Genomic DNA, 139,782 nt, shown 5'->3' with positions numbered 1-139,782 from the left:
GAGCCATCAGCCCAGAGCCTGACGCGGGGCTCGAACTCGCAGACCGCAAGATCGTGACCTGGCTGAAGTCGGACGCTTAACCGACTGCGCCACCCAGGCGCCCCAAGAAATATTTAAAGATCAAATGCATGATGCTTGAAAGTAGCTTAAAATACTTCAGAAAAAAAAAGGATGATAAAATAAGAATGGTGTATGTTAATCATTGTTGAACCAGGTTGAGATGCATATGGACATTCATTATATCGTTCTCTCTAACTTCACGTAAGTTCCGATGTTTTGATAACATGTCTCTGTGAGAGAAAATTTCCCCAAGTTAGGCCTGCAGGACTCATTCATAGTAAGATCACACAACCCTCCCAACCGTAAGGATGACCACAGACGCAAGAAGATAAACCACTATGCTTATGGATCCGCAGATACAAAACATGACATATTTAGGCCTAAACGGCAGCAGATGTTGAAATTTTAAGATACAAGATAAAGAACAGCGATGTGGGATATACATCAACAAATTAAGGAGACAGTACACCAGAAGAATGAGTAGAATGATATAAAAATTTAGAACTCAAGAAATAAGATACAATAGTTGAAGCTAAAAATTCCTGATAGGTCAGGCTAAACAGCATGTTAGCTACAGCCTAAGAAAGAATTACTACATTGAGAGATGACTCCAAAATGTTGGTCCAGAATACAGCAAAAATAGTTAAGGACACGGAACAAAGTCAGCTGTGACAGTCTGGTTTTAAACTCCCTGTTTTTATTTGTAAATGGTGTTAAAAAGCTTCCATTCGGGGCGCCTGGGTGGCGCAGTCGGTTAAGCGTCCGACTTCAGCCACGTCACGATCTCGCGGTCCGTGAGTTCGAGCCCCGCGTCAGGCTCTGGGCTGATGGCTCAGAGACTGGAGCCTGTTTCGGATTCTGTGTCTCCCTCTCTCTCTGCCCCTCCCCCGTTCATGCTCTGTCTCTCTCTGTCCCAAAAATAAATAAACGTTGAAAAAAAAAAAAAGCTTCCATTCTTGGGGCGTCTGGGTGGCAGTTAAGCATCCAACTCGGTTTCGGGGTGTCAGCTCGTGTCATGATCTCATGGTTTGGTGAGTTCAAGCCCCATGTCAGGTTCTATGCTGGTAGCACAGAGCCTGCTTGGGATTCTCTCTCCCCCCCTCTCTCTGCCCCTTCCACACTCATGCTGTCTCTGTCTCTCTCCAAATAAATAAATAAACTTTAAAAACTTTTTTTAAAAAAGCTCCCATTCTTGAAGGTTAGTTTGATGAGCACACAAGTCTAGATTGACAATTATTTTATTTCAATCCTTCTAAAATAGATTTCCTTTTTCCCTGGTTTGTTATGGAAATTAACATTGTAACATTAATGTTAACATTGTTAACATTGTAACTGTTCCTCCTTTGCAGTAGATCCGTCCATTTTCTCTGGCTGATTTCAGACCTTCTCTTTGGTAACACACTTTCAGTGTGAGGTGTGAAGTTATGGTTATTTGCTTTTCCTTGCTTGTGATACACTGAGCTTTCTGAATCTACGTATAAAAAGTTTCTCTCGGGGCGCCTGGGTGGCGAAGTCGGTTGAGCGTCCGACTTCGGCCAGGTCGCGATCTCGCGGTCCGTGAGTTCGAGCCCCGCGTCAGGCTCTGGGCCGATGGCTCGGAGCCTGGAGCCTGTTTCCGACTCTGTGTCTCCCTCTCTCTCTGCCCCTCCCCCGTTCATGCTCTGTCTCTCTCTGTCCCAAAAATAAATAAACGTTGAAAAAAAAATAAAAATAAAAAGTTTCTCTCCAGTTCTGGGCAATTCTAATCTCTTATGTCTTCGAATATGACCTCACCTACGTTTTTCTCTTCTTCTATTCCTGGGCTATAATTATATATACTCAGAATTTCTTATTTGTTCCTACATCTCTACTATGTTCTTTTATCCATTTTCTGTGGCCGTGCAATAAACTACCCCAAAACTCAGAGGCTTAAAGCAACACCCACTCATTTTCTCAGAATTCTAGGGGTTGGTAATATGGGCAGAGCTCACATGGGCTGTATCATCTCTTCTGTTTGTGGGGTCAGCTGGACTAGTCTCTCCGCAGCCAATTCGCAGGTCAGCTGGAGACTGACGGCTCCAGGACAGCCCCAACCATATCTGACAGTAGGCAGGGACTGTTTCTGGTTTCTCAGGTTTCCTTACTGTGCTCTTTCTAGATGGTGGCCCAGCTTTCTTACACAATGATAGCAGTGTTCCAGGAAAATGAAGGCTGACGCTACAAGGTTTCTTGAGACCAGGCTTGAGAGTGGCACATTACCTCATTGTACTCCACTGGTCAGAGCAGCTCAGATTCAAGGTTCAGAGGAATAAATTAGACTCCACCCCCTGACGGGAGGAGGTGCAAATGACCTGTGGTGAGGTTCGTCTGTCACGGCTGACTTTGTTCCATTTCTTAACTACTTTTGCTGTATTCTGGACCGACACTTTGGCATCATCTCTCAACATTTTGATGAAGAGCGGGATGTTTGGGGTCTTAGGTTGCTGCCCCACAAACCAGGTGATCCATGGAAGGCACAGTCTCCAGGTAATTACCCCCACATTATCCATGATAAGTATCCCCACATCAGCTATGTAGTACTCTGGTGGGAAATGCATGCCTTGAATGTGATCGTAAGAAAACAGACCCAAAGCGAAAGACATTCTATTAAAAAAAAAGAAACAAACAATAAAAAAAGGACACGCTTCAAATGGCATGTTAATGTCATAAAAGCCCCCCCCCCCCAATCTGTGAAAATGTTCCAGATTAAAGAAAACTAAAAAGGCCAACTAAATGCAATACCATCCCCAGACTAGATGCTGTAGGAGGGGCGATTGGGTCAGTTGGGTCAAATACAAACCGTAGATTAAATAACAGCTGTCTCTTAGGGTTAAATTCTCCCGTTCACCACAGTCCTGAGGTCATGAGGTCAAGGGTTTAAGGGTAACTGAACATGAGATACTCCCTAATGAGAGAAAGAGCGGTCAAACCACAAAGCAAATGGAGTAAAATATTAGCAATAGCCAAATCCGGGTCAAGGGAATAGGGGCAATTTTGTACTATTTTTATTTTTTTCAACTTTTCAGTAAGTTTGAAATTGTTTCAGAGGCAGAGAAAGACTCCAGGGAAATCGGCGACTGGGGGTGGGGCCGGACCCGGCCAACTCTACAGCGTGAGGAGCGGTCCCCCAAACCATCCGAGGAACCCCGAATTCCTCACAGCTGGGGGGGCTGCTCGTGGAGGGGGGGTAGTGGGGAGGAGGAAGTCAGGGCTGCTGGGCCAGCTCAACCCCCCCCCCCCCAGCAGCACCCCTGCCGCCCTCCGCTGGCCCCAGGGCAGGGGTACCTGCCACCCAGGTTCCCAGCTTGTCCTCGGGGTCCATCCAGGACAGGGTGACCCCGCGGGGACGGTCCCTGCCACAACCGCCCAGCCTTCAGCGGAGGCTTCTGGCTCCCGGAAATGGGGAGGATTTGAGGGCCTCGGACCCCCGGAGGCGGGAGGCGCTACGCGCCCCCTGGGCTCCCTCGCCACACGCCCCCGCTGCGCGCGCGCCTCCCTCCCCTCCCCGGGCTGTCCCCCACCCCGCGCCCCCGCCCCCCGCTGCGCCGCACCTGCTGCGGCCTCTGGGGGCGGGGTTGGGGGAAGGAGCGCAGAGCACTGGAAATGAAGCTGGGAAGAGCGAGAGAAGACTGACCGTGTCTTTTCAGCTTCCTTCTTCGTTTGGAATCTCATTTTGTGCTTTTGAGGTTTTTTTGGTTTGTTTTGTGTTTTGAAACCGCTTCTCAGCCTGTTTCGCAGACGAGGCAGCTCGCACCGCGCGCTCCCTGCAGGTTACCAAATCTTTAGGAGACCAGGAAGTAATGATTATAAATCACGACAGGAATCCAAAGTGGCGCGCTCACAGTCGGGGGTGTAGCTCAGTGGTAGAGCGCGTGCTTAGCATGTACGAGGTCCCGGGTTCAATCCCCGGCACCTCCAGCAGTTTTGAGGGGTCGTGCTCGTGGTCAGAACACCTGCCTGGCGTTTCCCCCGCTAGACCCGGTACCCTCTTCCGTTTTCCACCCGGGCGCCCTGGGGTCAGGACCCCCGACTCTTGCCCCACACGTGCCCTGGACCCCTGATTTCTGTCCCACACGCGCTCTGGACCCCCACTTTCTGTCCCACACGCGCCCTGGACCCCCGATTCCTGTCCCACTTTCTGTCCCACACGCGTCCTGGACTCCCGATTCCTGCCCCACACGTGCCCTGGACCCCTGATTTCTGTCCCACACGCGCTCTGAACCCCCACTTTCTGTCCCACACGCGCCCTGGACCCCGGATTCCTGTCCCACTTTCTGTCCCACACGCGTCCTGGACTCCCGATTCCTGCCCCACACGTGCCCTGGACCCCTGATTTCTGTCCCACACGCGCTCTGAACCCCCACTTTCTGTCCCACACGCGCCCTGGACCCCCGATTCCTGTCCCACTTTCTGTCCCACACGCGCCTTGGACCCCCGATTCCTGTCCCACACGGGCCCTGGACCCCCGATTTCTCTTCCACCCGCGCCCTGGACCCCCGATTCCTGTCCTACTTTCTGTGCCACACGCACCCTGGAACCCCGATTCCTGTCCCACTTTCTGTCCCACACGCACCCTGGACTCCCGATTCCTGTCCCACACGCGCCCTGGACCCTGTGCAGCAGAGGTAAACAGCTCTTGTTCCAGAAAACTTCAATCAAAGTAAATGACCTGTCAGGCTCATTGTAGACATAAATTTGACTAAAGGACCACTTCCACTGCCCCCAGACAAGCATCCCACAAGTAAATCTGCATCGCTTAACCAATTCCAAAATGACAACTGATTTGCCCAGGCCACAGCTAGTGTGAAATAATAGTTGAATACATAGTATAAGACGGGGGGGTGGGGGGACTGCCATCACTGTTAAACTGATTCATTTCTAGGGATTATTTTTCATCCTGGAAAATAATTCTGGGTAATATGTGTTGTTCAGAGATTTTTACGATCTGTATCACTATTTTAGTCTCTTTAAGGTATTTTGTGGTCAAACAGATTTAAAGTTGTTTATGATTAGGCACGGATGTCCATTAACTTCACTACTATTTAGCGCTGTGATGAAGGTATAAATCAAGGCCTTCAGATACGGGAAGAATAGAGGATTCGGCATTGAATAGAGACAAAGTTATCTTTCTAGGTCTTGGTAGTATTATACATCTGGAAATCAGCTTTCTCTACAAATAGAGAATTTAGAGAAACTGGTTGTAAAATCAACACACACACACACACACACACACACACACACACACACACTAGTTCTTTGGAGGTTTTTGGATAACAGCTCATTCTCTTGAACGCTGACAAATGAAGGGAGAGAATCAAGCATTTATGGATAATATGGAATGTTTTTAGGAGATACATATAGTTGGTAAGGGAAAGATTTTCTCCATCGAAGAATCACAGCTAATAAATGCAGGAGGAAGAATTAAAACCACAGTCAACATTTTACTACTGATATTGCTGTAATGCATCCAGGTTGCGATCATCGATGGTGGCTACAACCATGGGGAGAAATTGGACGGGGAAACCTAGAATGGATGGAGCAGGTGGACATCACCTGAAACCAACGATTAATTCCATGAGGCTAGAAGCGAGACGGTTACACATCACGTGCCTCCTAATGCTGTAAAACAGAACACGCCCAACCCCACCAATGAAATACTGGCGTTAAAAGATGACTGCTTTCTCCAAGCAGATGGAGCCAGTAACACATTACAGTAAGTATTGGGAACGCCAGAAGATGGGTTTTTTAAGTTTTATGTATTTATTTTGAGGGAGACAGAGACAGCACAAGTGGGGAAAGGGCAGAGAGAGAGAGAGGGAGGGAGAGAATCCCAAGCAGGCTCTGCGATGCCTGCGCAGAGCCCGATATGGGGCTTTATCCCCAAAATGGATGTCCCCAAATGGACCTCAGTGGCATAGCAATTATTTTTTAAACGTTTTATTTATTTATTTTGAGAGAGAGAACGCACGCACATGCATGTGGGGGAGGGGCATAGAGAGCGGGAGAAAGAGAATCCCAAGCAGGCTCCACCCCATCAGCGCAGAGCCCCAGGGGAGGCTCCACTAACTCAGAGATCATGACCTGCGCTGAAATCCAGAGTCCCCAACGGACACCTAGGCGCCCCAACGGCATATTAATTACTTTTAATTGCAGCTACTTGGGAAACAGCAGGTTCAAGGACATCACACCCTCCTCTGTGCCCTGGAAGCAGGAAATAAACTTTCCATACGAAAGGGAGTTTCCTGTACTAAAGTAAAAGACATCCTTATCACCAGAGACGCGGGTTGTAAAATTGAGACAGCTGTATAAGCTCGTTACTTTTTCAGTAAATCTACCTCAGCCCCAATTCCGCTTAAAATCCCTTACTAATCAAAGTCCCCAAAACGTCTGTTTGCTCCGTCCTGTCATTTCCTCACGAATTCATCTTCTCTCTGTCTAAGTGCTTCTCAGTCTCACTATTAAGCCTCTTTTCACCCTGGTAACCTGTGTCAAGCCAATTTAATTCTTAGTCCAGTAAGAATTCCGGATGGAAGAAAACTCCTTTCTCTCAGTCACTTCAGTATTTGAAGAGGGGCCTGCCAAGGGCTAAATAAGAAGCGAATTGGAGCGTCTATAAAGTGGAGATGCCGGGGATCGAACCCGGGGCCTCATACATGCAAAGCATGCGCTCTACCACTGAGCTACATCCCCACCACGAGAACCGCTCCCTTCTCCTTAGTTGCTGACCCAGGTCCTCCCTCATTCACAGAAACGCCATCAGGTGGATCTAACAAGCGCTTATTACCTAACACATCAGAGTGCCCGGCGCTCCCCTTTAATGCGCGTTTTATATTTGCAGATCTGTGTTATTTGGTTACGTTTGCCTGCTTCCCCCTAGGGTGATGTCAGAAGGGCAGAGCCCTGAGTGTCCTTCCCCATCACCCTACCTCCAGCCGACGGCACCGAGCCTGGCACGCAGCAGCCCCTCAGTAAAGGGTGGCGAGGGATGCCGGAGAGGTGACCTCTGTCCAGGGTTCGTGTCGCAGCGCAGAGAACCGTGCGGTGAAGTGCGCGGGTGAGAGGCGGATTGTATCTCGTTCAGGGCAGCGGGGCGGGCGCTCCGGCCCACACCGGACGGGCAAGCGTACCGCGCACTCTTGAGGAGACACCGGACCCCTGAACAAAGGCCCGTTTGCGCTCGCAGCGGTGGGCGGCGACGCTTCTCGATTTCGGCCGAAGTTCTGCGCGCAGGTGGCGCGTGGACGCCCCAGGTGAGCCCCCGCAGCGGTCCGCCCAGGGTCTGGGCAGGTGCGGCTCTGAAACGCACTCGTGGGTTTCACCTAGCGCATCCTCTGCAAAGATGCGCGGGAGAAATGAGACCCGGGCGGCCGCTGGGTGGGGGTGCTCTGGGCTCACGGGGGCCGACCCCCGGGGGGTTCCCCGCCCAGACACCTGCATGCGTCCTGCTCGTCAGCCAGCGCAGCACGGCCCTTGCCGCCCGCTCCCAGGGCTGCGATTTCGGCCTTCAGGTTCACGCCGCGCGGCCCACCACCCGGCCTCTGCCTTACGCGGGGCTCGGCGGGGACTCCCCGGGGTCGCTCCCAGCGTTCGTAGCCAGGTCACATTTTCAGCCCGTGCCCCGGTCTGCCTCACACTTCCTCGTCTTCCCTCAGGCCTTTCCTTCTGGCAGATTCCTTGGCCTTTACCGGCTTTACTGCCGCGGGCGGGCGGCTCCTCGGTGTTTGGAGCGAGCCGGGCTCTGTGACCAGTCCGGCTGCTCCCGGTGACCCCGAAGCCCTGGAACTCTCCCAGAAAATGCCCACAGCGGCGATGGTGCCCTGCGCGTCCCGAAAACGCACCCGGGCACGGCCGAGTTGGGGAGGGAAGGACAGTGGACGTACAGCCAGAGAAGGAAAGGTAAATTGGAACCGGGAAGGGAGACACAAACATAAACAGAAGTGTCTAAAAACAAGCAATGAAGCCAACGGTTCTACCCCCGCAGGACGCGAGGCCCTCGGCGAGCCTCCACGTCTCACCGCAAGCCTCCAGGAGAGCCGTGCCAACCACTTCCCGACCGACGTGCGCAAAGAACCCGACCTCCCTGCGGGAGCGTGGTGTCCCTTCGCTCTGCCGACTGCAGTTCGCGCCAGCCCCCAGTTGTCCCCAAGCTTCTCTTGGTCCCGGACCTCACCTGCCCGCCACCCACCTGCAGACCCCGCCGGGGGAGTGGTTCCTGTGCAGACCAACCTGTGCACAGCACCACCGTCGCGTGCACACCACCGTCGCGTGGACACCACCACCCCATGCACACTCCGTGCACACCACCGTCGCGTGCACACCACCGTCGCGTGCACACCACCACCCCATGCACACCACCACGGCGTTCACACCACCACCCCGTGCACACCACCACCCCGTGCACACCACCACTCCGTGCACACCACCACCCCGTTCACACCACCACCCCGTGCACACCACCACCCCGTGCACACCACCACCCCGTGCACATCACTACCTCGTGCACACTACCACCGTCGCGTGCACACCACCACCCCATGCACACTCCGTGCACACCACCACCCTGTGCACACTACCACCGTCGCGTGCACACCACCACCCCGTGCACACCACCACCTCGTGCACACCACCACCCCATGCACACTCCGTGCACACCACCACCACCAGCCCCCTCCTCCGGGACCCCGGGAAAGCCCCCGCCCCGCCCCGCCCCCTGACTCATTTGCAGGTTTGCGCCGGTGGGATTTTAGCCAGAATGAAGGTTCGGTGCGGGAGAAGGAGCCTGAGACACCTGCTGCCGGGTACAGGAGGGCGGCGCGCGCGAGCGGCCGGGCGCAGGTGCGCAGGTGGCGGGCGGAGCCGCGGGCCCCTCTCCCCCAGCCTGGGGCAGGGCCAGGGGCCGTAGCGAGGGGGCCGGCGGCCGGTCTAGTGAGGAGGGAACGAGACTCGTGTGCCACGACTCCTGCGTGGTCCCCGGACGGTCAACGTGGCCAGATTCTTAGCGATTCGGCCTCGGGGGTTTTGGAGGCTCAGCCCGCGGACTGCGCTGACCGGCGGGGGAGGTGCTAACCTCTACGCCCCTGAATCCCGTCCGTGGTGGGATCATGGGGTGCAACTGTTGCCCCGGAACAGGAGTTTTTATCATTTTGGTCATAACTGCCCTGGGTGCCGGTCGGCACCGCGATTCGATGCTTGAGTCCAGTCCTGGACAGGGCGGTCTGCCCTCCTGCCCTCGCTCCCTCCCACGTGACGTTCGATGCAGGCTTGAGGTCCTCGGTTCATCCCTGGTCTGTCCACGCACGGGACCTCTACACCTGTAGACGCGCTTTCTTTCGGCCTTTTGCCGTTCTTAATCTGCCTTCGCTCGTCTTTATCTTCCTCTTTTCGAATGGCCAGTGGACAGATGATCTGATGCTCAAGGGCTTTCCAACATCGAGAGAAAGGTCTGATATGGTTTGTACGTCAGTGCACAATTCATTAAGCTTTAAAAATTAACATTTGTAAATATTCACACTGTTTTCACAGTGTATTAAAAACATAAATTCAAAACTTAGATTTCCCTTTCACACAAATATTTATAAAAACTCAGGCCTTATGTTAAATTGTTTAATCTGTAAATGTTGGACGCACCTTAGTCCTGCAGTGTTGTTGGAAAATGATGTAGTGAGGTAGCATTCTGCACAGCAGACTGTTCAAAAACTCTGTTCCTGAGTTTTTGCGTGTATCAGCGTCACCTCCGGGTCTTGTCAGGACAAGGGTTGCTGGGCCCCCATGCCTCAAGTTCTGGACTCACCGAGATGGGGCCTGAGAATTTGCACTTTTAGCAAGATCTCAGGTGATGATGATGCTGCGGATACAAAGACCATGCTTTGAGAGCCGTTGCCTCACCCTAAACCCCTTTCTACAGTATGAAAACCTGGATTTATGTTTGAATCTTCAGCGTCTTTCTTATACTTTTTATTTTTTTTTTAAATTTTATTTTCAACGTTTATTTATTTTTGGGACAGAGAGAGACAGAGCATGAACGGGGGAGGGGCAGAGAGAGAGGGAGACACAGAATCGGAAACAGGCTCCAGGCTCTGAGCCATCAGCCCAGAGCCCGACGCGGGGCTCGAACTGACGGACCGCGAGATCGTGACCTGGCTGAAGTCGGACGCTCAACCGACTGCGCCACCCAGGCGCCCCTCTTACACTTTTTATTCCACAGGATACAGGTTTACTCACCCGGTCTACGGAGTGGGCTCTTCCTTCTTGGGCCGAGATTTACACACACTGTGGACAATTCCAAGCCTAGAACCTGAGACTGAGTGGACCCTGCAAGATGACTCTGTCTCCGTCCTGTACCTAGGACTTTGTCCGTCCATCACGACATTCCCCAGGGGGTTGCTGTAGCCGTCTGTGGGTCTAGTTTTTCTCATGCCAGCCTTTCCAAAAGCCTCATGATCTGAATGACATATTCTTGGTCATTGTTAGGATAAAACCCGAATTTCCACGTGCTTGTTTTGAGCTGGGCCTGGGCAGATTACGGTGAATCTAAAGCCTTTAGTGATATTGACTTACAAACATTTTCTTTCTGACATTCAAGACCTGTAAAATTCATATAATTCTTGCACAACAAAGTATAGCGAAATACATTTTACAGAAAACTTGATGTATATTCATAAAGAAAGGTATTTTTGTGCCCCATAAACTCCACAGTTCTGGGGATGTAGCTCAGCGGTAGAGCGCATGCTTTGCATGTATGAGGTCCTGGGTTCGATCCCCAGCATCTCCAGTCTCTTGCCGCTTGTGGCACGCCTTTTTAAAATGCTACATCTTGAACCAGACGTCTGTGGCTTTTAGCCCTTTTGACACTTTTGAGCAATTTAAACTGGAGGCAACTAAGTCAGGTTTCACTCTGGCTGGAAAGCCAAATATGCCGCTGAAGAAAATACTCGACTTGCTCTGCCAAGGGCACAGACTGATGTTCTGTTCCCCTTGAACAAGGAGCAGAGGCGAGGGTAAGGAGAGATTAAGCTAAGATGATGGACTGGTTATTTCCACTTCTGCAACTTTGCTTTGTCAGCAACTTTTTGAACTTTGTCATAAGTGCCTCTACCGTTCATAACCAAAGAAATCCTTTACGTCTCATTCTTTCTGTTTTAGAGGAGATCACATCTAAAGCCAGCCACTGACTAGGAAGTCCACCACTGGTATAAATGGGGTAAACACATGACTAATTTCTAATGAGTTGGTTGCTGGAAGCTGAGAATGTAACAAGGAGAAATTGTAGGCCAAGAACAGTCTTCAGGTACAAGAGGAAAGAGAGACTTGGTTAGAAATCCATGCAGAGAGCAAAGGGTTTTATTAGCTTCTCCTTGGTTCTTTTTGTAAACCAGAAAAAAAAAAACTGCTATTACCAATTATCATCAGGGACATAGGCCAACAGTGTCCTCTAAAAACATAGGCTAAGAAAATTTGTTCTTGGAAATCATGTTAGTAACAATAGAGTATCCTTATTATCTAACTGATGTGGCTTAAATGACTTTGGCTTTGACAAAAATTTTGCTATGACTTTGACATAGAAACTTAGACTCTATTTCCAACCGCTTTCCAGAGTTTCAGTAAGCATTTTCAGGAACATCTTCTAAAATTTATGATAACTGTATAGTTCTCTTTATTACTTTTTTAGAGAGAAAGCAAGCACATGCCAGTGGGGGCAGAGAAGCAGAAGGAGAGAGAGAGTCCTAAGCAGGCTCCGCACTCAGCATGGGGCCTCATCCCGCAACCCTGGGATCGTGGCCTGAGCTGAACTCAAGAGGCGGTCGCTCGGCAGACTGAGCCACCCAGATGCCCGTCTAGCTCTGCAGTTTTAAGGAAACAGGATGTGAGTCCTATTCCCAGGCCTGCCTGATGCTGCCCCTTTATAGACAGTCCTGCTTTGCTTTGATTCTACAAAACACTGTTTCGATTATATTATACTATATTATATTATTATATTTAAAACTTAAACTCGCCCCCCCCCCCAAATCCTACAATGACGATGCCTCTTGCTTCATCTGGCCAAAGTCTGTACTTCTGTTTACATTTCCCCCATTGCCTGAGCAAGGATTAAGTTCATCTTTTACGTGTGAAGATTCAGCAATTGTAATTTATTTAACATTTTCTAATACAGAAGCGAAAAAATTGATATGGCGAGGCTAAGAAACAGAGACTGGTCTTTAAATAAAGTAAAAATTTGGGGCGCCTGGGTGGCGCAGTCGGTTAAGCGTCCGACTTCAGCCAGGTCACGATCTCGCGGTCCGTGAGTTCGAGCCCCGCGTCAGGCTCTGGGCTGATGGCTCAGAGCCTGGAGCCTGTTTCCGATTCTGTGTCTCCCTCTCTCTCTCTGCCCCTCCCCTGTTCATGCTCTGTCTCTCTCTGTCGCAAAAATAAATAAACGTTGAAAAAAAAAAAATTTTTTTTTAAAAAAAATAAATAAATAAATAAAGTAAAAATTAATGTTCTTGAACTTTCTATAGGGAAAGCCTATTTAAGACACCAAAAAAAAAACCCTACATAAATAAAAATATTGATTCACTTGCCTGGTCATATTTAATATAAAGACACTTGTGGTTGCCATCCACAAGCCAAGGGGAAAGGCTTTGGAGAACGACCCAACAAACACCCGATTGCAGACTACTTTCCTCAAGAACTGTGAGAAAAAAAATTCCCGTTATTTAAGCCATCGTGTCTGTGGGGCTTTGTGATGGCAGCCCTAGAAAGCTGACACGATTCTAAATGCGCCCAGGAGGCAGTGCTATTGTTACTGTCTTCACACCCCAGGGATAAAAGGAGAGTGTACATTTGTTGGATACGTATTGGCATTCAGCATGCATTCCTACTTTCTTCTGGTTGACAGTCTTTACTGGAGGGCTTGGAAAGCTACAAAGGATATGTCCCATACCCCCTTGCACCTAGGGATCTTGATACAAATGATATTAAAACAACTATTAGGCACACTTCTCTGAGGTTTACAAAACAGGATATTATCCTGCTCATTTTGGCCATTTTCTGCTGGCAAGCCAGACTGTGGACACATGTTTTCTCTGTAGCAATGTTACAAGCCCAGCCTCTGTAGAACAGGAGAGAGAGCGGTGACAGAGCCAATGCCATCGTCCACGTTCCAAGGTGCAGTCACAGCTCCTGAGTTTGGGAAGGGTTCTAGACAAGGCGGTCTCCTAAGCTTAACCCCATGGTTCGCAGACATGGTGGCATGTCCACGAGCTCAGCAATGTTATCACTAGCTTCCCTTGTAAAGCAGTTCTATAGATATGTGTATCCTTGTAATCAGGGGAAAGCACAAACACAGTCTTGTGGATATTTCTTGGACTCTTACTTGAAGGTCCAGTCTGAAGTCTGTCTCTCAATCACTTCTGCTGACTTTATACTAATCCAGTTTCCTGTTTTTAAATCCTTCCTGCATAAGACATTTAGAGTGCTTCCTGTTTACTACACTCAACTCTGAATTGTGCTTCAGGTTAAGAAATATCAAAATAAATACTGATAGTAATGGGCTATAACCTATTGGATACAATAACAACCTGTGAATCCGTACAAATAAATAAGTCAATGAAGAAGAAAGAAATCGTCTTCTTCTTATACTAAGAAGTCAAATTATAAATATAGAAAGAATGACGGGTTTAGAAAATCACCATTTGGAAATCATTACATTAATAATTGATTTAGGCAAGAATCATCGAGTGATAAATTAAATAGGTAAAAGTTGAATGAGAACAGTACCTTTACATAGTCTCAAAGCATGTCCTCAAAAGATACTTATTAATTGCAAAAAAAAAAAAAAAGGTAGTTACGGAGAAATCTGGAAGACATCATCATAAGCAAGTGACCAACATTAACATCAGCAAGAACGGGACAATATGGGACAGTTGACATTCTATGTCCATTGATGTGATGCACTGAAAAAGATACATCAGTTGTATTCCTGCCCAAAATACAGAGCCTAAATTAATTGTGAAGAGGCCGCAGACTAACCCAAATTATGCAGTATGTTACAACATAATTGCTCTGTACTCTTCGAAAATGGCCATGTCAGAAAAAGAAAGCCCACAGGTTAAAGATGAAAGAGAACGACAAACGAGTTCAGTACATAATCAAAGATTTTTGCTAAAAAGGGCATCATGGGGGGAGGAGGACTGACATCCGCAACATGTCAGAGTTGGACCCTCCTTCCCCCAACAAGCGCACTATTCAGCAACAAGTCATTAATCCCTTCCTGAGAAATCAGGAACTATTGGAAAGGCTCCCGCACGCAGGACTGTAAACCAGATTAGAGCTCCAAACAGTAGATTTGAGATTGAGATTAGAGATGATTTCAGACTAAAAAATTGGAGTGAATGGCCAAGACAAAAAAGCTTTGCAGGCCCCGCTGGGAGTCGAACCCAGGATCTCCTGTTTACGAGACAGGCGCTTTAGCCAACTAAGCCACAGAGCCAGCTGCGCGGCGGGCGGAGGGACTTTGGTGATCAAATCGCGGTGCATTAGGGAGAAAGCCACTTCCGCCAGGTTCCCGCGCTCGCCCTAGCGGAGGAGGTCGCGCTCGCATGGGCGGGGGCTCGCGGGGGACACCCGGGAGCTCGGACTGGAACCGGCACGACAGCACGCATGCGCGCACCCTCCCCGTGCCGGGGAAAAAGCCTGGACCAGCCTCGCGGCGGGAAAGGCGGGAGCCGAGCTGAGTGTTGTGCGCGGGAAGGGGCTCGTCCGCGTGACGTCACACCGATCGCGGTCTTCGGGAACCTTCCGGTGAGAGGCCGGGTGAGGGGCCGGCTCCTCCCTCGAAGCAGGTGGGTGCGGCTTCCATCCCGGCGCGCAGAGGACCGCGCGCTGCGCTCGGACAACCGAGCCGAACCGAAACCAGCCGGGCGCCTAAAGGTTCCGGGCGGCTCTGCCCGAGCAAGTAGCAGAGGGAGCAAGGCGGCTGCTCCGGGGTCGCCGCCCCGTCCCGCGCCGCCCGGTGCCGCAGCCCCGCAGCCCCGCCCTCGCGGGCTCGAGCCCACCAGCGCCCCGCCGGCCGCGGCAGGTGCACAGGGGGAAGCGAAGTTTGCGGCGGCGGCGGAGGAAATTCCTCTTCGCTTTGGTGTTTCCAGAGGCTGCACTTCTGTACTTTCCTCGTGGACTCTCAGCTTGTGGCGGCTAAACAAGCATCAGCTGACTGTGTAAATAAACATCACACAACCAAGCATTCGTCCTTAAACCGTCAAGGACTGCACCCAGGTTTTCTGCCTTTAATGAGAAGAAAGTGCTACCAGGGAGGGGATGAAGTCGCCGGTTTAGAAGGCGACGCTGCACGTCCGCCCAGCTCCCGCTGCCCGGTTAAAATGCAAGACCGAGGACTCCTGAATTCTGTATCCATCCAAGCAAGGCTAGAAGGAATTCTGCATGAGGAGGCCCTCGAATCGCAAAGTCGTTTTAAATTCCTTTCTTGAATCAAATGTGCTGGCCTTGCCATTTTCTATTCCACTCACAGTGTTTTGGTAGAGAGTGTAAACACATGTCTGCGAACCAGATGATCACTTTTCAACTTAGTCTGTTCGCAAACTTCTGTGGCTAGGACGGTGTTTACTGTGTACTCCAGATACTGTGGGTTTACTGAGTGTGGAAACCAGCACCCCAAGTCATAATTGGGCCAGGGACCCCGGCATTTCTGAATTCTAATTAGCTGCATTGTTTATGATAAGGACTGAATAAATTTCAGTCACAAAAGTGCAATTGGGGGGCAGCTGGGTGGCTCAGCCGTTGAGCATCAGAGTCTTGATTTAGGCTCAGGTCATGATCCAGGGTCGTGGGTTTGAGCCCCCTCCGCCCCCGCCCCCCCCCCCCCATGAGCTCTGTGCTGAGCGTGGAACCTGCTTAGGATCCTCTCTCTTTCTCTCTCTCCCTCTGCCCCTTCCCTGTTTGTGCCCCCCTTTCTAAAATAAAAAAATAAAAAAATAATTTTAAAAAAGTTCAATTGGAATGTCAACATTTTCAGTGAAGTATGGCCAATAAGAGTTGTACTACTGAGAACCTAGCATGTGTCCGGTGCTGAAATGACTTCTGTGGTTACAACTAGGTACAAGATGGCCACAGATGGGAGGAAACGAAAGGAGAAATGTTACTGAACATTGTAAGTGTTACAATAAAAGAAATACAAGATAACAGATGAACGCCTAACAGGGCCGGCAACATAGTTAAGTACATAGTACTCCCTATGTACATGGCTCAGTACATTTTCTTGGTCATTGCTCTTTAATTTATTAGATTTTTCTTCTAGAAAAAAAATTATGTGTGTGTATAAATGATACAGGTAGCACTTGAAAACATCTGTAATACTTTCAAGTTAATCCCAGGCATTTAACCAAAATAGGAATCTGTGCTGAGGTGCAATGAAATAAACCTGACCAAGGTCCAGTGGTGGGAAGGTCTGGAAGGCACTTTAAATAAAATTATCATGAAAGCAAAAAGAGGCAGAAGCTGGGGAACCTATTCCAGCGAGGGTCTCCCAGAAGTAGACTTGCACAGGGAAAGGACTGTGAGTGAACTGAAAGAGCAAACACCATGAGACTATGGGCCAATTTGATGTAAAATTGCTTGACTAACATTAGACGCAAAATAGCTACATAAGGGAGCACGGATACTGGAGCCTGGAGATTTTTCGTGATTGCACTGATTTCTCATGACCCTCTGAGTGCTTTCTCTCTTGAGAATAGGGTGAGTTGATGTACCACTAGCTAATGGGTGTTATCAGTGGAACTACGTCCCCCTAAACATCCATATGTTGACATTCTAACCCCCAGGCCTGCAGAATGGGATAGAATTAGTGAAGATAAAGTCACCGTGGAGTAGGGTGGGGCTCTCTGATATATTATATATGTACTATGGATCCATATATACCCCTGTCCTTGTACAAGGGGAGATTTGGAGGCAGACATGCCCACATGTGAACATGAACACCAGCATCTGGGTGATGCATCCACAAGACAAAGAAGATTCCAGCAAACCACTAAAAGCTGGGGGTGGGGGGAGCATAGAGCAGGAGAAACGACCCCGCCTGCACCTTGATCTTGGATGTGTAGCCTCTAGAACTGCCAGGTAATAGACTTCTATTGTTTCGGCCACATAGTTTGTGTTATTTGGTTATGGCTGTCCTAGGCATCCTCCTCTGAGGAAGAACTAAGTTTTTTCCTGTGTTTTGCCCCAACCTTAACTGAAATAAATTTATTTTAAAAGGGAACTACTGAATAAGGGGGAATGGGAGGAAAGTGCAAGAGGTTCCTATGTCCTAACTAAAAAGCTGGACAAAAATTCAAGTTCAAAAGCAAAAAGAAAAGGAAAGTAAAAAAGGAAGGAGAAAGGAAGGAAAGAAGCAAGGAAGAGGAAGGGAGGGAAGGAATAAAGGAAGGAAGGGAAGGAGGGAAGTAGGCGGGGAAGGAAGGAAGGAAGGAAGGAAGGAAGGAAGGGAAGAGGGAGGGAAGAGGAGGGAGGAATGAGAGAGGGAATGAAGGGAGGGAGGGAGGAAGGGAAAGGAGGGAGGAGGGAGGGATAGAGGAAAGGAGAAAGGAAGGAAAATGAAAGGAAAGAAGGAAGGAAGGAGGAGGAAGGAGGGAAAGGGTGGGAGGAAGGGAGGGGAGGAAAGAAGGAGGGAGGGAGGGAGGGAGGGAGAGACAAAGAAAGGAAGGCAGTCAGGCAAGCACAAACAGAAATATGTGTCTGATCAGTGATCAGGTCCAAAGTTCCAGAAAACAACCAGAGGTGGGGAGACATGGAAAGAAATATGGGGCACTCAGAACTGGAACCCCTGATGTGTTGGGAAGGGGACAGCTTCAGCCTGGGAAGGAAAAGTTAAGAACAGGGATACCATGGAGGCTTGGGGGAGAAGGATCAAATGGGGGTAACCAGGTAAGGGGCCATTACAAGGGGAGCAAAAGCAAAGACTGAGTGAGGAGCACACAGGGGCCAGAGCCTCCAAGGGGGGTTGAGGGGGGAGGCGAAAGAGCAGGGAATGTGGGGAGCATGGGTGAGTGAGATCTGGGACGGAGGTGGCGGGCAATCCGCACCAGGATACGTGGGGGTGCAGGAAAAGGCACTTTGAGGAAGACTGGAGAGGTGCAGGCAGTGCAGAGGGCAGAGTGGGCTGTTAGGGGGTCAGAACAACAGGCTTCTAGTGTAAGGTGTAGACTGCAAGGGTCCACGTGGAGAGAGGAAGGGAAACGAAAAGGCAGGGGTCCATCATTTTCCTAGAAAAAGAAAGATTTGGATAATGAGTTTATGAGGTCTATTGTAACATTCTCTGTATTAATATCTTAAATATCTCATAGTTAATTCTAATAACAGAATGTTTTGCATAAACTTTCACATGATCACGTTAGAAGAAGAATATGGAAGTAGAGCTGGAGGCCAGCGCACCTGCAAACTCCGAGCATGAGCCTGGTTGCTTTACACGTAGTAGAGCCTCTTCCATAATCAAGTGTTGCTACCATTTCTAGACTTCCAAGTCTATGAATTCAATGCCGGAGGAAAGTAGCGAAGGGTAGAGAAATGGTCTTTGTCCCTAAGTGGCTATATTTAGATACAAAACAATGTATCCGTGGGCCACCATACTGTGGCTTTCCTAGAACACACGCCATTCTTCCTCAAAGTGATTCCTATTTCTTCACAAAGGTAGGGATCGTTGCTTCCCTGGAGAATTGGCAGACTTTTGTTAGATAAAATTTTACACAAGAGAATGCCAGGACCTAAGAACAAAGTGTGACAGTTTAATTTTATGTGTCAACTCGGCTAGGCTGTGGTGCCCGGCTGTCCGGTCAGAACCCAGTCTCGTTGTGGCTGTGAACATGTTTTTTTTAGACGCGATTAACATTTATATTGGTAGACCTTGAGTGAAGCAGATTACCCTCCCTAAGGTGGGTAGGCTTCATCCAAACACCTGAAGGCCTTAAGAGTAGTTCCCCCAAGGAGGACACATTCGGCTTCTGGACTGCCTCTGCACTCAAGACTGCCCCGTCAACGCTTGCCAGACTTTTCAGCCTGCCCTGCAGATTTCAGACTTGCCGGCTCCCACAGCTGAGTGAGCCAGTTCCTTAAAATAAGTCTCTCCCTCTCTCTGTCTCTGTCTCTCTGTCTCTACACACACACACACACACACACACACACACACACACACACACAGCACCGGCATATTTCTCTGGAGAACACGGACTAGCTCACCAAGTAAGAAGATGTTCAATTGCTAAGAGAAAACACCTGTACAGCTCCCAGGAGACCAGCAAGACCTTCGGGCTCAAGGAACTCCTAGCTTCTAAACCTGACCCCAGGCTGAGTGTTTAAGCTCTCCCAGATTTGCTGCATTCTGCTGACATCCCGGTGCCCGGAATGCAGTCTGGTTCTATGTAAATGTCTGCATGAGAAGTGCAGTTGGCTTGTCTCCTCATCTGGTTTGTCCTCTCTTCGTACCTGAAGACCCAATACAGGCAGGAAAGAAAAGAGATTAGCCTTCTGTGCTATCTACATACCTGGACATATCTTACTTTCAATTACCAAGAGGCCCATGGTCACAATTTAAGATTAAACTGTGCGAGGATCGCCCAGTACTCCCATGCAGGTCGGCTATGTCTCATTCTCCTTGAAATGAAAAGAATAAGGTGTATTTCTTTTTCATGAAACGACCTAGGTTCACCTCTAATTTTCTCTGGCCACAAGACTGTAGAAACTGCTAAATGGAGTCAAACTCAGTGTGGGCTCAGAGAAATTTCATTGTTCCTAAATAAAAGGAGTCCTTAGCCTTTTCAATGCTAAGGAATAAAGATCAGCAAATCGCATTTTCCCCAGATGTCAGCTCTGCTCCTTTCTGTGTTCTTAGAAAATAGCTGCATTGCTTTCTATCTTTGCTCCTCTTAATATTCCTTGGGCCAAAAGAAAAAAAAAACTACAAAAAAAGTGAGATCTGGCTTTATGTGATTAAAACAGTCATCTCTTGAAATATTGTTAAAGACATTATTATCTTCCTATCAGGGAGCCGGAATCACATGACACATTAAAACAAGCCCTCCTTTATGAAGACATAGCCCCAAGTTACCAATATCAACCCCCGCATTCCAGGAGTAATTTTATTTCAGGAAACTTGTAAGTCTATATCAGAGTCTCTTAGATCACTGAGAGATACCTCCAAATTTAAATCTGGGGGAGGAGAGTTTAGGGTATATGCCTTCTGTTCCAGATGGCCCTCAATTATTAGATGATCTCCTTTCTTCCCAGTGACCAGCTTTGCAAGCTAGGGACCTCAGGGGGAGAGAGGGGGAGAGGGGAGAGACAGAGAGAGAGGTGGAGGGGGGAAGAGGGAAGGAAGGAGAAAAAAAGAGAAGAGAGAGAGGGAGAGAGGAGAGAGAGAGGAGGGGAGAGGGAGAGAGTGACAGAGATGTGTGGAAGAGGGAGACAAAGGGAGGGGGAGAGAGAGGGAAGGAGGGTGGGGGAGAGGGAGAGAGAGCCCTCTTCTCTCTACTTAATGGAACTGAACGTGAAGAATTTAAGTTCCATCCGATTGGTGGCCTCCAGCTGCCCCTGATGTGGCCAGCCTGGGGACTGCTCAGATATCTGCGACCATCTGAGTGGCCAGTGGCGTCTCTAGATTAGTTTAGCCTAACTGAGAAAGGAAAAAACCTGCAGACGACCTGCCTTATCCCTCATCCCACCTTTGAGGGCATTTGGAGAGAATTTCAGTAGACACCATTGGGGTCAGGGGGCCAGCTGTGGTGACAGACGGGGATATTAAGGTCTGACATAAAGGATGCTGGCCACGGTCACAGTTTAGGCCGGGCTCCTGCACCTGCTAGGAATCTGGGACGTTCAGGGTCGTGTCTGCGGTCCCTGGGACTCTAGGGAGGCCTGCCTGGGGGTGGGGGGGAGCGAAGCCACAGAAAACCGTTCCCTAAACCCCCTGCTGGCAGAGGTGACAGAGGGTCCCAGGTGGAGAGGTGGAGGCTGAGGCACGAGGGATAGGACGCCGCGTTCGGAGACCCGGCAGACCCGGCGGTGGACGGTCCTCACCCGCAGGCGCCGCGTCTACGGGCATAGATTCTCCGGGTTGAGTCTGCAACCTGCACACCCGGTCCGCGCAGAGCACACCCGGACCCAGCCCTCCCGGGGTCGCACCCGGGGGAGAGAGGTGGGGCTGGGGAGGAGGGGGGAGGGCCTCCCACGCGCGTCCGCACCCCCACCCCGGGGAGGAAACCCCTCTCCCTGTCGCGCGTCCACAAACCCCCACCCCGGGGAGGGACACCCCTCCCTGTCGCGCGTCCGCACCGCCCCACCTGGGGGAGGGACCCTCCTCCCTGTCGCGCGTCCGCACCCCACCCCCACCCCGGGGAGCCTCTGGCGGCCACGGCCTGGAAACTCAGCGAAGATAACGGATTCATCCGCAACCTTCTGGTGCAGACTTTTCGCGGACAAACGTCACCAAGTCACCAAGGCTTTCTTCCTGCATGGGCGGGGGAGGGAGGGGGGAGCCGCTCCTGATTCGCTTCGTGGGCAAGCGCGGCCAGGCACGCAGTGGAGACGGTGGAGGGGTTCCGTGGACAGCCCCGCACACCGCTGCCGCGGGGGATGGGAGGGGGCTAAGATTAATCGGCTTCTGCGGGGATGGACCCGGGCCGGAAGCAAGAAGGAAGCCGCGTCCCCTGCGAGGGGACAAAAGGCTGGAGATGCTGGGGATCGAACCCGGGACCTCATGCATGCTAAGCATGCGCTCTACCACTGAGCTACATCCCCACCGCGAAAGAGCCAGCTTTTCCAAACTGTCTTCACAGAACGATACAAATTTACCCCCTTCACACTCTACATGCGTGTGCGGTTCGGGGAACTCGGGTTTCCATCTCTGTCTACGGAAACCCACTGCCCAGGAACCCTGACCTGCAAGCCGTCCCCGCAGTAACCGCGGGGACACGCGTATGGGGAACCTGTAAGAAACACGCTCCCACAGCTTCCCCCCGTCAGTGCCTCGCTCTTCCCTCTGGAGGCACGTGGGCCAAAGGACAGGTGCTTCAGGGAAGGAAAAACCGCTTTGCCAACGGGACCCTCCAAACTGTCCCCAATTCTCCCCCCACTTCTGCACCCCGCCCCCGGGCTCCAGAAACAGCCCTGCACCTCATTCCCGGGCTTCAGAAACTGCTCTGCGCCCCGTCCCGGGCTTCAGAAACCTCACTGCATCCCATCCCCGGGCTCCAGAAACCGCCCTGCACCGCGTCCGGGGATCCAGAAACCGCCCTGCACCCCATCCCATGATCCAAAACAGCCCTGCACCCCATCCCCAGGCTCCAGGACCGCCCTGCACCTCGTCCCCGGGCCTGCACCCCATTCCGGGGCTCCAGAAACCTCCTCGCACCCCGTCCCCGGGCTCCAGGAACTTCCCCGCACCCCATTCCCGGGATGCAGAAACAGCCCTGCACCCCTTTCTCAGGCTTCAGAAACCTCCCTGCACCCCGTCCCCAGGGTCCAGGAACCGCCCTGCACCCCATTCCTGGGCTTCAGAAAGCGCTCTGTATCCTGTCCCAGGCTTCAGAAACCTCCCTGCACCCCATCCCCGGGCTCCAAAAACACCCTGCACCGCATCCCGGGATCCAGAAATTGCTCTGCACCCCGTTCCGGGCTCCAGAAACCGTCCTGCACCTCGTCCCCGGGCTCCAGAAACCTCCCTGCACCCCGTCCTGGGCTCCAGATCGCCCTGCACCCCATCCCGGGATCTAGAAATCGCCCTGCTCCCCATTCCCGGGATCCAGAAATCGCTCTGCACCCTGTCTCGGGCTCCAGAAACCGCCCTGCATCCGGTCCCCGGGCTCCAGGAACTTCCCTGCACCCCGTTCTCGGGATCCAGACACAGCCTTGCACCCCATTCCCGGGCTTCAGAAACCTCCCTGCACCCCGTCCCCGGGCTCCAGGAACCTCCCTGCACCCCATTCCCCGGATCCAGAAACAGCCTTGCACCCCATCCCAGGATCCAGAAATCGCCCCGCACCCCGTTCCCGGGATCCAGAAATAGCCCTTCACCCCGTCCCCGGGCTCCAGCAATCGCCCTGTACCCTGTTCCCGGGATCCAGAAACAGCCCCCCACCTTTCCTTGGAAAACTGGGGCCGGTGGAGGGAACTCTGTCACAAGAACGATCTGCTTCCTCTCCCCTCGACTTGGGGAGCCAAAGGGCGGAGATGTAGAGTGCTGCCCACGGCTCGTGGCCCCCATTTATCCAAAGAATGCAACCCAAATTCGGAGACTGGGAGTTCTGCGTCTTTGAAACAAAGGGCCTGGAAGGAGGTGAGAGAGGCGATACCGTGGAGGGCTTCCGTGGGGCTTTATTTGCTACACAGACGTGGTTCTCGGCCATCGGGGCCCCTTTCTCCCCAAGGGTTGCGAGCCGAGGCTTGGCGCCCGAGTGCGCGCACCCGGTGACCCAAGAGCAAATCTGGAAGGACGGAGGGGATGCGGGGAGAAAGGAGCGCAGAGCTGAGGCTGCCGCGCGCAGAGGCGCGGGCGTGTGAGCGGCTCGGAGGGGCCGGCTGCGCGCAGCTAGACCCCTGGCCCGCGCCCCGCGCCCTTCCTCCCGGCTGGGGGAGCCCCCGGCCCGCGCCCCACACTCCACACCCTTCCTCCCCGCTGAGGGGGAGCCTAGCGTGTGTTCCCGCACTGGGGGTGGTGGGCCCACACAGTCTGCGCAAAACTGAGTCGTCTCGAGTTCAATGGCCCTTCCCTTCCCCAGGGCCAGTGATGGTTTTCAAGGAAGGTACCGGACCCTCTGGTGGACACACACACTAGCCAGTCCGCAAAAAGACCAATTTTCTCAGGATAAAAAGAGAAACACGAGAGGGCAATCACGGGTCTTCGTTTAACCTTGCAACTCGATTTTCCGGGAGTGTGGTTCCTGATAATAGTCTGTTATCTTAAAGGAAAGGATAAAAATTATTTTTTTGTGAGCAATTATTATTTACTAAAGAGAAAATGTGTTTAAGGCCTGCGGTGACTATTAGTTATCTACTGTGTAACCTGGAGGTAGGCATCATTGTGTGCCTTCCTGAAGGTTGGCCAAGACACTGCTATCCCTAATCCTACAGTACCTGGCCCAAGTAATATCTGAGTCATTTTTTTTTTAAAGAGTGAATGAGTGAGTGGATAGACAGATGGATGCTTGCATAAATAAACCAATAGAATATTTCAGTGGCCACTTAGGAGATTTCAAATGGGAGAAATCATGAAATTCGCTTTCATTCCCCTCAATTCCAACAGAGAAATGGAAAATGTATAAAAATGTACCAGTTATCAAAACGAACCCAAGAAGTTACAGAAAATCTGATTCAACATACAGCCATTTAAAAAGCTGAATCGAGAGTTTGAGCAACATTTCCATAAAATATATTTTCTAGTCTGATATTATTTTATTGGCACGGGATATGAAATCTGAAAGGAAATGATAACTCTGTTATACAAAATATTCCAGCAAACAGAAAAGCTTTATAAGTTATTCTAGGAGAGAAGCATAATATTGCCACCGAAACTCAATGGAGAAAACTTAAGAAAGAAAAATTACAGGACAATTTCACTAACAAACACAGAGGCAAGAACATAAATAAAAACCCCAGCCAACAGACTTCCAGTTTCTGATTCCATAGGTAAGGACTTTGGAAGTTACCACTCCATCCTACTAACCAGGAAAAAGCAAAACAGGCTGAAAAATCAGCAACTACTGCCCCCGAGTTTGGAAAGACAGATGGTGAGTACAGGGAGTAAACACACTCTGGACTTTTATCCAACATGGCACCGGAAGTCCTATCTCCTGCAGTCAGGCAAGAAGGAGAAATAAAAGGCATCAGGGGCCCTGGGTGAGTCAGTCGGCTGAACGTCTGACTGTTGATTTCTGCCGGGGTCATGATCTCACAGTTGTGAGACTTAGCCCCACGCCAGGCTCGGGCTGACAGCGCAGAGCCTGCTGGGATTTTCTCTGCCCCCTCCCCCAACTGTGCTCGCTCATGCTCTCTCTCTAAATAAATAAATAAACATAAAAAATAAAAGAGAAATAAAAGGCATACAAATTGGAAAAGAAGAAGTAAAACACTCACTATTTGCAGGTGACATGACACTATGTATAGAAAACCCTAAGGACGCCACCAAAATCTAGGAAAACTAATAAACAAGTCAGTAAACTTGCAGCATATAAAATCAATGTACAAGAATCAGTCGTGTTTCTAATAATGATCTGAGAGAAATTAACAATCCCATTAAAATTTTTTTTTACATTTATTTATTTTTGAGAGACAGAGCACAAGTGGGGAGGGGCAGAGAGAGGAGACAGAATCCGAAGCAGGCTCCGGGCTCTGAGCTGTCAGCACAGAGCCCCACCCCACGTGGGCTCGAGAGAGCCCCACGGGGCTCGAACTCACAAACCATGAGATCATGACCTGAGCTGAAGTTGGACGCTCAACCAACTGAGCCACCCGGGCGCCCCAACAATCCCATTTTAAAGAAGATGTGGTATATATAAACAATAGAATATTACTCAGCCATAAAAAAGGATGAAATCTTGTCATTTACAACAACATAGATGGAGCTAGAGAGTATTATGCTAAGTGAAATAAGTCAAAGAAAGACAAATGCCATATGATTTCACTCATATATGGAATGTAAGAAACAAATGAGCAAAGGGAAAAAACAGAGAGAGGCAAACCAAGAAACAGACTCTTAACTACAGAGAACACACTGGTGGTCAGCAGAGGGAAGGTGGGGGGAAGGGTGAACTAGGTGATGGGGATTAAGGAGGGCACTTGTGATGAGCACTGGGTGATGTGTGGAAGTGTTGAATCACTAAATTGTACTCCTGAAACTAATATTACACTGTATATTAACTAACTGGAATTTAAATAAAAACTTTAAAAAATGTTTACATGAAAAAAAGAAAGAAAACAATCCTATTTATAGCTGTATTGAAAAGAATAAAATACCTAGGAATAAACATAACCAAGGAAGAAAAGATCTATATACTAAAAACTATAAGACATTGATGAAAGCAATTGAAGAAGACATTAAGAAAATGGAGAGATATATATCCATGTACATGGATTAGAAGAATTAATGTTGTTAAAAGGTACCCATACTACCCAAAGCAATGTACAGGTTCAATGTAATCCCTATCAAAATCCCAATGACATTTTTTATAGTAAAAGAAAAAAAAATCCTGAAATCTGTATGGAATCACAAAAGAAATGGAAGAGCCAAACAATCCCAGATAGAACAGAGCTGGAAGTTTCACACTTCCTGGCTTTAAACCGTACCACAAGGCTGTAGGAACCAACAGTATGATACTGTCGTGAAGACAGACACATAGATCAATGGAACAAAATAGCTCAGAAATAAGCCCTTGTGTATATGGCCAATGAATTATGACAAAGGACCCAAGAATATACAATAGGGAAAGGATAGTCTCTTCAATCAACGGTGCTGGGAAAACTGGACAGACACATGCAAAATGAACCTGGACCCCCATCGTACTCTATACACAAAAATTAACTCAAAGTGGGTTACACACTTAAGTATAAGACCTAAACCATTAAAACTCCTAGAAGAAAACACACAGGGTAAGCTCCTGGACACTGGTCTCAACAATGATTTTTTGGATTTGACAGCAAAAGCAGAGACATAAAAACAAAAATACAGAAGCAGGACGACATCAAACTAAAAAGCTTCTGCACAACAGAGAGAATCGTTAACAAATGAAAAGATAACCTATAAAATAAGCAAAAATATTTGCAAATCATATATCTGGTTAGTTATCCGATAAGGGTTTACTATCCAAAATATATAAAGAACTCATACAACTCAATAGCAAAATCGAACAATCCAATTTAAAAATGAGCAGAGGAACTGAATAGACACTTTTCCAAAGAAGACCTACAAATGGCCAACAGGTACATGAAAAAGTGTTCAAGGCACTCATCATCAGAGAAATGCAAATAAATACCACAATGAGATCTCACCTCACACCTGTTCCAATGGCTATTGGCAAAAAGTCAGGGCTGTAGGCAAGGATGTGGAGAAAAGTGGACCCGTCTACACTGCTGGTGGGAATTTGAGCAGCCACCACTAAAAATACAGAGCTCCTCAAAAATTAGAAACAGAGCTACTATATGATCCAGCAACTCTACTTCCGCGTGTGTATGTCTGTGATATTGTGCTTTATAATAAGAGAAAATTTGTATTTGGTTTTCATACTGTTGCTGGCACACAGCTCCTAAAACCCACAGAATTTCCTAGGTCATTAGAGCGGCAAAGATGTGTTTTGTTATGTTAAGAGTGACGGCTTCTGCCTTTGGGGGCTGGGTGCCAGGAGAACCAGCCCGGCGGCAACAAAGGTTGGAACTTCTAGCCCCACCTCTCTAACTTTCAGGAAGGGGAGATGGGCTGAAGCTCAAATCAACTACCAATGGGCAACGATTTTATCCATCATGCCTGCGTAGTCGCGCCTAAGCACGGAGATTTCTCTGCACCGAAACCCTAAAGAACAGGATTTGGAACAAAGCTTCTGGGTTGGTGATCACGTAGAGACTGGGGGTGAGTGGCACACTTGGAGGGCAGAGAAACTCCATGCCCTTCCCCTAAGCAGTTCTTCCATCTGGCTGTTCTGAGTTATACCCTTTTAATCCAGTAAGTAAACTGTTTCTCTGAGCAGTGTGATCTGTTCTGGGAAGTTAATCAAACCCAAGGAGGGAGGGTCATGGAAACCTCTGGTTTATAGTCAGTCAGTGAGAAGTACAGGTGGTGTCCTGGACTTGTGACTGGTGTCTGAAGCAGAGGAGGGGAGAGGAGAGGCAGTTCTGTCGGACGGAGCCCTTAACCTATGGGATCCAATTCTATCTCCAGGTAGATAGCGTCAGAATACAGCGGAACGCTAGGACACTCAGCTGACACACAGAGCATTGCTTATTGGTGTGGGGAAATTCCCTGCACACACACACTGGAATTTGGTTATTAGAATCACCTTTGAATATTCAAAAGAAATTAAGATAGATATCGAAGAGATATCTATTCACCCATGTTCACTGCATCATTAATTGCAATAGTAATATATGGAAACAACCTAAGTGTCCACCAACAAATGAATGGGTAAAGAAGATGTGGCATATATATTCAGTACAGTATTATCCAGCCACGAGAAAGAAAATTCTACCATTTGTGACAACATTGGTGGACCTTCAGGGCATTATGTTACATGAAATAAGCCAGACAGAGAAGATAAATATGGCAAGGTGTCACTTCTATGTGGAATCAGGGTGGGCGAAAGTCAAACTCATAAAAAACAGGGCAGAAAAGTGGTTGTCAGGGGCTGGAAAATGGGGTAAATAAAGAAGTTGGTCTGTCACCTTAACATGACTTCTGCCCCAGTTCCATGCGGAAGTCCCCATTGTGAAAGCCCCTTCATGAATATGGATGCACTCTTAGGCTAAAACTTCCCAGTTTTATTTTTGAGGAGACACTGCTTTGAGAAATATCCCTGGTGTTCTCCTTTATTTCTTGCAAATAAAACCCTTCCTTTTCCTACTCTTTGGGTTGGTTGTGTCTTTTGGCTGATGCCCCCCTCCCCCCTAGATAAACCCAGTGTCAGGTAACAGTGAGTCTGATGTGTTCCCCTCCCCACCCCCAACAGCACCAAGCGATTCTCCAATTATCAGCGGACACTGACTGGGTGTCCTACAAATTTAATTCAGATCTGACCCTATGTACCTGGAGACACTATCAGATTCCATAGGTTAAGGGCTCAGTCCCACCACACCAGACAGCCCCTGGGTGGCTCAGTTGGTTGAGCGTCCGACTCTTGGTTTCGGCTCAGGTCATGATCTCACAGGTTTGTGGGATTGAGCCCCTCATCAGGCTCTGTGCTGACAGTTTGGGATTCTCCCTGTCTCTCTTCCCACCCCTCCCCCACTTGCACACACACACTCTCCCTCTCAAAATAAATAAATAAACATTAAAAAAAAAAAAGATGGCCCCAATTCAGATGCCAATCACAAGTCCAGGGTGTTACCTGCGTTTCTGACTGACTGGATATAAACTGGAGGTTCACACAATTGCCTCCTCAGATTCAATTAACTTGCTGAAGTAGCTCACAGAACTCTACTTACCAGGTTAGTACTTGATGTCAGGTTATCTACTTGACCAAGTCCTTATAAAAGATATAATAAAAGATGCAGGTGAACAGCCAGATGAAAAGACAAATAGGGCAAGGTCTGGAAGGGCCCTGAGCATGGGAGCATCTGTCCCCATGGAAGTGGGTGCACCCTCCCCCCCCAGCATGTGGATGCTTCACCAAGACAGACAGTCATCAAATCTTGTTCAATAGTTTTTATAGTGGTTAGTCTTCAGACCTTGTCTTCCCAGAGGCCAGTGGTTGAGGCTGAACATTGCAACACTGTAACCACTCAGTTGCTCTGGGACCAGCGAATCCAAGGCCATGGAGGGGTGCCTTTCTAACCTACCACATTAGCATAAATTCATGTGTGCTTAAAAGGGGCTCCTTATGGGTAACAAAAGACATTCCTATCATTTGGGAGAGCACAAGGGTTTTAGAAGCTCTATGCCAGGAACCTGGGACAAAAACGGAAGATATTTCTTGTTGTGCCACAACGAAAAATAGCAATTATTAAGACAGGGAAAGCAAATGACTAGGGGACAATATTGGGATCACCAGGCAGCAGTGTCTACCCATTTAATATTGGTTTCTGTGAACTTAAAATGACTCCCATGAGCATGGTTAGGTGTTTTCCTTTGGAAAATTTTGGCTTCCCAGGCATTGGCATGGTTAGTTTTAACCTCAGTTAAGGACCTTGCTAACAAAGCCCAGTGCAAGGAGGGAAGGGAAGTTGGTCTGTGGGTGTTTAGGAGTTTGAAGAATGGCTGGAGATGCATGCTGGAGTGAATGAGCAGGGAGGCAGCATATGGTTTTGAGAGGTAATGGAGAGTAGCACTGGGAGTCCGGGGTGATTGACGAGATGCGTGTGGGCAAAACAGGGCACGGCACCCATGGGGCAGCTAAGTGGCGATGTGCTAGACTAAAGATATATTTTGAGAAGTGTCAGCTTATTGAGGGCGTTAGAGCCATCTAGTACACAAGAATGCTTAGGAAGGATGTGTAGTGTAGGAAGAAAGATCATCTAGGTCCAACCTTCGCCAAAATATGTCCATTAGATTTAGAGACAAAGGCCTCATTGGTGACTCTGGTAACCGATTCACTGGAGTTCTAGGGGTCAAGGCCATATTTGAGGGCTGAGAAGGGGGAGTGAGATGAGGGCTAGAGACAGGGTGCAAAGACTGGCAATTCAAGAAATAGAGCTGGCGTCCAGAGAAGAGGAAGAGTGGGGACCATAAGAGAACATGCAGCTAGGGGAGAAACTTGAGCCATTTTAGATAATAATAAGAAGACGCCAGTGGAGAGGAAGAGATGTAAGAAAAAAGAAAGAGCAATTGACAGAACAGGGTCCCTGCAAACACAGGACACGATGGCTTGAACAGTTGGAGGACTAGACCTGGGGGGGTTCAGTTCTTGCCACTAAAAGTGTAGTATGGAGACCAGTGACATTTGATAGGGTTTGGGGGTAATGGTGGGGTCTGCAGCCGACAGCCAAGAAAGAATTCTTGAAGATATCTTTGGTGCAAAGAGGTGATTTTATTAAAACACGGGGACAGGACCCATGGGCAGAAAGAGCTGAGGGGTGACTCTTTATATGCTGTGGAGTTGGGGGAGAAAAAGTCAAGAGGAGGTTTCTTAAAGGGATTTCCATATGCTAATAGAAGACTCACAGATTACCGGAGGCCGAGCTGTTGTCAAGCAAAGGTTGTTTTTCCCTCTAGCAAAGCATCAACGTTAGGACAGTAGGAAGTTCCTGGAGATGAAGCTACCAAGAGATCACCCTTTTCTTGTAATTTACAAAGATATTTGTGAACTGATGGAGACTCAGGTCCTGTTGTCTCTGTCAGTTCAACCATAGTGTTCTGTCCTTTCCTTTGTCCTAGGGCAACCAGGAGACCCTGAAGAATATCACACATTATCCCACCTGGGGTAGGGGGGAGGGCATTCTTAGCTTTTGCTTGGTCCTCAGGTTGCCTCATGCTTCCTCATCAGCATTGACATCACTGGGAGCTGGTTATAAATGTAGAATCTCAGATCTCGCCCCAGACCCATGGAATTTTCTTTCTTTTTTTTTATCTTTATTTATTTTAGAGAGAGAGAGCCGGAGTGGGGGGAAGAATAGAGACAGAGGGAGACACAGAATCTGAAGCAGGCTCCAGGCTCTGAGCCATCAGTACAGAACCCAACACAGGGCTCAAACTCACGAACCATGAACCACGAGATCATGACCTGCGCTGAAGTCGGACACTTAACCAACAGCTGCCCAGGTGCCCCTGGAATTTTCATTTTAACAAAATTCACAGGTGATTTTGTGTGGATAGTCAGGCTTGAGTAGCACTGAGACAAGGGATATTTCTTTCATTTTAGCAGACAGCAATTTAAAAAGGATGGATACGCACGTTTTTTAAGGTAGTGAAGGAAGTTATGTGAACCTTCAGTTGACTGAATTTTTATGTTTAAAGTAGGAGGCAAAATTAGCAGAAGGGACAGAAAGTAGGGTTAGATGTTTCAAGGAACTGAAGCAACTACTGTAAATCTTACTAGGGAACTACAGAGGAAGAGTGGCATTGGCAAAGGTAACAGAAGTCACCTCTCTCTTTGCCTCAAAGATAGAAATTTGGACTGAAGTCCCCAACGTCCTATTTGGACCCAAAGGGACAAAATTCATAATGATGCCATTGATCTTTGCTCCTTCTCTCCTCTCTGAAGATGACGCCAGCTTGAATCCTTACACAGGAGGGGACGGAGGTATGGACTGCCTCTCGGACCCCTGCAGAAGAGGGTCTGGCTTCTTTGTTTTTGTTCTGAGTGGGGGAGGGGGTGGGGGGACGCAACAGCAGCCGAGCTCCCCAGGCCTCATGCTGGGTGGGGACACAGGGGAGACTCTGGGTCCGGCCTTGGGGACCATGCACTGACGACCCACTCAATTCTCAGAGCGGCACTAACTTTCCTGATGGCATGTTCTCCAGCTGTACGTAGCCATCTTTGTGCAAACAATAAGAAGGTGTGTTTGGAGTCATCTACGGTTAGACTTCTGAGGGAGGGTGCTCATAGGAAACCAAGGAGTCTGCGGTCATTGTCAAAATGTGCTTGAAGGGGAGGGTCAAAGACTCTAGGCTGGGAGTGTGGCTTAGAGTGTGCAGGCTGCTGTCACAGAATACTGCAGATTGGCTGGTGTATGAGCAACAGAAATGCATTTCTCACAGTCCTAGAGGCTGGGAAGCCCAAGATCAAGGTGCAGGCAGATTCGGGATCTGCTGTGCCCTCACAGGGTGAAAGGGACGGGACAGCTCTGAGGCCTCCTCTACAAGGTCACTAATCCTGTCATGAAGACTCCACCCTCAAGACCTAAGTACCTCTCAAGGGCTCCACCACCAAACACCATCACACAGAGGACCAGGTTTCAATCTGTGAATCCTGGGCAGTCACAAACATTCCTTCTATAACCATAGGGAAAGAAGAAATTGTAGGAAGTGAAGATTCACAGGGAGAAAGAAAAGCTAGGGAACTGGGAGCTTCAATTCAGTAGAAAAACAGAAGTTGTGGAAGTAATGGGATGAAATTGCCAGGAAGTGGATTAGAACTGGGTTGTAAGCTAGTGCAGTGCCTGGCGTAATGGTCCCATACGACATCCATGTCCTACTTCCCAAACCTGTGAATACTACTTGACACAGTAAATGGGACTTTGAAGATGGACTGATTTGAGCATCTTGAAATGGAGAGATTATTCTGGATGACCCATGTGTACCCAGTGTAACCAGAAGGGTCCTTGTAAGGGAAAGAGGGAGTCAGGAGGATCAGACTCAGAGACCGATTGGAAGATTCTTTGAAGAGCGACGGAGAAGCCACAAGCCAAGGAACACCGGCACCTCTAAGAGGTGGAAAAGCCCGGAGAACTGACCCTTCCTTGAAGCCTCCAGAAGGAACACAGCCCTGATGACAGCCTGGTATTAGCCCCATGGGACCCACTTCAGACTTCTGATCCTTAGAAATATGAAATAGTAAACGTGTGTTATTTGAAGACACTACTCTCACGGCAGCTCTCAGGGACTAACGCAGATCTCAGTACTGTTAATAATAGCAGTTAACACTCTTGAGCACACACATTACTCCAGGGCACCATCACAAGGACTTTTACAAGATTTAACTCACTTAATCCTCATACTAGAGATTTAATATTCACTGAGTTTTTTTCCCATGAGTCAGTTATCATGCTAAGTACATTAAATATATTATCTTATTTAATATTTACTCAGCCCTGTGAGTTGGCATCATTATTCACCCCATTTTACAGATGATGGAACTGAGGCTTAAATAAGTTAAATGGTCTGCCTCAGATCCCACAGTAGCAGGGCAGCTGGGATCTAAACCTTAGCATTATGTTTCCAGAGGTCATGTTCTTAAAAAATCACTATATTCCACATGGACTTAGTATATATTTTTTACACTGGCTGGGACAGTCCTATTGGTCTTTTTTTAAATGTTTATTTACTTATTTTGAGACAGAGAGGGAGAGAGAGAGAGAGAGAGAGAGAGAGAGAGAGAGAGAGAGAGAATCCCAAGTGGGTTCCATGCTCAATGCAGAGCCCGACATAAGACTCGATCTCAGGACCCTGAGATCATGACCTGACCCCAAATCAAGAGTCAGGTGCTTAGCTGACTGCACCACCCAGGTGTGCCCCTGGACTTAATATTTTAGCATAATCTTGATTCCTGCTCAGGTGCAGAGGATGGCCACAGAAGTGAGCTGCTAAAGACAGTAGAAGCAAAGGTGATTGGGAAAACAGAGATGGAAAGAGCCAGAAGCTGTTGATCTGGTGACCTGTCTACCTGGGTGCTGATATCACCAAGACCCAGTGGAAGAAGTGAGGCTCCAGTCTCAGTATCCATTCAACTAGGAAGAATCTTCTTGATGAGAAAAGTGAGATAATGGATAGACCATAGCTCCCAAGGGCCAGAGTGTTGTTGTTTTAACGCAGATAGAAATGTAATGGTTCGGAAATTGGAAATGTGGCCTCAGGAAGGTCCCAACCCCTCCTGATTCTGAAGTTGAAGGATGTGCTGGATCTGCTTGAAGCAGCAATGTCATTAGGGTGAGCCAGTTTAAGTTAAAGCAAGAAGGTTTGGCTAGATGGGTTGTTAAACATGGAAACTTGATTCATAAAGAGTGGAGTCGAAGGATTCAGGGGAGACAGACTGCATGTTTAAGTCATTAAACTGGAAGGACGGAGGGTATGTCTATCCTGGAAGGTACCAGATGGGGTAGAGAATTGGGGGGTTCTTGAGTGGTGAACTGGGATAGCAAGAATGAGAGACAGTGGGTTAAGCGGTCAAATGGTTTCTAAGTCAATTAACTGTTCCCCACAGTCGAAAAGATTCCATTGGAAGTGACAACAATGGGTAAGAAAGCATGATTAATTAAGATATTAAAAGATTCAAACAGACAAGGCTCTTAGAATTTAGCTCCGTCCCAGAGACGGATTCCCTGCTGGACCTCAATCTTTGAGACAGTCAGCTGTGCCCACTGTCCAGGTCATTAGGAGCACACCAGCCTCTGGCTTTCTCACTCCTGGGTTCCTAAGGAATGGTCTCAGCACAGGTTTTGATGTCCTGAAGCTCACTCCTCAGTGCAGGTCCCCAGGCTCTCAGGACTTTTGCAATAATGACTGAATTGTTTTCATCTTCTCTCACCTCCATTCCCAATCCATTTTCACATTACAGAATTAACTTTGTAAAATTAAAATCCGATTGTGGCCATGTCTTGTTTATAAGGCTTCATTGTCTCTGCATTGCCTACTGGATCCTTTGGGAAGGCATCCATACATGGGGACATGGTCATTGGAAATGTGGGGTGTGTGTGTGTGTGTGTGTGTGTGTGTGTGTGTGTGTGTGTGTGTCTGCGCTTCTTTATTATGTTCAGGGAATCTGACAGTTTTAGAGTCAGATGCTTGCTTTCAAGGCTGCTGGCATGGATCCAAACCTGGCCAAGCAGATATTCTTCTCCACTTAAGTGAACCATATGCAGTCTTTGCTTTTTGCAACCAAGAACACTGACTGATAGAGTCCAAAATCTCGCTGAACCACACAGTCCTACATCTCCCACATTTCCCTACTGAATCCTGTGATCCAGTCTCACATAACGACCCAAGTCTTCCAACGTTTTCTGCCACGGCTTCATGCTGTGCACACGATGTTTGTCACGACTACAGTTAACTCTATGATCCTCATTTCCCGCTGTGAACCTCGCACTTGTTCTCTAATACCCATCACCAGTCTCTGCTTTTGTGAAGCTTTGCCTGACCCACCTCCTCAAGAAGAATCGATCCGGCCCTCTGCTGTGTCCCAGTGTGTCTCCTACAAACCTCCAGTATGGTGCTTATGAGAGAGCTGCATATCCGGCTTATAAATCGTCTCTTCCTCTCCTTTCGGCTCCATCCACTGATTCATAGTGCGGTTACACGGTAACAAACAAAAGCCACCTGACAAAGCCTCAATAAGGAAACTATTGGATTTCCTTATAAGGGCAGGCGATTACATGGTATCAGTTCACCGTATTTTTAAATGTGAACAGAAACGGTAGATTGTTGCTATTTATTATCAATAGTTCAAAGCACTGAGTTGAATCAAGGAATGAATGTAAGTGCCATCGGAAATCACATAAGCCTAAAAATCCATTTGATGAGAGATGCCAGATGGCAGCGCCACCCGGGCCTCCAGGGCCGTCAGGCAATCTTTTATGGGTTTCTTCCCACCCGTGGGCTGTTTCTAACCTTACTGCCTTCCCGAACCTCCTGCACTGACCAGACCTCCCCTGCCCAGAATCCTTAAGTAAAGCCAAAGAACCAGACAGAAATGAAATGGTAGCGACAGCATATGAAGAAATTATTCTAATGGTCCTCGGGTGGACCCTTGAATACTGACACCCAATTCCCACCTCAACACCAGGAACCCTCCCCCCTCCCTCCCCTAAAATAAATACTAAAAGCTATTTTGCGTTTACTGATTATTTTCCGGGGGTAAGTGGAATGGATGGGACCTCATTGAATGGAGCTAAATCATTCTGTCATACGCACCTGTATTCCCTCCTCCTGGACGCTTTCATAGGATGAACTTACTTTTAAGATGGCCCCTCTGGCTTTGCACCCCAGGGGAGCTTTCAGAAAGCAGGGAATGTTAGTTACTGTGGGTAGTTAATGAAATGGCAGTAAAATAAATAGGCAGACGGGAAATAGCTCGACCTAAAGAGAATGGTAACAGCAAAAATGAGAACGGGCTAAAAAAACCTGTTTTCTCTGGCGATTCCAGAGCAGAGGCTGAACTGGGGAAGGATGGGGATAAAATGCTACCGTGGAGATGCCGGGGATCGAACCCGGGGCCTCATACATGCGAAGCATGCGCTCTACCACTGAGCTACATCCCCTGGCGCAGGGCACCGGCTGGGCAGCCTCCCTGTCCTGTTAAAAGCGCGGGTTATTCGGCGTTGGGCCTGCGCGCGGCGGTCGGCGAGGAAGAATCCCATCTGCAGCCTCCTTGGGTGTCACCAAGGGCCTGCATCCCGCACGCGGCGCCAGCTTCCAGCTCTAGGCTGCAGCGAGCAGAGCTGCGGACGCCTGCTTCCCATCCCGCCGGCCTCACCGAGCACCGGGCAGGGCGCACGCGGGAGTCCTCTGGGACCCTGGCGAGAACGCTCCCCGTCCCGGCGGCCTCACGGAGCACCGAGCAGGGCGCACGCGGGGGTCCTCGGGGACCCTGGCGAGAACCCTCCACCAGCCAAGGACTTATGGAAAATGCGACCCACATGTTGGAAAGGTGAATGAATCTGGGGAGGTGCCGCCCCCGACCTGATCCCGCTCAGAGAAACACCTGTCCAGGTAGATGAAAACGTGGAAATCCTGTCACATCTTCGTCCCCGGAGGCCACGGCTCGGCTCCGGCTGTCACCGCGGCGGACACCGCGAACCTGGACTTCGTGAAGAGTCTTCCACTTGAGAAGCCGGCGATTCCTTGTTTCCCTCTTTTCTTGACCACGTGCCAGCTTCTGTTTGATCGCGTCCAGCTGAGACCCCGCAGGGCTGCGCGGAAGAGGGGGACCCACACCGTCTCACCTGAGCCCCCCCCCCCCCCACCGCAAGGCTGAGCGGAGGGAGCCCGCACCAGACCCCCTGAACTACCGCAGACCCCGCGGCAGCCACCCTCCAGGGTCTCCTCTCACCTCGGAAGTTAGACAGGAGAGAACGGCGACTGTTCAGAAGAAACTGACAGCAGCGAAGGCGCAGGATCCATAAAAAGAGTAACTGACGAGTGGGACTTCACCAGACAAGCCGTAGACTGGGAGAAATACTTTCAAGGCACGGATTTGATAGCGGACCGGTATCCCAAGTGTACAAAAACTCTTAAAACTCAACAGTGAGAAAACAAACCTCTGATCAAAACCAAAGCAAACCAAACAGGCCCAATACATTAACACTCACCAAAGGAGACATGCGGAGTCCAGACAAGCACCGGGAAGGATGTCCCACATGTGTCCTCAGGGAGGTGCAAGTGACAGCAGTAATGAGACGCCAGGACACGCCTACTGGGTGGAATGGCCCAAACCCAGAACACCAGCACCACCTAGTGCTGGGGGCGTGTGGGATGAGGAAACTCGTTTCTTGGAGCCAGAAACCACTCCGAGTGATGCTGTGATGGTGCCATTATCCATTTGTCAAAAATCCTACCAGGCGCAACGCTGAAAGGGAGCCCTAACACGCTTGGGGGGTAATGATGGACCAATGCAGGCCTTCCTTCCCTATACCCTTGATTTCTCTTTTTTGTCTCACTCTGTGGTACTTCACGGATATTGGGGAGTGCTGAGGGGGACCTCCTTGCCTTACTCTTGACTTTAGCCAGAAGTTTCGAGTTTCTCATGGTTAAGAATAACGTTAGCTACAGGATTTTTGTAGATACCTACTCTTTATCAAGCTGAAGATTTCCCCTTCTGTGCTGAGTTTGCTGAGAATTTTTATCATAAACGAAAATTGGATTTTTATCAAATGCTTTTCTGCATCTATTGATATGGTCATGTGATTTATCTTTAGCCTGTTGATGTGTGGATTAGGTCAACTGATTTTCAAACGTCCAACTAGCTTTGCATACCTGCAGTAAACCCCACGTGGGCATCATGTTTAATTCTTTTTTGCACATTGTTGGACTTGATTTGCTATTATTTATTTATTTATTTATTTATTTATTTATTTTTGACACAGAGAGACAGAGCACGAGTGGGGGAGGGGCAGAGAGAGGGAGACACAGAATCTGAAGCAGGCTCCAGACTCTGAACTGTCAGCACATAGCCGGATGCGGGGCTCGAACATACGGATCCGCGAGATCAGGACCCAAGCCAAAGTCGCATGCTCAACCGACTGGTCACCCAGGCGCCCCTGATTTGCTGTTTTTTAAAGGATTTTTGCATTTATGTTCATGAAAGATATTGATCTTAACTTTCCTTTATAGGAATGCCTTTGTCTGGTTTTTCTGTTAGGGTGATGCTGGCCTCATAAAATGAATTAGTAAGTATTCCTGATGCTTCTATCTATTGGAAGAAATTGTTGAGAACTGGCATAACTTCTTCCTTAAATGTTTGGTATGATTCCCCAACGAACCCATCTGGCTCTGGTACTTTCTGTTTTGGAAGGTCATTGTTTATTGATTTAATTTCTGTAATATATATGCATATATTTAGACTTTCTATTTCTTTTTGTGTGAATTAATTAGTGTAATTTTCCTTTCCTTTTTACTGAAGAACATTTTGACATAGATAGGAACAAAGAGGATGTTATAATGAATTTCCGCATATCCACTACTCAGTTTTATTAAATGCCAACTCATAACCAACCCATTTGGTGCATAATCGGATTAGCTCTGGTGTCCAATTCTGTTCCGATGAGTTTGGGCATCTTTTCATACATTCATATATTTAAGACCCATTTCTATCTCCCTTCTGTGAACCATCTTTTTATATTCTTCACCAAATTTTCTGCTAAATCTTGGATATCTTTCTAATTGATACATAGGCTCCTTCTATATGTATGGGGGCGTAGTAATTGGTATTTTCCCAAATACGTCTCTTCCCCTTTTCTGGGTGTACGTTCGGAACATGTTTCTCGGCTCCCTTGAAGTTAGGTGTGACCATTTTTTTCCCACCCAAATGAGTAAATGGATGCATGTGGCTTCTCTCTTGAACTTTAAAAGCAGGTGCCTAATTTTTCATAGCTCACGTTGCCTCTGAAATAGCAACGGACACTATTCTAGATAGAAGCTGAAGTCTGCCACCCCAGAATATGCCATTTTGGCAAAACGATTATTTTTAGTTGGAGGTAAATGAGAATCAGCAGATTTGAAAAGACGTTCCCACAACTTCCTTTATCTGAGTAAAAGCAGACACTTCTGAGAAATGAGGGCTGTCACAAATTCCCCCTCCCGGGGAAGTTTTCTGGCCGTGGAGAAGTACAAGGTTGGTGCTGCAATGCATGTGCCCCAACAGACCTTCCCGCAGTTTGCTGCAGGAAAGTCCCAAACCCTTTTCCTCTATTTTGTCACTTCTCTACAGATGTGTTCTTCTCTGCTAAGATGCTGGGTCAGCCCACGTTTTAGCTCCATCATGAAATAGTGCCACATAACACAGGCTGCGTGCCTTAGCCCACGTCTGCTCACGTTCCCCTTGTTCGTGTTTTAGGTCAGTTTAATTTGCAGGGCCCCAGGTGGTGAATTTAAACTGGCTAGGAGAAAAAGATGTTTTTCCTCCTCTACACTGCTTTATCATCCTAATTCTCAATCCCAGACTGAGAATGCTGGCGAGGAGAGCCATCAGCCACCCACGGATGGGGGGGGGGGGGATGTAATGTGCCAGAAATAAGCTTTTATTGTGAAGTCACTGAGATTTTGTGCATGTTTTCCTTACACCCTAATCAAGCCTACACTTAGTGATGTGTGGAAACTATCCTTTTTGTGATATGAAGGGCAATTCTATTTTCCCAGTCTGAGATTTCTCTTTGACTTTGCTTGTGGGTTTTCACTCTGTCCTACAGCAGGTTTTGTTTTGTTTGACTCCATGATTATTCTAATAGTACATATTTATTGTATAAAATTTGGAAAGTAGGAAAAGAGTAAATATACTGAAGAAAAACTACTATACTCTGACCAGTCTTTCAGATGCTCTCTTGAAATAAAATTTGTCAATATTTTTCTTTTTTTTTTTTTAATTTTTTCAACGTTTTTTTATTTATTTTTGGGACAGAGAGAGACAGAGCATGAACAGGGGAGGGGCAGAGAGAGAGGGAGACACAGAATCGGAAACAGGCTCCAGGCTCTGAGCCATCAGCCCAGAGCCCGACGCGGGGCTCGAACTCACGGACCGCGAGATCGTGACCTGGCTGAAGTCGGACGCTTAACCGACTGCGCCACCCAGGCGCCCCTAACCTATAAAAATTCCTTTGGAAACTTCCTTTATTTCAACTGCCCCAAAATATATACTGTGAGCTGCTATCTTTTCAAATGTATGTCTAAGTGCCCTTTCAGATGTGAATTTCACCTTGTTTATGATAACTTCCCTTGTTGAAAGTACATATATCTGAATCTCTTTTCAAATATATATCTTATCTTTTTACCGTTACACAGTTTGTTTTTAAAGCAAATACATACTCGAATAGTTTTAAAAAGTATATTATCAACCTTCTGAATGTGTGTGTGTGTGTGTGTGTGTGTGTGTGAACCCAAGAATTTCTCTCCCCAGTGGATTGCAAAGTAATTTCTGGAATATTAAGGGATTCCGAGGGTTGTGGAAAATTTAAATACGGGTTTCTGCCTGCAGGAAGTTATGGAGGGAATATGTACTGGCAGAAAGTCAGAAACCTCTTTCCAATCTTAACACACCCATTTTATGAGTGAATGATTTGGTTAGAAGACAATCTTAGATCATTCACAGAAAAAAATGTATCAGCCTTTAGATATCAGAAAGAAAAAAGATTGTAGAAGAGTATGAAATATGAAGCATCTTGTCAGAAGGAATTCAGGAGTTCCTCTTCACTTCTGGAGGAAATACCACAACGTACCAACCAGCGGGAGAGGTGCTTTTCCTACAGCTTCGTAAAGGGGACCCCATCCGCCCCAGACGGGGCGCCACCCCTCGCCTTAATAAAGGGGACCCCATCCGCCCCAGACGGGGCGCCACCCCTCGCCTTAATAAAGGGGACCCCATTTATCCCACACGGGCACCTGAGTTCCGCGTGCAAGCGGCTGCTTTCGACACGTTGTCAACAACAACAACAACAAAAAAAACGGCCAACATCAGGCAACTGCCCTGACCTTTCCTAGGCGGTCAGAGGAGGCCCGGTACGGGAGCCCGAGTAGCTCAGCTGGTAGAGCATCAGACTTTTAATCTGAGGGTCCAGGGTTCAAGTCCCTGTTCGGGCGGAGAGGTTGACCTTTTTCCCCTGAATTCTCACGTCCAAAAAGTGTTTGAGCAGTTCTCCCCTCCCGTGTCAAGCAGATTGGATCCAGGCGGGGGAGTGGTGCTCCGACTGGGGCGGATGAGGGCCCCTGCACCAACGCGGAGAGTGGTGCCTCCTCTGAGGAGGATGGGGTCCCCTTTACCAAGGCGGGAGTGGGTTTGGAAAGGATCTCCCCGCCCCCGACGACCTCAAATCCCACAGTTTGGGTAGAAACGGGTGGATTTTCTCTTGCGACAGAAGTGTCCGCCCCACCGGTCCTTTGTCGTACCTGGAGGGCAGAGAAAGGATGCGGAGCCGGCCGGGCCCCCCACCCGCCTACCCACATCCTCCTCCCGTGTACACATCCGCACGCAAACCCTCCGCGCCTTGTCGGGTGGCGGTTCCTTAGGCTCGAAGAGGAAGCCTGGAGGCCGGCGCGGAGGAGGCCGTGCCCAGCCGCTCGGGGGTGGGGTGGGGTGGGGTGGGGTGGGGTGGGGTGGGGCGGGGCAGGAGCGGGGGTCAGAGGCGCGTCCGGGCCGCGCTCCCCGAGAAGCCCCGTCTCACGGACGGGCCCCGGGTGGCGGCGCCAGCACGGGAGGCTCTGAGCAAGAGAGGAGGAAACGTGGGAGACCAGCCCCGAGTCCTGAACATTCTGTCCCCCGGTTCCCAACCGGCGGTGAAACATGGGGGAGGGGAACCCAACCCCTCGGGGATGGCGGCTCGTCCTCGCGCGCTCTGTCTCTCTCTCTCTCTCACACACACACACACACACACACACACACACACACACACCTGCTCTCACATCTGCAGACTGTACTATCCGCTTCAGTAAACGTTCCTGCTTGTGTCGCGTCTGTGCTGGATTCCTTCTGCTGAGACCCAGAACCTTCCCGGGCATCTTCGGGTCCGGCTGGGTCGAGGCCCCCGGACCCGGTGTCCCCAGGTCACCGGCTGGCAGCCTCACCTCGCCTCCGCCCTCGTTCGCATCACCCACGCCTCACTCCTCTCTCCTTCCGCCTCCTCCCCCAGGAAGCCTTCCTAATTTCGAGGTCCACGGCTACCGGGTTCCCAAGGTCTCGGAGTCGGGGCTTCCCGGATCTCTGCTACATTTTCAGTCCGGGGAGCTTCTCAGTAGTGAATCTTTCTGTGCGGCCCCGCGGGGCTACTACGACACTCGGTGGCCTAAGGCGGAGAGCGTCCCCCGGGCGCCCGCGGGTCCGGCTGTGGCCGCGCCGCCCGCACGGGCTCTCACGTCAACCCCGCGCCCTGGACCCCGCTCCCCGATCCCCGAGCCCCGCGCCGTGCTCCCGGTTCCCCGCGCCCCGGCCCCACGCCCCGCTCCCCCGCGCCCTCTCCCTGCGCCCCGCGCCCGGCTCCCCGATGGAACGGAAACGCTTTCTCGACGGATCAGTGGGACCCGGCGCCAGCCGACCGCCGCAGAAAGACCCTTGAAGCAGGAACCCCAGGCTCCAAAACCAGCTTCAAGCAGCCGTTCTTCTGTTTTCCAGAAATTCCTAACCCCCCCGGTCCAGCGCTCAGGGCTCCGTCACTTCAGCGTCACCATTCTGCCTTCCCCTTACAGGTGGAAACCCGGTTCGGTACGCCAGCTCTCCGCGGACGCGGCCATCGCCCGCAGGTGGTGTTTCTTACCCGGTTCAAGTCCATCGCGTTCCAGGACTGCCAGATACGTGGTCGTCGTCCCCCCCCCCCCCCCGCCCCGTTTCCGTTAGTGGATGAAGATTTTCGGTCTTCTCTTCCCATCTGGACCCAGACTTCCAGAGACAACTGAGTTTTTCCCTTTGTACCCTTTCTTGCGCATTTTCTAGCAGGCCTGTGGGAGCCGGGAGCAGTGGGGCGTCAGGGACCCCGCTATGACGGCGTGGAAACCCGCGGAACCACGGAGGTTGAGCCCGCAGGGACTGACAGACCTGGAGGGCCATCTGCGTCACGTGGCCTGGCCGTGTGGGGGGCCCCAGCTGTCAGCCATTTCCCCAAAAGCGCGCCCAGCACGTGGATTCCCTCGGAGACGACACTGGCGGGGTCCCAGCGCTGCAGGCGCTCTCGCAGCTCTGCCCCGGTGCCGAGCCTGAGGCCCTATAGAGCCTTCCTGCTTAACCCCGGGAGGTTACGAAGAGTCACGGGAAGCACATAGGTGCTCCTGGAAGGGAAAACACGGAGTGCCAGCTCTTGTCTCTGCCAAGAATCACCAGAAGGAAAATTGAAGACAACAGCCAGGTCACTTGAAAAGGAATCTGAGAGCAGCCCTCGCGCCCTGACACAGACACGGCGTCCGAAGAGTGTTTCTGAGCTGGGAGGGTCTGGGCGCCTGGGACGCCTGTGCTCTAGGCGGTGACAGTGACGGACACATAGGTGACAGCTGCTGTAACAACAGGGCCCCCTGAGCCCGTGTCTGTTCCATTTGCCTGTGAGCGGCCCAGCCTCACCCCTCCTGGCCCCGTAGCCTGGGAGAGGGGAGATTTTGTTTGTACTCAGGGGACAGCAAAGCTTGTTTTGAGACTCAGGTTTTGCAGAATTTCTACCCTGTGATACACTGACTAGTACCCGAAAGAAAATGAAAATGTAACGCATTGTGATACATCCACCCAACGTAGAATCATGTTTAGAAATGAAGGAATTCTGTAATTGTTACCCACACCTTGTTTGTTTCAGGAAACACGGGGAACTTACACATCTATCTATTCCCACCCTTCCCTCCGTGTGCCCACAGCCACTCTTACACACACACACACACACACACACACACACACACACAGACAAACCACACACACAGACACAACACACACACACACACACACACACACACACACACACACTGCCCCTCTGGGCTTCATCTCTCTCTCCGATCCTTGCTGGGACCTTAACACGTGTGTTCCCTTTTATGACTTTCCTTAGCGTTCTAGAAACAAGTGCTAGAAACGGTTGAAGAAGCCGGTTGAGGTGATGCAAACTTACTGAATCCGGCACGAGTGCGCGGTGACCTTCCAGAAGACCGCCAAGTGGGGCAGAAGGCAAGAGACTTCCAGGACAGCGACAGGTGGAAACTCGGATGGGCCGGGGCCGCGGGGACTTGGTCTGGGGCGGGAGGGCAGGGACTGCGGTTCGGGTCAAGCAGGTCACCCCGACAGGGACTCGCACATGAGGAGCGAGAACCCCGTGCGCGGGTGGAAGCGGCGTGGAAGGGTTGCTCGCGGACACGCGAGGATTTTATGCCAGCTGCGCTCGTGCGCAGTTCGGGGGTTTCCGGCGCGAGGCCCAAGGAACCCCCCGCCCGGGGCCGAGACCCGAGGGAACCCCACCCCCCCGACGAGGCCTGAGGAAATCCGCCCCCCATTTCTAAGTGGGGCTTCTCCCGAGTCCGCGGCCCCCAGCGCAGCGGTTGGGTCGCGGGGTGTTTTCCGGGTCGCCCCCCAGCAGATTTGGGCTCCGGCCCCCGCACCCCAGCCACGCGGTGACGGGCGGTGGTCGCGCAGGGGTGCGCGCGCGGGGCACGCAGAGGCCTGGGGTCGCGGTGTGGGGTCAGACCCCCTGCTGTCACAGAACAGGACCTGAACGCGGGTTCAGGTTTCATCTTCCCTGTCCTGTGTGCGTCCTGCCCTTTCCGGACGCCGTCCGTAATTAGACCGTGGAGGAGGTCGGGTGGTGGGCGGGGTTCCTTTTTTCACCTGCTGCGGGCGCGGGGCGGGGGTGGTGCGTGACAAGAAAAACAAGCCTGCAGATTCCCTGATCCCGGAGAAAACTCGGGCTGGAGGTGCCGGGGATTGAACCCGGGGCCTCGTACATGCGAAGCACGCGCTCTACCGCTGAGCTACACCCCCCGGCCTGCGTCCCTGTCTCCTGCTTCATAAAATAGCACTTTTATTTTTCCTTTTTTTACCATCTAAGAACCGGCCTGCAGAGTCTACTGGGCTAAACTTCGCTGCTTCCAAACTCGCCAAACTGGAGAGCATTTAGCGGCTTGGTCGGAATAGCGCCCCTGCCGACCCGAGAGCCGCCCACCCCCACCCGGGTACCTGCTCCGGGCCAGCTCCTCAGGGCAGGGTCTGCGTGGCCTCCGCCGGAAAGCTCGCGTCTCCCACCCGGACCGCAGCGCCGACGTTCAGACGGACGCGCCCCGCGCCCCGCGCCGCGGCGGCCGCAGGTGCACCTGCGTGTTCTGGCGCCGCGCGCTGGGAGACGTCCGCGTCCGCCCCGCTGTCCCTGTGGGTCCCCCTCCCGAGGTTCAGGTCCACAAAGGGTTGTACGAACAACAGCCTCAGAACTGCCTCCACTTTAACTGAAGCGACTTCGTCCCGCACTGGAGGGAAGAACCGGGGCGCAGGGCAGGCAGGGGGCAGCCGAGCAAAGTTGGGGCACCGAGCGAAGCCGGCAAAGTCCTTCCCTGGGACACCCGCTGACCCAGCGGAAAGCCTGCTGTGGGTGCAGATATTCGAAAGAACAAAATCAGGGAACGCGGGGAGACCTCTAAGTGGTGCCCTGGGTGCTTGGGGGTGGGGGTGGGGGGGCTCCTGGACCCCGAAGAGCAAGCGGGAGTGGTCTGTCCGGGAAAGACCGAGGAAGAGGCCGTTCGCTCGGTGGCCTGCTTACCGACTTGAGCCCCGTGGAGTGCTGACGGATGTCCTTCGGGTGGATCTGCGTTTAAAGACCCGAGGACGTTAAGTGTAATTGAAGCGCCCCCGCCCCCTTGATTCTCTGCAAGATTTACCGGAGACACGAGCGCGTCTGGATGTTTGCAATCAGGTGACACGTAAGGAGACACCTGACCTTCCAAATGGGAGATCTGGGACTTTTAGACCTTCATTCCCGGGCTCTCCCCGGGTATTTCGGCCACACCTCCACCTTCATGGACACTGATAGTTTCCGTGTTCGGAACAGTTCAGCGAGCACTGCGTTCCTTGAGGAATCCTTCCCTTGCTCCCTCTCTCAGAAGTTGGGGTCCATACCCTGTCACGTTTGGTGATTGACCTGGACTAAGGAAAAGGAGGGGACAATCAGTGAGCACGTCTTCTGCGCCTCAAGCTTCACACAAGTGCAACTGAGAACCCAGAAGGAAATTTAACAAACATTGTGCGAGGGCCGTCCTCTTCCTTGGTCTTTGTTTTTCTCTCCGGTTCATTGGTGAGCTGCGCCATGGGCAGGGGCATGAGCCTCTTCGTGGGGGCGATGGCACCCTTATTCCTCTCCTTTCCAGAGACCCCCGAGTGAGCGTGGTCTTTCTTCCTGCTCACTCCTTCTGGTCTTCCTTGTGCTGATGCTGCTTGGACGTGCACAACCTTGAAGGGGAAAGAGGGAAGCTGTGTTGAAGGAATCCAGGAACACACCCAGCCTCTCCTGCAGGTGAGCCCGAGCTGGGCACCTGGGTACACCCCACACTCCAGCAAACCCTCTACAATGGATGGTTTCCCTGCCTACCAGGTTATCCTAGGATCTCACAGTTGGTAGAACAAGGTTTGCTGTATTTAGCTTCACTAGTTCACAAAATCTTAGCCCGAATCTTTTTTGCCCCTCTGCAGTGAGAAGGGTATCTGAATTCTAGGCCAAAGATCCCGCCACTAAGATCCCCTGAGTGCAGCCGACTCCAAGGTCAGCTCAAGTACCAGGGGGAGTCCCAGGTGGAATATTCACCTCTGTCTCCAGTTCCCTTTTCTTTCAACTTCTGTTGTGACTTCTAAGCAAGGAAGACCCTGCTAAAATTAAATACAAAATAGAGACCAGACTTGAAAATTGCCTGAGCAGACAGGACCACATAAGCCACATAAGCCACAGTGAATGCAGCTATCTTGTGAACACAAGTGTAATGTGGGTTGTCCCTTGTAAATGCCTGAAAAGAACCAAGTCACCTGCTTAAAAATGGTGTAAGATAATCACTTCTAACCAATCCCTGCCATCTGGAAATCAATGCAATACCCAATCCCTATAAAAATTAAACAGCTTCATCGGGGCGCCTGGGCGGCTCAGTCGGTTAAGCGTCAGACTTCGGCTCAGGCCATGATCTCACCGTTAGTGAGTTCGAGCCCTGCTCAGGCTCTGTGCTGACAGCTTGGAGCCTGGAGCCTGTTTCGGATTCTGTGTCTGCCCCTCCCTCTGTCTCTCTTTCTCAAGAATAAATAAGCATTTTAAAAAATTAAAGAGCTTCCCCACTTTCACGTTATAAGCCATCCTGTGATGTCATGCCTTGAGCTTTGTATCAGCTTTACATCTGAAAGCTCCCAGTTCATGAACTATTATGTATGCACGATAAACTCATACTAAATGTGATTTTATCGATTTGGTGGTTTTTAATTTAATTTTAATTTTCTGGTCTTTGATAACCGGTAAGATAGTGCAGAGGGGCAGATAGAAGATTAGCAGCATGTCACCTCAGGGAAATTACATCCAGGTTGGAGAAAAGATACAAGTGGAATAAAGTAAGAACCTTGGAGAGAGACAAAGCATGGCGAGATGAGTGATGTAAACACAGATCTCAAAATCTAGGCTACTGTGGGGGAGATGAGACAGAAGAGGACTGAATTGGTCACAAAACTTGGTCATAGGTGGAGAATAGTGTGTTTCACAGTCACTGCTCTAGTAATCCCTGGTGTAGACCCAGTTAGTGGATGCTTCAGCTCTAGTTCAGGAGACCCCCATACAAAGACGAAGGAAGAGGAAAGTAAAAAAAGGCTACAATTTATCACAGAGCCTTGTTTGGACAGATTCTCACCTAAATAAAGAAAGCACAGAGAGGCAAATATGTGAGCTGGGACACTAGGTTTTACAAAACCTTTGCAAAATCTAAGACCTTGGAAAACCTCCAGAGGCCTAGAGAAGTCTTCAGCTTCATCACATAGAACGCAGAGCCCTGGGTTGTGGAAGAAGCACTGGACACCGTTGAGGAAAACCATCAGTAGTTTCCGTGACTTTGAAGTCTCCCCAGTGATTCTAGTAATCGGCCAGTTCGGGAACCATTAGACTGGAAGGTCAAGCACCCAGAAATTGCATTCAGTTAACTTACTGGAAAAGTGCCATCATCCAAAAGGAGATGTATCTACAGGTGGCCCACCGCATCCTTCTCCCCATCTTCTGAATACAAAACAATGGGCAATGTCCCCTTTCTCCGGGAAAGAGAAGGTGATGACGACATTTGTCCCACAGGAAGACCTGATTTGTAGAGTCCAGAGCTGTCGTGGCTTGGGCAGTGCCAGGCTGCTCGTGCTGCTGCTGGAGAACACTGTGAGCATGTGCGGGCTGGTGGGGGGGACCTCCTTGCAGGAGCCTCTGCTACAGGTAGCTCCTGCAAGAACCACAGGAAGCCAGCTTTCCTGAAACCCCATGTGTCCCTGTGTGGGGAGCGTGTTGACTGCGGCATTCAGGCTTGAACGTCTCTGGTATAAGTGGGGGCAAAATCCACATGAAAACCTGGAATAAAGAAAAAGTACAAGGCAAAAATCCACTTGACTAGACATCAATGATCTCTTTGCCTAGGGAGTGGTATGGCTCTGTTGGTGAAGGTTTAGTCTTTGGTGCGAGACTTCAGGATTTCAGGCCCTGTTCAAGCTACTCTTTCCTTTCCCCTACACATTTCTAAGTCTTAGAAGAAGCTAATTGAAACCTGGCTTTCTCTTAGGAAACTCACTATGGTGTTTATAGTGTGGGCATCTCTGTGCATACAGCCTCATCTCTTCTCAACTGGTTTCTGAAGTCAAGACTTTGAGGGGGCAAAGCCAGAGTTGCAATAGAATGAGAACACCATTGTTCCAATGTAGGCAACCCACTAATCCTCTTTAGAGACTTACAAGATTTAGATGGGTGAACAAAAGAGTGGATGTAGGCATGAAAATGGAAAGACAGATTTGAGAACAAGGAAGAGTGTAGACTGACACAGGATTTGCAGCCATGTTGGATTTGGGGAGTGAGGGATTCACTTAAAAGACCTCTAGGTGGCTTGACCAGACTTACAGTAAAACCTGGGTTTCTGAGCATAGGTTGTCCTGGAAACATGCTTGTAATCCAAAGCACTTGTATATCAAAGCGAATTTCCCCATAAGAAATAATGGAAACTCAGATGATTCGTTCCACAACCCAAAAATATTCATATAAAAATGATTACGGTGTTTAATTACAATACTGTAATATAATACAAAATAATAAAGAAAATACAAAATATAAAGAAAAACAAATTGACCTGCACTTACCTTTGAAAACCTTGGTGGCTGGTGTGAGGGAGACAAGAGAGGAGGATTATTGCATAGGACAACTTTCACTATCAGTAACGGAATCACTGCTATCTCTTGGTTCAATGGAACCTTTTCCTGCACGGGGGCCATTGTATATGCTTGCACAGATGTTGACTATAGCACAGTATTAATAATATAATACTTAAATTTAAATAATTAAAATACTCGTCACAGACTGTATTTAATGTAACTGGCAATAAGGCAGCAGAGGAAAGGGTCTACATCTGCAGGCAGCCTGACCTAAAATGAAGCAAAGGATTCCTAAGCTCACTCTTGGATGGAAAAGCAAAGGACCGTCCATAGGTGTTTGGAAACAAAAAATACACTAGTGCCAGTTACGGGCACCTTCCAACGTGCTGAAAAATCACTGATTTCTGCCAAACACAGCAGCCTGAGACCCAGCATCTGAGCATGGGAGATGATCACCCACAATCCCAGAGAGAGAGAGAGAGCATGCCATTGGCTCAGTTGGGATCACGTGACATTTGGTGTCACAGACGACTCATACTCCAGGACATCGCTTGTTTATCAAGTTAAAACATATTAGAAATGTTTGCTTACCTTGCAGAACATTCACAGAACAAGTTACTCGCAATCCAAGGTTTTACTGTGTATTATGCTAGTAAGTACAGAAGCATGAACAGGATTTCTTCTAGGTTTTTGTTGTTTTTAGGTTAATTTGTTTCTGCATTAGAAGCAAGAAACAGAAAATTCTTGACACCGTTATGTGGCTTTAGGCTTTGTGTTAGCATCGAGAAACTTGGGCATGAATTAACAATGTAGCTTAATGGATAAAATGTTTAATTCCAACTAGAAAATTAAGAGCTCACAATTGAAATTGGATCAATACCTTTATCTTCTGATACCAATGGATAATTTTGAGCCCATCTTACCACCTAGTCTCCAAGGGCCCTCCTTTTCATGGAGGGCCTTAGGATCCTTAGGATCCTCATCTTTAGGATAAGAGATATCTACAGAGTTCCCGACTCAGAGATTAGAGCCTTCTGAAACCTCTATAAATTGTTACTTAGATGTAGTAGGCTCTACAGTGAAAAGAAGTGTCATGCTTCCTGCCAGTAATGCCCACCTAAGTCACTAATATGGATGACCAACTCAGGGTCGAGATGTCTGACCCCAGCGATCAAGTCTGCAATGAAGTTTGCATAGATTAAAATAGTAACAGCGAGGGGGCACCTGGGTGGCTCAGTCAGTTCCAGCCCCACGTCAGGCTCCTTGCTGACAGCTTGGAACCTGGAGCCTGCTTCAGATTCTGTGTCTCCCTCTCTCTTTCCCCCGCCCCTCACTCGTGCCCTGTCTCTCTCTCAAAAATAAATAAAAATGTAAAAAAAAAAAATTAAAATAGTAACAGCAAGGACCCGCAGCGAGTTCAGAAGTTCTTTTTCCTCTCTCATTTCTACGTTCCTTTCTCTTCAGCAATATTGCAAAATGGTAGCTCTGGTTGGAAAAGCTGATTAATCTGGTGGCTACTTGTGGCTTTACACTCATTTCTTTATGTTGTGCCTATCACCCTGTGTAGGAACAACCCACTGGATCTTGTGACAAGACAGGGGGAGAAAGGAGACAATTCCCTATTTCCAGAGTCAGGGGAAGACAGAGCCGGCCTAGATCCATCAGGAACCGAAGCCAGAACTTTCACATATGCCAGAAACACAGCCTCCCATTGAACCATCTTTGACAGTGACAGGTTTTTTGTAGCATCCTGCAAAATATATGTATATTTCACTTATTTTCTGTGGTTCTTTGAAACCCTCACTTTTGAAACCAAAAGCCCATTCCGTTGGGGCATCTGGCTGGCTCAGCTGGTAGAGCATGTGACTCTTGATCTTGGGGTCATGAGTTCAGGCCCCGTGTTTGGGTATAGAGCTTACTTTAAAAAAAATAAAAAATCAACTGGATTTAATAAGACTTTAACAAAACGATGTTATTTTTTTAAGTCCGTTGTGTTAAACCCACTATATCTATAACCTCAACCTAGATCCATAAAGAAAGGATAATAAATTCTAGACTGTATGATACCATTCTGCTCTTACAACTTTACCTGCCTCAGTCTCTCCCAGACACCCGTTCACTGGCCTAAAACCTCTTTTTATATTATTTTCAAGCCACACCCACGAAATTCCCAAGATGGAACTTTCTCTTCCTCTCTGAAGTTTCTTTCTCTCGTGCTACAAACCAGTTCCAATCCAGTCTCTCTTGACCATCTTGTCCACACCCACGTTCAAGTGTCATCTGTCTACAGTTGACTTGTGGCTTTATTTTCTATACCATGCCTGCCTTCTCCACCTGCAATCAATAAAGCCCAGGAAATACCTCCTGGGAAAGAAGAACTTCAGCACCACCATATACAAAACAAAAATGTCTCCTATTTCCAGTGGTCTCTTTTCTCTCAACTTTGTAGTTATGAAATGGCTTCACACTACAGCTGGTAAGACCCGAGAGTAGGTTACCAAGAATTCTTGTGGGTTTTGATGTAATTGCCTTCTAATCTTTTGTACTCCCAACCCCTTGAGGTCAGAGACTACTTCATTCACACTTTAAGTCAAGTGATTAACCCAATAATTGTTTCAATATAAGTAGCAGATACAAGACTTTGATTGAATTGTTGCGGCGTGAACTGGGGAGCCCCCTGGTCCTGGGGCCTCCACCCAGCCCAACCCGAACGAGTCCTCAAAGGTTCTGAGCCTTGTCAGGGGAATGAATTCAAGGACAGACACGCATCATGGTCAACAAGCCACACAGATGGGAAAGTTTATTAAAGCAAAAGGTACACTCTGGAGATAGGTGAGCTAGTGAGAGCCCAAGCACCCCGGGGATGGAGTTTCTATCTGTTATTGACAGTTGTTAACAAGCAGGAGGAATATTCATTACCTGGGGGTGGGGATTTCTTGGAAGCAGGATCGTGTGCCTTCTCCTCCATACTTGCTCAGGGGCTTCCTGTCCTGGCTCCGCCATCTGGGGCCCGTCTGGTGTGCTGGGGCTTCTGGGGAGTGCGGCAGGACAGGCCTCTGACCCTCCCCACGACTGGGCACAGCCTCCTCCGTGCTGGTCTCCAGGCTTCCTCTTAGAGCCTAATTAACTGCCCACTCTAACACAATGAGTGGAAGGTAATGGGTGCACAGCTGCTGTTTTTTGTTCTTCTTGGAGGGACACAATGAGTGCATAATATATTTCTTTCAAAATTTCACTAATCACCAATTTCTCTGGTCTGGGTTTATAATTCTCCTTTAGAGGCTGAGAAATGATGGCTTCAGACCTCAAACGTGCTGCGATAATTTAAGTACTGTCGAAGCCTCCACCACTAGAGCTTAAGCAGAACAATGCGGCTTCTTCTAAATCTAGTGTTGCCATTCCTTCTCTCGGTGCTAAAGAATCACCATTTGGATTGGAAGTTCTCCCTTTTCTTCCTCTTCCATTTGCTTCTCCTTTCCCTCTTTCTTCTCTCTTTTTTAACTCCTGCTCCTCGTGAAGCCGCCTCAGCTCCTCCAACCAACCAAATCGTCTTTAACTTTGAGCAAGTAGCCTTAGCCCATGTCATTGATGAACTTAAACCTTTCCTTGTATCTTGATACAAGATCATGAATTCTTTCCTAAAAAGAATGGAGCCTCCTACCCATCACCAGGCTCTCCTGCACCACCCTGGGCACCAAGGAAGCAAACCCTCTTGCACAACCTTGAGCCCTGAGATAATGTCTGTAGCTGTCGCCATCAAAACTGTGCATGATTAAGAATTGCCACAGATCACTGCATCCCTTAACTGATTAACTAAGTCCCCTTAAAAACCCCATCCCTGGGCCAGGCAGAAACCTTGGAGGTGGCTTTTGGACAAGAGTCCGCCTTCTCCCCAGGTTGCTGGGCTCCTGAATAAAGGTCATATTCCTTTCCAGTCAAATCTTGTCTCTTAAGTATTAGCTTTTCAAACCAGGGGCAGATGAACTTGGGGTTCAGTGACACATTCTCTCTAAACTAAAAAAGGTTTCTTTGTTTGGGTTTTGTTTTGTTTTGTTTTGTTTTGTTTTAATATTGGGTGAGTTTTGATGAAGGGAAGCCCTGTTTCTTAAACAATGTCGCAGCTTACCTGGCACCCTCACACACCTCTTTAAACCATATTTAACTTCCACATGAAGAAAACACAAAATCCCAGTCAGCCATCTTTTGGTGATGTTTCTATGTGTCCTAACAAATACTTCCTGGTATCCTGTTACTCAAATTCTGGGTCATAAAGATAACTACAGTGACTAGTCTTATGTTATGGGGTAGTTGTACTCACTTGAAAGTTCCTCTTCCTCCAAATTCATGGGCGTCCTGGGACCTCAGAATGTCACTTCATTTGGAAATAGGGTCTTTGCAGATGTAATCAGGTGCAGATGAGGCCATTAGGTGGGTGCTAACCCAATAGGACTGGTGTCCTCATAGGAAGAGGGAAATTTGAACACGGAACTCCAGAGACAGAGACTTGGACTGATAAGGCTGCAAATCCAGGAAGGCCAGGAGAGAGGGGGTGCTTCTGGCCCTTCTAGTCCTTGTGTCTGCCGAGTATTGGTCATCATAGCCGTCCGCTCCACCTCTATTCCATATTTCCTTCTCATCAACAAGCACTCCAGCTGGCCGAGTGAGGCTCATCCACACTGCCAAAAGTTTGGTCACATTAGCAGTGCTCCCTATATCAGGTTATTACAGTTTTCATTGACTTTTTAATCACAGTGCATGAGGTCATTGACAGGTACCCCTGGGAAATCTCCTTGAGCTCTACACATATTCCCTATGTAACCCCATTGTATAGTAGTGCAACCTCTCCTCTCTAGTGCGTCTGAAACAGCAGGGTTGTATGTAGTAGGTCCTGAGTTGTCAGCTTAAATCTTGGCGCAACTGCAGATAATAGGCGCCACCAGTATGGTGGACACCATGGCACTCCACCAGGAGGGGGTGTAGCTCAGTGGTAGAGCGCGCGCTTAGCATGCGCGAGGCCCTGGGTTCAATCCCCAGCACCTCCACATGGCCATCCGGGAGGGTAAGCTTTTGAACGAACTCCATGGGTTTGACTCTGGAAGGAGTTCCAACCTGACATCTCACTCTTTCTTTCCCTGGTGGCATTTTCATGCCGGGCACAGTGTGGAAGGATAGGGAAGAGCAGGGAATAGGAAAAAAGGGAAAGTTTCTTCTCTGTGTATTCACTTGAGGATAGTGAGAAAAAGAGAAGAAATTTGGTGCAATTTGTCCCAGGATTCTTACTCTTTTCTATCTTTCCTTTTCATGGTTGATAATTTAATACTTAGTCATTTCAATTCCTAAGGGCTTGGTTCCTCCAAACTGACTGCTTCAACACTGCGGTAATTATACCTGCACTAGGTAAAGACAACACGGCTATTCTTATGTCAGTGGTATGCCTGTCCTGGCATTCAGATCAGTGTGGAGTTCGGTCAAAAGTGAACCTGCAGGAAGGAAGCATGGAGGTGCTGGGGATTGAACCCAGGGCCTCGTGCATGCTAAGCACGCGCTCTACCACTGAGCTACACCCCCTTCTGGCGGAATCCTGTGGTGTCCACCATACTGGTGGCCCCTATTATCTGCAGGTGCACCAAGATTTAAGCTGACAACTCAGGACCCACTGCATACAACCCTGCTGTTTCAGACGCACTCGAGAGAGGACACATTGCATTCCAACCTGCAAAGCCCTTAACACAATTAGCCTCATAACTGTCCGACCCTCAGAGGACTGCGGGCAGCCGACTTCCTGAGTAAAAGTTCCTGTCCACCACCAAGGAGAGTTTCAGGATGGAACATTCTCTTGGTTCTTCAGTTTCCTTCCCTCCTATCTGCAGAGCTCTCAGAAGAAAAGTGGTGCGGGGGATATACAAAAACAGTACCTGTATAGGATCAAGCGCTAAAAACAAACAAAACAAAACAGAACAGAACAAAAGAAAAGAAAAAAAGGACAAACCAGTAAGGTGAGGCCACTCAGGAAAGTGAGGTCCAGGTTGGGAGACAATGTGGAGTAAGTACTTCACAATATTGGTGTGAAATGAGGAGCAGAGTGTGTCTGTCACTTCTTCCCTAAATTGCTGTGCCAAACATCTGTGTCTAGGGAGGTGGGGTCCTCACTCTGTCTAGACGCTGCATCTCGTTCTGAGAGCCGGAAGGACAGAAGACAGGAAAGTAGACTAGAAAACACACTCCTGTGTACATAGAGCCTCTTTCAGAAGAAAATGCTCTCCAGGGGAACTGGAAGGAAGGAAAGAAATGAATTTGCTCTTTATAAGCCCCTTCTTACAGAACACACCAAAACTCATAGTGAAGTTGTTCAAGCCCAGAGTGTAGGTGGGTTGTCACTTGAACTCAGGGCCACTTCCACTGAAGACACATGAGGATCCGTGGTTCCACACGTAGTAACGCACAAACCATTATAAAGAAAGCTTTCTCTTCTCTCTCTTTCTTACCAGTATAGACTCAGGTTTTCTTATTGTATCCATTAGATTACATTCCTTCATTGTTCATTTTCCATTTTAATACTCAGGGCTTCCAACATTTCTCTAGAGGCCCCGTGTCCTTTTGAGCCTACCGTCATCTTTTGAGCACTTTCTTACATTCTGGCACAGAGACATGGTCTAGGGTCCTTTTGTGATTCCCCTGCCCCAGCCCTGGGGTGACAGCAACTTCCTCCAGCAGCCTTGGCTCCTGCTAGTGGGGATCTGTATTAAGAAATTAAGATAGAGCCAAATTATGGAAAGAGCCCAAATGTCCATGGACTGATGAATGAATAAAGACACGCATAAAGATGATATGTATACATATAAATAAGTCAGAGAAAGACAAATATCATATGATTTCACCCGTGGAATTGAAGAAATTCAACAGACGAACATAGGGAAAGGGAAGGAAAAATAAGATAAAAACAGAGAAGGAGACAAACTATAAGACTTTTAAAGATAGAGAACAAACTGAGGGATGAGGGAGGGAGGTGGGTGGGGGATGGGCCAGATGGAGATGGGCATTGAGGAGGGCGCTTGTTGGGAACAGCACTGGGTGTTGTTTGTGAGTGATGAATTCTTGGGTTCTATTCCTGAAGCCAAGACTACACCATATGTTAACTTACTTGAATTCAAATAACTAAATCTTCAAAAAAGAGAAATTAAGAGAGGAGACTAGCCCTCCTCGTTGTCACTAGGGCAGCACTGTTTCTGTGCTTCTGGGCTGGCAGACCTATGACCCGGCTCCTCATTGCCGTCTTCTCATGAAGCTTTGAGGGGCCCCAAGGTCAGGGCGGGCTGAGGAGCATGAGCGGGTCTCGGGAAGCACCATCACCTTCATCCTCACGCGGCTGCACAAGAGACACCGTCTAGGCGGTTCTGAAATAAGGAGTCGTGTGTAAGGATGTTGGCGCTCAAAGCTTCGTGTCCTCAGGACGCCCAGCGGGTAGATGGCTGCGACGAAAATGCTTCTGAAAAAAGTGTGCCCACACCGGGGGTGTAGCTCAGTGGTAGAGCGCGTGCTTAGCATGCACGAGGCCCCGGGTTCAATCCCCGGCACCTCCATTCCCCAGGCTGCTACATCTCCTCGAGGAGGGATCTTTTGATCCTGGAGTGAAAAAAATCCAGGTTTCTGTCTGCAAGTCTCCATCCTCCTAGGAGGAGGATGCTATCTTGGCGACCTTCTAGCCACTTTGGAACACAAGGTAGAAATTCGTGCTCATTCACTCAAAGTCAGCCTTTTCATCCTCCACCCACCCTCGGCAACCAGCGCTGCATTCTCCAAGGGTTCACTCCGCCATCACAAAGTTGGGAAAGTCAGAGTTCCAAAAGCAGGAAACCCTCTGACCGGAAAGGGCATCTGCTAAGACAGTGAAACCATACCCACCTAGTCTTTCCTGCACCTCGAACATCAGGAGCCAAGTCAACAGGGTTTTCCCGGATTTGAGGGAAAGTTTAAAATTAAAGGCCTAGAAAATCTGAAAAAGTCAACCTGCTTCGGTACCTTCAGAGGAAGGTTTCTGCTCTGCAACAAAGAACACAGGATTGCGGGATTGCCCAGTGATGAAAGGTGGCCCGGCTGGCTGCATAATCTGCTGGGCCCTGGTCAGGGACTGCGGCTGGCCCTGATGACATGTCGGGTGACAGACCGGGGGGAGGCCAGCCTAGTCCGCTCCTTCCCTGAAAGACCGAGAGAGAGATGTTCAAGGACACCGAAGGTAGCCACTCATGGCAAGCACTTGCTCCTCTCCCTGCCCTGTTTGGATTCCAAAATAAGAGAAGGGGGCAGAGTGGGGGAAACATCCCCCTCGCACTGGTCCTGAGCTCAGACTCCGTGTAGCTGGCAGAGCACGGCCTCCTGGAAAGGCTGTAAGAGAAGACGGATGGCAGGTGCCATGAGCACTTACAGGAGAATCAGAGAAGCCACTCACCTTCTCCCCTGATTTAGGGCAATTGCTTTTGCTTGTGGGGCCACTGGACCTTTCTCCACAATTTTTCAATCCACGGTCCTGATAACATAGTAACTTTGGTGAATCCATATGAATTCAATCATACAACCCAGTTTATAAAGTAAAATAGTCTTTATGCCTGACCTAAACCAGGAGAAAATATTGCACGGAGAGACTTGAATGCGAAGCAAGAGATTTGAGGGAAAGGGCAGCTAACTTAGTTTTGAAGTTATTTCTACACCCAAGGTGGGGATTGAACTTACGACCTGGGGATCAAGCAGCCCAGGCTGTACCGACTGAGCCAGGCAGGTGGCCCAAGAGCTTCTATCGTTGATCACGAAAGAGGTGATTGGTTTGCTGTGCGCCAATTCAGTGTTTGTCACAGATAATGAGCCACTCTCAGGAAACCAAACCACGGTATGAATCGAGAGGTGCTATGAAGGCTCTTCTTCAAGACTGTGGGAACCTTGTATCTCTTGCCCCGCCCCCCGGGGCCCCGTAAGTTCGGGCGACATTGGAGAGTCACGCAAAATCACCAGTTTTCTGTGTACTAACTCACATCGGCTCTAGCGGACATGTTCCACCCAAAGTAAACGCTCCTTTCCTGCAAGAAGGGCCCCCAAGCAATCCCATGCCTCCGGGTTGCACACAACATCCTCAACATCCAAGCCGCAGAAGACGTGCTGTCCACTCTTCCCGACCTGAGGCCCGCTGAGTCCACCCATCCCGCACACCCGGTGATTCAGCCAAACATAGGTCCTAAGATCACGTGCATTTATTGTTTCCTCCAAATGTCTTCATTAATTTTAATTCTGTACATATTATAAATGTGTAGTTATTCATAAGACAGAAATGTTTTTATGCCACGCTACAGTCTGTAAATGCTGTGGGTTTCTCAAATTGTTATAAATAATCGAAGGAATACTAAAGAAAATTCTAAATGACTTATATGTTTGTATCTATTGCGGAGTTCTGAGAAGATAATTTCCTTACGACAATGATTCTTAAACTTTAGCAAGACCATGTTCTTGAAATCTACAGTATAAATGAATTGTATGAAAGACTTTGTTTTCTTCTGATGGAGACGTCAGTTGCTGCTTACACATTCTTCCCGGAACATTCTTCCTGTGATCCTCACGTCTTCCTAATATCCTATCCCTGTCTCTCTCCCCTGTTCCTCTCATCCCTCAGGTCATTGTCTCCACCTTCATGGCAGAAGTTGGTCTCTGGCTCAGGTTCCTCCACTCCAGATGCTTGAATACACACACACACACAATCATGAGAGTGCCATCAAAATTGGCTTGTCTCCCAGACTTTGTGATACGTCCCCCTTTCTAATAAAGAGCTTGTTACCAAAACTTGGTGATCCAAATGGGACCATCATACATCCTTGCACTGTGCCATGTTGCCTGATCTATTCTGATTGTGATTTCATTTAGAAATTAAAAAATAAAAATCTAAAGTGTAATTGGAAAAATCTCAAGAAGTGTGTGTGTGGGGATTCCAGTATGCTACTCAGCAACACCCTTTTTCATTCATTCCTACCTTGAATGTTATATGCGTGTGCATGTGGGGTGATGGCCAATCATAGGCACAGTGAAAAGACCCAGAAGAATCTCTATAGTGTGTGTGTGTGTGCATGTGTGTGTGTGTGTGTCACTGTGGTGTGCATGTTGTTATGAGAAACTACTTGGCATTAGGCCATCTTGGTTTCACTGGTGACATGGGGAAAATTGTTGAACATCGCTGGCCATTTGCACAATGAACTGAGCCTTTTAATTCTCCCTCCTGCCAAACAGTCTTGCAGCGAACCTACCATTACTGGTAGAGTTTTGTCCCTGTCTGGAATGTCTAACTTTTCAGGGCTCCAGGAAAAGAACAGTATGAAGCATTCTTAAATGAAGGATACGTTCACTACTGAGATTAGAATACTAAAAACGTTGACTAGAATTTAAATAAAAATTTGAGAAAATAATCAATAACTTAAAAATAAAAATGGAAAGCAGATGACAACCAAGGTCATAAAGATTCAGATCTGAAAACCAATTTCATTCACTGACATCAATAACTTCCTTCTTGGTATTCCTTATTATGGATACTAAATCAGTTTATTTTATTTTGCCATTATTCATTCGACATTTCTAGGTCAATATCTTTGATGCAACATTTCGCTAATGTCTTGGCAATTATAGTTTTTAATAAAGTAGCATTTTATAAAAGTAGCCTGGATCACTAACGTTCTTATGTAAAATATTGAACATCTGCTCCCTTAGCTTTTTAATTCAGTCTTCTTTTCAAAGAGCTCTTTTTATTTTGAATTTATTTTATGTTTTGGTGTTAACATAACTTAAGTTCTAATGGCTTTGTTCCTTGATTAGCCAACACGTTTCTGCAAATAACCCCATTAGCACCTCACCATCAATGAAAACTACAAAGCCAAACTTAACCTATGAAAGATCACATGTCCACCTAAAGCCAGAAGGACCAATTTTGGTCTGCATTTTTTGCAATCATTTCTATCCTCATCATATTGAGATACTACCACTTTTTTGACAAAAAAAGAAAAAGAAAAAGAAAAAGAAAACCATTAAATGAACCTAATTTAGTCTTCAATAAATTAAATTTTAAAAAATATATAGTTTGGAGCCTGCTTCGAATTCTGTGTCTCCCTCTCTCTGTGCCCCTCCCCCCATTCACACACTGTCTCTCTCTCTCTCAAAAATAAATAAACATTAAAAAATTTTAAACATATGTATGTATAATTTTAAAATTCCAATTAGCTACTAATGTTAAACTGTAAAATTTTTAAAGTTTTTAAAAAATGTTTAATTATTATTTTTGAGAGAGAGGGGGAGAGAAAACCCAAGTGAGGGAGGGGGCAGAGAATCCCAAGCAGGTGCTGCACTGTCAGTGCAGAGCTCAATGTGGGGCTCAAACCATGAACCGTGAGATCATGACCTGAGCCAAAGTCAGATGCTCAACCAACTGAGCCACCCAGACTCCCCTAAACTATAAATTTTTTAAAATAGACCTAAACACTTAAATATAACAAGATATGAAAAAAACATAATTTCTCAGGTTTTCATATGCTTTTGGGTTAGTTTACAGGTTAACCCTAAAATATCATGTGCCACAATATGGTCCCACTACACGTGACTAGTGAAGTAAACCAAAATATATCACCTAAAATATGCCACTTTGACATAAAAATTACTTTGACCAGAAGGCAGTTAAGAAGCAGCAAACACAAGAAAATCTCTCTCTACCCTTCCCCTTCCTGCCTGAAGTCAGGATCTAAAGTCTCTGTTTACAGGAGATGGACATGTACCAGCCTGGAGAGGCACCAGACGAAGATGCAAACAGACCTTTTCCCCATTAGTTTCCTACCATGTCTTTACTTTCCGCCTTGCTGCCCCTATCGCCTAAAACTGTCTTCCTCAGTCCTGTTGGTCCTGTTGTTTCTCTGAAAGTTTCCTGCTCTTTGTAGAAGATGCTAAGAAGTTCTAAGCTGATGTTTTTAGCTACTGTTTGTTGAGGTTCATCCCACACGATATATACTTCACACGTTAATAAACTGTTTTTTCTCTTATTCATCTACCTTTTGGTTAGAGCCCCAGTTGAGAACCTCGGATGGGTAGAGGTGAAGTTTTGCTCCCCTGTACTAGTCTGTTTCCCTCTCTTTGTTCTATTCACTGAGCAGGCGGACAGCCCCCATTAGACCCACACACTGTTAGGTGAGCCAGGTCCTCTGGGTATGCACGTGGGGGTCAAAGCCATCAAAAGTTTCCCCAACATTTTTAAGTCCTTATTTCCACGTCTACACTCATTTTATGGGGAACCAGTAGCAACTAATGGAAGTCAGCAGAGACAGGTATGTCTCCGAACTTCTCGGATTATGAGGCAGTGTAGTTCAGCGGTCGAGTGCATTCCTGCCCTTCCCCTTCTGTCTCTTAAACCACACACGGACAGCCTTTCCTCACTTTCCTCTCATTGGATTAATTTACTCACTTTGCCCTGTTTATATCAGAGTTCGGTTCATACCCTGCATGGGTTGCCTTTGCTCTGACCCATCTCAACACCACGGGCCTCATCGTTACTGATGATGTCTGTCTTCCCAAGGAATATTTGATTGAAGGAAACAAAAGAGAAAGATCTGGAACTGGGGACGACAGAGTTACATCAAGCCTGAGGACTCGATTCCACTGGCAATATCTTGCAGAGGCATGAAAGAGAAAACAGAAAGAGAAAGAAAAAGTAACAGATGAGATTCTCAGTCAGTTATCTCTTAAAGGGCATTATTTTTTCAACTGTGCCTGGGTCAATGTACTAGCTGCAGGCCAAGGAGAAACAAACCTTCCCGGTGACAGTCCCTTCCCCCTCCGTCCCCACCCTTCTGTCTTCAGCTAGAAATTATCCTGTACAGTCACCAGAAGGAGCAAGCAACGGGTCGTGATGCTTTCTAAACAAGTAAAGTGGGGTCCTCCACAGAAGAGAACTAATCGCTCAGTGCTTCCAAAGGTGAGAAACGTGGGGGTGGGAGTCAGGGTGTTGGTGAATCCACAGTGTTCTGGTGCAACCAAAATAGGTCTCTCCTCCTTACTGGATGCAGGAAAAGTACTGTTTTTGTCTGAAAACATTCTCATGCCTCCGCTCTTTGTACACAACTTAATAGACCATGTCCTCCTTCACCGGTTCCTGAGGTGAATTCTTCAGAGCTCTGACATAGGGAACTTAGGGATTTCATGCCGTCAGGTTCTCCTTTGCATCCCTCACTAACCACCCACCCCCACTGTTTTTAACTCTCTAAATAAGGTCATGCCTGTTATACAGAAGTTCCGATCACATAGAGAGCACTGGAAAAACATGTAAAGGCTCTGGAGTCAGAATGAAGGTCGTCAATGGCATAGACAGGAAGCAAAATGGTCCCTTGGCCATTAGCCATAAGAGCAAAAGGACTGAGTCCCATCTCCTCTCCCTGACTCCTGCAACCACGAATCCCGATGAGAGAGAGACAGTGCTACGTACTGGTTCAGAGCACCTAGCATATCCTGGATGTCATTACCCCAGCTCCCAGAAAACTGTTGTCACCTAGCCCGTACCATTACCAAGTACTTGGAAGGGCAGTCCACCATTCCAGTAGGCCAGCTGCTTCAGAGAGATGGCGAACTCCAGAACATTAGCCCACCGCCATACTCCATCTGCTCCTGAAATGGTTTCTTATCTCAGAAAGAATGCTGTGCAATCACAGGACACAGCAAATTCATGGATGGTGGTTTGGCCAGAGCATTGTGAGAGGTAAAGGCAAATCTCCACCCAGGGTCAGTTTCTATTCCGGTGACAACATACGCCGACCCTGTAGTGTGAACTTGGTCAGGTGTAACGAACCCGACGCGAGGTGGGTAACTGGTTCCTCCTTGGAATGATAACATGTGAAGACTCAGGGTTTGTGATGTTGTGAGTTTGGTCACTCAGAAGAGGCTCGAACCAGATCTATTTTGCTGAGCTCATAGTGACCTCCCAGCTCCTTGAACAAGGACAGTGGTGGCAAGGACAGGAGAAGCTTACAGACTTAGCAGAATGGGTCATCTTGTCCACCTGCCCATTCAGATTCCCCTCTGAGGACAGTGCTCTTTGGAGAGCATTCACTTGGGGAAGAAATGCCCTTAGACTTTGTACTTTTGGAGAAATCTAACCCTCGGCCTCCTCCCCAGACCTCTTTGTCACCACGTCCCCAATAATTTTCCCTCCAAGCCTCTCTGTAATCATCCAGCCAAACTGTGAGATGCTCTCAGTAATTACCGCGGACTATATATCACCTCTGTCCTTGCAGGCAGAGCCAGCAGGTGCCTGAGTGAAGCAACGCTCCCTGGGAAGATCCGCCTTCCCCACTGGCCATCAAGTACGCTGGACCCTGCTGGCTTTCGTGTGGTGCAGCAGAACCACCTGGAAGCCCGGCTGGTCTTTTCCCTTCTTCAGTTGTGGGAAACACCCCATGAGGCTGAGGGTGTGGGCTGAAAACGTAGAGAAAATGTCCCAAGTGTAAGAGCCAAGGGAACATAGCTGTTTTCTCTGCCTGTGGTCCGTGGTTGTCGACCCTGCTCAGATACTCTGCTTCTACTTGTGGTGAACTGATGCTGTCCATGCCCAGTGTTACAGCTGTGTGGACTAGAGAGACCTCCGTCATGACTGGAAGCCCCCCGGTCCCACTGTAACTTGGTGACTTGTGCTCGAGAATCCAAGCTCTCCTGGACCCAGTAGCAAGCTACAAATTATTTTATTAAAGAGGATAACAATTTTCAGAGGATGCCATAGTCTTTCCTCTAAATCCCAAAGGTGCGTCCTGTGACTCACTTGTAGAAAAATGCATAAACTCCAAATACCATCTGCGTCTTCCACAGACACTCTGAATGCTTTGCTGGGTCACAGAGGTCAGCTGTCACTGTGGCCTTCATACAGCCTGGAGCTGCTACAGACTTCCTTTGTTCCGGGCTTCACACAAAATAGGTAGCTTTCGTAGACACAGAGAGGGGGCTGGTAGTTGCCAGAAGCAGGGGTGGGGGGCGAAATGGGTGAAAGGTGTGATTCCCATTCATAAAATAAATAGGTCCTAGGGATGTAAGGCACAGCACGGTGACTATGGTTGGTAATACCTTACTGCATATTTGAAAGTTGCTAAGAGGTTACATCTTCTCATCATAAGAAAAAAAAAACATTTTGTAACAGTATACAACATGAGCAACTGTGCTGGTCATTTTACAAAGCATACAGATACCCATTATGCTGTACATCTGAAACTGATAGAATGTCATGTGCCAATTATACCTCAATTTAAAAACAACTGGTTTAAAAAAAAAAACAAATCTGGTAGCTTTTCAAGTACAAATGACTCTGTATTGTCTCCAAAATTTAAGGAGGCTCACTGGACATTTTACTTCTTTTCTAGTGGGACGAGCCAGAAGCAACAGCTTTTTGGTCACCACTGAAGGGTTATGTCAACACGGTCGATAGATAGGTCACAGAGATGACAGGCTCCTGAACTCTTGTGGGCTGTGCTTTCACACTGCAGCCTGCACATATTAACCAAGGAGTCTATACCGGCGGCTGCTTGTAATCAAAGACTCAAAACCAGGTCCAATAAGCATGTTATTATCAATATAACGGACCAGCGCGATATCCTGCACAATGGAGAGGTGAGCAGTGTCCCAGGACTCGATCGTTAAAGGCTAGGCATGCCCTGTGCTCCTAGACGAGACTGGAAATATCTCACCGGCCCTGCCCGTCGGAGGCGAACCATGCCTGATGGCTGTGTTACTCTGCCAGGGCTCCCGAAGCAAAACACCAGAGATTCAGTGGCTTCCACAACAGAAATTCATTTTCTCACCGTTCTGGAGGCTACATGTCCAACGTCAGGGTGTCAGCATGTTTGGTTTCTTCTGACGCCTCTCTCCTGGAAGCAGCCCTCTCACCACGTCCTCCTGTCTCTCCTCGGTGTGCATGCTGTCTGCGTCCTTGTCTCCTCTTCTTGGAAGGACACGGTCCTTACCTGAGTCATACCGGATTAGCCCGCACTCATATGACCTATCTTACCTTAATTATCTCTAAGTACAGTCACAGTCTGAGGTTGGGACTCAGTGGGTTGGGGCTTCAACACAGAATTTTGGACAGACAGAAGTCAGCGCGGAGCAGTGGTCAGTTTCCGACGCGAAGAGTGAAATATTTTCTGCGGCAGTAGGTGCACACGAAGTACGAGTGGCCGCGACATTTGCTCCAGGAGGGAAATCCTACCGGAGGTGGAAGCGACCACTTCATTCGGCTCACGATACTGTGCTGCCATTTCTCACCATGACTCTGCTCTCTGCACAGGCCAGACAGGCAGCGGGACGGCCAAGTGCTAAGAATCACCTCCCTCTGCATCTTTCAAGTCCTTGCCGGTGGTTCTTGTATTTGGAATTCTTCCAGGACCGCAGTATCCTTCGCAAATATTATTTCTGCAAGTGGAGAGAACTCTGATGGCTCCCGACTGGCGTTTCCTAACTTAACATCTCACATGTCCGGAACCCGACCCAGATCTCCTCGAACTGAGAGGAGGCTGGCCCCACTTGAGCAGGGAACTTGGCACACAGCTAAAAATGTACACGGTAAGTATTACTTTTCTAGTCTTCCCCAAAGGAAGTCCACTCACCGAGGCAATTGTAAGAATGTTTGCAGATGACTGAACACGATTCTGAGCTGACATTAGGTATTGGAACACATTAAAATGTCGCTGTGGTCTATGGTTGGGGGGGGGGGGCTTATACAGGTCATGTGAACAGTAGAATCAGGTCTATTTTACTGCAGGCCTATTTGGATCCCTGAGTCTGCCCCATAGCTATTTCCAGACCCAGGATGCCTTGCTGCAGTAGACACAGCCACGCCTGTATCCCATCATCACAACTGGGTCCGGGAGCCATTGCAATTGTAGCGTCCATCTGTCCCTCCGGGCCTGCAGAGAGTAGCCCCTGCAGATACTTTTACGAAGGATGCTGTTTTCTCCTCACCAACACATTCCTCAAGGACTCAGAGAAGAGAGTCCTCTAGACCAGGAGTTGGCAAACTTTGTGTAGATGGCCAAAAGGTAGATATTGTAGAATTTGCAGGTCACATGGCAAAATCAAGGCTATAGATACTTATATAACGACTTTTAAGCATGACATTAAAGTAGAGTAATATTTGAGTACAGTTATTATTACTACCAACAAAGAATGGAATTATCTTTGGGGGTGACATTCTGTTGAACTGGAGTTCCAAGTTGGTGTTCCTGATCGCAGAAATTTCTCACCATTCTTGGAGATAATGAAACAACGGAAAGAAGAGAAAAATGACGGACAAGATGTGTTTCCTTCGGTCTCGTTTATTCTCTGAGTGGTGCCTGGGACACTTCACAGGACACAGAGGAGCGGGGAGGCCTCCAGGGCTTCCCTCATCCCCACCCCCTCCTGTCCCCTCCTCACTGACCACCACGCTGGGACAAAGATATTGGGCACCTGGACAGTCGCACTTAAGGAATCCAAAAACACCCAAAGACACCCAAAAAACTTGAAAACAGTCCAAGTACTGGCGAAAAAAAAGACAAGAAAACACTCCTAATAAGGAGCCGAAATAGCTCAGCTGGGAGAGCGTTAGACTGAAGATCTAAAGGTCCCTGGTTCGATCCCGGGTTTCGGCAGGTGCAGTTTTGCTTCCCGTGAATGAGCCACGTGGGTGTGTTCCAGTAACACGTCACACGTGGACGCGGGGATCCGAATTTCTTACACGTGCCACGTGTCACCAAGCGCTGTTTTCCTTTTACCTTTCCGCCTCTTACGACAGTAGCGGGTGCTCGCTGGGGTCGCACCTGCACGCGGTGCGCGTTGTCCACTGCGTGAGCCGGGCTGGGGCTCCCCTCCTCCTGTTCCCTCCTCACCGACCACCCTGCCAAGAGTCTGAGCACCGTGCACGGAGGAAGACCGCAGACTCCGAGTCTTTCTGGGTGGACAAAGATATTGGGCAACTGCACAGTCGCACTTAAGGAATCTAAAAACACCCCCAAAAAACCGACAGTTCAACAGTCTAAGTATGGGGGGGGGGCGCGGGGGGAAAGGCCTCTCTTAAGGAGCCGGAATAGCTCAGCTGGGAGAGCGTGAGGCTGAAGATCTGAAGGTCCCTGGTTCGATCCTGGGTTTCGGCAGGTGCTGTTTTGGTTCCCGTGAACAAGGTGTTCATGCAGATGACTGAGCCACTGAAAAGGGCCGATTGCACAGAGGCTGTGCTGTCACTCAGGAACAGGGTCGCGATCGCAGCCCACTTTTGTTGTTCCCAGCTGTGCGAACCTTGGTCACGGGAAGGAACAGGGACGCGGGACCCTGACAAAGTGCGGACGACGTGTCGCCGTCACTGCGATGTAGGAGGGGAGGGGAGCGGAGGCAGAGGGGGTAGAGGAGGGGAGCCGAGGGGAGCGGAGGGAGAAGGGAGGGAAGGGGAGGAGAGCGGAGGGGAGCAGAGCGGAGGGAGCGGAGGGGAGGGGAGCGGAACCTAGCCGAGGGGAGCAGAGGGGAGCGAAGGGAGGGCTCCCCAGCCCGGCTCACGCAGTGGACAACGCGCACCGCGTGCAGGTGCGACCCCAGCGAGCACCCGCTACTGTCGTAAGAGGCGGAAAGGTAAAAGGAAAACAGCGCTTGGTGACACGTGGCACGTGTAAGAAATTCGGATCCCCGCGTCCACGTGTGACGTGTTACTGGAACACACCCACGTGGCTCATTCACGGGAAGCAAAACTGCACCTGCCGAAACCCGGGATCGAACCAGGGACCTTTAGATCTTCAGTCTAACGCTCTCCCAGCTGAGCTATTTCGGCTCCTTATTAGGAGTGTTTTCTTGTCTTTTTTTTCGCCAGTACTTGGACTGTTTTCAAGTTTTTTGGGTGTCTTTGGGTGTTTTTGGATTCCTTCAGTGCGACTGTCCAGTTGCCCAATATCTTTGTCCCGGCGGGGTGGTCAGTGAGGAGGGGACAGGAGGGGCGTGGAGGACGAGGAGGAGGACGGGGAGGACAAGCCGGCGCCCACCTCCCCACGCTCCTCACTTGGTGACAGCCCCTGCTCACAGACTGCCGGGTCGGAGGGGAGGGTCTGCCCTGGGGTGGAGGCCCCGCTTCTGGCTTCCTCCCGCCTCGCCCCCGCCCTGCCGGGCTCCGTGCCTGGGTGCCTGGAGGTCCCCGCCTCCCCCACGTGCCTGATCCCGGGGCCTCTCCACGCACCGGGTCCCTGCAGCCCCGCCGAGCGCAGGTCAGGTGGCCGCGGTCGGGATCCCAGGAGCAGAGCAGGGATCCGCGGCCTGCGGGACGCCTGGTGCGCAGGCACGCGGGGGGCCTGGGGACTGGGCGCCCACTCCCCCGAGAGGCTGAGACACCCCCGGGACAGAGGCAGAGGGACAGGGAGAGGGTGTGAGGCCCCGATGCGGCGTCGCGGGCCTGGTCCCCTGATAAAACGGGCGCACTGGGACCCGCGCCCCCCCACCCCGCGGCCTCCCCTCCAGGGTCCCCGTGCTGCGGGAGGACATCCGCGCGGAGCCCCTCCCGGCCCCTGCCCCAGTCCCTTGCTGACCTTCAGCGCTGAGCTGACCGCAGGCCCCTGCCCCAGTCCCTGCTGACCCTCAGCGGTGAGCTGACCAGCACAAGGCAGCAGGAAGACCGACGAGCCCATGTGCGGGTTCAGGTGGTCCGGGTGGCTCTGAGTGGGTCAAAGGCCGAGGGGACGCAAGCCCAGGAAGGGGTGAGGCCCGCCCTGGACACCTGCTGGGCAAAACCCTATTGGTGAGAGACCCAGGCTGGCCGGCAGCGGGGCCCCGTGGCTTAGCTGGTCAAAGCGCCTGTCTAGTAAACAGGAGATCCTGGGTTCGAGTCCCAGCGGGGCCTGGAGTGTCTGTGGGTTTGCCCCTTCCGCTGAGGGGTGCTGGCCCTTTCCCTTACACTGCGATTTCTGCAGCTTTTTTTTTTCTATCATAGGTACCCCCCCCCCGCTCCCCCCCAACTTCCCGACCGTCTCCCCGCAGCCCCAGACTTTGGACAAGGAGAATCCCAAGACTTTGGAAACAAAATGGAACAGACTTCAGAAACAGCCACACAACGCAGGAGTGTAAGAAAGCAAAGAGCTGTGCGACGATCTTAGCCTCTGCTACTCTGTTTTCTCAGGTGCCTTTTCGTGAATGCAAGCACCATGCAGTGTATTCCAATCCTGATTTCATATAAAGAGCTGTGCACGGATTAGCCGAAGTCCGGGGAGGGAATACAGACTGCGGGCATGAATCTTAATGTGGTGGTGGCCAGTGCCCTTGAGGTCATAATTCAACTGTGCTATAATTATAACATATTTATAGTCTACTATATAACTATGTTATAATTATATTTATAGTCTATTATATAACTATGTCATAATTATAACTATGACTGTATTATAATTCAACCCCTGGGGACCCTGGGGTGGCCGTGGAGGTGGGTGTACTGAGTCCAAGACGTGTGTGAAAGCGTACTGTGAGTGTCGACTGAATGTCGGGCCCAGTGCAAGGAGACAATGGACAGGAAGCCCATCCTCGCTGCCAGCCTGGCCCTGAGCGTCTCTTCTCCACCTGCTGCACTCCAGCCATCAGAATTGCCCCCAACCTCGGCGGGCGTCAAATCAGGGCTCATATCTGCTGTGCTCTAACAGAAATCCAGAATCTCTTCTGCTGTGCAGAGGCCGCGCCTTCGTGCTTTTGAGATAAGAGTCTGGAGTATAATATGTGGTCATCCCAGGGGCAATAGTTTGTGGCTTTCTCCCCGACATGGATTCTTCCTCTTGACTGTACCCATCGTTCAGAAAATAAATAGATAAATAAATAAATACATTTTTTTAAGGAGAGGGAAAATACCATTAAAAGTGGTAATAAAATGTAAACTTTTTTCCTTTCTTCCTTCTCTCTCCACCTGTCAATGTATTTTTCGTTTGCTTTCTTAATGTCATTCTAATTAAGTAGAATTAACATTGTGAATTATCAGCATGAATTTTGTTGTTCAACTTTTTTTCCTACATCAGTTAACAAAATATAAGTTTTAAGTTGTCATTATTATGGAGTTTCGAGATGGCCAGGGTAGATCTCGGGGTTACTGGAGTCTCTGTATTAGGATCAACAAAAGGCTGCACCTGCCGAAACCCGGGGTCGAACCAGGGACCTTTAGATCTTCAGTCTAACGCTCTCCCAGCTGAGCTATTTCGGCTGCCTGGAGGAGGGTTTCCTGATAATTGGTTTTGCAATACTTAGATTGTCCTCTACTTCCAATTTAGGAGATTTCAGATTCTTCAAGTGTTGCAAACTAATCGTCCAATACATGTACCTATCCAGAAATCTGGGGGATCTTTTGTCTTCCGCCTGTATTAATATTGCATCCAATTCCTGGCAGGTGGGAAGGTGGGTGCAGGAGGAAGACAGAAAAGAGGCGTAGGGTTTCCTCCAAAAGCCTTTCTGCTCTTCTGCAACTTGGCTAATCCAGACACATCTCAGAAAATTAAGGAAACCAAAGAAAACATTTCGTGAGGTCCCTTACATAGGAGAAAGTCTTTGTGACCCTGGGTCAGACAAATATTTTGTAGATACAGCAGCAAAAGCATAAAAGTTTGATAAATTTAACCTCATCAAAAAACTTTAAATCCTGCTCTGTGCAAAACTGTTTAAGAGAACAGCAAGGCCAGTCACAGACTGGGAGACAACCTTTGCCAACCACATTTGCACCTTTATATCTTATAAAGGATTTGTATCTAGAATGTGTAAAGCGCTGTAAACAGCCAACAAAAAGAAAACACGATTTTAAAACAGACAAAATATTTAAGCAGATGCTTCTCCAAAGAAGCAATAAGGATTGCAAATAAACAAAAGGTGTTCCACATCGGTCATTAAGCAAAACATGAATTAAAACCATAATGATATACCCTTGCACTTATGACTTGCTAAAATTTAAAAATGCCAGGCATACCGAATGTTTGCAAGAATGCGGAGGAAATGAAACTCTCGTATCCTGTTAGTGGCAAAGGAAAACAGCATTACTTTGAGACACTTCGTCAGTTTCTTAAAAAGTCGAAGATATACCTTCCCCGTGATGCAGCCACTCACATCCTAAGTATGTATCCAAAAGAAAAAAATAAACCTATTATGTCCATACAAATTCTGGGACACGAGTATTCATATGCTTGTGAGAGCCAATAATGGGAGAGAACCCAAATGCCTTTCCGTGGGTGAACTGATAAACAAATTGTGGTCTATTCATACCATGGAATATTCCTCGGCATAAAGTGGAATAAACTATTGATATGTACAACATGGATGAATCTCAAAATAATTATGATGAGTGAAAGAAAATCAAAAAAGTAGATATGTGATTCAATTTGTGTAAACCTTTAGAAGCGAACTAATGTATAGTGACAGGATTAGATGACCGGTTTCTTGGGGTTGGAGAGGCAGGCAGGAGTATGACAGAAGGTGAACCCATAAACGTTTTCTCCCTCTCTCTCTCCCCTTCCCAGCCTCCCTCTCTCCTCCTCCCTCCTCCCTCCCTCCCTCCCTCCCTCTTTCCTTCTCTTTTCTACACTTGCCAGAGAGCCGTGGGGTTCAGACCATTTCTCAAGATGCGGAATGGAGGGAAGCAGCAGGATTGGAAATAAGTGACAATGATTTTCATTTTGCACGTAGGGTGTCAAAGTGCTTCCTTGATTTTCCAGAGCAGGAAATCCTGGTCTTGAAAACGGCTGGTGAGAAAGGTCAGGTTCCACGTAGAGGGTGAGTGAGGAGAAAGAGTACAGACCCTTGAAGAGGTGGGTGGGTGCAGACAAGATGGTCAGTGAAGATTAGGCGCAATGATCTACGGAGGAGGAAAAAAACGTGGAGAAAAAGAGAATGAAGTCAAGTGAAACTTCCAACTGGAGACTTTCTGTGGTAGCGGTTCTCAAAAACAAAACAAAATACAGGCGTTAGGACGGTAAGATCTTAGAGAAGACTGACCCTGACAGGGAAGAACCTAGGAGCAGGAATAGTATCAATTTGGATTTAGAATTTACTATTTTTGAGTATAGACAAAAAAAAAATTCGGATTTAGAAATACAATTAGTGGAGTTAACAGAATGCATTTTCTGGCGTGCGCACGCATGCACACACACACACACACACACACACACACACACACAGCCTTGCCCAAGAATACAGAAAATAGCTGTATTTCCTAATATATCACAAAACAAGTGGCTCTCACCTGGGGGTGTAGCTCAGTGGTAGAGCGCATGCTTTGCATGTATGAGGTCCTGGGTTCGATGCCCAGCACCTCCAGGGGCACCTCCCTTTTTCCTATCCCCAGTCACCAACCAAATCTGCTTTTCTGCCTTTTGTTACTTTTTTTTTTCTGCTCACATGAAAAGTAAACATGATTGGTGCAACATCAGAAGGAAGAAATGGGGAATAAAGAGACTTATTCAACAACCCCGAATGCAGCCAACATAACCAGCTTTGTCACACAGAGTATCATTTTACAAAAGGAAGTAAGAAAGAGGAAGAGAGGAGGAGAGACGGGGAGAGAGTGGGGGGTGAGGAAGAGGAGAGGGAGAGGGAGAGAGAGAGGAACCCAATTTCGTTAGCCTGAACAGCTAATCCTAAAGACCGAGGCATGGGAAAAATTAGGGTGACGCGAGCAGGATTCCAACTGTCTCTGGAAAAGTACTTTGGCCGGCAAACCAAAGCCTTGGACAAACCACTATTGGTGAAACTTCATCACATACCAGGAATAGAACACATGAATCCCAACAAGGACTTTTGTTTGTTTCTTCAGTAAGAGCCTGAAAAATGACAGAGTAAGGAAAATCCCCACTCAACCTGCATTAATTTTGGAGACAAAGTAATGTTCTTCCTCTGCAGCAGAGAATGCTTCGCTTTCCGATAAATCCAGGGAATGGAGAGCTCTCGTCTTCTAAGAAGTCAACCATGCCCTTGTGTCCTTTCCATCTTCCCATCCCACTGCGTCTAAAGAAGGTGGAGGAGCCCTAGGTGTGCTGTGGAGGCAGGAGACCCTCCGTGTCAATAAACCGGCCCTGTCGACAGTATTCCTACTCAAAGAGTGTCCTTTGGGGACTGGTGGAACTGATGGCCTAAGTGACCTACACGTTCTGTGATTGCTTCTCTCAAAGTGGCCACTCCGGGAAGCCGCCCTGCAAGGCGTCCACGAAGGATCACCGTGCTATGAGGGAGCCCAAGCTAGAACCGTGAAGAGAGAAGGGAACAGAAAACCGCACAGGGTGGTGCCCCCTGGCACCTGTGAGGCCAGCCTTGCTACCAGCTCCGTGAAGAGCAGAGAATACCCCAGCTGGCTATAGGAGCAGAGGAAGGCCCAGCCAAAATTGCTGACCCAGGGAATTGTGAGCAAATGTGATAGATGTCTGTTTAAAGTCACTCGATTTTGAGGAGTTTGATACACAGCATTGTATAACTAAAATCGTCCCAGACTGGCAACGATAGGCAAAGAAGACATCACCACCTTATCCGGAAGCTGATAGCAGGAGTGGGACTTTTACTGGTGTTCTCAGGAAAATGTAAGGCCATGATGAGAAGTATAAATGTTTTACAGATGAGATCAGTCTAGGAGCAATCTCATTTTTTTCCACAAATACCAATAAGTTCTTTACTAGTCTTTTAAAAATGTTTTAGGTTTATTTATTTAGAGACGGGGCAGAGAGAGAGAGAGAGAGAGAGAGAGAGAGAGAGAGAGAGGATTCCAAGCAGGCCCTGTGCTATCAGTGGAGAACTCAACTTGGGACTTGATTCCGAGACCCGGATCATGGCTTGAGCCGAAATCAAGAGTCGATGCTCCACCCACTGAGCCACCCAGGTGCCCAGGTGCCCCCTTTATCTTCTGGTCTTAACGGACAACTTTAAGTCCTTACTCTACCCACTCCTAACCGGCACTCTCCTCCCAGACACATGAATGTCCGAAATTCAGGGTCAGAGATGTCTAGAGAATTCCAGACTCCGCTTGTAATGTGTTTAAGAGACACCCTCAAGGGGCTATCCTGTAGACACTTGAAATATGCCTATCCAAACTCAAACTATTCGTTGCCCCCTTACTGCTGCACATACGCGCCCAAAGCAAAAGCAAATCAACAAACCAGTCACAACAAGGACAAAAAGAACAGAACTGTCTCCCCTCCTCCTATAGTTACTATTTTGTGCAGAAGGCGTCACCATCTGCACAATTCAAGCTGCAGGGCTCCCTAGGTGTAAGTATTTGCTCTAGGAAGAGCCCGGGCCCTGTGATTGGACCTCGTTCCTCGTTCCAGATTTCTCCCTTGCCTTTCATCCTTAAATTCTTGTTCAACTCGTCTGGATCCTCGAAGGAACCTCGGAAGTTGCGTGCCTAGATGAGGACAGAGTAGAAGTCGCTGGATTGTACACGTCAGGGCTGTATCGTGCTCTCGCCCCCTCAGCGCCCTGCTTCTCAGAAGCCAGCTGAGCCCTCAGGCGGTGACAAGAGGAGGGACACGCTGGCGGTCGTTAGGCGGCGCCCTTTCCGTACAGAAGCTGGAAATAATGCAGAGGAAACAGGAAACAACTCCTCCAGAGGCCGTAACTCCGACCCTCATTGAGAGGCTGAGACCCCACTGAGCTGCAGACCTCGTTACAGCAGGTGCAGCCTGAACTCGCCGAGCTGGGCGCGTCTACTTTCTCCGACGGAAATACAACGTGAGCCGCGGATGCGGTTTTCACTTTACAGGCGATACCGCCCCCTGCGGCTGGGGGTGTAGCTCAGTGGTAGAGCGCGTGCTTCGCATGTACGAGGCCCCGGGTTCGACCCCCGGCTCCTCCACCCGTACTTTTTCCTCCACTATTACGTCGTTCCCGCTGCGTGGGATTTGGTGCCGCCCGGGACGCGGGCGTTCTCGAAGAAACGCGGGAGAAGAAGGCACGGCCGCAAGGCCGCCTGACGCCCCACGAGGCAGCCACATCCACGGGGACGTCTGCCGCGGGTCTCACCCGGCAGAACCCCTGAAGAGCAGGGCAGGAAAGGGAAAGAATGCATCTGTGACGTTTCCTAGGTTTGAGGAGCACCATGCGGTCCAAGGCGCGGGGGCCGGGCTCCTCTGCTTCCCCCCCCGCGCCCAGGGTGCCCCCCACCGCGCCCCCGCTTCCGGGGACGCCAGGACCGCGGCGGTGCGAACCCCGCCAGACTCCCGCGGGGTGGGCAGTGGGCGCCTACCAGCCCTGCGGGAGTTTAAGCCGTAATTTGGGAGCCGGGGCGAGACGGTAAGGGACAGGCCCTGGGGTTGGCGGCTCGGTTATTTTATATTTTATTCCGAATCGGCGCGACTCTCGCAAGTGTACCCAGAACACACCCTCGAAGACCCCAAGTAACCCCACCACCCCCTCAACCAAAACGCCTCCTGGAGCTAAGTCTCGGGGACCCGGACATTTTGTTCTTAAATCTTTAGGTGGATTAACACCTCTCGGAGCACCACACCCAGAGTCCCGCGGAGACGGGGCCGCCGGGGTCTTGGTGGGATGGGGCGGGTGTACCAAGGTCCTGTGTTCACACAGACCAACACTTGTTACAGAGACGGCGCGGACAGCGCAACCGGGAGCATCTCTGCGAGGCGCCCGTTTCCCGCGCGAGCCCCGTGGGTGAGCGCACCAGCCCTCGCCTGCTCCTTTTGTGTTTTCGACCGGGGCGTCGAGAAATCTGAAAGACGGTGCCTAAATCTCCTCCTTTGGAAAAACCAAAAGCACGTTCCTCATCGCTCCTCCAGGATCACAAGAGGGAGCAGGGACCCATCCCCGCCCGCCCTCCCCCCAGCTGGGTTTCCTCCTGGGCTCGCGCCGCAGACGGACCCTGTACCAGCGAGGCCACAGAACTTCCTGCCAGGGCCATCGCTGGGCTGTGGTCATCCAGGCGTGTTGGCGACACGCTGCTGGTGGAATTACCTGAGCAAAGGCTGAGCGAGCGAGCGTCCCTTGTGATTCTTCCTCCTGACTCCCGACTGGGCGCAGGAACCAGCAGGGGAAACCGCTGGGACCACCTTCCTCCATTTTGCCACGCGCGGGTTCTCCGGGCACGATCCTGCTCCTGCTCTTTATGGCCTTGGCCTCGCTGTGATTGGTGTGGAGCCCTGGAACTGCCTCAGGGAAGCTCTCGGGCAGCTGCTAAATAAAAGTCAAGACAGACAGTAAGTCCCCCTCGGGCCATGTAATTCACGAGGGCATCCCTATTCGGGATACACTTTTTCCAGGGGGAGGGAGTAGCTGACCCCAGAACCTAGAAGCCGCAGACCCGGACATGCATGGCCCACCTCAACTCAGGTGGCCTCAGGTTGGCCCAAACGTGCGGCTCCTCCTCGGGGCAGTCTGGCTGTATCACAGATTTCCCGCATCAGTACCCCAGGGCCTTTGCACCGCCAAAGCTTCTCGCTGTCACCCGGGCAGGAAATGCTACAAAAAGGGCACAAAAGGGCAGAACCCGAATCATTGCCTCAGGGAACTTAGACCCAGATGGAAAGAGGGTACAGATCCCACATAAAAACCAGTATGTGTATGCTGTCACATCGGGTCAGAACCCGGGCCTGGGCCTCACCTTCCGGAGACCCACAGCGAGGCACCTGGGAGGCGCTCTGGACGCAGAGCAAGGACCTCTTCTCGGCAGGTTCACAGTCACAACAGTTCCCCCCCCCCCCGGGGGTTGTGGACAAATATTCCAACCTCGATCACCACAGCGGCTTCCCTGCTGTTGTCGGAAGGGATCCCGGATGGGCGGTTCTCCTGTCGCTTTCCATCGGGCTCTCTTGTCCCCGTGCGGAAACTGTACCTTCCTGACTCTCTCCATTAACTGCGTGTCGCTCTCAGGTTCACCCCTGCACTCCTCTGCCCCGAATCGCCCGGCGAGGCTCCGTCGTCGCTGGGAAGTGGCCGGAGCGCGCGCCCAGAGGGAGACGACCTTGAGGAGGAAGGCGGTGAATAACCCCGTCGCCCCGAGGTGACCTGTGGATCGGAGACAAGATGTTGGAGCAGGACTCAGCGGCTGCCGACCCCCTGGGGACCGTGCGGGGGGGGGGGGGGGGGACTTGGCGAAGGCGCGCATTCCCTTGTCCCCGGACGGCTCCGGTGCTCGCTGACCCCCCCCCCCCCACGGGCGGCGGGTGTAGGGAGGCGTCCATAGGATCGAAGCGCCTGCCCAGACCTCTTTGTCCACCGCGAAGGTTCCAGAACCGCCAGCCGGGAAAGCGCGGCCGCGGGAGCTGAAGGGAGCGGAGCTGCCCGAGGAGGCGGCACCGGGGCGAGCGCGGAAAGGAGGAGGGGGCGGCGGCGCAGGACTCGGAGAGGAAAAAAGGGGCAGAGGGGCCGCGGGGTGGGTCTCTGCGCCCGCATCTCCACCAGAGCGCAGGCTGCGGTGCGGAGGTGGGGGGGGGGGGCGGGGGGGCGCCTCGTCTCTGTTCCCACCCGCAGGTCCCCGTCCTCCTGCGAAAAGTGGGCTCAACCCCGGGTGCCCCACGGGAACGCGTAGCCCCCTTTGCCCCGGCTGTCAGGGCTCTGGGGGCGGCTCGCTACCTCTGGGGGTAACGTTCCCGCTGCGGGTTCAGGGGGCCTCCGAGGCACCCGAGGCGCCCTCCCCTGGACGCAAGCCTAAACACCCGTCACAGGAACGAGCTGGGGTCCCAGCGCCCGGGGCTGCTGACCGGCCGACCTTTTGCTGCCCAATCAAGATTCTGGGGGGTGGGCGGGGGTGCAGGGGCGAGTGGGGACCGGACGACCGGCAGGACAGGTGTCTCCTGGGCCAGCAGTGTGTCCACTGAGGCAAGCACAGCTGAGGGAAACGGGGGGGGGGGGGGGGTCTGAGATAGTTTCTCCAAAGGCCTCCTTGTCTTTCTTCTTCCCACTTCTTAGTAATAATTACGAATAAATCTTAGTAATAACGAAAGCGGTCCCGTGCTCTCCCTTCGGGTGGATTCTGTACTGTGCGAAGCAGTCGGGTCGGGAGATTAAGGGACAACTAAAGTGCGCACTTTGCGGAGACGGAAAAGTACCGGGCCGAGCTACCCGGCTCCGAACGCTTGGAGGTGCCGGGGATCGAACCCGGGGCCTCGTGCATGCTAAGCACGCGCTCTCCCGCTGAGCTACACCCCCTCGAGGGCAGGGGCTTCGGGAATGGCCACTGCACCGTCTGGATCGGTTGGCAGGTCCTTCCACCTCCGAAATCTTGGGAGTGAATCCTGCCTCGCAGCTGCGCCCGGGGAGAAACGCGTCCGGAACCGAAGGCCCCCACCTTCCTCCCAAGGCGGCCTGCTGAACCTTCGGATCCCCCTTCTCAGAAAACGTCCTTCTCTGCCCACGAAGCCACCAGACAGACAAAAGGTAGTGCGGGGACACAAGGACGCGCCCCGTGGGCACCCTGGAGACGATCGGCTCCGGTGTGGACTTGGGACAAGAGGGAGTTCATTCACAGCACGCGACCCGCCACACGCGACAAGGGTGTGTGTTGGCCACGTTCAGCACCGGCTTTGGAGACGCGACAGCGCCTCTGTTCGGGCGCCGCGGTGGCTCTGGTTTTGAGGACAACACACGAGAGGACACGGCCCTGCCCCGACCGCGTCCGCTGCACAAGCTTTCTGCGCACCGAGGGGAGCCTGGGGACGCTGGGAGCAAACTGCGACACAAACGCGCCCTCTGTGACCCCTCCCGAAGCCCGCGCGTCCCCGACTGTCCTCAGTCCCCGAGGCGCGGAGTCGTCACTTCCCACCTTTACGCAAAATTCGGTGCAAATGGTAACGCAGATGCGAGTTTTGGAGAAAATCCTAAACCCTATGGCCGGAGAGGGGACGGGGAGGAGCGGACAGGTGCCCGCAGAGGTCACGTTGTTACCGCCCTGGAGAGGCCCAAGGCTTCTACCTGGACCGAGCTGAGGAGCGGACCCGCGGAGGGCTGGAGCAGGGCGAGCGCAGGGGAGATGATGGAGGAGAGAAGAGGCCGCGAAGAGGAGGAGGAGGAAGAGGGGGAGGAGGGGGAGGAGGGGGAAGAGGGGGAGGAGGGGGAAGGGGAGGACGGGAGAGGAGGGGGAGGGGAGCGGGAGGAAGAGGAGGGGAGAAGGCGGGGAAGGAGGAAGATGGGGGGAGGAGTGGGGAGGAGGGGGGAGGAGGAAAAAGATGAGGGGGAGGAGGGGGAGGGGGGAGGGGGGGAGGAGGGGGAGGAGGGAGGAGGAAGGAGAGGGGGAAGGGGAGGACGGGAGAGGAGGGGGAGGGGAGCGGGAGGAAGAGGAGGGGAGAAGGAGGGGAAGGAGGAAGATGGGGGATGAGGGGGAGGAGGGGGAGGGGGGAGGAGGGGGAGGAGGGGGAGGAGGGGGAGGGGGGAGGAGGGGGAGGAGGGGGAGGGGGGAGGAGGGGGAGGAGGGGGAGGGGGAGGAGGGGGGAGGAGGGGGAGGGGGGAGGAGGGGGAGGAGGGGGAGGAGGGGGAGGAGGAGGAGGGGGGAGGAGGGGGAGGGGGGAGGAAGGGGAGGAGGGGGGAGGAGGGGGGAGGAGGGGGAGGAGGGGGAGGGGAGGAGGGGGAGGGGAGGAGGGGGGAGGGGGGAGGGGGAGGAGGAAGGAGAGGGGGAAGGGGAGAAGGGGAGAGGAGGGGGAGGGGAGAAGGGGAGAGGAGGGGGAGGGGAGAAGGGGAGAGGAGGGGGAGGGGAGAAGGGGAGAGGAGGGGGAGGGGAGCGGGAGGAAGAGGAGGGGAGAAGGAGGGGAAGGAGGAAGATGGGGGGAGGAGGGGGGAGGGGGGAGGAGGGGGAGGAGGGAGGAGGAAGGAGAGGGGGAAGGGGAGGACGGGAGAGGAAGGGGAGGGGAGCGGGAGGAGGGGGAGGGGAGCGGGAGGAGGGGGAGGGGAGCGGGAGGAAGAGGAGGGGAGCGGGAGGAAGAGGAGGGGAGAAGGAGGGGAAGGAGGAAGATGGGGGGAGGAGGGGGAGGAGGAAGATGGAGGGGGAGGAAGGGGAGGAGGGGGAGGAGGGAGGAGGGAGGAGGAAGGAGAGGGGGAAGGGGAGGACGGGAGAGGAGGGGGAGGGGAGCGGGAGGAAGAGGAGGGGAGAAGGCGGGGAAGGAGGAAGATGGGGGGAGGAGTGGGGAGGAGGGGGGAGGAGGAAAAAGATGAGGGGGAGGAGGGGGAGGAGAAGGGGGAAGACTGAGGAGGGGTGGTTGGGGGATAGGCCTGGGGGTGGGGGGAGACCGGGAGCATGTGCAGGTAGAAAATGACCGAGGCCCGGTCCCGCCACGCGGTCTCCAGGCCCCGAGGAGGGAGGTTCGGAGAAGGGAAGCCCCTTCGGCTGGTTTTGCCGAAGGTCCTGGGACCCTGAGAGTGTCCCGCGGCCTGTGTCGCAGCGCACGGAGGCCGCGCATTTCCAGGGCGCAGCCCGGGTCGAGGATCCGCACCAGGAGCCGGGGTCCTGGGATTTGGGGGCGCCACGATGTACGCACCCCACGTGGAAGCAGCGCCGAGTCTAGAAACGCGTTGTAACCCGGTTTTCTGCTCGCGCATCTCACTGGCAGCGACGGGTTTTTAGCGCGTTTGGGTTTCAAACACAAGGACGAACGGAGGTGGGGGCGGGGTTCAGCAGTGAGTAAACGGTACGGTTTGAACGAAGATTAGACACCGCCGCGCTCCCGAGCGTGGCCAGGTGCGCACAGGCCCTGAGCTGATCCACTGCTAGCCTCGTGCGCATTCTTTCGCTTCCCACGACCTCTCGACCTCCCGAAACTCTTGTAGGCCGAGGGCTGAGCCCAGCCTCCTCTGGGGCGGGGCGCTCTGGCACTTTTCCACGCACACAATTGCCGTTTTGTTTTACCCCGCGCTGGATGGAAGGACACCTGCACAGAAATCAGGGGCACTCGCGCCCCAAGTCACCCTCGTGTCAGTGTGGGCGCTGAGGGGGACAGAGCTCGGTTACGCGCGCGCATTCACCCTGCGGAGGAATCTTTGCTCTAAACCCTTTTAAACACTCTCTTCTCTTGTATGTCCCGACAGAAGTCATTTTTATTTTGTAAATGGCGTTTAATTTTAGAACAGTAATAGATTTTCAAGAAAAAACCCTTGAGAATGTTAGAGATTTCTTCTATCTCAGTATCCAGTGTCTCTTATGATTCTCTAACATTAAGATGATATATTTGCTAAATTAATAAACCAATTGATATATTTTATTAAATGAATTCCGTAGTCTATTCAGATTTCCTTAGTTTTTAGCCTAATAGCCTTTGTCCGATCCACAATACACATTACATTTGCTTGTATGTGTCTTCAGGGTTGTTGTTGTTGTTGCTGTTGTTGTTGTTGTTGTTTTTCTGCGACAGTTTCTTAGATTTTTCTTGGTTTTGATGACTGTATTAATCAGGGCTCTCCAGAGAAACAAAGCCAGTAGGATACATAGAGATTGTCAAAAATCCAGAAACAGTAAAAATCAAAGCCAAGCAGTGAAATCGTATTTAGTAAGGGTTTATTGTGCATCAGAAACAGTTCCGGAACTCAGTCTTCAGTTCCAACACTGATAAGAAGCTCAGGGGCATGGCATCACAAGATGGCTTATAGAGTGAAAATGAGGACGTTGTTTAACCTTTAAAATGACCGGTTATTACATCGGGGGGCTCAAGACAGCAGGAGATGGTTAAAAGTGATTATCTTACACCATTTTAGGAAGATGACAAGCTTCTTTTACGATTATTAGAGACATTTACAGGAAATAACCTCCATTAAGTTTTACTTGTATTCATGAAATAAGCTAGATTTGGGTTCACTTATGTGGTTTACAGGGTTTTGTTTGCTTGGGGGATTTTTGAGGGTATTCTCATTTTATTTTATTGTAACAAGATATATGTAAGAAGAGATTTCGTGTGGGAATTGGCTCATGTAGTTGTGGAGGCTGAGAAGTCCTATAATCTGCCATTTACATGCTGGAGAATCAGAAAACCCAGTGGCATTGTCAGTCCCAGTTGGAAAGCCTTCCAGCCAGGAGCTCAGGATGTCTGAAAATGTAGATTTTCAACATGTAGATTGAAATGTAGATTTCCCAGCTCAGGCGAGAGACAGTCTCCTCTCCTTTGCCCTTTTGTTCCTCTTGGACCCTCATTGGTGGGGGCAGGTCTGTTCACTCAGTCTACTGAATCAAATGCTAACCTCTCCCGGAAACACTCTCAGACACACCCAGAAATAATGTTTTAGCACTTCTCCCGGCATCCCTTAGCCGGGTCAAGTGGACACACAAGATTGGCCATCACAATGACTTTGATACTTTAGAGGAACTCTGGTGAGGTATTCGGTAAGATGCTCTCTGCTGGAATTGTCTGCTCTTTTGGTCATGATTAGGCTGGGGCACTGAGTTCTGGGGAGGAAGACCACAAGGTAAATATTTATATATTTATAGATCTATCTATCTATCTCTATATATATTTCATCACATATTAAGGGCATATATGACCAGCATGACTTATCATTGTTGATGTTAAAGGAGAACTTTTAAGGGTGGCTCAGGTCATGATCTCACTGTTCACCTGCGTCGGGCTCTGTGCTGACAGCTGGGAGCCTAGAGCCTGCTTCGGATTCTGTGTCTCCCTCTCTCTCTGCCCCTCTCCTGTTGTTGCTCTCTCTGTCTCTCAAAAATAAATATGTTTAAAAAGAGAGAACTTTTACAAAATATTGTCTTTGGCATCTTCGAAGCAACTGCTGGACTACACCAAATATTTTTCCAACACTTTGTAGAGAAAAATCCCAAAAGTAATGAGCTGTATTTGCTGTGTCCCACATCGTTAGTTAGCAGAAAAATAATTGTGATGCTTTCTGTTACAAATTCCTTAGTTCAAAAGAGAACAAAAACCCAGCTAAGTTAATTATATAAGTAATTGTATATAATTAATTATTACATATAATGGGTAAATGCTTTTTAATTTAAATACGCTTTTTCTCGTAGGCTCCATGCCCAATGCAGGGCTTGAAGTCACAACCCCAAGATCGTGAGTTGCATTCCCCACCCACTGGGCAAGCCAGCCCCCCCTAGGTGTTTTAATGTAAATATATTTGAGCTACTGTGCACAAATCTCAGATTGGAGTGGGAAGTTTCTTGAATCAGAAATGCCAGAGAGGCTCTAGCTTAACGATTTCAAAATTAGTGGACTTTCTCTTGCCAATTGTTAGGTTTTTCAAAACTGCCCCCAAACGACACTGATGCTTTACGAAGGATGTCTGGCACAGGCTGATTTCTCTGGGCTTCAGTACCGACATACGACCCCAGTATCTCCATATGTGTTCTCTGCCATGTAACCAAACCTTTCTTGTACTTTTTCACTCATGTTCTCATGACTCCCCTGCTCACCTCACAAGAAAAGCAATGATCCAATGTTCCTTGTCTTTGCAGCGCCTGGTCCCAGGTCCTACCTACTCTGTAGTCTTTGCTACCACACAGACGGCTGTTTTGCTAAAAGGAAGACAAGATAAGACAGAAAAAAGATGGGGGGGGAGAACTCACCGTATTTCCATCAAGAAGCAAACACCTACCCAACACTTACAAGTTGACCTTGAGTTCTATTTTTCAGTAACATTGAAGAACGGAACAGAGAGGGAAAGATGAAAGGAGAGGAAAAATAAAGCGCCTAACAGACATAGTTGTTGAGTCTAATTTTGAGTCACGAAACAGACACTAAACAGAGAAGCAGAGATGTTCCAACGGAGCTCCCCTACCTCTCTCTTTTCTTCTGGCTCCCTCCCCCACCCTTCCATTCGGCACCACCAAAACCTGGATCCCAAATCTTTCTGGGTGAGTGGTAAGTGCGTGAGTGGGTGGTGGCAAACGGCAATGCTTAAGGGATAGGAAGTCGTCCAAAAGTGAAAGTTACAAATCATGTGAACAGTTGAAGAAGCAGTTGAAATATTGATCCCTCTGAGATTAGATCAGAAGGGACAGCCTGGGGCTGACTTAATCCCTGGTTCAGAACCAAGTTTTGGTAAGATGACGCTGGTTTTGGTCAACATCAAGTCTGGTCCTTCACACTTTTTCCCACAAATCACATGATGGAACATATCAACACTGTGCGCTTGTAATAAAGACAAATAATGGAAAGATTAGAGAATAATTGACTTACTGGCTTTGACTAAATTCTCAGGGAAAGTTGGATCCATGAGCCCGGATAGTTCAGTCTGAAAAGTAACAGACAGACACTCACTATGAGTGTTCAGATTTCAAGGGCCTCTTCTGGCCTCGGTATCCCTGACCCCTGGTATTTCTTACTCTTGCATAGAAGCCCTTTGAAACCTGGCTTTCCAGAGAAGCATTAACAGTTGGCTTTTCCACCCCTCACCTCCTTTTCTGGGCCATTATCAGCCAGTTCTAGTGAGGGGCTTTAAGCCGGGAGATCCAGGGCGCGACAATGTTAGTGACTATTCATTCACTAGTGCTTTACTGCTATCTTTACTGATTAGAGGCCACTAGCAAAATGCAGGCTGTTGGTGACTCACTGGCACACAGGCTTGCCAGTTTCCAAAAGACTTCTTCATGTTTCTGAAGACTTTACAAAAAGCTTATAAAGACTAACTTTAGGTTTCCGAAGAAACTTTAGGTTTCGAAGACTTTACAAAAAGCTTATAAAGACTGACTTTAACTTCTCAGGGGTCCGTCCCATTGCGAGTCAAATGAAAGAGTTACTGTTTCTTGTCCAGCAAGAAAGCAGCGACCACGAAGGGACTCGAACCCTCAATCTTCTGATCCGGAATCAGACGCCTTATCCATTAGGCCACGCGGCCAGCCCCATGGGGGGAGGGTTTCCAAACCCACAAGCTGAGATGTCTCCTTGTAAGATTTAATTTTGTAGCCGGAGGAGGATTTAATTATCAGCCTTCAAACCCCCCTCCCCCCCCCCCCCCCAAAAAAAAGGAACAAAACCCCATCCGGGATCCCTAACAACCATTACTTAGAACAGGTGCACGGAGGGGGACAGAGTGACGTGATTCTTCCAAGGTCTCTGTCTCAGTCGCTGGCAAAGACCCACGCGTGGGGGGGGGGATTTGCGGGGGGAGAAATAAGAGCCCCAGGGTCGCTGACCCCAGGGTGGGGGAGCGCCGGTGTTTGGTCGGCCCTGCCCTTCCGGCTTCCTCCGGGGAAAGGCGGCCGCCGCGTCCTGCTTTCGCGCGCTGGAGACACTTTACCACAACTCATTCGTGCCGGCGGCATTAACAACCTGACCCTGCACCCTCAAGGGCAGGGGGTCGCCCCCCAGTGGGGCGGGGTGCTGGTCCCCGATCTCCGTCGGAGGCTGGCTCAGGTGCCTTGTGCTGACTCCCGAAGTGCTCCAAGGTGGGGAGGGGGTAAGGCGCAAGCCGCGTGCACGGGCGTCGGCCTCCTGGACCCTAACGGCCCAAGGGCTGCCCCGTTCCCGGCACCCCCGCGCATCGACCCCCCGGAACCACCGGGGGCCACCTCGTGTTGAAACGTGCGCGGCCCAGTTGTCGGGGTAGGACGGGTCAGAACCCCCCACAGCCACCCCCCCCAAAGTAAAGCAATGACAGATCCTCCCCGTCCCTTATCCTCTGGGTTTCTGGAAGAGTCCAGACAGACCACACTGCTCTTTCTTTTCCTGTGCCCAGCACCGTCTTTCCTCCACTAGTCCTCTCGCCTCTGCACCTGCCGGTCAGTCGCTGGATCCCCTGGGCAGGCAGGGTTAGGTCACGCTGAAGAACCACTTTAGGCCATGCTCGGGATGGGATGTTCTGTCTTACCGAACTTGCCAGGACGAGTCGCCATTTCTGAGACCAGAGGAGGCTAAGCGTTAAGGCCTGGCCCCGGTGGGTCTGGTTGGACCAAGGAGATGCTTCCAGATGTTTCCTATGCATCCGACTCAGTTGAGCGCCTTTCTTCCTGGAGATGGGTTCAGTGAGAAGACTGCATGACGGTCCCTTGGATCCCCTTTTGGGGAGGCTCAGGGCACCGGCAGAAGGAACGGAACCACGCACCTGTCAGAAGCAGGCCCGGCACCAAAGTTCCTGAACTCAAGCTCCTTCACAGGCTGGGAAGGGTCTCGGCTGCTGTTCCTCCAATTCTCCCTTGTGGATTTTGTGCTCAAGGAATAGCAGACAGAGACCTCAAAACGCCACCAAATTTTTAAAAACTGGAATTTTTTGTTGTTGTTCAGTTTGGGGGAGGAACAAATTCACGATCCGCATAAGCAGCAGAGTAAGGCTGGTGGACTGGGCAAAACCGTCCACATTTCTTTCTCGCGGAGAAGGCGGCGACGTCAGGACATGAAGACTGGCACAGATGTTTTAAAAATGACACTAAACAGGGGCGCCTGGGTGGCGCAGTCGGTTAGGCGTCCGACTTCAGCCAGGTCACGATCTCGCGGTCCGTGAGTTCGAGCCCCACGTCGGGCTCTGGGCTGATGGCTCAGAGTCTGGAGCCTGTTTCCGATTCTGTGTCTCCCTCTCTCTCTCTGCCCCTCCCCCGTTCATGCTCTGTCTCTCTCTGTCCCATAAATAAATAAAAACGTTGAAAAAAAAATTAAAAAAAAAATGACACTAAACAGCCCATAGGTAGCTTTTGAAAAACATAAACTTTTCTTTCTAGGGATGATACAATTTCCCCCCAAAGCCATTCAGTGCTTCTTTCTCTGAGAGTTTTATCCGATGTGCTCCAGGCAGCATTTCTCTAAAAATCTGAAATATTTTCCATGAACCATTTTGTGAGGAATCCAAGGAGGACTGGAGAGTGTGGAAGTCCTATTCTTGCTGCATCTGTCTGGATATTTTGCTCGAGGACGTGGGTGGCAGAGGGTGTCCCTAGTCAGAAGAGGCTTCTGTAGTTTTGGAAAAGGGTTCTTCCTTCCTCTTTATTTTTATTTTTACTAAATCAGAGGGCCTGCCAAACCCTGGATCAAATATGAATTCACACCTTTAGAGCAAGAGTCTCCCAATTTGGTCATGTCAGCCACTTAATTTAGGGCCTATTCTTAAGTTCTGAATTCGGAAAGCGCAGCATGTCCTGTGAGTTGTGATTCGAACCATACGTTTGCTCACTCCCGCAGGAAGAACGTCTGTAGCCCTGGAGATCTGGGCACTGACCCCACGTGCTGTGTGCGCAGCGGCCGACAATGAAGGAAAAGGTAAAGAAATGTCAGGTTTTCTATGCTACCTGCCACCTGCTTGCTCGCTGGTGCAGACACAGCTGGGGAAACAGGGAGAGGAAGTCGCCTGTGGCTACCTTTTCTGAACCTGTCTCTTTTCGCTTCCTCTTCTCCTGATGCCTTTTCTCTTTCCGCCTTGCTCTTTAATAAAGCTGAGACTGGAACCAAAGGTACAAGTGCTGGTTTACGTGGAGCTGGCTTGTTACTGCCTCCTGCTGGAGGGATCCCGAGTGAGCTGTCTCTCTGTCCGCTCCTCAATCCGATACTCCCTGTGCTGGCTTCGCCACAGTTCAGGGGTCCCAAGGCCCTTGGATACACCTTTACTTTCAATAGGAGCAGCAGACAGTGAGAGAAGACTGAAGCAGGAAGAGATGGTGAATTTGGAGGGAGGAGAGGAGGAGGAGGAGGAAGAAGAGGGGAGGAGTGAGGAGGAGGGAGGGGGAGGAGAGGAGGGAGGAGGACAGAGGGGTAGGAGGAGGAGAGGAGGAGGGGAGGAAAGAGGAAGGAGAGGAGGGGGAGGACAGGAGGGAGGAGGAGGAGGGGGAGGGAGGGAGAAGGAGAAGGAGGGGGAGGGAGGGGGAAGAGGAGGGGGAGGAGAGAGGAAGGGGAGGAGGGGGAGGACAGGAGGGAGGAGGAGACAGGGAAAAGTGGAGGAGGAGGGGGAGGGAGGAAGGGAGGAGGAGGGGGAGGGAGGAGGAGGAGGGGGAGGGAGGAGGAGGGGGAGGGAGGGAGAAGGAGGAGGAGGGGGAGGGAGGGGGAAGAGGAGGAGGGGGGAGGACAGGAGGGAGGAGGAGACAGGGAAAAGTGGAGGAGGAGGAGGGGGAGGGAGGGAGGGGGAGGAGGAGGAGGGAGGAGGAGGAGGGGGAGGGAGGAGGAGGGGGAGGGAGGGGTAGGAGGAGGAGAGGGAGGAGGGGAGGAAAGAGGAAGGGGAGGAGGGGGAGGACAGGAGGGAGGAGGAGGAGGGGGAGGGAGGGGGAAGAGGAGGGGGAGGAGAGAGGAAGGGGAGGAGGGGGAGGACAGGAGGGAGGAGGAGACAGGGAAAAGTGGAGGACGAGGGGGAGGGAGGAAGGGAGGAGGAGGAGGAGGGAGGAGGAGGAGGGGGAGGGAGGAGGAGGAGGAGGGAGGGAGGGGGAGGAGGAGGAAGGGGAAAATCACAGGAACGACAGGAAGGAGGACTTTGGTCCTGAAGGAAGGCCCCAGGTGCGGAGGATGACGCCCAGGCCCCCTGCTTGCTGAGACACCCCCCCTCCCCGCCCCAATGAGGTGCACCGTCGCAGACACTCGGCGGTTGAGCGCGTGTCAGGACTGATTACCGCCCTTGTCTGTGGGTGTTTGGGGGAGGAACGAGGCAGGACGAGGTCGCTCTGTCAGCACTACTATTTCTGAAATCTTTGGGCCGCGACCACCCCAGGGAGGAGGCGCTGCCTTCAGGCCGACCCCCAACAGCGCTCCGCGGCTGTCCCCGGTCTCTCAGCCCTGGGACTGCTCGCCCTGCGCGGGGGCTGCGGTCCCACCCAACAGCAGAGGGAGGGGTCCCTTGTGGAACATTGTCGTGCGCCTTCAAGCTATTCCTCCTTCACTGTCGGCCCCTCCGACGTGTAAGGGTGCAAACAAGGGCCGTGTGAGCAGCGTGTGTGCAAATGGGAAACATTCAGGTGCCGGTGCTTGGCTAGAACCCAGAGCCTCCGCTCTGAAACCTGCCGGCTTCCTGGAGGAGACGGTGCATCTTTGGTTCTGAACAACTGGGGGGTGGGGGACAGAGAGGAGAGAAAAAGAGGAAAAGGTCCCGGAGATTGTAACGTGTCTCTAAGGGCACTTTTTCCCAGTGAGGAGAATTCAAAGGATGTTATTTGAGAACCAGGACACGAAATGATAGGAAGTGCCCCAATGTGCAAACCAATATTAGATACGCACAGAGAGGAAGCAGTGTGTGAGCCTGGATAGCTCAGCTGGCAGAGCATCAGACTTTTAATCTGAGGGTCCAGGGTTCAAGTCCCTGTTCAGGCGTAATCACTCTTGTTTTGCCCTGAGCACCCAAAGGGTGTAGGAGAGAAGGGTTCCGCTTGCACATTGACTGGAACTTTGTCTACTCTTTGATTTGTAGGCGCCACCTCTATGGAGATTGCCGGCCTGGAGACTCACACTTTTATGGGGTTTTTAGGGAAGAGTCATCAGGTGACTGGAAAGAAGAGCAACCAACACTTCTGAACTCTAAAAACAAGAAAAAAAATTGAAACAAAAATAATTTGAATGACAGTGGCAATTTCATCAGAAACCATAGAGGCCAGAAAGAGTGGCATATATTTTTTTTTTAATTTTAGAGACAGAGTATGCAACAGAGTGTGCAAGCAGGGGAGGGTCAGAGAGAGAGGAGAGACAGAATCTCCAGCAGGCTCCCCGCTCAGTTCAGATCTTGATGTGGGGCTTGATCCCACAACCCTGGGATCATGACCTGAGCTGAAAAAGAGTAGGACACACTCAACCGACAAGCCACAGGCATCCCAAGATGGCACTTTTTCAAGTGCTGAAAGAAAAGGACTGTCAAACCAAAATACTATATCGAGAGAAAATATCCTTCAGGAATGAAGGGGAAACAAGATACTCCAGATCAAGGAAAACTAAGATAATTGCTCGCAGCAGAACTACCCTAAAAGAGTGGCTCCAGTAAGTTCTCCAAACAGACAGAAAATGATAAAGAAAGCAATGTTGGGCATCAGGAAGGAAGAAAATACATTGTAAGCAAGAGACTTGGCAAATATAATAAATTTTCATCATCTGGAGCTTTCTAAGTTAGTGTTTGACAGTTTGAAGGAAAAGGTATAACATTGTCTGACATGGTTCTAATGTATGTAAAAGAAATTGCTAAGACAAGTACATTACAAATGAGGAAGGGTAGAGTGACAAGAAGGGAGGTAAGGTTACTACAGTTCAGGCAAAATGGTGACACAAGGTGTCTGTGGGAAGGCAAATCCACATGATGTACGTCCTGGAGCAGCTGCTGAGAATCTATGCGAAGGGAGACAGTCCAAAAGCTACACATAAAGGAATATGGAATCCAAAAGATGTACAAGTAGTCCATAAAACAAACAAACAAAGGAACAAAAAGCGAAAATCACAGAACCAAGCAGAAGCAAAAAAATAAAATGCCAGACTTAAGCCCTAATGTATCAATAATTGTAGATATAAATAGTCTAGGTACACCAATCAAAATACAGATATTAAGAGGGTGGATTAGAAAACATGACCCTCCTGTCTGCAGGAAGCTCACGACAAATATAAATACAGAGGCAGGCTGAAATTACGAGGGGAAAACAGATATGTCATGAGGGACAGCCAGAGTAACTATGTCATCAGTAAAGTAAGCCTCAGGACAAACATCATTAACAGAGACAAAAAAGGACATGATATAACGGTAAAAATTGTACATTTACCAAGATGGCAGAGTCATCCCTGATACCATGCACCAAACCACAGAGCTGTGAAATATGCGAAGAAAAAACTAAGAACTGCTAGAATTGAAAAGAAAAATAGAGGGGCGCCTGCGTGGCTCAGTCTGTTGAGCTTCCGACTTCTGCTCAGGTCATGCTCTAATGGACTGTGGGTTCGAGCCCCGCATCGGGATCTGTGCTGACAGCTCAGAGGCTGGAGCCTGCTTCAGATCTGTGTCTCCCTCTCTCTCTGCCCCTCCCCTGTTCATGCCCTGTCTCTCTCTGTATCAAAAATAAATAAACATTAAAAAAATTTTTTTAAAGAAAAGAAAAATAGACAAATCCACAATTATAGTTGAAAACTTCAAAACCTCTCTCAGAATAATTGATACAACTGAACAGGAAATGATCAAGCATAAAGAAGAACGCAAAAATACTATTGGCCATCAGCATCCAGTTTTTTTTTCTCGTTTTTTAAAATGTTTATTTATTTTTAAGAGACAGAGCGTGAGTGGGGGAGGAGCAGAGAGAGAGGGAGACACAGAATCCAAAGCAGGCTCCGGTTCCGAGCTGTCAGCACAGAGACCAATGCAGGGCCTGAACCCAGGAACTGTGAGGTCAGGACCTGAGCCGAAGTCAGACACACAACCAACTGAGCCACCCAGGCACTCCCCAAACCCAGTTTTCTTATCCAGTTTTATTGAGATGTACGTGACATAGAGCACTGTATACGTTTAACACATACAGCGTAACAACTTGAGTTACATGTATTGTGAAATGATTATCGCAATGACTTTAGTTAACATTCATCATGTCATAGATACAAAAAAAAAAAAAGAAAATATGTGTTTCTCTTTGTGATAAGAACTCTTAGGATTTACACTCTTAATGACTTTTTTAAATATGAAATTTATTGTCAAATTGATTTCCAAACAACACCCAGTGCTCATCCCAACAGGTGCCCTCCTCAATACCCATCACCTCTTAATGACTTTCGAAAATACCATACAGCAGAGTTGACTATAAATGACTTATTATATCCCAGTACTTATTTATTAGTAACTGGAAGTTTTTACCTTTTTTAAAAAAAAGGGTTTTTTTTTTTTAATATTTATTGGTTTTTGAGAGAGATAGAGAGCCTGTGAGGTGGAGGAGTAAAGAGGGAGCGAGACAGAATCTGAAGCAGGCTCCAGGCTCTGAGCTGTCAGCACAGAGCCCAACGTGGGGCTCGGGCCCAGGAACTGTGAGATCATGTCCTGAGCCTAAGTTGGCTGCTCAACTGACTGAGCCACCTAGGCACCGAAGAAGATTTTACCTCTTGACCACATTCATCAAATTCCCCCATTCTCCACCCGCCACTCCCTGCCTCTGGTGCCATAAGTCTGATCTCTTTCTGTTAGTGTCTTCGGTGCTTTACTTTTTATTCCACATATAAGTAACACCATACAGTATTTGTCTTTCTCTGACTTATTTCACTTAACACAATGCCTGCAAGGTCCATCCATGTTATCACAAATGGCAGCATTTCCTTTTTTATGGCTGAATAATATTCCTGTGTGTGTACCACAGCTTTATATATATAATTTGAGGGGGGAGGGGCAGGAGAGAGAGAGAATCTTAAGCAGGCTCCATGCTCAGTGCAGAGCCTGACACCGGGCTCCGCCCCACGACCCCGGGATCATGACCTGAGCTGAAATCAAGAGTTGGAGGCTCAGCTTACTGAGCATATTTGTAAAAATACTATTGAGTCTATTTTGAAAATGACAGAAACTGATTCGTCTGGCAGAAATTCCCTTATCCGACTTACAGAGCTGGTAGAACAGGATGATAAGAAAGAAGGGATGGACTTCACTGAGGAAGAATCTAGAAAGGTATCAAACACAAAGATCTTCGAGTTCTGACGTGTGAGTGTGTGTGCATGTGTGTAAAATGCTGGTGGTGGCAGGACAAGAAATGTACTGAGCTCTCTGGTCACATAAAAGCACAGTTAGGAAAGTCTCCAGCATTACTGAGTGATGTTTCTTTGCATTACACCAGGAAGAATCTGGATATTGGTTGGATTCACGATATTTATATTAAGGACGTGGGCTTTGTTTTTCCTGTTTGCCCCATGAACACCATAGGAACTGTTTATTGAATATCTATTACAGTAGCTGGACTGTGTACGCACAGTGCTATTGGAATGCCTGTGTTTGTAGAGGTATTGGACAGTTTCTCAATGGAGAATCTTTTAAAGATCTAAACATTGTGTTCAAGGCAAAGAGCACACTCATGCCCTGTTATATGTAATTCAGGAAGCCTACAGGTAACAAGACTGTATTGCACATATGAAACTTACTAACGGTAGATCCTAAAAATCCTCATCACAAGAAAAAAACTGTAACTATGTGTGGCGATGGATATAATAACTAGACTTCCTGCGATGATCATTTTGCAGTGCATACCAATATCAGATCATTATGCTGTGCACCTGAAACTAATATAGTTTTATAGGTCAATTATATATCAATTTAAAAAGAAATAAATGTGAAAGAATAGATTTAAAGAATAGATCTAACGTATCACCATTGTGCCACCATCATGGTAATGATTGATTACCATAGAAAATTTATCCATCTATTTTGAAACTGTGGGTAAAAGGGGGCACCTGGGTGGCTCAGTGGGTTCAGTGTCTGACTTCAGCTCAGGTCATGATCTCACAGCTCGTGGGTTCGAGCCCCGCGTCGGGCTCTGTGCTGACAGCTCAGAGCCTGGAGCTGCTTCGGATTCTGTATCTCCCTCTCTCTCTGCCTCTCTCCCGCTCATACTCTGTCTCTTTCTTTCTCTCTCTCTCAAAAATAAGTAAATATTTTTTTAAAGTGATGGATAAAATTTTGGTGAGGAACGAAGTACTTGTTTGACCTCAAATATTTCTGCCCATTTTATAAACTAACTGAATGAAGGGAAACATTACATTTAGTTAACCCCACTAATAAATGAAAAACCCTTATGTGATACACTGAGAACGAACATCGTTTGTATTTTTGCCAAACTGTGTAACCCGAACCCAATCATGAACACCAGATAAGCCCAAACTGAAGGGTCTACTCGACGACTGGCTTGAGTTCCTCACAACCGACAGCGTCAGGAAAGGAAGGAAGGGTTGGGGAGCCATCCCAGATTGAAGAACACTGAGAACGAGAAAGCCACCTGCCGCGCATGACCCTGAACCGGGCGGGGAAAGTCGCTCAGAAGGACCTTTTTTTAATGATTGGTGGAATTCAAGTACAGCTGGGTGTTACGTCGTAGTACGCTATTAATGCTAACATTTCAGAATTTTAACTATTAGAAATAAGACCTGACAATATGCAAGTTATTCTGAAATCAGAAAAAATAGTAATTTGTGTGTTTCCATTTGGGGGGAAGAGAAAAAACAAGTGTGGCAAAACGATCGAAGTGGACAAATCCCGGTTCGGTGGCGGTCGCTCCAGGCACAGGAAGCCGTGTCTGTGTCTGCAAAGCACCGACCCACCGACCACGGAGGTCGCGACCGCGGGAGCGCCGCGCACGAGGGGCCCCGCGGGAAGCGGGAAGAAGGGAGTCACCGCTCCCGGCGCTGCCCGCGGACCGCAGGGGGGTCACCGGCCGTCCGGCCGCCGTCGCGGGTCGGGTCCCGGGTTCGCGCCGTCGCGGGCCCCGCCCGGGTTCGGGTTCGTGTAGGGGGCGCGACTCCGAGACGCGCGGAGGGCGAGACGGAGGGAGGGCGCCGGAGGGGGGCGGGGGGCGTCCCGGGCGGCCGCACCTGCTTCGGGAACCCGAGCCAAGGGCGCGCGCCCTTCCCGCCTCGCCCGTAATGCGGTGCGACAGTCACTGGGTTTGTGGGGATCCCGGGTCCTGTGGGGTCGGGGGGTCGGGGACCCACACTGTTTAAAAGCCGCAGCTGATTCTGAAAACCAGAGGGTTTGTCAGGCCGAGGCCTGGAGACGCCGCCGCGGACTGAGGCCGGGCTGGGGGGGGGGGGGCGGGGAATGGGAGCTCGGCGCGGGAAGTAGGCGAGGGGGCCCCGGGGGCCCCGGGAGCGAGCGGGGCGGGGGTGACGAAGGCGAGCGGAGGGTCGCATGAGTGGGCGCGAGAGGCCGGGGTGGGGGTGAGGGGGGAGAACATCGGTTCCCGGTCCCGAAGGGAGCTGAGCGCGCGTCTTCCCCGGACGGTCGCGGCGTCGCACCGGAGAGGAGGCGCGCGGCGCAGTCGGCGGGGTCGGTGGGGTCGGCGGGTCCGCGCAGTCGGTGCGGTGGGTGCGCCCGGCGGGGTCCGCGGGGTCGGTGCGCCCGGCGGGGTCAGCGGAGTCGGTGAGGTCGGCGGGGTCAGCGGAGTCGGTGGGGTCGGCGCGGTCGGTGCGCCCGGCGGGGTCAGCGGGGTCGGTGGGGTCGGCGCTGTCGGTGCGCCCGGCGGGGTCAGCGGGGTCGGTGAGGTCGGCGGGGTCCGCGGGGTCGGTGGGGTCGGCGCGCCCGGCGGGGTCAGCGGAGTCGGTGGGGTCGGCGCGGTCGGTGCGCCCGGCGGGGTCAGCGGGGTCGGTGGGGTCGGCGCGGTCGGTGGGGTCGGTGCGCCCGGCGGGGTCCGCGGGGTCGGTGGGGTCGGCGCGCCCGGCGGGGTCAGCGGGGTCGGTGGGGTCGGTGCGCCCGGCGGGGTCAGCGGAGTCGGTGGGGTCGGCGCGGTCGGTGCGCCCGGCGGGGTCAGCGGAGTCGGTGGGGTCGGCGCGGTCGGTGCGCCCGGCGGGGTCAGCGGGGTCGGTGGGGTCGGTGCGGTCGGTGCGCCCGGCGGGGTCAGCGGGGTCGGTGCGCCCGGCCGGGCCGGCGGGGTCGGTGGGGTCGGTGCGCCCGGCGGGGTCAGCGGGGTCGGTGGGGTCGGTGCGCCCGGCGGGGTCAGCGGGGTCGGTGGGGTCGGTGCGCCCGGCCGGGCCGGCGGGGTCGGTGGGGTCGGTGCGCCCGGCGGGGTCAGCGGGGTCGGTGGGGTCGGTGCGCCCGGCCGGGCCGGCGGGGTCGGTGGGGTCGGTGCGCCCGGCGGGGTCAGCGGGGTCGGTGGGGTCGGCGGGTCCGCGCAGTCGGTGCGGTGGGTGCGCCCGGCGGGGTCCGCGGGGTCGGTGGGGTCGGCGCGGTCGGTGCGGTCGGTGCGCCCGGCGGGGTCAGCGGAGTCGGTGAGGTCGGCGGGGTCAGCGGAGTCGGTGGGGTCGGCGCGGTCGGTGCGCCCGGCGGGGTCAGCGGGGTCGGTGGGGTCGGTGCGCCCGGCGGGGTCAGCGGGGTCGGTGGGGTCGGCGGGTCCGCGCAGTCGGTGCGGTGGGTGCGCCCAGCGGGGTCCGCGGGGTCGGTGAGGTCGGCGGGGTCAGCGGAGTCGGTGGGGTCGGCGCGGTCGGTGCGCCCGGCGGGGTCCGCGGGGTCGGTGGGGTCGGCGCGCCCGGCGGGGTCAGCGGGGTCGGTGGGGTCGGCGCGGTCGGTGCGCCCGGCGGGGTCAGCGGGGTCGGTGGGGTCAGCGGGGTCGGTGGGGTCGGTGCGCCCGGCGGGGTCAGCGGAGTCGGTGGGGTCGGCGCGGTCGGTGCGCCCGGCGGGGTCAGCGGGGTCGGTGGGGTCGGCGCTGTCGGTGCGCCCGGCGGGGTCAGCGGGGTCGGTGAGGTCGGCGGGGTCCGCGGGGTCGGTGGGGTCGGCGCGCCCGGCGGGGTCAGCGGAGTCGGTGGGGTCGGCGCGGTCGGTGCGCCCGGCGGGGTCAGCGGGGTCGGTGGGGTCGGCGCGGTCGGTGCGCCCGGCGGGGTCCGCGGGGTCGGTGGGGTCGGCGCGCCCGGCGGGGTCAGCGGGGTCGGTGGGGTCGGCGCGGTCGGTGCGCCCGGCGGGGTCAGCGGGGTCGGTGGGGTCAGCGGGGTCGGTGGGGTCGGTGCGCCCGGCGGGGTCAGCGGAGTCGGTGGGGTCGGCGCGGTCGGTGCGCCCGGCGGGGTCAGCGGGGTCGGTGGGGTCGGCGCTGTCGGTGCGCCCGGCGGGGTCAGCGGGGTCGGTGAGGTCGGCGGGGTCCGCGGGGTCGGTGGGGTCGGCGCGCCCGGCGGGGTCAGCGGAGTCGGTGGGGTCGGCGCGGTCGGTGCGCCCGGCGGGGTCAGCGGGGTCGGTGGGGTCGGCGCGGTCGGTGGGGTCGGTGCGCCCGGCGGGGTCCGCGGGGTCGGTGGGGTCGGCGCGCCCGGCGGGGTCAGCGGGGTCGGTGGGGTCGGTGCGCCCGGCGGGGTCAGCGGGGTCGGTGGGGTCGGTGCGCCCGGCGGGGTCAGCGGAGTCGGTGGGGTCGGCGCGGTCGGTGCGCCCGGCGGGGTCCGCGGGGTCGGTGGGGTCGGCGCGCCCGGCGGGGTCAGCGGGGTCGGTGGGGTCGGCGCGGTCGGTGCGCCCGGCGGGGTCAGCGGGGTCGGTGGGGTCAGCGGGGTCGGTGGGGTCGGTGCGCCCGGCGGGGTCAGCGGGGTCGGCGGGGTCAGCGGGGTCGGTGGGGTCGGTGCGCCCGGCCGGGCCGGCGGGTCGGCCGGGCCTGATCCCTGCGCGGTGACGGCCCGAGAGGAGCTGCAGGTGGGAGCGGGGTCTGCCGGCGTCCGCACGTCGGGCAGCGGGAGGAACGAGTGTTTCCTGGACGTTGAGTGTTGAGGTAGAAGCCGTGGCACGGACCCTAAGGCAGTAACTGGCGCCGGGACGGCGGGCACCTTGTGTGAACAGGTGCAGGGTGTCGGCTGGGTCCAAGGGCCGACGGCTCGGGACTGTACGTGAGCGGTGACATCTGTCATGTAAGCAAGCCTCGGGAATCCAGGTGTGTGTCTCAGGATCTCACCCCCGCTTCTGCAGGGGCCCCGGCGTTGCCCATGTCCGATTCTTGCGGGCACAGGGAGAGGGACCTGTCACGGCCCCCTCGTAATAGAAGCCCTTGTAAGAGTTAAGGGGGACAAGCAGAGACTTAGGCTTAGTGGACAAGGTACAGACGTGAGGGCAGCAGGGGGAGGAGGAGGCGCAGGATTTCTTCCACGGAGGGAGGAGTGGCCTGCGAGCCAACAAGTCTCGGCCCGCTGCACAAGCAGCCATACCGGAAGGAGATATTTTAATCACAATTCACTCATAGTATAGTTTTTAGCAATTTGATCCCAGACGAGAGAACTGGCCAAATTAGTTGGGACGGAGAGGACATTTCGGTGTTTGCCATAAAGGGCTAGAAGTCCTCCAAGTTTGGCTTTCTGAGACCCCCAAATAGTTTGATAGAACCCCTGGCATTTTGGTAGATCAGGTCTCCCCGCGCCCATTGGAGCTCATCCACAGAAAACTCAGGGGCTGTGTGATGGGACCCACAAAGTCACCTAAATTATTGTCCGGGGGATTGGACCTGGAATCTGGAAGTCTGCTCAACAGCACCCTAATTCCACATGCCCTTTCCAGGTCCTTTCTCACTAACACCCACACTCCATGTGCTTAAATGCTAGAAAAAGCACTCAGATTAAAGAGAATGCATGGAATGACCACATTACCCCCCTCGAAAACAGCATCCTGGAACAAGTAATTGGCCCCAGGGAGCACCACCAATCAGCAGCCAGGCAGACTCCAGGCAGTCCCCCTCGGGAGTGCCCGCTGTAGATTTTGTCACTGGAGAAGGGAATCTGGAAATAAGGACATCCCAGCCTGGCGGAAAGTTAGACTTACAGACTGGAAACAAATTTAATTCCCTCCCAAAGACAAATGATCCAGCAGGAAATAAATCCACAGAGAGCAGCAGTTTTGAAACCATCCTGCATCGGAATTCTTGAAAAGGTGCCGTTAGGGACTGAATTGTGTGTCCCCCCTCCCCATCTCCAAATCCATATGATGTCCTAACCGCACAGTGCAACTGTATCTGAAGATGAGTCTTTAGGGAGGTAATAAAGGTTCAGTGAGATAAGGGTGCCTCTCATAGGAAGAGGAAGAGACACAAGGCGTGTGCACACGAAGGAAAAGCCACGCGATGGGACAGCAAACGGAGAAGGCCGCTGTCTGCTGCTTCCTGAAAAGGACTCACCAGAAACCAGCCCTGCGGCACCTTGATCTTGGCCCCCAGAACTGTGAGAAAAGAAATTTCTGTTGCTCGAGTCTGTGGTATTCTGTTATGGTGACCCTAGCGACTAATGCAGGTGCCACCAGTGGGTCAGGAACTCCTAGGTGTTCCCTGGCCACACAGAGCAGAGGCGAAAGTTTAGAGGAAGTGGCCGCCCTTCACCCGCAGAAGCGGCCGACACACCTGTGTTCTTGTCACCTTTGCATCTCTTTCCCATTGTGACGGAAAAGCCTTTCCTACTTCCTCATGTGAGGGCCTTCATTTGATGTTAACGGAGGTCTCCAGGCAATGTTTTGTTTCGAGATTGAAAACAACGGTGAAAACGGGGTGAGTGAAGAAATGTAGGGAAGCAGATATTATGGAATATCGATTGAGAATGTGTTGATCCACGTTTATTTCTTTCATGTTTGGAAGGCCCCTATTGAGGTCCCTGGCCATCTCCACCCCCCCCCCCAGTCGTCCAGCATCCTTCGGCTTGCTCACCCCGGAGGGGCTTGGGGTCCGCAAGTGCTGGGGGTCTGTAGAGCAGCCAGAAGAGTAATGCTGCTCTCATTCTGTGTTTGGCCCAGAAAACAGAAAGAACCAAAGAAAATGTAGGTAGGACGATGCTGTTTCTTCTCCGTTGTTGTATTTCCCTCTCTTTAATAATAGTACACGGTAGGAACCATGGTGAACTGCTAGCTTTTGTTCGGGTTCAAGGGATGTTGTTAGGGTCCCGTCCCCCTGGGTGGTGTGGGGGCTCACAGCAAGAGATGAGGGAGAATTCAAGACAACCCATTAGGTTTTTCCCTCCATATGTGCAGGAATGGAACAAAAAGTTAGGAGTGCTTAGATCAGTATTTCTTGAAGAATTAAAAAAAAAAAAAAAAAAAAAAAAAAAGCTATAGCTTGGAGGTGCCGGGGATCGAACCCGGGGCCTCATACATGCAAAGCATGCGCTCTACCACTGAGCTACACCCCCCTCCGCGAGGGCCCGTTGCTAACGGTTATCTGGAAATAAGTTTTGTTTTCTGAGGCCCTTGATTCCTGCCTGTTGTGGTGGTTCAGTGTTAACGGGGCTCCCGCGGCTGCTTTGAGCAGGAGACCTTCAGGAACCAAAGAGGGGCACTGATTCTTCAGAGTGTAGAACTTGAGATGGAAAGGAAGACACTGGAAACGTGTCCGGTGATAGCCAAGAAGTGTCTCCTGTGGCTTCAACACGTGTTTACAGTTTCCTTCTCCCATTCCTGCCAAGGAAGTAATCAAGCCCCAGTTTTCAGCTCTTTCGCTTTCCTTCAGATATGTCTTACCCTGAGACACAAGGCTTTGGAAAGTCAGCATTTTCCGGCCTAAAATGGTTCATAATATTTCTTGTTTGCTCCATTGGAATATTAAGTATCCGATTTAATAGGGAAAAGGCATCACGACCCTAAAAGGAAACCCTAGAGTGATGCATTCAGCATTTCACTTAAAGGGTCGTTTCTCTTCAAACTTAGGAGGCCCTGCCAATTGTCCAAAATCTCTTTTTCAAAAGGCATTCATTAGGCATGAAGGAAACAGCTTTGGGGATGGAGAGAAATGTTGGATTGTGAGAGTGAGACCAAAGGTAAAGAGACACAAGATTTAAGGGTCAAGGGAAAAATTATCTATTTATTTATAGGAAACATCATGCCATTATCAAACAGAAGAAGTGCAGAAAACAGGTTATAAAAGTTCTTTTGGAGATGGAGGGAGGGGGGAGGATGGGAACATGAGGAACATGAGCTAGCTTTGCTCACATTAAATTCGAGATACATGCAGCGCACTTGTGAGGATGCTACACGGCCGACTCAGGATCACCTGGGCTTCAAGCCTTGGGTTTGTGAGTCACTGGGAGACCCAAGAATGAGAAGCCAGATAAAGACCAAAGAGTGTGCTCATTAGCGTTAACTCCTGGACATTTCTTGAACCCTGGGACTTATCCTGGTTAAGACTGTGTTCTTTGAACTACATGAGAAGATGCTGAGAAAACCAATTTCCTGGTACCGGATTTCTAGTGGTTAAGTGTTTCGCATTCTGGTTTCCCCATATATGAGCTTTTGCCAGTATTCCTAAAATGACTGAGTCCTTTCTGAAATTGGAGGAATAAGATTTGTCTGGCAGACTAGTTCTCTCACTTGGCTCATGGAACTTTTATTTCCTTTATTTTCTTTTATTTCCAGTATGGTTGATAATGCAGTGTTAAATCAGTTTCAGGGGTACAATATAGGGATATGGCAATTCTATGCATTACTCACTGCTCATCAGGACAACTGTGCTCTTAATCCCCTTCACCTATTCTACCCGGCCCCCCACCCACCTCCCCTCTGGTGACCATCAAGTTCTTCTTTGTAGTTAAGAGTCTGTTTCTTAGGGGTGCCTGGGTGGTGCAGCCGGTTAAGCGTCCGACTTCAGCCAGGTCACGATCTCGCGGTCCGTGGGTTCGAGCCCCGCGTCGGGCTCTGGGCTGATGGCTCAGAGCCTGGAGCCTGTTTCTGATTCTGTGTCTCCCTCTCTCTCTGCCCCTCCCCCGTTCATGCTCTGTCTCTCTCTGTCCCCAAAATAAATAAAAAAACGTTGAAAAAATTAAAAAAAAAAGAGTCTGTTTCTTGGTTTGTCTTCCCCCCCCACTTTGTTCATTTGTTTTGTTTTCTTATATTACACACTTGAGTGAAATCATATGGTATTTGTCTCTCTCCAACTGACTTTGCCGTGCAATTCCTGGGTCGTAGGGTAGTTTTATTTTTGATTTTTTGAGGAGTCTCCATACTGTTTTCCGGAGTGGCTGCACCAGTTTGCTTTCCCACCAGCAGTGCAAGAGGGTTCCTCTTTCTCCACATCCTCCCCAACATCTTTGTTGCCTGAGTTGTTAATGTTAGCCATTCTCATAGGGGTAAGGGGGTATCTCATTGTGGTTTTGATTTGTATTTCCCTGATGATGAGTGATGTTGAGCATTTTTTCATGTGTCGGTTGGCCATCTGGATGTCTTCCTTGGAGAAGTGTCTATTCATGTCTTTTGCACATTTTTTAAATTGGATTATTTGGTTTTTCGGTGTTGCGTTGTATAAGTTCTTTATGCACACATATATCCACACAATAATGGATACTCTCGTTTTCCGGTTGCAGAATTGTCCTTGCACATACACGAGCACACACCACACACATTCTACTACAACGTTGCAGTGGCTCTTTCTCTGCAGATTCCCCCCTGCAACTGTGTGGATTAAAAACATCACACACACACCCATCGAGACAGAAATGCGTTGTAAGGGTAATGGCATGTAACATATTGGAATTTCTTAGGTTGTAAAACTTTAAATGAAACATTCGCTATGTCGGTTAACGTTTCATCCAAGACCTCAGTGAATAGGAACCAAGAGAGTGTGACAAAAACGCGCCCCCGCCCTCCCCCACGTGCCGGGGCAAAAGCCAAGCTGCCGAAACCCGGGGTCGAACCAGGGACCTTTAGATCTTCAGTCTAACGCTCTCCCAGCTGAGCTATTTCGGCTGCTGGAAGGCTCCTTCTCTAGTCGTTCTCCAATTAGTAGAGTCTGCATCGCGGGGCCAGGGTACCCTTCCTCACCCCCCCCCCCAACGTGTCCGCTCCCACTTTCCTCGCAGGCACCCGCTTCCCCGAGAGTTGGGGGGGGGGCAGGGGAAGGGCTCCCGGAAACCCTGCGCGAGGAGAAGGCCTTCGGAGGCAGCGGGTGAGCTGGAGGAGGAGGGGCGGTAGAAACGGGTCAGCAGGTGCTCCCTGCGTGGTCGCCTGGGGTTCCCCACAACGCGAACGCCGCTCGGGGATGCAGGGAATTCAACACGAATTACCGAGTCTTCTCCGGTCCTTTCTCTGTCTTGCTCCTCAGGGGCCGAGCAGCAGGAACAGGGCTAGTGGGCACGTGGGGGCGGTGACTGGCTTCTTGCTCGGGGTTCAGGAAATCCGGACGAGCCGGTGTTTCCTCCCTGGCTTCCCGGAGCGGACACTGCGGGCGGCCGAGGGGAGACCCCAGGCGGGGACTCAGGAAGAGACGTTGGGCGGGGACCCAGGGAGAGACCTTGGGCAGACACCTTGGGCGGAGACCCAGGGAGAGACCCCGGGCGGAGACCCCAGGCGGAGACCACGGGCAGAGACCCAGGGAGAGACCCCGGGCGCGGACCCAGGGCGCAGGCTGAGGCCGATGAGGCCCTCCCTTGCGCCACAGCCTGCAAGACGAGTTGTTCAAAGGAGAGGAGTGCTGGAGTGCCGGAGACAGACAGGCAGACGCGAGAGCGTGGGTACGAACCCGCTCGCTAGGAAAGGGCGGAGCCCCCCGAGCCACACCTCTCACCGCAGAAATGCCCTCACCCTCCGGAAACACGAGCCACATTTCTGAAGCGTCTTCAAGGACAGAAAACCCACCGTGTCACACGCCGCCGTGCCCTAAACCTCTGGACGGGACCCCGTGCTAGAAGTGTAAGAGGAAGGCAGGCCAGATAACGGCCCTTCTGCTCGAGGACCACTCTCCCCATCAGTCCCTCCCAAGGCCCCCGCCCCGCCAAAGGCCCAGGGCATTTTTCCTGCACGGAAAAACCACAGAGATCTCCGGATGGAACTCTCTCCTGTGTCCTCAACCTCTCTCCCCTTCGTTTCTTCTTTCCCCTTCCTCGAAAGTTTGTCAAGCCCTCTCCGCGTTAGGAAGAGATGAGCCACAGTCTCAGAAGGCATTTCAATACTTACAAATTACAAATACTCTTACCTGGCATGGGTGAAGCACTTCTACAAAACGCTAAGAAGAAGACTAAAATCTCGAAAAGAAAGAGCAAATTAAGACGCACTTCACAAGAGAGGATCCCCATATCGCCGGTAGGCGATTTAAAAGGTGCTCGACGTCTTTTGCTAGCAGGGAGATTCAAATTTAAAAACAGTGCAATACTCCTCCTCACCAGCATCAGGTTCTGCTGAGGGTGCGAAGCAGCTACAAGTCTCAGGCGTCTCTGACCAGGCTTTCCAGACACCCGCACACCTGCGCTGGGAAACTGAAAAAAATTTTTTAAAGATTTTATTTCTAATCTCTACACCCAAAGTGGGGCCCAAGGTCACAACCCTGAGATCAAGAGTCGTGTGCTTCACCAACTGAGCCAGCCAGGCGCCCCCAGAAATATTGGCTGGAACTAAATATGCATATGACCTGTGACCCCGAGACCACACCTGTGCGTGTGCCCAAGAGAAATGCATGAGTATTTCCCTTGTGGAGGGGTGCAGAACTGCCACCCCGAAATCTGTCACGTTGGCCTCTTGATTACTTTGAACTAAAGGGACTTGAGAAACAGCTGGTGTGAGGACACTCTGATTCTCCTTGGTCCCTGAAAGCAGATGAGTGTCCCCTGTACCAAGAGGGCACAAAGCATCTCAGCACCAGAGACAGGGGATTTAGGGCAGAGAAAGTCAGATAAATGAACCTCGTTACTTGTCCACTGTTTACTACCCCAAGCCCAAACCCCTTTATCTTGTCACTGCTTCGAGTTTCATGTTTCTATGGGGCTCTCATATATAAAGAATTAAATTTGTTTTTCCCCTGTAATTTGTCTTACATTAATTTATGTTGTTAAGTGCTGTTGCGTTTGCTCATGAACGCTAAAACTACATTTTTCTGTCATTTTCTGTCAGTGCACGACTCACATGTCCCACACCTGTTTTAAATCACAGAACATTAGCATAAACCCAGTTATTTGAGAAACTGAGAGAAAAACTTGAATTAAGAGTACAAATGTAGAATTTAGAAGCATTCCTAATTATCTTAGAAGTCTTACGTTAATTACTGGACCAGCATAGAATCCAGAAGGGGAAAAGGGACAATTTTTCACCTACACTAGAACGACATGAACATGGACAGGAGTGCTTGTGGCCACGTTAGACGTTCAGCCGACACCCGGCGCCCTCCAAATGTGCTCCAGCAGTGAAGGGAATCAATACCTTGTGGTGGTATCTCGTGATGTACAGGTTCCATCCGGAGGAACGCCTAGGGGGCAACGAAAACTTCCACGACCATCACTATGGATGAATCTAATTGTTTTAAAACTGGAGCGAAATACTCAAATGAGTACATATCATATGATTCTATTTCTATTTCAGAACAGGAGAAAAACACATCTCTGGTGGTGGAGGTCAGAAAGCAGAGCAGATCGTGGTAAGAGGGGGAAGCTCCGGGAGCCTAAGAGTCTTGGGTCTTTGCCGGGGTGCTGGTTACCGGGGGTGCTGGTTACTGGGGTGCTGGTTACCTGGACGTCTGCATAGTCGCAGCCCATCAAGCTCGTTCATTAAGGTTTATGCATCTTACTTTATAATTAAGCCTCGATTTATGTAACAAGAAGAAAGAAGGAAAGATGTCCTTGCGAACCTCCTTGGCTCCATTACCTCCTGTCTCCCCAGTGCTTTTCAACCTGCGGGCTCCGGGCTGCTGCCCTCTGTGAGCACTAGAAGCTCCCGCAACAACTCACAGAGCCAGGACCTGCACTCCTGTCAACAATCTCCGCGGTTTTCAGAATTTCGGGAACAGTTTTCTCTGGAACCAGGAAATGCAGTGAAGGAGTGAATTTCAATAAAACCCTACGTGTCTGCATGGGTCCTCAAACGCCAGTCTCCACGTCCAGACTTTTTTTTTTTTTTTGCCTTTAGCCAAGAGTTGGTAGGAGTGTAAAATTTGGATGTAAGGTTTGGGATGATAATCTCCCAAACTATTTTGGGCCTTTTACCGATCGCTTCTCCCCAGCACAGAAAACATTACCTACTCAGGGTTTACCCGCAGCCCCGCACGTCGCCCCAACCAGGCCCAGGCTCGGCCTGAACTGGGAGCACAGGGAAGGAAGAAAAGTACAAAGTGATGTGGACGCGAGTCAGCACAGAGACTGAAGCGGGCCTGTAGGGACGCGGGGATGCGCTGGACTGCAAGGAAGGCTTGGACTGCACACCGCGGGGGCGGAGGGTTGAGGCAGGGAGGGGCCGGGCGCTGGGCAGGGCCGAAGGGGAGGAGCGCAAGGAAAAGCATCCTGGGAAGGAACAGCATCTGCGGGCAGGTGCAGCGGCTAGTGGACGCCCGCATCTCTCCGCAGCTTCCTGCCGGTGTGAGGCCGCAGAGGCGCGCCTTCTCTCTCAAGGGACGCGGGCTTGTCCCAGAGGGGATGTGGCCCATTTTGCCTCGGACCTTGGTGGCTTCGGAGCCTCACCTCTCCTTGGGCCTCTGGCCGGACAGGTTGCGCGCTCTGAGGCCGCGCGAGGCTGACGTGTGGTCGCAGTTCGGGAGCTGCGGGGAGTCCGGGAGTCCGTGGACGCGGTGGGGGCAGGTCCCGCCCGCGCCCCTGGGATCGGCACAGCCGAGACGCTGCAAGCGTGGTGCTTTGTAAGGTTTTGCCTGACATGCAAAAGGTAAGAATGTTCTCGTTTGTTGGCCCGCTTATTTCCAACTCTCAGAAGCGTACTGGAACCCGACTTTGTCCTGAAGAAACGCTTCTGGCATTTGCGACGCGCTCCTTTCCTTCTCACACCCGGCCCTTGCCTCAGCAGGCGTCCCAAGAGCGGGGCTCGGCCTTGGGGAGCCCGGGGCCCCAACAGGGCTGATGCTCGCGGCCGCCACCCCGTCCTCGGGCCAGCACGCGGGCAGTGCGGGTGAGTCAGCTGAAGGTGGGTGACCACCCCGCGTAGACAGGTAGGAAAAGGTGAGGGAGTTTTCTGGAAGATCCCTGGTCTCTTGGCTTCTCTAGAGGGAGAAGGAGGCTGCTTTTCTGCTCTCTGGATGCTTGGAACCTCGACTGCTTTTTCCTTCGGTGACTGATTTTCTTTCTTTTTTTTTTTTTTTAATTTTTTTATTTTTGAGAGAGGGAGGGACAGAGCATGAACAGGGGAGGGTCAAAGAGAGAGGGAGACACAGAATCTGAAACAGGCTCCAGGCTCCGAGCTGCCAGCACAGAGCCCGACGCGGGGCTCGAACTCACGGACCGCGAGATCATGACCTGAGCCGAAGTTGGACGCTTAACCGACTGAGCCACCCAGGCGCCCCAAGTAACTGATTTTCTAAGACGGGATGGCATGTCCTCCTGTGGGCTTCTGTTGAGGCGCCTTGACATCAGAATCCGGAACTCTGGAAAGTTCCAGAGACAGAGGGTGGCCCTGGAGACTCAGGAGATTGAGGCCGAAAAAGATGTATGGTGTTGCGGTGGGGAGAAGAGCTCCTAACTTCTGGGGGAACAAAGAACTGAGCGTCCCCTGACTGGTCCTGGCCCCAGGACCTCGGTGTCTGCCTTTTCAGACGGAAACGCCCCGGGGCGCCCCGATTTCAGCACAGGGGACCACTGTTGTGTCCACACTTATCATCCTTTGCAGTTTAACGGCTTTTCTGTCACTAAGCCCCAGAGTGTGAGAGTCTCTGACAGAAGCGGTGGCCACCTGCACATCAGCCATCAACCGCTGGCCGTGAACCTAGGAAGGTTTGCGTGCAAGTTTCCAGGCCGTGTAGACTTGGCTTGTATAAGTCATCCGGGTTGGGGAGGAGGTAGGACTGTAAACCCACAGGACAGCGTGAGTGCTTAACTCCGATCCAGACCCACATGGCTCTTCCCTTGGGCCTCACAGACCCCATGCCGAGTGCTTCCAGGTCCCACAACCAGACGCCGCCGTGCAGTTGGAAGGACTGCTGTTGTTAGACGAGGTTATTTAGGCCCTAAGAAGCCTGGAGGCCAGCCTGGAGGAGGCCATGGCTAGCCGTGGGGAGGGTCAGAGGCCTGTCCGGCCTGACTCCAGAGAAGCCCCATCACAGGTGGCAGAGCCAGGACAGAAAGGCCCTGGTCAAATAAGGAAGGGAGCCCCCAAACCCTGCTTCCAAGAATCCCCGCCCCAACTAGTGGGTTCCCCACCCCCTTGTTAACAACTGTTAGTAACAGAAACCCCAACCCCTGGGGCTCACACGCTCTCACATCTCAAGACTGTACTCACCTCAATAAACATTCCTGCTCGTACCCCTCATCTACTGTGGTGTCTCCCCTTGAATGCGACATCTTTTCCATGGCTGGGTCAGGGCTCAGGGCCTGGGGTCTCCCAGGCTCACCTGACAACACTACCCTCTGGCTCCTGTAGCGCATTGATGGGGCCCAGGTGCTGGTGATCGCTGAGAGTGCTTGCAGATTGGGTAATGACAGAATCAACAACAAATAACCTCAGTGAATGAGCTCGGCCACCTCCCTGCTTCCCAGAGGGGTTAAGAATGAGTGGCGGCAGCGGCAGCAAGTTTCACGGAGATATTTGGAGCAGCGGTAGAGGTTAGAAGTACGAAGTACGGGTGGAACAAAACTGGAGGTGCTGGGGATTGAACCCAGGACCTCGTGCATGCTAAGCATGCGCTCTACCACTGAGCTACACCCCCTCGCTCTTACCTAGGCCTTGAAGCCCTTTCATGACCCTACTGTAACTGTAGTTGCCTGTGTCTCAGGGTTAATCATCCAAGCCCTTTAGGTTTAGTTCCGTCCTTTCTATACTCCATACACTACATCCCCTCTGAGGCTCGGCTGCCCCCGGAAAAAAGGCGTTTCAGTTCCTTGTTCACGGTCAGCTCATGAGCAGCCTTTCCCAGAGTCCACTCCCCCTGGGATCCCACTGCCCGCAGGCTCTTCCAGTCCACCACCTGGGTGCATCCTGGGACACGACGTTCTCTTGCGGGGTTCCCCAGTATTACTTTTGGTGTCCTTTGACTCTTGGATACATCAATGCTTTATATAGTAAAAAAAAAAAAAAAAAAAATTAAGACTCCCTCAAGTGTGTGTCCAAAGACTCTAAAGCTGAATACAAACAGAAACAAATTGAACATAGCATAACCACATAGAGGAAGAACAGATCCAAGTAAATGTTTTACACAGTGTTTTGTTTTAATTGTAAAGACAGAAAAAGCGAATCTTAACCTTGATGTAGCAGGGTTATCATTATTATTTTTTGTAGTGGGTAAGAGTATAGCAATTGTGATATTTTGTGTGAATTTTATTAATTTTTACTTGTGTGTGTGAATTTGAGTGATTGGAAAAGTGAATACATATTTGGTGTTGGAAATCAAGGCTCTCTCGTTAGAGAAGGAAGAAAGGAAGGCATAGTCCTGTTAACTCTGGACAGGAATTAGAGCCATCAGTATGAAACTATATAAATCTGTCATTTCCCCCCAGATCTGTCTGCTAACAGGGCCTAGAAGACATGATACTTCTGTAACAAAAAGCAATGCTAGCCCGCTATCTTGCTTTTTAAATACCATTCCCCACTCAAAGGAACCAGATACTTTTAGAAATCACTGACTCTAGGACGGGACCAGGGAAAGTACAAGATGAACCTGAGATATCTTTCTGTGCTATAATGTAGGTGCTTAAAAATGAAGGGGGCAGTTCAAAAGGATCCAGAGGCCAACTTGAAGGGCCCCTCACTGGTCAAATCAGAGACACTTCCAGCATGAATAATGACAAGTGATTATAATTCTTGGATACTTAAATCAATATGGAAGAAGGGAAAGCTTTCCTTACAGTGGGGTGTGAACTAATAATAGAATTAATAACAAGGTTAAAAAATCACCACTTTGCCACCATCAGAACAATAATAGAGTCAGGCAAAATTCATAAGTCAGTTAAAAGCATAGGTAAAATTTTGATGATGATCAGAATATTTATATAGTCTCAGAGTATTTCCTTACAGGTTTATTAATTACAAGGGGGAGAATGATCATTTTAAGGGGAAGAAACCTGGTAAACACAACCTTAACAAAGTGATCAAAGCAAACATGACTAATAAGCCTGGTGTGATGCAGGGAGACATCATTCCTGTGACATTCCCCCCAAATATTCACAACCCAAATCTAGTCTAATCACAACATTAACTGGGGAACATGTTGATCTCATGAAAAACAAGAAGTGTGAGAAACCATTCCAGATTTTAAAAAGACTAAAGGGTAAATTCATACATGATGCTGTAATGGACCCAATTTGGGGACAGAAATTTCTATAAAGGAATTTATTAGCAAAATTAAAGCTAATAAGACTGCATATTAGACAATACTATTTAACCAGTGTTAAATTTCCTGACTTCAAAATTTGTGCTGTGGTAAGGAAATGTCCTTGCTCTTAAGAAATACATGCTGAAGTGTATAATAAAAAGATTATGACGGAGGTTTACAATAAAAGGATTGTGGATAAAAAGACACAGTATCCAAAAATGGTTTTGAAATAGTTTAGAAAAGAATAATCTCTTTCTCCCTTTGTCTCTCAATAGGATAGATAGATAGATGATTGATAGATAGATAGATAGATAGATAGATAGATACATTATAGGTAGGTAGAAAGATAGATAGATAGATAGATAGATAGATAGAGATTTATTGGTTGTTGAGGGAGAGGCAACACGGTGCTCTGAAATGATCCCAACATTTGGACAGTACGTGCTTCTCAGGTGGCCCCCATCGTATTGAAAAGACTGCTAAGCAGAGACAAAGTTGTGAATTTGTCAACTTAGAATGTTAGAATTTAGCAGGTGTTTTGCTCTGTTTCGCTTTCACACTCCTTGCTTGTGAGTTACTCATCTAAGGACACCTGAAAGGGATGAATTTCTTTCTCCAGAGCTGGGAAGCGAGCAGGGCCTGCCTGGCTGGGAAGAGAGAGTGAGGCTGTGAGACCCAACACTCCTCCCTCTATTATCCAGCGGCAGTGACGGGAGCCGGTAGTTTGGGACTGAAACCACGACAGCCCTTTGGTGGGGCCATCAGTGGACTGGAAACTTTGAGCAGTGCCTGGAAAACGCAGAGCGGAAGTTTGGACAAGAAGCAGTAGAGGAAACGGCTGCTCTTTCGCAGCAGCGAGAATGCCTTAGACACCTGCCAACCACGTCTTCTTGTTTTGGCTAATGATTTCCATTTTGACGCAAACAAAAAGCTTTTTTCTGCCACCTCTTCATAGTAGCATGGTGGGTGTTAACTGACATTTCTGGGTATACTTTTATGTAGAGAATTTACTTTATTATTTTTTATTTTATTTATTTTGAGAGAAACAGAGCGAGTGGGGGAGGGGCAGAGAGAGGGAGAAAACCCCAAGCAGGCTCCGTGCTGTCTGATGCGGGGCCTGAACCCATGAACCGTGAGATCATGACCTGAGCCCAAGTCAAAAGTCGAGCATTTAACCAACTAGGCCACCCAGCTGTCCGTAAGCAGGGATTTTAAAAGAAGGGACTGATTGGAGGGAAGGAAATCGGACGGTTTGAGCCAGCAGTCGGGCCCATGCAGGCTACTGAGTCATTTAAAGCAGATTTTTTTTTTTTTTTTTTTTAATGTTTGGCAGGACTCTGGCCTCTTTGTGCTGTCCTGTGACGGCAGCGGCCACCCACTTAGCACCTGCGTCAAACTTCGGGTGATGGAGACAGAACAGAAGTGGAGGAGTCGGAGACAAGACTTGTGGTTCCTCCTAAAAACTTCACACAAACAAAGGAACTACTTTGCCTCAGGCCTCTGGTTTTCTTCTCCTTTTTCCGTTTGCCCTGCTCTCAACAGTGGTGGGAATAGGGGCGAACTGACAACTTTGTCACTATGGGGGCAGGCTTCTTGTGTCGAGCGGAGGGGTCGTAGGCGGAACACCGGCTCCCAGCGAGCCCAGGCGTCGTCCCCGCGGACGTCCCCTCACACCGGCCAGAAGGGTCTTGAAACGCGGAACTTGCCCTGGATTGTGCGGTAGGCCCAGCCGATCACAGGGGTCCTTACAGGAGGGAGGCGGAGGGGGGAGGCCAGCGGGACCTGGGGGCAGGGGTGGGGAGATGCGGCCGCAGGGTGAGCAGCGGGGCCGCTGCCACAGCCGGATGCGCCCCCCCTGCCCCGGGCCGCACACCTGTGCGTTCAGCCTGTGCGTGCGCAGTGACGCGTTACACCTGCCGGAGGGAACCGACTGCGCGCCTCTTCTGCCCGCAGCCTCTGGTGGCTTTGAGGCTCGTGGGGTCTAAACAGAGTAAAAATTAACGTCTTGGGTCACGTGTTGGTTTTCTGGTGAGCATTCTGCCAGGGAGTAAAGAAGCAGAAGGTAGGATAGTGCAACCTGCACCTCCTAAGGATGGGGGGGGGGGAGGGGGGCGGCGGCTGGAGGTGCCGGGGGTCGAACCCGGGGCCTCGTGCATGCGAAACACGCGCTCTCCCACTGAGCTACACCCCCCGGCCGCCGCGGGTCCCCCGCACCTGTCTCCATGGGGTGGAGGAGCCTCAGGTGTGGGGGGACGGGGCGGGGGGGCTGGGGGCGGAGGGACTAGCCTTTTAACAAACAGAGCTCGAAAGGGGGCACAGAATATTGGAAGCGCTTGTCAGAAAACTGGCCGGCTCTTCCCTGGCTTGAACACGTCTTGCTGTTTGCTGTCCGCTCCACGGGGAAGGGCAGGGCAGGGCATGATTTTCTTGGGAAAACCCGGGTAGGAATCCATACCACAGGCCTTTCGGAGTTTCAGAGTCGGATTTATCACAGCCTGAGGGCAACTGAGCAGGCCGGAGGGGGCGTCCAGGGTAATAACGCTTCGGTGGCCGCACAGGGACAGGGACCTACTGGGTTTACAGAGCTAGACCCAGACGGAGACGCGCGAAGCGACCCGTCTTTCAACCCAGAGATTTGTGGTCCTTGATCTTCCGGAGAATGGGGGGGGGGGGGGGGGGCGTGGAGAGGAAGGGGTGGGTGTGGTTCGGGGCACGTGGAAGGTAAGGGATCCGTCTCTAAGGTCGGCCTGGAGGTGAAGCACGGGGAACCCCGCCCAGTGCCCAGACCTGACTGTGGGGGTGGGTGGGCGTGAGCAGAACAAGTATAATAGCAGAACGAGAGCTGAGTGTCCTGGGAGATGTGGACTCAGGAACTCGTTTACTGATGGTTCTGGGAGCGGGATTCTGAGGGGGAGACTTCTTCCCAGACTGACCCTGAACCCTACAATTCACACTGGTTAGCCCTGCGGCCTTGAAACTTCCATGGGAGACCCAGAAAGACTCATTTCCTGGCACCAGGCTCCTAGCTGGTATTCTCTCTTCTTCGTTTTACATCTTTTTAAGTAAGTGTGTCACTGAGCCTCTTGAAACTGAAAGCACATTATTGGTTTGGCAGAATTTCTCTGTTGGCTGGTTCATGGGGCTGCTAGAATAGACAGAAGGAAACACAAGTGGCAGGTTTCACTGGACTCGAGTGCTTGAGGAGTGCCCCCCACCGAACTCTGCAAGCTCTGGTACGTGGTTGTATGTGTGTGTGTGTGAGTGTAAGAGGATGGCTGGAATATTATCTAGGCTGTTCGATGGTGTGGAAACACAATTGTGAAAACTCCCAGGATCATCCAGTAATTATCCCTTAAATCGCTCCTGGAGAAACCTACATATCAGCAGGAGTACTACAAGTGATTCGCAAAGAGGTTGGGGTTCTTTTTTCTGTTTGCCCCAAGGTACACTGAACAGCATAATTGTTAAAATCAATGTTCTTTGACAACATTCAGACTCTCCATCCACTGCATGATTGAAAATATCTATTCCAGGGGAGATAGTAGGATGTTTCAAACATGATTCTTCTAGTGAAATAACCATTTATCTCATAAAGTAGAACTCAGACCCTGAAGACACATGAAGCCTATTTCCCGTGCATCTAGGACAGGTGGAAACATTGTAAGTGGTTGGGTGCCATTTTTAAAAAGGTGGCAGGCCAGCAGGAGTGGGTTTTTTATGTGGGGAGCTTTTGTGCTCCAGAATTCCAATCCACACTTAGGATCCGTGTGTGTTTACAATGTCTCACCTTGTTAACATGGACAGGGAAGATTAGTTATACTGCTCTAATAAGTCTCCTATCTTGACTGAATGTGAAGAAACTGTCTACACTAGGTAGTAAATGATTAACTCATCCTTTTTCTCCAATTAAATGTGCCTGTGAAAAAAATAAAGCACTGCCTTTTCAGTTAGTGTCTACATGGCCCAAGGGATCATGTCTGCTCCCACATTCCTGTGCAGCCCATGGTCCTACCCAACTGCTGCCTCCTGCACATTCACAGATGGTCCCACACATGGCCACGTCGCCTTTCCTCTAAGAGTTTCTTAATCTGTAATTTCTTCCTGAGAAAGCTAAACAAAAGATAAGTTTGTTGAGATAGAACACCCAGATAAAACATGGTTGAAGTTCCAAAATTCATCTACAGTGTACTTTAAAATAAGTCAGTCTTATTCTGAGTCAAAGTTAGACACAACTTGCTCTCAAAGAACTACCTCAGACAGCTCAGGCAGCACGTTATTTGTTTTTATTGTTTTATTTTTATAATGTTTTATTATTTTTATTTTATTTATTTTTATAATTTAAAATTTTTTCATCCAATATTTTCTAAAGCGTTCTCATACTAAGCTCTTGACCTTTTCACTATATTCTCTTCTCCTTTAAATCACAGAGGTGGGTTTCCATGGAGAAGTCTATGGTTGCATTATGTTCCCTTTTCCTTTTTCTCCCCCCTTCCCCCCGCCCCCACATTTGGGCTGAGCCCTAATATAATACAGAAAGGCAGTCGTGATAACTCAAGATATTCTTTCTCATGTTTTGTCTTGTTTCTTTTTGTGACTCCATGAATTCCCATAGTCTCCTGACATGGTGGGTACAAGTGGCAGAAAGACACTGTAAAATTGTACCTTGAAAACAAGAGGAGGGAAAACATGACAGCAGAACAGAAAGAGAACGATCGTTCGCTTCAAGAAAGTCTGGCTCCTGAGCACTACTTCGGAATCTTTTATGGAGACGTAAATCCCAAAGCCAAGACATCTTAACTTGAGAAAGAATTGTCCTTGGAACTTATTTCTCCTTTGAAAATTCCCTAATCGCAAAAAAATAAAGTAATGAAACAGAAAAAGAAAAAAATTCGTCATCACTTCACAGGGAAACTTTTGACATTATGTTTGTTCGGGGAACCAGGATTCCCAATACCTGAGCAGTCCGTCAGCCCGCACTTCCATTGTGGTAGCTAAGGGTTAGGATCTTCAAAATCTATCACAGGGCTTAGTACACGAAAGGGGACTTTGGTGTTAGCCAAATTATTAATTTTGGTATTAATACCGAAGCTCTTAAAGATTTGATGAGGACGAGGCCGCTCTGAGTATGGAAATGATTACAAGATACTATGCTATTTTAAATGTTGCTGAGCACAAAGACAGACAGAAAGTTCCCAGTACATATTGGAAGTTAGCACAGTGTTGATTGCAAAACTTGCGAATGTTTATTAAAAGGAAAAAGAAACTTCACCTCGAATTCAATTATGTATGTTGATTCAGAAAATATTAATATTATATTACCATGGGAGAGAACAAGGTCCATTATCAGGCCGCACAAATGGTTCGACAATAGAAGTACATTTTTGCAATTGTATCTCCTACATTGGAATAGGAAATTGGGAAAAGATTAGAATACAGGCATGCACTTAAAATGTATACCCTCCTGAGCCACGTCCCAGCACCCAACCCGGCGCTTCCCAAAGCTTCCCAAATCACCCAACCCGGCGATTCCCAAAGGAATCGGTTGGGGATCCAGGTCGTGGTTGAGCGGGTCTGCGCGGGGGCGGCCGTTCTGCGTTTCTCATCAGCTCTCAGGGGCCACCACGGTTGGTGGGAGGACCGCACTGATGGGGGCGCACCGGCCTCGGGCCGGGTCGCTAGGGGTGCAGACGGAACTCGGCTGGAACCCGTGGTGGGGCTCGGGGACCCTGCGCGGACGCCTGCGGGCGGCGCTGCACCCGCGCCGAGGGCTGTGGGCGCGGCCACTGCGGCCGGAAGCAGGAGAGCTAGGAAGACTGTGTGAGAGCCCGCGCCCTCCCCCCAGTCGGCCTCTCCGTCCTCGCCTCTCCTTTCCCCCGCGGTTAATACAGCTGCAAAATGGAGGCGGGGCCCCGCGCCCACCGTATCGGTGAGGAGGGACCCCGAGCAAAAGTGGAGGTGCCGGGGATTGAACCCGGGGCCTCGTGCATGCTAAGCACGCGCTCTACCACTGAGCTACACCCCCGCAGGAAAGGCGTTCTCCCGGGAGGCTATTCAAGGGCAGCGCAGGCGCCGGCGACGGGTTCCCGGAGGCTGCCTGGGCCGGGTCCGCGGCGCCTGATGCGGTGGCTCCGCAACCTCGCAGCCGGGACGGAGGCTCGCTCCGCGGAGAGACGAGCGAAGCGCGCTGCGGGCCAGAGCCCGTGGGAGCCCCGGATCCGCCCCGCGAGGCCGCCGCGAACGCGTTCTCTCGGGCCTCCGCGCTCTCCTTTTCCCGCTCTCCCGGCTGCCGGAAGTCGTGCGCAGGGAGGCGACCGAGGAGGACAGGTGCAAAAGGCGGGGGGCGCGCAGACGCCGCCCCGGGGCCGGTCCTCCCGGGAGACCGCGCGGGCGGTGCACCTGCCGCCCTCCCCCGCCTCACCACCACCCCCCGCCCGGGCGGCAGGCGCCGCGCCCCTCCCTCCAGCCCCAGGAGTGCACCTGCGAGGCTGACGGTGCGGACGTGGCTCTTTGGGTAGAGACAGTGTGGTTCTCCAGCCTCTCCAATTAGAGGCTAGAAGGACGCTGGCAACAGTGAAAAAGCCACCCAAGTCTCGGCTCAAGACGTTAGAAGAGGAACAGCGTGATAAACCAGAAGACTCGGAATAAACTAAAAGAAGGGAGCGCTGATAAAGACGAATGCAGAAAATAACGAGTTTTAAAAAGTGGAACTAATAAAGAACCTAGATATTTGAAAAGGCAACAGAAGAGTCAAACTTCCAGCTAACCTAATTAAGAAAAGAGAAAATCAGGACCGCAGCCAAGTCCCCATCGTAACAAGAGGGCTTTTAAATCGTGAGAAGCATCGTAGCACAGTTCAGCAAATGATTTAAAAACTTAGATGAAGTGGATTTTGTAAATATCATATCCAAGTTAATCCTTGTACAGACGGGAGGCAAGCAGGCTATTACTCTAGAAAAACAGAGAAAGTAGTTGAACAGGCACGCCCCCCAAAAGGGCACCAGGCAAAAATACATTCACAAGCAAATTCTACCAAACTGTTAAATATAAAAAAGTCATGATGCTACTTAGATTATTCAAAGCATAGAAAAAGAAGAAAAACTTCCTATTCGGTGCATAAAGTGAGTATAATATTAACCACGTTTTTCAGTTTGCACCAAAAATTAAAACTATAAGCCTATTTCACATAATACAGGATGTCCAACTGGGGGCTATTCCAGAAATGCACAGAGCACTCATTATTAAGAAAGATATCGGCAAAGATTCCCTTGTCCACACAAGTCTATGCAGGGCCTCCTGCTCTCCTTTTCAACTAGGCTTTGGCTTTGGGTCTTTGATTTTCATCTCTGTGTTGCCCAGTTTCTGTAAGAGTCCTTAGTTGGGTTAGCTAGGTGTCCCCCATCCTCCGTATCTGATCACCTTCCATGTCTAATTGGGCCCCTTATCCTCTGCCATCCCCCAGGTGACATAGGGTCACCGTGGCCCACTTCCAGCAAGAATCCTGTTAGGGCCATTCAGCCACAATCCCTCCTTACCCTTGATGTTTCCTCTTGGGAACTTCCTAACCACTGATGAACCCCCACCCTACTCTTGGCTATAAATTCCCACTTGCCAAACACTGTATTTGGAATTGATAGTTCTATACTGAGGCCTCTTTCCCCCTATTACAATATTCCTGAATAAAGTCTGTTTTTCCTGCTATTATAGCTACTAATCAGCTCTGGCTTATCTCTAACAACATTAATACAGACCATCATGTTGATAGAGAAAAGGAGGGAAAAAACATACATGATTATCTCTATAGGTTCAGAAAAAGCATTTGACACAAGACAACGTATGTTTAATATTTTACTGGAGGATTTAGTGTCCTCCAAAAGTTCGTGTCCATTTGGAACCTGAAAATGTGACCTTATTTAGAAATAGCGTCTTTGTAGATGCATTTAGTTAGGAGGAGATCATATTGAAATATGATGAGCCCTAGGGGCACCTGGGTGGCTCAGTCAGTTAAGCATCCGACTTCGGCTCAGGTCATGATCTCATGGTCCGTGAGTTCGAGCCCTGTGTCAAGCCCTGTGTCGAGCCCTGTGTCGGGCTCTGTGCTGACAGCTCAGAGCCCGGAGCCCGCTTCGGATTCTGTGTCTCCCTCTCTCTCTGCCCCTCCCCTGTTCATGCTCTGTCTCTCTCTGTCTCAAAAATAAATAAACGTTAAAAAAAATTAAAAAAAAATATGATGAGCCCTAAATCCACTGACTCATGTCCTTCTAGGAAGAGGAAAACATGTCAGAGACAGACACACAGAGAAAAGGAGGCCGTGCCACGATGCAGGCAGAGATTGGAAGTGGAGGGGTACCGGGAGCTGCTGGAAAGGAAGATGAGGCAAAGAAGGAGACTCAGAGGGAGCATAACCCAGCTGACACCTGATTTTGTACTTCCAGCCTAGATAACTGTGAGACAATAAATTCCTGTTGTTTTAAGCTACCAAGTTTGTGGTAATTTGTTACAGCAGCCCTAATAAACTAATACAAATAGGGTGCCTGGGTGGCTCAGTTGGTTAAGTGTCTGACTTTGGCTCAGGTCATGATCTCACAGCGCGTGGGTTCAAGTCCCGTGTCAGGCTCTGTACTGACAGCTCAGAGCCTGGAGCCTGCTTTGGATTCTGTGTCTCTGTCTCCCTATCAGCCCCTCCCCAACTCATGCGCTCTCTCTCTCTCTCTCTCTCTCAAAAATAAATAAGCTTTGGGGTGCCTGGGTGGCGCAGTCGGTTAAGCGTCCGACTTCAGCCAGGTCACGATCTCGCGGTCCGTGAGTTCCAGCCCCGCGTCGGGCTCTGGGCTGATGGCTCAGAGCCTGGAGCCTGTTTCCGATTCTGTGTCTCCCTCTCTCTCTGCCCCTCCCCCATTCATGCTCTGTCTCTCTCTGTCCCAAAAATAAATAAACGTTGAAAAAAAAAATAAATAAGCTTTAAGAAAAAAACTAATACAAATATAGTAAAAGCAGTCAGCAAAATAAGAATTGACAGACACTTGTCAGCATGATATTTCTGGTCCCATCTTTTGGTGTCACAACCCTCCTGTATTCCAAAGCGCCCCTCCCATTCCGCTTTACTTTGATTCTCTTGGCTGCAGGGGACTCTGGAGTTATGAGAAATGAAGTCGTGATGTGGAACAAGTAAGACTTTGATAATACGGAGGTCAGAAATCCGGGGCCTGTTTCTCTGGGCATTTGCTGAAAATCAGGAATGAGAGTAGAGGGTGAAATAGTTTGATTGAGAAAGAGCAAATCGTTGATTCTATATAGTTTACTTGGTTCTATGCAGCTGTTTTAACCAAAAAGTCAAAAAAAAAATCACAGATGACAACAGTTCTGTTGCCTTTCAATTTTCCTGTAAACCACTATGAGCAGATTCTGATTTAAATCCCAGCTGGTCCTCTAGACTTGTGGCCTGAGGCATGGTTCAAAGGAGGTGAGGAACCGCCTTGCTGCACAAGGTTCCGTTGGTGGGGCAGAAGACTCTTGGTCTCGGGGTGGTGAGCTTGAGTCCCACGTTAGGGGAAAGCTAATTGTTGCTCTCCCGCTGGTGCATTTGCTGGTCTCCTCAGTTGTCCTCTGGGCTGCAGCCCCCGGGCTCCATGGCGAGGACGGTGTACTGGGTGGCTGTCCCAGGGGAAAGCTTAGAACTACACACAGTTCAGAGGAGAGGGGGAGGGACGCACTGAGAGAAAAACCTTCCTCTGATTCACCAGTGTCTGTAAGCTACGAAAACGTGGATCGTATGAGCAAGAATATACAAAAGTGGAAGTTCTGACATAGAATCCTATTAGGACCCATGCCAAGGGGGCTGTCGACGGTGCTGACGGCCAAAGCTTTTCAGAGGCGAAAGGTCTAGTGAGGTCAGGCATGAGTGTATTTACAAGCTGGTGAAGGAGACTGAGGTGACCAGAATTATCTAATAGGAGTCTACTAAGGAGCCTCACTGATCTCTTTGTCAGACAGAGAAAGGGGGATATGTCCTGACTGCCGTGTGCTGATAGCCCCCCTGCACAACTGTGATTCATATCCTTAAAGATTCAAGGTGTACTTTGTGCTGGATGTGCTGTAACTTTTTCAAACTGGGTAAAAGAAGCTACCTACCCCTTTGCCCAACATCCACTCAGATGGCTGGACTAATGTTCTAACCTGCTAAAGGTTTAAGAGTTCACATCTATCCTGACAGTACATGTGACTTCAGACTGTGATTTTGAAATGCTATGATATGGAAACATATGTTTTTTTTTAAGTTGATGTATGGTTTGCACACACTGTTATATTAGTTTCAGGTGCACAACAAATAATTCGACAACTCTGTACATTATGCTATGCTCACCACTATAGAAACACAGAGATTTTTAACTGTCTTGGGAAACTTAATTAAAAATTGGAAAATGTTAATGATTTATTAGAGGAAAATGCACATCTGAAAAAAAGCTCAATTATGAGCGTTGAAGCATATTGGGGACTTAGACTTTTGAAGCTAGAGGAAGTGCCCTAGAAAACTACTATCCAGCCCCTGGGTGGCTCAGTCGGTAAGCTTCCAACTTCGGCTCAGGTCATGATCTCACGGTTTGTGAGTTCAAGTCCCGTGTTGGGCTCTGTGCTGACAGCTCAGAGCCTGGAGCCTGTTTCAGATTCTGTGTCTCCCTCTCTCTCTGACCCTCCCCCGTTCATGCTCTGTCTCTCTCTGTCTCAAAAATAAATAAACGTTAAAAAAAAAAAAAAAGAAAACTACTATCCACATTGTAAAAACGGTTTCTTGATGTCATTTTGAGAATCCAGAAGGACATAATCAAAAACCACAATCTACCATTAAAGAAAGCTATTGCCATCTGAGAACTCTCATGCACAGCAAAGGACTCTGATGTTCCCAAGATGGCCATTTGGTGGTGCCCACGCCATTCTCCAGAACATGGATGTGCACATTACCTGAAAGTGCTCACAAGGTCAAGGACAGATTCCTCCAAGCCTTCACTTTATTTTTAGAAAAGTACACCCAAGAAGCTCCTTGGGTGGCCGAATCTTTTCTATGTCTATTTATCATAAGCTCCTTCCCCAAACAACAACAATGCTAAAGCTCTGATGAATCTTAAGGTTCTCCCATTAAAACGTACATTTCATTGTCCTCATTCTCCAGCCTAAGAAAGCAGTACAAATGAAATTCATGTTTTTTTAAAAATCAACATTTTCAGAAGAGCTTTCTTTACCCTAAAATTCTACCTATTAAAAGATAAACTGAGGCATATGAAAATTTTTTAGTTTATTTGAGCAAAAATCAACTCGGATCTGCTAGGGGCAAGCTTGTGGTGGTTAGAGATGCCCCTCTGACAGCAGGTATAAACACAGAGCAGAAGACAAGAAAGGAAGTCATTCGACTGGCTAGAGCTTAAAGCCTCGTTGGCTGTTTGTGATTTGTTGTCCTTATTGTTTCTATTTCTGAACCTTCGAGCATATACAGGCTTAGTTTTAATCTGCTTAAGCAGGCATTAGAGCCCCCTTGTCTACTGGCCTCTCTGTTTAATTGATTCAACAGTCCTAAGGTAATACAACCTATGCCACAAAATCCTCACAAACCTTTACTGTATAACATCGCTGGAGAACTCTATAAAGTTTAGATTATTTCTTCCCTGACAAATTCTATCCTATTACCGATGGAGTTCAGGACATGCTACTCCAACATATGGCACTTCGGCATATTACATATTTTAAGCTGAAGGGATCTGAGAAAACAGCAAAAGGTCACTCTGGCCTCCCTCTATTGCCCTTCTTCCCTGAAACAGGTCATAAAAGGTGACCTGTGAGAGATGCCCGCCCTGTGACTGAAATAAGCATCCTTATCTCCAAAGACAAAGGGACGCCCCTGAAAAACAACCTTGCTAAGTTTGCCCCAAGTTGCCAGATTACCTCAGCCTCCTTAACCTATCACATCCCTCCACGGGTGACCACTGTGCACCCAACCCAACCCAAACATACTCACATCTGTTTCCTTGGGTCATCCTTTCCTTAGGAAGGCTCTCGTGTCACGGTGTCATGTAAAACTTATGTTAAGTAAATTTGTATGTTTTTCTCCTGTTAATCTGCCTTTGTCTTTTTAATGTTCAGACCCAGCCAGGGACCCTGAGAGGGTTGAGGAAATCTTTTGCGTCCCCTACATAACCTTCTAATTTTGCAGGTATTATCACAATCTAATGTTAAGCACACGGTTCTGTGGTTCAGGTACAAGTTGTATTTTCAAAAGAGACGCTACAGGACACACACATACATGAGTCAGGAAACTGGTTAATTTGGAAAAGATAGCCTGTAACGTTAACCTTAGACCTACATTGGAAAAGTCTGATTAAACACAAGTATCCCCTTAAACTCTGGGGCATCCACTCGGTTTCATGTTTAACCATGGGCAAGAGATGATTATGTCCTGGGGCCCCTCCTGGCCATGTCTCTTCCTGTGGATATTGGGTCCACACTCTATGTATGGGGGCTCCCAGAATTCTCTATCAAAACAGCCCAGACCCTCCCCTCTTCCAGGGCCTGAACAGACGTCACCCACCCACCCCACCCCCCCTTTCGGAGGCCATCCTTCTGAGGGCAGACCATGCCATTAGCATGCATGCTTCTAGGCCTAGGAGGTGGCCCTGAACTGGCTCTTTGCCAAGTGGAGTGTTTGAAGCTTAGAAGTGTGTGCTGAGGGGCGCCTGGGTGGCGCAGTCGGTTAAGCGTCCGACTTCAGCCAGGTCACGATCTCGCGGTCTGTGAGTTCGAGCCCCGCGTCAGGCTCTGGGCTGATGGCTCAGAGCCTGGAGCCTGTTTCCGATTCTGTGTCTCCCTCTCTCTCTGCCCCTCCCCCACTCATGCTCTGCCTCTCTCTGTCCCAAAAAAAATAAATAAAAAAAAAAAAAAAAAAAAAAAAAAAAAAAAAAGAAGTGTGTGCTGAGGTGTTCACACGTTGAATGTACAAAGCCCTTCAAAATGTGGGATGGAACCGGGGGTGCTAAGAAAGGGGATCGGGCTCTTTATTTTCTGATTCCGCTCTTAACTCATCTGTCAGTATTAGCCAAGCAGGTGCTTCTTCAAGTCAGTCAGATAAGAAGGATAGAGTTTATTTAACACAATACAGAATTTCTGTCTAGATGATAAGTTTACGTGATACTTGAGAAGTTTCTTCAAAGTCAGGAATGACTTTAAAGGTGTAACAGCAGAGAGAGGGGATGGGAGGAGAGGGCGGAAGGAGGAAGGAGGGCTGTGACTGGGAGCGGGTGCTGGGAATGCACAATTTCGTCCGCCCCCCCCCCCCCCCCCCCTGCCCCAGCAGCTCGGAGAAGGAGGGCATCAAAGGACAGGGTCCAGTGCACTGCGCCTCCGTGCGTCTTGCTCTCCAACGGTACCGCGAGGTGAAGCCGCTGCAGGTGCGCCGGGTCGTCGCTGCTGCGGTGGTTCTCGGGTGGAGAACCCGCCAGCAGGTGGCTGTGGACTCGGCCACGCCCAGTCCCAGAGCAGAGATGCGCGCGCACCGCAAGCAGAGTGGGGTCGGGTGGTTCTCGTTGTTTTTCATGTGAGTTCGGAGGGCTGCAAGAAAACAAAGAGACAAGAGAGAGGCGCAGACACGTTTTAATAAATGGTGAGGCGCCGGAGAGCTGTTGGAGCAAAACCTGCGTCTTCAAAAAGTGGAGGTGCCGGGGATTGAACCCGGGGCCTCGTGCATGCTAAGCACGCGCTCTACCACTGAGCTACACCCCCTCGCACACAGAGAAGCCCGGAAATGCGCCTATGAATGTTTACTGCGGGTTTCGGTGGCGGCTCACAACCCTTCGCGGCGCCGAGGCGGGTGCACGGGCCCAGTACCAGACTGCCCCGAGGACGCGCTGGGAGGAGAACCCGAGCCGCAGGGCGGTCCCGTGTGGGACCTCACTGCGCGCCCAGGCGGAGGTCTGGGAGGAGCCGTGTGTCCGGAGAGGCGGCCGAGGGCCGAGGGGGAGGAGCAATGAGGGGACCAGGACCCCCCAGGACCCGAGGGGCCCGGAGATGCGCCGGGGACGCGGGCAGAGTGGGCGGAGCGCAGCGCCCTGTCGGGCCCGAGCCGCACCGACTGCGAGGAGCGCGGGGCCGGCGCGTCCAGGGGGCTCGGTCTGCAAACCTGGCTTCCTGAATCGGCCCTTGGACCGGCGGTGTGCACGCTCCCGCCGTGTGGGTCCTGGTGCGCCGCCCCGCGGGTGGATTATTTCCCGCTGGGGACAATCGAGGCGCTGCCGACTCGGGGGGCTCTTGACCTTCCCGGTCACGAGCTGCACGAAGCGTTTGGACGGGGGCCCCTACCGCGAAGAGCGCTGCCACTCTTGGTAAGAAAGACGTCTCTGCACAGCCCGGCGAACATGTTCGCCGAGCGTGCCTGTCCCTATGTTTGGTGAATTTGCTTCCCCTCCAAGTCCCCTAAGTCTGCGCTTCCGGAGAACGGCTCCTCGCCCCTCCCCCGCACTTGCTTGCTCGGTCACCACACGTGGGCGTCTTTCCCGAGCGAGGCAGGGAAGCCAACCGTGTGTCTGCGCTGCCGCGATGTGGGTCCTGGGGTGGGGGTGCACCTGCCTCGGCCCGGGCCGCTGGGGCAGCGGGGAATACCGACCCCGGGAGCTCGCGTGTCTTCAGCGTGTTGAGCTGGGGACCTGGGGCAGAGGATGAGGAGAGACAAGTGTAGATAAGTGCGTATGCTTTACAGGGTTCTCAGGAAACAAAACAAAACACGAAGTTTCTGAATGTAAGCATCTAAGCATATTTTATTGCAGGAGCCGAGATTCAGGTTCTATCCGTGGACATGCAAATTATCTTTCTCCTCCAGGCGTAAAGCTACGAAATCGGGCTTGGCCCTGGAGACTCTACATGTATGGCTGGCCCGGGGTACTCGCACCTGCCGGCTAACAACAAATCCGAACAGCAGAACTGGGGGGACGAGGGAGAGCCACGGTTGCCGTTCAACCCTGCTCTGGCCTGCTCTACAGAAGGAGGTTGTCCGGCGGTTATTGGGCGAAGCAGTGTTCAAGGCCCAAACCAGCAGAGGCGAGGGACGGGAAGGATGGGACCTTTTGACAAGGAGAGCGAATGGACGGGAATTAGAGTCTTGGTGGGCTTGAGAAGCTAGCGTGCACTTAGAAACACACACACACAGCTTGACTGATGTGGGCGTCTTTGTCCACATCAAAAGAAAAAGAATTCTGTCCAAAGGAAAAAATATTTCTTTGATAATTTTCTCCCTTTTGTTCTTCCTTCTTCTTTTCTTCTTTTTTCTCCTTCCCTTTCTTCTCTTGTTTAGAATTCCTATTAGTTGGCTGTTGAACTACCTGGAATCATCTCTGAATTTATTCGCTTTCCATTTCTGTGTCTTTTTGTTTTACTGTAAGAGAAATTTCCTCAGCTTGAGAGAGCCAACCCCACGTAGACGTTGCTCATGGAAAGGTCCTTGCAAAGGCTGGAAGGAGGAAACGAGGCTGAAATGATTACCCATACCTGGGCCTCCATTACTCCAGCGCCATGTTAAGGGAAGAGAGAAGGGAATTCTTACAAATCCCTGTCCAGACAATTAGGTATTTTTAGTTCTTTTTAAACATTTATTTATTTATTTTTTAAATTTACATACAAGTTAGTTAGCTTGTAGTGCAATTCTGATTTCAGGAGCAGAACCCAGTGATTCATCCCCTGCATGTAATACCCAGTGCTCATCCCAACAAGTGTCCTTCTTTATGCCCCTTGCCCATTTAGCCCATCCCCCCACAGGTATTTTTATTCCTGATTTTATTTATTTGGACTCTTTTTCTGCATCTCTACAAGTATCAGCAAATATTGAAGGTACTGAGGGGATTCAGGTCATCCTGGAATTCTTCCAAGTAACTTCTCTATTATTTCCTTCTTACATAAACACTTGTTGAAATAGCTTTCCAGACCCATGTTGGAGCCACTCCTGCTGGTGGGGGGCTGGGGGCGAGGCACATCTGTAAACGTCTGCAAAACATAGGTAACTTCCGTGTCCCTGTGAATGATCTGCTTGACCAGAACCGCAGAGTATCCAGTCTGCCACTCCCCAGCGCCCAGTCAACTGGGCCTTCTCTCTCCAGACAAGGTCCATGCGGCCCCAGCCAATCAGAAATGTTTTGTTTTCTCTTCCTTGTTCTTTATTCTTTATGTTATAAAAGCTTCCTCTACCTTTAACCCCATTTTGCAGTTCTCTAAAAGGAGACTGTCCGCTTCATGAAGCACTGAAGTTTGTTTGTATCACCTAACTCGTCTTCTTTAATCATTTTTTGAACACCAGAAAAGCCAGGATGAGCCATGATCTCGAAGCAGCAAGAGTTGGAGGTCTTGGCTGACAGGCTCCTGGGAGCTTCTGGTACCTCAGCCCTAACTCACCAAGGACTTCCCTCTCTTCCCATGCTGTGTGGGAGAGTGGGAAGGGCAGTTGATTGTGAAAAAGCTTCAAGGACTTCCCAATGTGAACAACAATTCAACAAATAAGTATGCTTGGCCTTGCTAACAATCAGTTGTGAGGCTGAAAACATCCTTTTCCAAATTATGTCTTACAAAATAATCCAACCATGTTAGAGGAAAGGCTGAGTTATCTACTTCCACCTATAGAAAATAATATGACACAATTGTTGTTATATGAAAGGTAATAAAAATAATGCAGCAAAGCAGTGTAGGAGAAACATATTATAGAGGTATATCAGTAAGCTATCTCTGTGATTGTGGAATCCATCAGTTTTTTAAAGTTTGTAATCTGTTTCTGTTTATGCTCTTATTCTAAATAAATATTTACTTTCACCGTTGACTTTGTATTCGTCGTTTTGAATACAAATTTTTTTTTTCTTAAAGGTGATCCCTTATATTATATATGAGCTTTAGGTCTCATAACACATGGATCTGCCCCTACCAATGAATTTTAAAAATCACACCTGTTTACCTAAAACATTGTGATGTTGAAGCAAAATGTTATGATTGATATAGATACATAAGGAATTGAGACATCGGATGCTGTGATGACCACATGGCTAAGGTGTTGGGCTCGGACCCGGCTGGGGCTTCCCTCTACAAGCTCCAGTCCTGCTCACAACACCTTTGCCTTCTAACCTAGCCTGCTGTTAAGAGTTATTTGTGGCCGAGACACACTAATTGTTGACTGTGTTAGAGAAGACAGTATTAGGACCACACCCCTTCCTGGTGCCCAGTACTGCTTAGCAAGATAAGGTCCTGAGGCCAATTTGAATGTCAGCATCCTGACCTCAGTTGTGACTTTCTTTTCCTGCTAGAGATGGACTTTCTCAAAGCTGAGGTAGTCCAACATGAAACAATTTCTTATTGGACGATTCTGTAACCCAGAAAGAAAATAAGTTTGAAATTGCGTGTTTTCAGGGAAACTGAGCTGATCCTAAATGTCCCCAGCTCATTCTGGCAGGAGCCTCAGACAGCTCCAGATCCTGCACAGAACCCCAGACATATTCAGGACATACTAACAGTTTTCAGAAATCCTTGAGGAGCTGGTGAAGGAAAAGCAGTGTGGTCACCTAAAACGAGAGCAGGCTTTGGAACAATGTTATGCACACTTCTAATACCGTTTAAGCTTTTTTGCAGTGTACTAAAAAAAATGTAAGAAAAAGAAATGTAAGGTTTTCAATTCATTTATGGTAGCTAGGGTAACCCTTGCTCCAAAACTTTCCAAAGCTGAATGAAAAGGAAATCAAAGACCAATCTCATTCATGTGTATTGTTGCAAAAATTATGAATAAAATACAGGCATGTTAACACAAACACCATGTTGACCCAAACAAATTATTTTTCCAGGAACACAAGAATGATTTATCATCAGGGGAAAAAAAAAACAATTACTAAGATGAATTAATAGCTTGAAGGAGAAAAAATGACACGATCTCAATAGGTAACAAAAGGAATTTGGAAAAATTCAAAACCCACATTAGTGCGGCTACTCTGGAAAGCCGTATGGAGGTTCCTCGAAATATTAAAAATAGAACTACCCTGTGATCCAGGAATCCCACTTCTGGGTATGTGTCCAAGAAAGCACAAACCCCAATAGAAAAGATATCTGCGCCCCCTATGTTTACTGCAGCAATATTTACAATAATACAAGATATGGAAAAAAACCTATGTGTCCATCTATGGATGAATGGATAAAGAAAATGTGACACACACACACACACACACACACACACACACAGAATGCAGTATTGCTCAGCCATAAAGAGAGAATAAAATCCTGCCATTGTGACAACATGGATGGACCTCGAGGGCATTATGCTAAGTAGAGTAAGTCAGACACAGCGACACAAATACCGTATGATCTCATTTACATGTAGAATCTAAAACAAAACAAAACAAATGAAAAACCTCATACATGCAGAGAACAGATCAGTAGTTGCCAGAATGGGAGCCAAATGGGTGAAGGGAGAGAAAGATATAAACTTCCAGTTATAAGATCAGTAAGTCCTGGCATGTGATGTGCAGCACGGTGACTAAAAAGGAAAAAAAAAAAAATCAGAAATCTAAAGCTATCCCAGGCAGGTTGGAGAAGATTGCTTCTATGCTTCTACTGTATCCTGAAACTAAACAGCAAATGTTTTCTTAATGGAAACAAGATCATCCATATGCATCCAAAGCCAACATCATATTTAAGGAAAACTGTGGTCGGTCTAGTCTAACCAAGTATAAGAATAATGGAAGGAAGAAGGAAATAAAAAATACAAAATTGGGGAAGGGATGATGTATGTCATGATGTCTAGATAAAAATCCAGACGAATCCCCTGAAGAGTTTAGACTTCCGAAATGTAATGTTATCTCCTCTGGACGGTGACCACCTGTTTCCAAAGAGTGCTACCTAATTGTCATGCAAAACTTATTTCCAGCTGGGATCTGCAGTCCACCTTCAAATTTGTAAATTTGTTTGCCAGGGGTGGTAAGATTCCTTCCGTCTGTATTCTCACTCTTTGACCCAAAGATTTTTACTAGAATCATGAATTCTAGCACGTCTTTGGTCATAGAATATTGTGTCAGATGGCTTCGTCTCTGCCATTTGGGCCATAACAGAACTGGCAGGGCTATAGTCTGTCCCCAACCTGCCCCCCGCCCCCATCACCCCTTCAGACTAAAGCTCTGATTTGAAACCAGGTTTCTGTTTTGGTGGAAAGCAGCGTTCCCCTGCCTACCTAAGGACTAATGGGTACGTCATGGCCAAAAAAAGCCGGAAATTTGTGCAGCCATGTGACTTATCAAATTGGGATCAGACAGAAAGAAAGATACTATAGATGTAAATACTATTATGTAGGAATGTTTTCCCTTTTTTTTTCTCTTTTCGTTCCTCCTTTTCCCCCTCTGTAGAGTGTAAACACCAAGGCCCTGCAAATACGTTGATTTCTAATTCTGGATGGGGGATGGGAAATTTGTTAACGAGGCAAAGGAGGGGAAAGGAAGAGAGACAGAAGTTAGGGTCCAGTAGATTTAGAGAGAACGTGTGAAGATTTTTTTCAGGGAGGTTTGTGGCAAATGGGCCCAACTATTACTTCGGCGTATGAAAACAAAGGATGCATTCATTCTTCTCGGTCCAAGCGGCCTTCCCCAGGGCTCGGCCAGCTTTCCCTGATCATGACTAGCCCACTCGGAAGCCCATCGACACAAAGATCACCTTACTTGCGCAAAGCGTCCATACGATGTTCTTAGTAACTGAAGCCGTTCAGTTGGCAGAGCACCGGACTGGTTTGGAGTTCTGTGGTTAGATCTTGAGGGTCGCGGAAATTATTTTCTTGTGGCCCTGCTCCCAGAGTAACTGACTGAGGGCCCCCACCCCTTGCGGAAATACATATTTTAGAGTGACAATGCTTGGTGAACAGGAACTATAACTCTTTCACACCATGGGGTTCAGGGCCTTACCCCCAAATGAGGCATCCTGGCACGTCGGGCATCTTCAGCTGAAGGAGTTTGAGGAAATGGCAGAAGCAGGAAGGTCACTCTGACCCCCACCCTCCAAACAGGTAAAGACCCCATCAAGTGAGAGGCGCCTTCTCTGTGCTGAGAGGAGCGCCCTCACCTGAGGACACAGAGGGACTCAGGAAGGAGCCGAACAAGCGGGCCTGGCTGAGTTTCCCCAACTTGCCACTCTGACCTCCTGCCTTCTGCCTGTCCTACTCCCACGCCACCGCGCCCCCTTTTCGTCGAACCCGGCATGGAAACACCCAGGTTTCGCGGCTTCTTCCTCTCCCCGTGAAGGCTCCCAGGTGACCCCAAACTGACACGAAAGACATGTGTGTCCCTCCTGTCCACCTACTGGTCCGTTCCGTGTCCAGACTGAGGCCCGAAGGGGGTCACGTTTTCGTCCCCTCACCCCCTTCCTGAAATGAACGGGGTGTGGTGTCTGCGTTTCTACAGCGCCGTGTGCTAGTGACAGCGAGGGGCCCGAGCCCCCTCGGGCCATCCCCCCCCCGCCCCACCTCCGCCCCGCCGCGCACCTGCCGCGGGTCGCGTCCCCAGGTCCGGCCCCCACAGTGGGCGCGCCGAAGATGGTGACTGAAGGCCTGGGCGACCAGGGGCACCGCGCCCACCTGCAGGGGAGACGCGGCGGAGAAACCGGAGACCCGGGAGACGCCGGAGGGAGACCCTCCCCCCCTTCCCTCCCGGTGACCGCGAGCTTCCTCCCGAGCCCTGACCGTGGATGAGGCCGCAGACGGAGCGGGGACATCGCGCGTCCAGGACCAGCCACACGCGCCAGTCCCCCAGGCCCGCTCCTTTCTCCGGAGCGCGGGGAAACCCAGCGGCCGGCCTTCCTGGGGGCCCCCAGGCCGCGCCCCGGGCGGGTCCCGGCAGGTGACGGCCGCACCCGTCTGCGCCATCAAGCCGCCCGCATCCCCGCGGTCCCCGCGGTCAGGTGTGAGCCCTGCGGTCGTACGCTCCCCCCCCCCCCCCCCCCCCCCGCAGCATCCTCAGAGCTCCCGTCCGCAAGGACCCCTCCCCACCGCGCCACTTACTCTTTGTGTCGAACGTGGCGGGGGCGACCTGTCAGCTGGCCGCGTGGCCTAATGGATAAGGCGTCTGATTCCGGATCAGAAGATTGAGGGTTCGAGTCCCTTCGTGGTCGCTGTTTTCCTCCGCGGGTGATGCTTCAAGCCCGGCGGGCAGACTTTTCCTCCTCATTTAACCGGCGGGGGTCCGCGGGGTGACAGGGCAGTGTCCTCTGGGGTGACAGTTGCAGATGTTTGCTGGGTGACAGGTGCCTCAGAAAGAACCGGGCGGAGGTAGCAGGTGCGTCCTCGGAGCTTTCTTTCCAGTAGACCCGACACGTGGCATCAGGTGAACAGAAACACAGTGACCACAACTACTTGCAAGCCCTGGGAACGGATGAGCGTCAGGCTGAGATCAAGAGTAGGGACGGGGCTTCCTCAGGCGGGATGTTCCTGGAGGGACCTGGTCTTCCCCAAGCTGACATTACTGGACACTTTTGTTGGGGGAGGAGGAGGGGTTCACTAAAGTATCAATGAAAAGGGGTAAGGTTGAGTTGCATTTCTGGGAACAAGATCTCTGACTAGGGTTCCCTATGACCGTGGCTCCAAACGTGGTTTGAAATCGGGGTTCTCCAGATTGTCATTAGCTGCCAGGCACATAACTCCACCATCTCCCAAACAATGATCTCAGAGAGAAGCCACCAAAGGCTTTTATCCCAGACCCAACTGTCCTCCAGATCAACTCCTGTTAGTGTAGCCGAGATGGCTTCAGTTTCAACAGGTGAACAAATGCCGTAAATCGGTCTGAACAGCCCGGAGTTTCCTCAAAACACTTAAAAACAGAAGCATTAAAAATATGATCCAGCAATTCCAGTCCTGGGTATATATCCAGGAGGAGTGAACGCAGGGTGTCAAAGAGATGTTTGCACTATTCACAACAGCCAGGAGGTGAAAGAAACCCAAGTGTCCTTGGAAGGATAAATGAATAAACAAAATGTGATACTTACAATGGAGTATCACCTAGTCTTAGGAAGGGAATCCTGTCACAGGCTAGACATACATCAACCTTGAGGATGCTTTGTTAAGCGAAATAAGCTAGTCACCAAAAAAGACAAATGTCGTATCATTCCACTTACATAAAGTATTTAAAATAGTCAAATTCCGGGGGCACCTGGGTGGCTTAATCGATTGAGCGTCTGACTCTTGATTTTGGCTCAGGTCATGAGATTGGTGAGTTTGAGCCCCAGGTTGGGCTCAGCGCTGACAGCATGGAGCCTGCTTGGGATTCTCTCTCTCTGCCTCTTTATTTGTCTGCCCCTCCTATGCTCTCTCTGTCTCTCTCAAAATAAATAAATAGGGGCGCCTGGGTGGTGCAGTCGGTTAAGCGTCTGACTTCAGCCAGGTCACGATCTCGCGGTCCGGGAGTTCGAGCCCCGCGTCAGGCTCTGGGCTGATGGCTCAGAGCCTGGAGCCTGTTTCCGATTCTGTGTCTCCCTCTCTCTCTGCCCCTCCCCCATTCATGCTCTGTCTCTCTCTGTCCCAAAAATAAAATAAATAAATAAACGTAAAAAAATAAATAAGATAGTCAAATTCATAGAAACAGAAAATAGAATGGCAGTTACCATTCTGGGGGGGGGGGGGGAAGAGGAGTTGTTTAATGGTTGTAGAGTTTCAATTATGCAAGATAAAAAGAGTTCCGGTGATCTGTTCCACAACAATATGGGTATACTTAACTCTACTGAACAGCAGTAACGGTTAAGATGGTACATTTTATGGGCTTTAAATTCACAATTGAAAAAATAATGGGTGCCTGGGTGGCTCAGTAGGTTAAGTGTGGGACTTCGGCTCAGGGTTCATGAGTTTGAGCCCTGCATTGGGCTATGTGCTGAGAGCTCAGAGCCTGGGGCCTGCTTTGGATTTTGTGTCTCCCTCTCTTTCTGCTCCTCCCCACTCGCATTCTCTCTCTCAAAAATAAATAAACATTAAAATATATACATATGTAAATATTCATCCTAAAAAAATCATTTGGCCATAAACCTAGAGGTTTGATCCTGGACTTTCAGTTCTTTTTTTTTTTTTTTTAATGTTTATTTTTGAGAGAGAGGCGGGGTGGGGGGTGAAACACAAGCGGGGAGGGGCAGAGCAGGGAAGGCGCAAACCGTGAGATCATGACCTGAGCCGAAGTCAGACGCTCAACCGACTGAGCCACCTAGGTGCCCCTAGACTCTCAGTTCTTTTTTAATTAATATTTTTATTTTAATTGCAGCATAGTTAACATGTAGTGTTACATTAGTTTCAGGTCTACAGCTTAGTGATTCAACAATTCTATATATACTCAGTGCTCATCATAAGTGTACTCTTGATCACCATCACCCACGTCCCCTCTGGTAACCATCAGTTTGTTCTCTATATTAAGAGTCTGTTTCTTGGTTTCTCTCTCTCTCTCCCTCTTTTTTGCCTTTGTTCATTTGTTTTATTTCTTAAATTCCACATATGAGTAAAATCACATGCTATTTTTCACTTAGTGTAATACATTGTAGCTCCATCCAGGTCCTTGCAAATGGCAAGATTTCATTGTTTTTGATGGCTGAGTAATATTCCATTGTACATACATATGACATATCCTCTATCCATTCATCTATCAGCAGACACTTGGGCTGCTTCCATACTTTGGCTATAATAATGCTGCAACAAATATAGGGGTGCAAATATCCCTTTGATTTAGGGGTTTTGTATTTTTTTGGTAGATACCCAGTAGTGTGATTACTGGATCCTAGGGTAGTTCTATTTCTAACTTTTTGAGGAACCTCCATACTGTTTTCCAGAGTGGCTGCACCAGCTTTCATTCCCACCAACAATGCAAAAGAGATCCTGTTTCTCCACATCCTCGCCAACATCTGTTGTTGCCTGAGTTGTTAATGTCAGCCATTCTGATAGGTATAAGGTGGTGTTTCATTGTGGCTTTGATTTGTATTTCCCTGATGATGAGTGGTGTTGAGCATCTTTTCATGTGTCTGTTAGCCATCTGGATGTTTCTGGAGGAGTGTCTGTTCATGTCTTCTGCCCATTTCTTACTTGGATTATTTAGTTTTTAGTCTGGATTCTCAATCCCGTTCCCTTGGTCTGTATGTCTGTCCCTATGCCAGTACCACATACTGGTAATGTATTGGTTGCCTTAGCCTTTACTGAGTCTTGAAATCAGGAAGTGTGAGTCCTCCACCTTTGTTCTTCTTTTTCAAGATTGCTTCAGCAATTCACGTTGAAATTTAATATGAATTTGAGGAATAGCTTTCTCTTTTCTGTAAAAAAAAAGCTGTTGGAATTTTGATAGAGATTATATTGATCTGTAGATCACTTTGGGTAGTATTAACATCTTAACAATATTGTCTTCCTATTTAAGAACACAGGACATCCTCTTTGGATCCTAATTTCAGGAATGTTTTATAGAATTCAATGTGCATATCTTTCACCTCCTTGGTTGAATTCATTCCCAGGTATTTTATTCTTTAATGCTATTATAACTGGGATTGCTTTCTTAGTTTTCTTTATGGAATCCTGTTCAATGCTATTGTACAGAAACAGAACTGATTTTTGTGTGTTGATCTTGTACTCTTCAACTTTTCTGAGTTCACTTATTACCTCCTGTTGATTCTTTGTGATCATGTCACCCGCGAATAGAGGCAGTATTATTTTTTCCTTTCCAGTTTGGACACCTTAGATTGATTTTTCTTGTCTAATTGCTCTGGCTAGAACATTCAGTACAATGTTGGATAGCATAGTGTTGAGGAAGGCATCCTTGTCTCATCCCTGATCTTAGGGAGAATGCTTTTTCAGTCTTTCAACATTGAGGATGATGTTCACAGTGGGTTTTTTATAGATGCCCTTTATCATATTGAGGAAGAGCATGCTGTTTGAAGTGGTGAACCAATCTCTTTCTCATCTCATGTTCCATGAAAGGGGGATGTCCATAATAAAATTGGGTGAAATGGAGTTAAAATAGGAGTACTGTCCCATTTCAATAAATTCCACATCAAATTTATTTAAAAAATTGAATGATCCCAGCACAAAAGATTTAGCTGAATTCTCTACTAAAGAAGCCTGGCCTAGGGGCACCTGGGTGGCTCAAGCATCCCAATTCTTGATTTCGGCCCAGGTCATGATCTCTCAGCTCATGAGTTCAAGCCCCATGTCAGGCTCTGCACTGATGGTGTGGAGCCTGCTTGGGATTCTGTCTCTCTCCCTCGCTCTCTGCCTGTCCCTGGTTTGCACTCTCACCCTCAAAATAAATAAACTAGAAGGAAGGGAGGAAGGGAAGAAGGGAGGAAAGGAAGGAGGGAAAGAAGGAAGGAAGGAAGGAAGGAAGGAAGGAAGGAACAAAGAAACAAAGAAAGAAAGCAAGAAAAAGAGAAAGAGAAAGAAAGAAATCTGGCCTAATGACCCAGAGAGAGATCAAGTTTGGACACTTGTACTGTGGTTTTCCCAGGAGTCTTCCACTGCCTGAGCTCGCCTACTTTGTTTACGCTCACTCAACAACCACGTGGCTTTGCCCAAGTCCACTGGATTAATTTACAGGCAAGTTGCTCTGTGTAAAGACCCAAGGAAATATAGAGAACTGATCTGGGGTTGAATGCTGGGAACACTGATGGCCTCCAGAGAGAATGACTACTATTTCTTTCAAAATCCATGGGTTGTTCTAAAGCCCTGTCCACCCCAATTCATAGTTTTTCTAAATTTTCATTCTGCCAAGAGGTCTATTCTTCTAAAGGATAAAGAGGGGCCCCTGGCTGGCTCAGTGGGAAAGTGTGTGACTCTTGATCTTGGGATTGTGGGTTTAAGTGCCATGTTGGGTGCCAGAGGCTGCTAAGTAGGTAGGTAGGTAGGTAGATACATACATAAAGAGAATGAGGAAGGGGCAAGACAGAAGAAAGCTGAAAGGCCCTATCCGCAGAGGACACTGGTTTTTCAATATAAACACCAAAAATGCATGTGATGATGTTTTCATGCGTCTGTAAGGAAAGGAGAAAAAAGCAGACCATGCGACAAGTTTCCACAAAATTAGATATACTTAGTCTAAGGGTTTTTATTCTTGGTCATGTGCTTTCTAGTTCTGATATTTAAAATGCTTTTTCTTTTGCTTTGATACTTTAGATGTTAATGACTATAATAAAAAAAGGTGTACTTCCGACCAACAGCTTTATATTTAACTAAAACATATCAAATCCTATTCAAAATAACTGGTTGCAAAGTAGGCTCAGATTACACAGAACAAAAAGCATTCGAAACAAAGGTCACTTGGGGTAAAAACTAAGGGCCCAGCCTTCTGCCCTTTTGGAGATTTTCATCATATAAGATGACTTCAAGTACTGTCCAATATTTGTCTTTCCAATGTCCACACAGAGTATTGTAAATAAAATATTACACGTAACTGCATTTTGCTACTTAGACAACACTGAGTCTACCCTGAGTGAACTAGACTGAGCTTTGCTGTGGGAGGGGAAGTTTTATTTGTAATAAGTTTGTACTGAATGAAATTATAGTTAAGCTGGAAGGGTCGTATTTCAAACAAGCAGGTTAGAATAAATTTCCAAAGATTTAGAACAGGTGTCTAAGGGGACGACAGCTCAGTGTGCCAATGAGCTGGGGACAATGAGGTACGGGAGCTGAGAGGAATCGACATTGAAATTGGAGCTAAACAGGGATCTTGTGACCCCCCCCTGCCGGGGTGGGGGGGCGGTGCGGGGAGGAGACAGATCCAAGCACCAGGAGAGAGTAAACCTCAGGACCAGTTAGACGCAGGGCAGGAAATGTGAACGTGTATCGGTACCATTTTCTGGGTCATATGCTCAGAGCTGAGAATTTGCAGATGAATGAAAGACATGATTCCTTCTTCAAGGACATTAACCTACAGAGGAACAGAGCCCAGGGAACTTATGACGGTAACATCCACAGGGTGCTATGGGGGACACCAGAGGGTGCAGAAGGGGCTTGCGGGTCAGGGTGTGTGTGAGAGACTGACAGCGGCATCTTGCACCCTCGTGCACAGACACGCACAACAGGTGGGGAGTGCAGGAGGGCTATTTCTGCAGCAGTCTCCCGGAGGACTTGCACACGGTCCCCACACGCCAGCAGGCAGAGCGAAGAGACTCACCCTCCCCCATTTGTCCGTATCCACATGCTTCTGTGTCCCCAGGCCAGCGGAGCACGGGGCCTGGCCGCAGGGGACCCCAGGAAAGGCTCACAGGGGTGACAGGACGATGGGCTCTAAGCAAAGCTGCGTGTGGTGTATGAGTTTGGAGTGTATCCAGACCATCTTTAGTTTCACCGCTGCGGGGGGCTCGTGCAGCCGAAGTCTAACACCAGGAGTTGTGCCGTCTGAAAATGCGGGGGTGAAACAAGGAGGCGGCTTTGCCTGGAAAACAAGTGAAAAGCTGCCTCAGTAAATTCATTTCAGCTTGAGTTTCATCGAAGAGAAAACCAACGTCAGTGACGGCTGAGTGACAACGCTCCCACGATGGACAACAACCAGCACCGAGGCTGTGACTTTCCACACTTATTACAAGCCGTGATCTCTCTGCGGACACAACGGGTCTGCATTTCATGTGCAGATCACATGGGATCTTCCCTTCGCACCGGACAACAGACAAACGGAGGCACATTAAACATTTTAAGACTTTACTGAAGCACAACTGGATTGACTCAGGCGGCGCGACGCCGGAAGCAGCCAGGAAGGCCCCCAGCAGCTGAGCAGGGCCGCGGAGCAGAGCAGCAGCAAAGTGAGGAGGCACCGACGGGCTTACCCTCGGGTTTACTTACACGGCCGCCACGGCATCGGAGCCACGTCAGCCTCGTGGTGTGTGTCGTGTCCGTCTCTAATGGATTCGTCCCGCTATGTGGCATTAAAAGCACTGCGTCCCTTTTGGTAAAGAAGAGAGCACAGTTAAGCTTGCTTGTAACTTGACCTTAGTTTAAGGAACAAACCTTTGTCTCCCTGCGTTGGAAAGACGCCCCGTTCTTTACTTCAGTGTTTTCCAAAGGGACCAGAAGTAGCCTTTTGGGTGGAAAAATTCTTCCTCTGTACAACTGCCTGTACAATACACAATATGTGGCAGATAAGATACCGTAACGTGAAGAATTTTTGGACCCCACTCACAAAACCTAAGTGGCACAGCCCAGTCACTGTGACAACCAAAACATGCCCCAAATAAAGTTCCAAACAGACGAGAAGGTGGCAATGCTCTGAATGTTAGCACAGAGGCGGCCGATTTACTGCTTGAAGAAACAAAGTGTTTTGTTTCATGTGACTTGCCCTGCAGTTTCCTTTTAATTAAAAGTTGATTCCCTTTTGGAAGCGAGATTCATATTTCTTAGCTTCTCTTAAATTTTTTTTTTAACGTTTATTCATTTTTTGAGACAGAGAGAGAGAGAGACAGAGCATGAATGGGGGAAGGTCAGAGAGACAGGGAGACACAGAATCTGAAACAGGATCCAGGCTCTGAGCTGTCAGCACAGAGCCCGATGCGGGGCTTGAACTCATGGGCCGCGAGATCATGACCTGAGCCAAAGTTGGCGCCCAACCGACTGAGCCACCCAGGCACCCCTCTTAGCTTCTTTTAAAAGCAGCAGCCCGGGAGCCTGGGTGGCTCGGTCACTGGAGCGTCCGTCCGACTTCAGCCCAGGTCATTTCTCACGGTGTGTGGGTTTGAGCCCCGTGGCAGGCTCTGTGCTGACAGCATGCAGCCTGCATGGGATTCTGTTTCTCCCTGTCCCTCTGCCCCTCCCCCACTCCCACTCTCTCAAAAATAAACATTAAAAAATAAATAAATAAAAGAAGCACAGTAAAGTGAAAGAAGTGAAAAAAGGCCATTTCACAAAAAGTTGAGCACATTGACTGTATCTCCTGGAGAGAGGTAACCTTGAGAAATTCAACACCGTATCATAGTTTTATATAGAACAGAATAGTTACATTAACAAGTACTTTGCGCTTAATAAATTTGTTACTGTGGTAACAAATCGTCCCGTGTGGGCAGGGACATGATGGCCCCCCCCAACCCCGGGGGCCGGTACTGTGACGACTGTGAGGACGGAACGGCACTCTCCAGACACCGGCTCACGAGGCACATGCAGGCTCCTGTGTGTTTCACATGAGCAAATCCACGCCGCAGAGAGGCCGCTGTGAACACGAGGAGAGTGGTAAAGCTGCCATGATTGTGAAAACCTTCTTAGACATG

General features: G+C 50.0%; 3 long non-coding RNA genes and 28 other non-coding genes across 31 annotated transcripts in view; 14 read left to right on the top strand and 17 right to left on the bottom strand.

The window, feature by feature from the left end:
• The first annotated feature begins 3,924 nt into the window (after positions 1–3,924).
• TRNAA-AGC (transfer RNA alanine (anticodon AGC)) lies at positions 3,925–3,996 on the top strand. The gene has a single exon. It is a non-coding gene; the product is annotated as a tRNA-Ala (tRNA).
• A 2,700-nt stretch (positions 3,997–6,696) lies between these two features.
• TRNAA-UGC (transfer RNA alanine (anticodon UGC)) lies at positions 6,697–6,768 on the bottom strand. The gene has a single exon. It is a non-coding gene; the product is annotated as a tRNA-Ala (tRNA).
• Positions 6,769–10,777: 4,009 nt separating this feature from the next.
• TRNAA-UGC (transfer RNA alanine (anticodon UGC)) lies at positions 10,778–10,849 on the top strand. The gene has a single exon. It is a non-coding gene; the product is annotated as a tRNA-Ala (tRNA).
• Positions 10,850–14,474: 3,625 nt separating this feature from the next.
• Positions 14,475–14,548, bottom strand: TRNAT-CGU (transfer RNA threonine (anticodon CGU)). The gene has a single exon. It is a non-coding gene; the product is annotated as a tRNA-Thr (tRNA).
• A 7,238-nt stretch (positions 14,549–21,786) lies between these two features.
• TRNAA-AGC (transfer RNA alanine (anticodon AGC)) lies at positions 21,787–21,858 on the bottom strand. The gene has a single exon. It is a non-coding gene; the product is annotated as a tRNA-Ala (tRNA).
• Positions 21,859–36,597: 14,739 nt separating this feature from the next.
• TRNAA-CGC (transfer RNA alanine (anticodon CGC)) lies at positions 36,598–36,669 on the bottom strand. The gene has a single exon. It is a non-coding gene; the product is annotated as a tRNA-Ala (tRNA).
• A 4,956-nt stretch (positions 36,670–41,625) lies between these two features.
• TRNAK-UUU (transfer RNA lysine (anticodon UUU)) lies at positions 41,626–41,698 on the top strand. Its single transcript has one exon. It is a non-coding gene; the product is annotated as a tRNA-Lys (tRNA).
• A 3,781-nt stretch (positions 41,699–45,479) lies between these two features.
• TRNAA-CGC (transfer RNA alanine (anticodon CGC)) lies at positions 45,480–45,551 on the bottom strand. The gene has a single exon. It is a non-coding gene; the product is annotated as a tRNA-Ala (tRNA).
• Positions 45,552–54,886: 9,335 nt separating this feature from the next.
• On the top strand, positions 54,887–54,958 carry TRNAA-AGC (transfer RNA alanine (anticodon AGC)). Its single transcript has one exon. It is a non-coding gene; the product is annotated as a tRNA-Ala (tRNA).
• Positions 54,959–55,412: 454 nt separating this feature from the next.
• Positions 55,413–55,484, bottom strand: TRNAA-AGC (transfer RNA alanine (anticodon AGC)). Its single transcript has one exon. It is a non-coding gene; the product is annotated as a tRNA-Ala (tRNA).
• Positions 55,485–57,424: 1,940 nt separating this feature from the next.
• Positions 57,425–57,496, top strand: TRNAA-AGC (transfer RNA alanine (anticodon AGC)). Its single transcript has one exon. It is a non-coding gene; the product is annotated as a tRNA-Ala (tRNA).
• Positions 57,497–67,512: 10,016 nt separating this feature from the next.
• TRNAF-GAA (transfer RNA phenylalanine (anticodon GAA)) lies at positions 67,513–67,585 on the top strand. Its single transcript has one exon. It is a non-coding gene; the product is annotated as a tRNA-Phe (tRNA).
• Positions 67,586–68,013: 428 nt separating this feature from the next.
• On the top strand, positions 68,014–68,086 carry TRNAF-GAA (transfer RNA phenylalanine (anticodon GAA)). The gene has a single exon. It is a non-coding gene; the product is annotated as a tRNA-Phe (tRNA).
• Positions 68,087–68,678: 592 nt separating this feature from the next.
• TRNAF-GAA (transfer RNA phenylalanine (anticodon GAA)) lies at positions 68,679–68,751 on the bottom strand. Its single transcript has one exon. It is a non-coding gene; the product is annotated as a tRNA-Phe (tRNA).
• Positions 68,752–69,733: 982 nt separating this feature from the next.
• Positions 69,734–69,807, top strand: TRNAT-AGU (transfer RNA threonine (anticodon AGU)). Its single transcript has one exon. It is a non-coding gene; the product is annotated as a tRNA-Thr (tRNA).
• Positions 69,808–71,072: 1,265 nt separating this feature from the next.
• On the bottom strand, positions 71,073–71,145 carry TRNAF-GAA (transfer RNA phenylalanine (anticodon GAA)). Its single transcript has one exon. It is a non-coding gene; the product is annotated as a tRNA-Phe (tRNA).
• A 2,024-nt stretch (positions 71,146–73,169) lies between these two features.
• On the top strand, positions 73,170–73,241 carry TRNAA-UGC (transfer RNA alanine (anticodon UGC)). Its single transcript has one exon. It is a non-coding gene; the product is annotated as a tRNA-Ala (tRNA).
• Positions 73,242–75,693: 2,452 nt separating this feature from the next.
• Positions 75,694–75,765, top strand: TRNAA-CGC (transfer RNA alanine (anticodon CGC)). The gene has a single exon. It is a non-coding gene; the product is annotated as a tRNA-Ala (tRNA).
• Positions 75,766–78,998: 3,233 nt separating this feature from the next.
• On the bottom strand, positions 78,999–79,070 carry TRNAA-AGC (transfer RNA alanine (anticodon AGC)). The gene has a single exon. It is a non-coding gene; the product is annotated as a tRNA-Ala (tRNA).
• Positions 79,071–85,621: 6,551 nt separating this feature from the next.
• Positions 85,622–85,694, bottom strand: TRNAR-CCG (transfer RNA arginine (anticodon CCG)). The gene has a single exon. It is a non-coding gene; the product is annotated as a tRNA-Arg (tRNA).
• A 4,306-nt stretch (positions 85,695–90,000) lies between these two features.
• On the top strand, positions 90,001–90,073 carry TRNAK-UUU (transfer RNA lysine (anticodon UUU)). The gene has a single exon. It is a non-coding gene; the product is annotated as a tRNA-Lys (tRNA).
• A 10,377-nt stretch (positions 90,074–100,450) lies between these two features.
• Positions 100,451–100,522, bottom strand: TRNAA-UGC (transfer RNA alanine (anticodon UGC)). The gene has a single exon. It is a non-coding gene; the product is annotated as a tRNA-Ala (tRNA).
• A 2,472-nt stretch (positions 100,523–102,994) lies between these two features.
• Positions 102,995–103,067, bottom strand: TRNAF-GAA (transfer RNA phenylalanine (anticodon GAA)). The gene has a single exon. It is a non-coding gene; the product is annotated as a tRNA-Phe (tRNA).
• Positions 103,068–108,876: 5,809 nt separating this feature from the next.
• TRNAA-AGC (transfer RNA alanine (anticodon AGC)) lies at positions 108,877–108,948 on the bottom strand. Its single transcript has one exon. It is a non-coding gene; the product is annotated as a tRNA-Ala (tRNA).
• Positions 108,949–112,669: 3,721 nt separating this feature from the next.
• Positions 112,670–112,741, bottom strand: TRNAA-CGC (transfer RNA alanine (anticodon CGC)). The gene has a single exon. It is a non-coding gene; the product is annotated as a tRNA-Ala (tRNA).
• A 3,759-nt stretch (positions 112,742–116,500) lies between these two features.
• On the bottom strand, positions 116,501–116,572 carry TRNAA-AGC (transfer RNA alanine (anticodon AGC)). Its single transcript has one exon. It is a non-coding gene; the product is annotated as a tRNA-Ala (tRNA).
• A 463-nt stretch (positions 116,573–117,035) lies between these two features.
• LOC147580557 (uncharacterized) lies at positions 117,036–119,025 on the top strand. The gene is made up of 2 exons (XR_015250749.1): positions 117,036–117,668; positions 118,813–119,025. It is a non-coding gene; the product is annotated as an uncharacterized LOC147580557 (long non-coding RNA).
• A 5,214-nt stretch (positions 119,026–124,239) lies between these two features.
• On the bottom strand, positions 124,240–124,311 carry TRNAA-AGC (transfer RNA alanine (anticodon AGC)). Its single transcript has one exon. It is a non-coding gene; the product is annotated as a tRNA-Ala (tRNA).
• Positions 124,263–127,384, top strand: LOC147580556 (uncharacterized). Its single transcript, XR_015250932.1, has 2 exons — positions 124,263–124,910; positions 125,405–127,384. It is a non-coding gene; the product is annotated as an uncharacterized LOC147580556 (long non-coding RNA).
• A 4,234-nt stretch (positions 127,385–131,618) lies between these two features.
• On the top strand, positions 131,619–131,691 carry TRNAR-CCG (transfer RNA arginine (anticodon CCG)). The gene has a single exon. It is a non-coding gene; the product is annotated as a tRNA-Arg (tRNA).
• A 4,928-nt stretch (positions 131,692–136,619) lies between these two features.
• Positions 136,620–139,782, bottom strand: part of LOC147580555 (uncharacterized) — a 3,524-nt gene continuing 361 nt past the window's right edge. Inside the window, exons 1-2 of the long non-coding RNA XR_015250931.1 lie at positions 138,368–139,782; positions 136,620–137,963 (exon numbers count right to left, since the gene is read on the bottom strand). The exon at positions 138,368–139,782 is cut by the window's right edge and continues 361 nt beyond it. This is a non-coding gene — a long non-coding RNA (uncharacterized LOC147580555). The remainder of the gene's footprint in view (positions 137,964–138,367) is intronic.

This window comes from Puma concolor, chromosome B2 (genome assembly GCF_028749965.1).
Source record: "Puma concolor isolate L17-30 chromosome B2, mPumCon1.1.hap2, whole genome shotgun sequence".
Lineage (NCBI taxonomy): Eukaryota > Metazoa > Chordata > Mammalia > Carnivora > Felidae > Puma > Puma concolor.
This window is presented reverse-complemented; position numbering and strand designations above follow the sequence as displayed.